General features: G+C 46.6%; 3 protein-coding genes across 5 annotated transcripts; 2 read left to right on the top strand and 1 right to left on the bottom strand.

Annotated features, from left to right (window-relative positions):
* Positions 1-25,323: 25,323 nt before the first annotated feature.
* On the top strand, positions 25,324-76,194 carry TRIM67 (tripartite motif containing 67). Of its 2 annotated transcripts, none has more exons than XM_043596318.1 (10): positions 25,324-27,334; positions 61,029-61,124; positions 62,278-62,400; positions 63,440-63,550; positions 64,893-65,046; positions 67,077-67,222; positions 69,763-69,901; positions 71,242-71,545; positions 74,210-74,372; positions 75,512-76,194. In XM_043596318.1, the coding sequence occupies exons 1-10, from the start codon at positions 26,291-26,293 to the stop codon at positions 75,575-75,577; spliced, it is 2,346 nt and encodes a 781-aa protein (XP_043452253.1). In that variant the 5' UTR covers positions 25,324-26,290; the 3' UTR covers positions 75,578-76,194. The 2 variants fall into 2 exon arrangements, with proteins under 2 accessions (XP_043452253.1, XP_043452252.1); XM_043596317.1 differs by having other exon boundaries at positions 64,893-65,052.
* Positions 76,195-83,853: 7,659 nt separating this feature from the next.
* On the bottom strand, positions 83,854-99,679 carry CD2H1orf131 (chromosome D2 C1orf131 homolog). The gene is made up of 7 exons (XM_043596316.1): positions 99,489-99,679; positions 97,496-97,842; positions 87,440-87,496; positions 86,665-86,760; positions 86,435-86,521; positions 85,823-85,875; positions 83,854-84,709 (listed from the first exon to the last, which is right to left on the bottom strand). Exons 1-7 carry the CDS (start codon positions 99,574-99,576, stop codon positions 84,571-84,573), a joined length of 867 nt encoding a protein of 288 aa, XP_043452251.1. The 5' UTR covers positions 99,577-99,679; the 3' UTR covers positions 83,854-84,570.
* Positions 99,680-99,824: 145 nt separating this feature from the next.
* On the top strand, positions 99,825-132,846 carry GNPAT (glyceronephosphate O-acyltransferase). 2 transcript variants are annotated; one of them, XM_043596314.1, is made up of 16 exons: positions 99,825-99,932; positions 108,315-108,497; positions 115,120-115,296; positions 117,898-118,027; positions 119,164-119,291; positions 119,778-119,853; positions 120,117-120,268; positions 120,406-120,536; positions 122,078-122,301; positions 125,831-126,073; positions 127,405-127,484; positions 128,550-128,690; positions 129,779-129,878; positions 129,958-130,051; positions 130,693-130,754; positions 132,534-132,846. In XM_043596314.1, the coding sequence occupies exons 1-16, from the start codon at positions 99,855-99,857 to the stop codon at positions 132,575-132,577; spliced, it is 2,043 nt and encodes a 680-aa protein (XP_043452249.1). In that variant the 5' UTR covers positions 99,825-99,854; the 3' UTR covers positions 132,578-132,846. The 2 variants fall into 2 exon arrangements, with proteins under 2 accessions (XP_043452249.1, XP_043452250.1); XM_043596315.1 differs by lacking the exon at positions 99,825-99,932 and adding an exon at positions 100,409-100,769.
* The last annotated feature ends 9,792 nt before the right edge of the window (positions 132,847-142,638 follow it).

Genomic DNA, 142,638 nt, shown 5'->3' with positions numbered 1-142,638 from the left:
GAAAATAGTGAGCGTTGGTGAGGATGTGGAGGAAATTTGAACCCTTGTAAATTGCTGGTGGTAATGTAAAAATAGGGCAGCCTCTGTGGAAAAGAGTATGGCAGTTGCTTAAAATTTAAACATAGAGTTATCATACGATCCAGCAATTCCACTCCTAGATATATGCCCCAAAGAATTAAAAGCAGGAACTGAAACAAATATTTGTACACTCGTGTTCCTAGGGGCATTAGTCACAACATAGCCAAAAGGTGGAAACAACCCATGTGTCCACTGACAGATACATAGATAAACGAAACATGGCGTACCCTTACAATGGAATATCATTCAGCTGTAAGAAGGAAAGAAATTCTGACACGGGCTACAACCATGGAAGAAATTTGAAGACATTTTGCTAAGTGGTATAAGCCAGTCATAAAAAGACAAATGCTGAGCGATTCCACTTATGAAGTGTCTACAGTAGTGTTTAGCATGGAGGCAATGTAGTACGGTTGCTTCAAGAGTCTGGGAGGAAGGGGGAAGAGGGTGCTGTGCTGAAGACGGACAGAGTTTCAGTCTGGGATGACGAAAAAGATCTGTGCCCAGCTAGCGGTGAAGGTTACGACAGCGGAACGGAATATGGACGTATCTAATGCCGCTAAATTCCACACTTACAAATGGCTAAAATGGTTAATTTCATGTCATGTGTACCATACCACGATCATGATTGCCTGCAAGGTTGTTTTTTTTTTTTCACTTTTCTTTTAATGTTTGTTTATTTTTAGAGAGAGAAAGACAGAGTGTGAGTGGGGGAGGGGCACAGAGAGAGGGAGACATAGAATCCGAAGCAATTGCCTGAAATTTTGGACCAGTTGTTAAACTTAGGGAGCCTTTCGTGGTGCCGACATCGCATCCCATTCCCAACAACCAAATACAGGGCAGATATAATTTTCCCCCTTCTAGAGATGAGGATGCTGAGGTTCTGAAGACTTATGTTGTGTCCAGAGTTATTACATTTTGGATTAGGTCTCCGGACTCTTGAATTCCAGGCTTTATCTGCTACTTCTTTCAGCATTAATTACCTTCTGCTTAGTGCAAAGGGAGTTCCTAAGCCAGAGCCTCACACACATCATTTGCCAGAAGGGCTACTGTGGGTCTGCATGGGCCTCCTAATGTCATGAGGACAATATGTTCGCCTCCCTGGAGCAGTGGTTTTGCTACGTGTTCCTGGGGTTGCCAGTGTCATGGACCGAATGTCTGTGCCCCCCCACCCCCCGCCAAATTCGTATGTTGAAGCTTTAACCCCCAGTGTGGTTGTATTTGGAATTGGAACCTCTAAGGAAGTCGTCAAGGTTAAATGAGGTCAGAAGGGCAGGGCCCTGATCCAATGGAATTTGTATCCTTCTAAGAAGATAACACCAGAGGCCTTGCTCCCCCACCCTCCCCACTTGAGCACAAAGAAGAGGTCATGTGATCACACAGTGAGATAGCAGCCACCTCCAAACCTAGAGAGGAGGCCGCAGATGAGCCAACCTTGACCTTGGACTTCCCAGACTCTAGAACAGTGAGAAATTAATTCTGTTGATTAAGCCCCTCAGTCTGTGTGGGATTTTGTTATAGCTGCCCAGGCTGACTAATACACCAAATCAAGAAAGCAATGTGATCAAATGTGTGTAGCACGTTTGTGTACAGCAATGTGTGTGTAGTATTCCTAGAAAACAGACCCAAGAAGACCTCGTAGGCAAATGATTTCTAGTGGCCTCCCTCTTGGTAGCCTCCCCCTCAGAGAAAGTGGCTGTACGTGCTGGTTGAGACATCAGTCTCAGGTCTTCCAACATCACCGGCCTCTCCAGGAGAAAGGCAGACAATCAAATCCCCGGACCTTGATCTAGGCAGCTCTGCCTCCCACGGTGTGTTCACCTCAGTTCCCTCTGAGGATTTTTAGAATCCCAGCCCATCTTTGGCTGAGAAGCCCGGGACTAAGCAGCTGTCAGCTTGGCTCTCATTCTGGTGGCAGATTTTCTAGTCCAATGGGTACCACTCAACACCCATGCAGTATGAGCAGAGTCTGAGCAGCTTGGCTGTCATCTGCACATTCTGGTGCTCCTTGAATGTGGGGTACTCCCTTGAGACACAGACTGGACCTCATGGGAGGACTACCGATAAAAATAACAAAGAAAACAGTTAGTTTTCTTAAATCATGTCATGGAGAGCTCCAGATGAGGGCTATCTTCACTGTTAAAAGAAAGGAATGAGGGGCGCCTGGGTGGCTCCAACAGTTGAGCGTCCAACTCTTGATTTCAGCTCAGGTCATGATCGCAAGGTCGTGGGATCAAGCCCCACATCAGGCTCTACGCTGAGCATGGAACCTGCTTAGATTCTCTCTCTCTCTCTCTCTCTCTCTGTCTCTTCCTCTGCTCCTCCCCTGCTCACATACACTCTATCTCTCTCTTTTGAAACTAAAAAAAAATTCTGTGTGTACACACACACACACACACACACACACACACAATTTTTTTTAAAAAAAAGAAAGGAGGGGCACCTGGGTGGCTCAGTTTGTTGAGCCTCCGACTTCAGCTCAGGTCATGATCTTGTGGTCCGTGAGTTCGAGCCCCACGTTGGGCTCTGTGCTAACAGCTCAGAGCCTGGAGCCTGTTTCAGATTCTGTGTCTCCTTCTCTCTCTGACCCTCCCCCATTCATGCTCTGTCTCTCTCTGTCTCAAAAATTAAAAATAAAACGTTAAAAAAAAAAAGAAAGGAAAGAAATTTAGCACATACTGAACACCTATCATGTGCCAGGGAATGAGGAAAGACTTTCCCACAGAATTCAAAACAACCCTGCAAATTACAGGTTACTATCCCAATTATTTAATTGTGGTAAAATAACACATAACCATCTTAATCACTTTTCAGCCTATAGCTCTGTGGCATTTAGTACATTAACACTGTTGTGCAACCATCCAGCTAGAACTCTTCTCATCTTCCCAAACTGAAACTCTGCATCCATTAAACACTAACTTCCATTGCCCACTTCCCCCAGACCCTGGCGACAGCTATTCTATTTTTTGCCTCTGTGAATTTGACTTCTCAGGATACCTGAATCACACAGTATTTGTCTTTTAGTGACTGGCTTATTTCGCTTAGCATGAAGTCTTTGAGGTCCATCCATGTGGTAGCCTGTGTCAGAATTCCCTAGTCTTAAAGGCTGAATAATATTCCATTGTGTGTATATATCACGTTTTGTTTATACATTCATCCATGGATGGACTCCAGAGGGTTTAACTTTCTGTTTAATTTTTTGATGTACCACTGCACTGTTTTCCATTGTGGCTATAATATAGTATTTTCTATTCCCACCAACAGTACACAAAGGTTCCAATTTCTTCACATCCTTGCCAAAACTTGTTATTTCCTTATTACCTTTTTTAAAATGGGAGTATGGTGCTATCTCATTATGGTTTTGATTTGCATTTCCCTAATGTCTAGTATTGAGCATCTTTGCATGTGTTTATTGGCCGCTTGTATATTTTCTTTGGAGAAATGTCTGTTTGAGACCTTCGCCTGTTCTTGAATAAAATTGTTTTTTGTTGTTGAGTTTTAAGAATTCTTTACACATTCTGGCTCAGTCGGTTGGGGTCTGACTTCGGCTCAGGTCATGATCTCACGGTTTGTGAGTTTGAACCCCATGTCGGGCTCTGTGCTGATGGCTCGGAGCCTGGAGCCTGCTTCAGATTCTATGTCTCCTCCTTTCTCTGTCCCTCCAGCACTCACTTTCTGACTCTCTCAAAAATAAATTAGCATTTAAAAAAAGAATTCTTTATACATTCTGGATATTAACCTCTTATCAGATATACGATATCCGATCAACTCCCATTCCACTGGCTGCCTTTTCACTCCATTAATTTTGTCATTTGATGATGTTTTTAATTTTGGTATTGTTCAACTTATCTATTTTTTTAATTTTGTTTCTTGTGCTTTTAATGTCAGATCAAAAAAAATCATTGTCAAATCCAATATCATGAAGCTTTTCTTCAGTTTTTTCTAAGAGTTTTACAGTTTTAGCCATTAAGTTTAAGTCTTTGATCCATTTTGAGTTAATTCTTATATATGGTATAAGGTAAGGGTCCAACTTCATTCTTCTTGCCTGTAAATATCCAGTTTTCCCAGTATCATTTAATGAAAAGATTTCTTTTTCTGCATTGAATGGTCTTGGCACCCTTGTTGAAAATCCTTTGACCACATTTGCAGGAGTTTCTTTCTGAATGCGTCAGTCTATTTCCTCGCTCATATGTCTGACTTTCTGCCATTACCACACTGTTTTGATTACTATAGCTTTGTAGTGAGTCTTGAAATCAAGAAATGTGACTCCTCCAGCTTTGTTCTCTTTCAAGATTATTTTATCTATTTATGGTCCCTTAAGATTCCATATTGATTTTAAGGTAAATTTTTCTATTTCTTCAAAAACTGCCATTAAGCTTTTACTAGGGATGACATTGAATCTTTGTTCAATGGCTTTGAGTAGTAGACATCTTAACAATAGTATTAAGTCTTCCAATCTATGGATATGGGATGTCTTTTCACTTATTTGTATCTTCTTTAATTTCTTTCAGCTCCATTCTGTAGTTTTCAGTGCACAAGTCTTTCGCCTCTTTGGTTAAGTTAATTCCTAAGTATTTTATTCCTTTTGTTACAATTGTATGTAGAATTGTTCTTTTAAACTCCTTTTTGGATTATTCATTGTCAGTGCATAGAAATGCAATTGATTTTTGTGTGTTGATTTTGTATCCTGCAACTTTTCTGTATTCATTTATTAGTTTAACAGTTTTGTATGTGTCCATGAGTGTGCATAATCTTTATGGCTTTCTACATATAAGATCATGTCATCCGCAAACAGAGATCATTTTACTTCTTCTTTTCCAGTTTGTATGCTTTTTACTTATTTTTCTTGCCTAATTGCTCTGGCTAGGACTCCCAGTCCTGTTAAATAGAAGTGGTATAAGTGTACATCTTTGTCTTGTTCTTTATCTTGGAGGAAAAGCTTTCAGTCCTTCACTATTGAGTATGATGTTGTCTGTGGGTTTTTCATATATGACTTTTATTATACTGAGGTAAGGTAGTTTGCTTCTATTCCTAGTGTATTGACTGCTTTTATCATAAAAGCGTGTTAGATTTTGTCAATTGCTTTTTTTGGCATCCATTGAGACAATGATATCCTTTTTTTCCTCCTTTATTCTGTGAACGTTGTGTTTGACATTGATGGGTTTTTATATGTTGGACAATCCCTGCATTCCAAGACTAAATCCCATTTGGTAATGGCGTCTAATTCTTTCCGTGTGTTGTTGAATTTCATTTGTTACTGCTTTGTTGAGAAATGATCCCAATTTTTACAGATGAAGAAATTAAACCCCAAAGATGTGAGATAATTTAAGCCTGTCTGATTCCAGAATCCATGCCATTTTCACTACGCCAGGCTGCCTCTTATTACTCCACAGTGGGGTAGGGAAGGGAAATTGTGGGCTAGCAAATACCAGCTCTGTGACTTTATAAGAAGAAGAAAAATTCAATCATTTCTGAGCCTTAGTTTGTGCATCTATAAAATAGGGATGATGATACCTATTTTCTAGCACTGTTTGCAATGTTTAGATAAGATAAGGACTGTAACACCCTAAAACATCCTGAGCTTTTAGTTAATGGAAGCATGTATGGCCCTCAGCCACCGAGGTGGACTCTTCCCATCTCAAAATGCAGCTTGTTCCCCAACTTGAGACGGAGGCTTCGTGTGTGGTTTTTTGGCCAAATTACTGATCTCTTCTCTTTACTATAAATATTCCAGAAGGCTTAAAACCTTCAACAAGTTGTCCTGTGACTTTATGTTCTGGCCAACAAGGAGGTTTCCTTTCCCCCGATGACTCATCTACTCCTTTTGGCAGCCTCCCCCCCCCCCCCAATACCTTTGGCCATTGACATTTCAAATATCCTTTTCTTTTGGCTCTTCTTCAGCAGCCTCAACTCATGTCTTACATTCTTTCCCTTCCTTCTCTTCTTTTTTTGCAAGCTTGGTGAACAGAGCATTGGTAGCGAAGATACCTAGCATTTTTAGGAACGCTTCCCCCACATTCGTCACAATAATTTCATGCAGATCATTTCTGAGCCCAGCATGCAGACAGGGTGCCTGGGGCTCATAGTGGTGATGAGATTTTTCCAAAACATGCTAATGGGGAAAAGGAACAAGAGATGGCAGATCCAGAAATTTGACTTCTGGCTTTCGGGGCTACACACTCTTCCACTTAACGAGAATTTGTTCATTTCCTTGGAAATGAGAAGCACAATGCGTGAATCCTGAGAACGCCTTCACAGTGCAGCTTGAGAGGGATCTGCGTGAGGACCACAGGGGTACACAGAGGAAGGAGCTGTGCGCTGGCCACAGGGAGGACGTTACAACTTGAACTACAAGGGTTGCAGTGAGAAATGCTATTAAACTGCACTTTATATGCAGGAACATATAGACAACTGAGCTCCAAGAGCCGATGTTTACGTAGTGTTTTCCACCCAAAGGGCCCAAAGCCCTCACTAAAGCTATAAATACCAGAATCCCTTCATCTTTGAAATACAGCCAGTTCCAGGCCGTGCTTAAATAGCCCGAAGCCCGTACATACAATGCATGTGTGTATGGTGAAAGAGGCCTTTATGAGTTTGCCGCTGCTGGAGGCCACAGAGAAGGGTGAGCAGAATGTTTTGGAATGTCTAGCAAATGACAGAGGCGGATTCTGGGGCGAAACTGCTTGGTGGGTACTGTGGGGCTGAGTTCTAATCTCTGGGGCTGCAGGCTGTCTGGCTGACCCGGCCTCTGTACTTGTCTCTACGGTACCCCTTGCCTGGTTCCTGCTCCAGAGACAACATGGGAGGGTGCCGTTCTCTGTCCCCATGGGAGGTGTGGGCATTCACAGCCCTAGCACTTGCCCTGGCACCCTCCCAAGCCTGAGAGAGGCCCTCCTTCCTCCCAGACTGTGCCCCCAGCCCCTCCTTGGATTCAAGAACTAGGCTACTCACATGCCCTGAACAAGCCCCCAGGTCCAGCATTTCATCTAGCTCACTTCCCTTTCCTAATTCATGCATTCATTCCTTAACAAACATTGCTTAGGACCTGCTAAGAGCCACACCATGTGCCAGGCTCTGACTAGAACTGAATTAGACCGGCATGATCTGTCCTCCAAACCATAGCTTCTGGTCAGGGAGCAAACCACAGAAAAGTAAATAAACAGAAAGCAAAATAATTGCAGATTGTGAAACATTCTTTAAAAGGAAAAAAAAAAAAAAAAGAACCCACACGGGATAAATAGCAGTTTGGTGGAGGGTCTGTGCTCCTTATATGGATAGTTGGAGAAAGCTCTCCAGGAACCAGGCGGGTGTAGGGGAGCCTCCAGTGCTGGGGTGGGAGATAAGAAAAGGCTTCCTTGCAGGGCTCTGGGACAGCAAGAAGGAGGCCAGTAAGCAAAGGGCGGGGGGACAGGAGACGAAGTCTGAGCGTGCTGGCTGTGTCCTCCTAATACGTGTGGCCCTAAAGGGAAGTTGAAATATATTGGAAGAGCAGGGGAAGCCATAGAAGGATTTTAAGCAGTGATAAGAGTGATACAGGGTGTGAGTGTGTGAACATGTGCGTGTTTTGATCGCTGCAGCTGCCGAATAAAAGAAAGGATTACGGAGGTGAGAACGAAGCGAGAAAGAGGAGTTAGGAAAGTCTGGGATAGTCCAGGGGAACAACAATAGTAGCCTGGACCAGAGGAGTGAGGATGGAATTAGGGGAGAGGGGGCAGCTGATGAGGGACTAACTTCACGAGTAGAGCCAACAGGACTTGGTGGTGAATTGGAAGGTAGAGGAAGGTGAGGAACCCAGGGTGAGTGCTGGGTTTTTTGCTTGAGCACCTGGGTGGTTGATGGTATGACTTTCTAAAATAGAAAAGCCTGGGGACAGGCAAAGCAGTGACTGATGTGGGAAACAAAAGCAGAAGGAAATGGCAGAAAAAAATTAAATTTCCGTATAACCTACAGAGCTTTGACAAATACTTTTTTTTTTTTATTGAATATAATTTATTGTCAAATTGGTTTTGGAAAAAAGACAGTCTGTTTAACAAATGGTGCTGGGAGAACTGGACAGCAACACACAGAGGAATGAAACTAGACCACTTTCTTACACCGTACACAAAAATAAACTCGAAACGGATGAAGGACCTGAATGTGAGACAGGAAACCATTGACAAATACTAGAGGCCGGCAGAGTGTAGCATTTCTCCAGGAACTCCCTACTGTCTCGATGCTAATGCTTTGCTAGAGGGAAGAACAACCTTAGCTTGACCACAACTGGGCCTCCAGTAACCTGGGAGTCTTCTCTAGCATATGAAAGTCCCTTTGGAAACTTTCCCTTGACTTTACCTCTCCCAACTCCATAGTAATATAACCAGTCTCTCTTCATGGTCCCAGGGCAGCTCTTCCGGTTCACGGGTCCCATTCCTGTGACACCTTTTGGCACCAAAGACATCACCAAGAATTCTTTCTTGGCCGTCAGCTCTGAACCTCCCCCCCATGACCCCAAAACCCCATCAGTATCTAGGGACAGGGCAGCTTTGAGGGGTTGGTGGGAGGAGGAGATCCAAGTCATTGGTGGCTCTCTTGGATGGTGCCTTTCCATCCCCCCACCCCCACCCCATGCTTCCCTGCCCCCCAGCACACCTGGGCTGATTTGCTCCACCTGGAATGTGCTTCCCCTGCCTGTCCACCCCTGGCAGCCTCTTCTCTCCTTCACCACCCAATGCCCCTTCCAGGGTGAATGGGGGACCTGCTGGTACTTAGATATATTGGTGTCATCTTCATTTGCTTCTTGTAGTTGTAGTTGACAGACTAAACCAATTTGAGATCTGGCAAGGCAAGATAGAGGAGGAGGGAGAGAAACCAGGGTCAGGGGCGCTGATCCTGTATAGAAAAGACCTCCTAAATTACATCCACCAGCAGAGTACCAAAAGTCCCAACAGGTATGGAAACGTCCCCACCGTGGAACTGAGGGATATAAATCAGCAATGGAGTGAGGTCAAGGTGCAGCAAGTGTCCCGATGGTTCTGAGTGATGGTCTTACTGAAAGGAGAACACTAGTGAGCAGCCACAAGGACAGGGGACGGGGTCCCACCCCCAGGGAAGAGGAAAGAGGGCAGGCAAGGGCTGGGTAGGGAATAAGGTGCAGACATACAGATGAGCCAACCCAGCAGGGGGCAGTTATGTCATCTCCCGTGTCTCCAAAGGGCGCCACACCCCCAGGCCACATGACTGTCAGAACTCTCCATCAGGTGTACCCAAGCTCTCCATTTACTGAGTGCCCACCACTTTCCGGGGTTGTGGCAGACAGCAACAGTGAGGTCCTGCTCACAACCACCTTAGGAGTGCCCTACCAGCAGTCCCGAAATACAGATGTGGACATAGACACAGAGAATTTTCATGGTTTGCCTAAGTGCTCAGAACTGGTAAGTGGTGGAGTCAGGAAGGGTTTTCCAGTGCATCTCATTCCAGAATTGCATCCATTCACCCTTTCCATCATGGCACCTCACCTTGGCTAGCTTACCTCAGGATGGACAGGGCTCATTGTGTAGGCTAATGCGTTAGTAGTGACACCTGTAGGGGCCTTAGGAACAGTTGGGCCAGGCAGCAGCAGCAGCAGCAGGAAGCTGACCATTAAACCTGCTTCCCATTCTGGAGTCTCTGGAGTCCTTCATAGTCCTTGTCAGGTTCCTTCCTCTCTGGCCTACGTGTCAATGGCTCTTGGTCCTCCAACAGCTAAATCCCAGATATTTCTGTGGTTTTATAGCTTAGAAAAGATGCGCCAAACACTTCTGAAGGATTGAAGGACAGACCCCACTCCAGAACCCTTCTTTGCGAGGCACGATTCTGTTCTGCCTAGCTTCTTGGTATTGTTTCTTGCTTCTGCAGGAGCCTTGTCTTAACATCCAGACCGGCGTTTCTCAACCTTTTCCCCTGAGAGCGCACTTCAAAAATGAGGACATGGGTGTCGATTGTGGGGGTAGGAGGGGAAGCTTCTCTGGCCTCCCCTGACCCCTGGTACCCTCAGCCCATTGAAGACACTCCATTGAGAAACTCTGCCACCCCTCCCCCAAGACACCTTGATGGGGGCTACTTACAGCTTTGTCTCTATCACCCCTTTGTTCATGTTCCTTCTTTTTCTTGTTAGAAACAGAATCCCTGAATGACCCAGCTTTGTTTTCTGACATTTCTGCTCTCAAGTCCATGCATTGGAAGTTGTGCCTGCCTTCCCTTCCCCTCTATCTCCACTCCTATCATTTCCTTTGAATCGGAGGCCCTTTGATGCTTTATTTATGTAAAATGTCTAGCATGTGTCTGGCACATGGTAGACACTCAAAATATGTTCTCTCAGTCCCCCTCTCTCCTATCCTAACATATGTACCAGGAAAATAACTAGATCATATGGCAACGATATATACCAGATTTTCTGGGGCAGTCCCAAATTTAAATAATTTTATCCTTTTCAAAAAGGCAACATGTTAAATGTATAATTACATGAAATTTAATTTTTGAAGAAAGATTTATTCAAGTATGGTGTGGGCAGAATTCTATGATGGCCTCCAGGAATTCTTGCCCTGCATAATCCCCAGGACTGATATAATATGGATTTTACTCTCATACTCAGGATATGTTATATGACACAGTTGATCTTAAAATGGTGAGATTATCCACGTCGGCCTGACCTTTTTATATGAGCCCTTGAAAGCAGGGCTGGTCACAGAGTAGGAAGTCAGAGATTCAACATTGCTGGCTTGAACATGTGGAGGGTCATGTGGCCAGGAGTATGGGTGGCCTCTAGGGACCAAGAGCTGACCCAGCTGACAGCCAGCAAGGAAATAGGGACCTCATGCTTATAGTTACAAGGAATGAAATTCTGTCACTAAGAAGAATAGGCTTGGAAGTGGATTCTTCTGCAGAGTGTCCAGACGAGAACTCAGCCTGGCTGATCTCATGTTTTCAGCCTTGGGATGCCCTGAACCGAGAACTCAGCCACAGATTACCAGACTTCTGACTTGCAGAACTGTGAGCCCAATGGGTGTTCTAAGCTGTTAGGATTGTGGTGATTTGCTACTGCAGTGGAAAACCAACACGGATATAACTTATATAAAATAAACTCATCACTTTGAAGTGGTCAGCTCCATGAGTTTTTCTAAAAGTTTATTTATTTTGAGAGAGAGAGAGGGAGAAAGAAAGAGAGAGAGAGAGTGTGTGTGTGGGGGGGGGGTGATTCGGGGAGGAGCAGGGAGAAAGAGAGAGAATCCCAAGCAGGTTCCACACTGTAAATGCAGAGCCCCATGCTGGGCTCTATCTCACAAACCATGAGATCATGACCTGAGCAGAAATCCAGAGCTGGTTACCTAACCGACCAAACCACCCAGGCACCCCTCAGTGAGTTGTGTTTTCTTTTAAGTGTATTTATTTTGAGAGAGAGAGAGAGCGCATTCATGCATGTGCATGAGGACGGGAGGGTCAGAGAGATGGAGAGAGAGAATCTTAAGCAGGCTCCTCGTTGTCAGCACAGAGCCCCACATGGGGATCGATCTCATGAACTATGAGATCATGACCTGAGTCAAAATCAAGAATCAGAAGCTTGACAGACTGAGCCACCCAGATCCCCAGGTTTTGACAAATTTATTCAGTCTTAAAACCACCATCATAATCAACATACAGAACATTTCCATCCCTCCAGAATTTCCCTACTCATTTAATTCTCTCCTTCCATCCCCAGTCCCTGAACTACCTGTTTCCTATCATATTTTTGCCTTTCTAGAAGGTCAGGTGAATGAAACACAGAATCTATAACCTTTTGTGTCTGATTTATTTCACTGAACACAATGCTTTTGGGATTCCTCTGCTGTTGCATGCATCTGGGGCTCCTTCTTTATTGTTGAGTAATATTCCATCAGATGTGTGCATCATAATTTATTCACCTGATGGTGCCGGTTTGGATTGTTTTCAGTTGTTGGCAATATTCTTATTTCTTTCAGTAAATATGTAAGTGTGGATTGTATGATATATTTGTATGTAACTTAGGAGAAACTGCCACACTGTTTTCCAAAGTGGAATATTTTCACCAGAAATATATGAGGGTTTCTGTTGTCCCACACGCTCATTGACACTTCGTATTGTCAGACTTAAATTTTAGCCACTCATGTGAGTATGCAGTAGTATCTCATGAGATTTTCATCTGTATTTCCCTAACGGCTAATGTTGTTGATCATCTTTTCCTGCGCTTACTTGCCATCTGCGTCTCTCCCCTGGTGAAGAGTCTATGTGCATTGTTCGTCCATTTTTTATTGGAATATTCTAGATACAAGTCCTCTGTCATCAGCCAGATATTTTGCAAACATTTTCTTCCAGTCTGTGACTTGTCTTTTCATTTTCTTGACAGTTTCATTTGAAGAACAGGAATTTTAATTTTGATAAAGCCCAATTTATGAATTTTTCTAATGGTTTGTGCTTTTTCTATGCCTAACTAAAGATCACAAAGCTTTTCTTCTAATAGCTTATTACAGTAGCTCTTATATTTTCTATGATCAACTTAAAATCAATTTATTATATATGATTCAAGGTAATTATAAGGGTTTGTTTTCTGCATATGAATATCCGATTGTTCCAGAACCTCTTATAGAAGAGTATCCTTTCTCCATTGAATTGCCTTTGTATCTTTGGAAAAAAATCAGTTGACCACACATATGTGAGTCTATTCTGTTCCATTTATCTATATATCTATTTTTAAGCCATGCTCATTCTCTCATTGTACTTTTATAGTAAGCTTTTAAGTTATGTAGTGTGAATCTCTCAATTTTGTTCTTTTTTTCAAAATCCTTTCGGCTGTTTGAGATCTTTTGCATTTCTGCATACATTTTAGAATCAGCTTGTCAACTTTTATGAAAAAAAACCTTCAGGGGTTTTTACTGAGATTGTGTTGAAACTATAAACTAATCTGGGAAGAAATTATATCTTAATAATATTGAGTTTTCTAATCTATGAACATAGTATATCCCTCTCTTATTTAGATCTTCTTTAATTTCTGTCAACAGTGTGTTATAGTTTTCAGTGTACAGGTCTTGCACATATTTTGCTAAAATTTTTCCTAAATATTTAATTTTTTGATGCTCATATAGTGGTTATTTCAGCTTTTTAATATCCAATCATTCATTTTTAACATATAGAAATATAATTTTTTTTTTATCTTGACCTTTGCAACACGGCTAAACCCACTTAGTTCTAGTAGTTTTCAGTAGATGCCTTGGAATTTTCTGTCAATGATCATGTCATAAGCAAATAAAAAAATTTTAACTATGGGGCACCTGCGTGGCTCAGTTGATTGAGCACCCAACTCTTGGTTTCAGCTCAGGTCATGATCCCAGGGCTGTGGGATTGAGTCGTGCTAAGCGTGGAGCCTGATTGAGATTCTCTCTCTCTCTCTCTCTCGCTCTCGCTCTCTCTCTCTCCTCCTCCCTCTCTCTCTCCCCCTCCCTCTCTCTCTCCCCCTCTGCCTTTTCCCCTCTACCCCCCCCCCAAAAAAGTTTAACTTTTCCCTTTTCCTAATCTGTAGGCCTTTGATTTCATCTTCCTGGCTTATTGCATTGACTGAGACCACAAGTAAAATATTGAATAGAAATGATAAAAAGTACTCCTGGCCTTGTTCTTGAGGTTAAGGGGAGAGCATTCAGTTTTTCACCATTAAGTATGTTGTTAATTCTAGATTTTCCATAGATGTTCTCTGTCAGGTTAAGGAAGTTCCTGCCATTCTTAATTTGCCTAGAATTTTTTATTGTGTGTAAACCTTACCTTTCTTTCTTTTTTCATGCTATTTCTTCATTTATTGAGAGGATCATAGGTTTTTTTTCTTTTTCGGTATTATTGATGGGTGATTTATATTAATTAATTTTCTAATGCTGAAACAGACTTGCATTCGGGGAAAAGCCCTTCTTGGTCATGAAGCACTTTTTAGACATATTCCTTTTATATATGGAAGGATTTGAGTTGTTAAAATTTTGTTAAGGATTTTTGCTACCATGTTCATGAAGGATATTGGTCTGTAGCTTTCTCTTCTTATAAGATCTTTGCCTGTTTTTGGCATCAGGGTAATGCTGGTCTTACAGTATGAGTCGGAAAGTGTTGCCTTCTCTCATATTTTCTGAAAAGGCTTATATAAAATTGCTATTATTTACTCATTTTTTAAAAGTTTATTAAGAGAGAAAGAGAGTACAAGAAGGGGAGGGGCAGAGGGAGTGGGGAGAGAATCTTAAGAGAGCTCCACGGTCAGCTTGGAGCCTGACATAGGGCTCAAACTCAGGATTGTTAGATCACGACCTGAGCTGAAATCAAGAGTCAGACGCTTAACCAAATAAGCCACCCAGCTTCCCCTTATTTCTTAATTTTTTGGTAAAATGCCTTACTTTTTTGGTAGAATTCACCAGTGCAGCCGTCTGGACCTGGAGTGTTCTTTGTGAGAAGGTTTTCAACTATAAAATCATTTTACTTATTTGATACAGGACCAATCATTATCTAGCTCTTCTTGAGTAGTTTGTGTCTTTTAAGAAGTTATCCATTTCATTTAAGTTATAAAATTTATTGGCATAAAATTGTTCATGATAACCCCTTTTTTTCTTTCATGACAAGGGATTTACAGTGATGGTGCCTCTCTCATTCCTGATACTGGCAATTTATTTCTTCTCTCTTTTGCAGATTAGTCTTTCCAAGAGCTTATCAATTTTACTGATCTTAAAGAACCAATGTTTGGTTTTTAATTTCCTCTATTATTTTTCAGTATCCCATTTCACTGATTTCTGCTCTGATCATCATTGTTTCCTATCTTCTGCTTACTTTTGTTATAATTTGCTCTACCATTTCTAGTTTCTTAAGGTGTAAGTTTAGGTTGTTGATTAAGGTGTTTCTTCTTTTCTGATACAGCCATTTGGTGCTGTAAGTTTTTTTCTAGTCATTGCTATCTCTCTAAGCTGCATCCTATACCTTTGATATGTTGTATTTTTGTTTCCATTCTGTTCAAAATATGAATTTCCCTTTTGATTTTTCTCTGATCCATGGGACTAGAAGTGTGTTATTTAGTTTCCAAGTGTTTAAAAATTTTCCAAAGATTGGGGCACCTGACTGGCTCAGTGGGTAGAGTATTCAACTCTTGATCTCACATTTAAAATTGCTCTCTCCTCTAAATGGCCTGGAAATTCTATGAAGATAGCAATCACATCTGTCTTCTTTGTTAAGGGTCCCTGATACATAATAGGGACACAACTGCCTTCAAATGGATGATGATGTGAAATCAGAAAGTGTGGGTTAAATTTCAGCCCCACCACTTAATGGGCAAGCACACCTGAGCAGTAATGTATTCCATCCTTTACATTTTCTTCTAAAAAGTAGAGTCATCATAATCCTATTTTACAGGGACTTTGTGATGATTAAATTGGGGAATATACACGTCAGGTATGATTCTCATGCCAAACACTTAGGAAAACAAGAAATGTAACTTTTTTATTGTCTTTGTAAGTGAATTCAGTTTCTGTTTCAGCCACCAGTCTGCTGGATGATGGAAATATAATAACAATAATAATAATAGTCTGCCAATTAAGTGTTTTCTTAGTCATGTCCAGGCAAACACTCCCAACTTCTGTCCTCCCTGGGGTTAATGTGAGTTCTGGAGGGCTTTCCACTGTGAGAGCATGTGCTGTTGAAGAGACACTAAGCATCTAGTCTCATGTAACCATCATCTTCACGCACATCGGCATCAGCTGGCATATCCGGTTTCCATCTGGCTTCTAGTTATATGGTAGATTAACTAGTAGATTCTAGTAGATTCTAAATCTAGTAGATTTAATCTACTAGAATTTAAATCTAGAATCTAGTAGATTCTAAAAGGTTGCTTTAGGTTTGCCAGATTTCTGGAGATAGATCTGAGCCATTATAAGTCACACACACAAAAACATTCTGGTGCCTCTGGAACACTTGTGGGGAGTGCAGGGACCCAGCTGGGCTGCCTTGGCCTGTCTGGACACAATGTGTAGCTATTTCAGCTCTCCTGCCTTTTCACCCATCTGGGCCCTCCATGAAGCTTGAGGCTTCTCAGGCTACTCCCAGAAATTAAAACTGATTCCCTCTGCTTTCAGATCCCCTGATATACATGAAGTGTTTGCTCTCCCCATCCCTTCTTGCTGGGTCAGTATGGGATCAGGGGTCAGCAACACCCACCTAGTGACATGCCAACACTCAACTCTCCAGCTCTCTTTCTGATTCTGTATCATTTTCTCTGAAGGACACTTTTGTTTGTTTGGTAATTGTTTCTTACTGAAGCAGGAGAAACTGATTCTAACTGATCTTGCAGTCTTTTAAAAACTATTATTTATGACATAAATTATGTGTGCTGAGTTATTTCAAGCTCAGAACTTTTTCTATACTCCAAATTTGAAAATTACTTTCTTTTTTCTTAAAATATTGTCTTTGCCATGAGTTCAAAACCTTATTTGGAAGTCACAAGCCAAGACTTGACTCTTTTTCTCTCTCTGGTTCTACTATGAACACCATCCCTTTGAGATGGGTATGGAGTTTCAATGAAAGGATCTTGATATAAAGAGAAATCCTTGAAAATAAATTATTAAAAAATATTGAGACTATTTGACTAATACATCAAAATATCATCCAGTTACATGCACATAAAAGACGTGCAAGTATGAGTTGGTCACAATTTTTTAATTTAGCATTGTTTCACTAAAAGCTTTCAAATCAATGCTGTTAAACTTTAATCAATGCATAGTGTAAGCACTTAAAAGTCTCTCTTTGCTTCCTTTGGTTTAAAAAAAAAAATCACTGTTCTCTATTTTTAGCAAGTTCATTACTTGCTGTTTTCTTTGTTCTGACTGTGATATCTGTCTTAGATATTAAGCTCCTCTGGAGCAGAGATTGTTTTTCCTAAATACTATACCCATTTCCTGATAGATTGGTTCTGATAGCTCATCTGTCTTTCTCGCTCACACAAGACATGTGGCTCACTTTCCCTACTATCCTCCAATGCGGTCCTATATTTGAGCCCAAATAGTCTACTTTCAGTTCATTTATTACCAATATCCATTGAGAATATAACACAACATATGTTGGGGGTGGGAGGCAGAAAAGTAAAAAAGTATTTATACCTAATATTTGTTGAAGACTACACACTGTCCACTTTTCTTAATGTTATGTTTTCTTATACATGTTACTTCACTAAGCTGTCCCAGCCCAAGGTATATACTGTTATTATCTCCACTTACAGCTGAAAAGTCCAACTCTGAGGGATTAAGCATCTTGCCAAAATTTTTCCAGCTAGATTCCAACCCATGTAGTCTAGCTCTAAAGTGCACACTTCTAATCTGTATACTGCCTCAGAACCCAGAAGGTTTGTCATATTTCTCTTAAAACCTGAAGAATCCTTAGGTAGAAATAAGTGAAATATGACTGATGTTAAGAAACTACAGTGCTGGGGTGCCTGGGTGGCTCAGTTGGTTTAGCGTCCGACTTTGACTTGGGTCATAACCTCACAGTTTGTGGGTTCAAGTCTCACATCTGGCTCTGTGCTGGCAGCTTGAAGCCCGGAGCCTGCTTCAGATTCTATGCATCCCTCTCTCTCTCTCTCTGCATCTCCCGAGGTGTCTCTCTCTCTCTCTCTCTCTCTCTCAAAAATAAGCAGTTTTAAAAATTAAAAAAAAAAAAAACTACAGTCTACCTAAGTTTGTAATGACTTCCCTGTCATAAAGTAATGCTTTTGGATAGTGAATTGGATAGTGATGTGGTTTTGAGTGGTCTTCAGCACTTTGCCATAAAGAAGATGCCCTGTCTGGTGCCCAATGTGTTTTCTCTCCTTGGTGATATATCTTTACAGGGGAGATGGGTGAAAAGCTATCAGAGTTTGAAAGCACTTCTACACGATATTCCACTTCTTCTCTGATCTCTTATTCCCACCGATTAGCCAACAGGTTTATAAGCTTTGGGGGTTGGCCCTTTGTTTTAATATAGGAGACTGTTGGGCTCAGAGGCACTACCATCCCATTCTAACATCTCATTGATTTCTTGTCTAAGAGAATATTGAGTGGAGAAAATAAGGACATCATGGAGCCATGACTTCTGCTGTGGTCAGTGAGAAACATGGAGGCCAACAAAGGGAAGTCAATGGCCCATTTGAGTTGGAGATTAGGGTAGGAGCAAAGGGTGAGGTGAAGTTTAAGAGACTGAAAAAGGACAAGCTATGGGTAGAAGACAGCACCTAAGAAGGAAAAGAGCAAAAACGAAGAAAAGTTAAGGCTATTATTCAATAAAAACAGGTTGAGAGCAGAAAAATATCAACATCCAGACACAGTTGACTAAAGTATTCAACTAATCAAGGGCGTTACCTTAATCATTTGAATAAGCAGATGGTCAACCCAATCTTGTCTTTCTGAACTCCTTTATGAACCCCTATCTTTTCTGAAAGGAAAAGAAGGATATAAAAATATAAAAGCAGAGGGATATTTCATGAAACCTAAAGGTAGGAGTATAGCTCGGTGTCAGAACATGCAAGGTTGTAGGACCCTCAAAGGCCCTCTTTCTTCTCTGTCTCTGCATTTCTCCTTAATTCTTTACTGTTGCTTCTTTTGCTTTTTCTAAGATCACAACAGCTCATTAACTTTGGTGTTAGAAGCCCATCCCATCCAGATTCTTTCTCTGGATTCCAATTCTACATTCTAGGAAGAGAAGATTCGAATTGACTCAGTCTGGTCAGATGACCACCATTGGACTAAACAATTGTGCCCAGGTTTGGGATCCAGTTATATTAGCATGGCTGGTGAGAAACTACCATGTAGGCCAGAGCCCATCCTTCAATTTCACCATCTCCCAGGCCAGTCTGTTTTGCTGTAAGGATCAGATTAGATAACATACAGGAAAGGGTGCCATGAAAATGTAAAGTACTATTACAATTTTCGTGGCTGAAATTTGTAACCATAGAGAAATATTTGAAGCCAAATTGCTTTTATGGTAACAGGTATTAGTTTCCATGCACTATAAAGATACTCTGGGTATATAAAGAGCCCTGTAAATTGGAGTCAATTTGTTTCATCTGATATTTTATTCTAGACCTTCTGCTCGCAAAGGATGCGGTGAGAGAAGAACAGGCTTTCCAAGACCGTGTTTCCTGATCTGCAGAGAAGAGTCTCAGCCTTAGAGGGTGAGGCAGTCATTATTTGGTACTCAGAAAGTTAAAATAGAAGGTCTTTAGGCATCGATCAAGGATGTCTGAAGGAGAAAGTGGCTGGGTTTTGAGATTCCTCTATAGAATCTGTCTTCTGGAAAAGAAACCAATTTTGTACCCTGGAGAAGATGTTTTATGTTGCTAGTGGTAATTGTTCCTCATCAACTTTGCCACAAAAAAGCTTTGGTACACTGTGCATAGAGGGGGGGCGTGGCAGCTTTTTTCTAGTTAAATACAAACTACTTTAGACCATATGGTTCCTGGGCTGTAGATTTTGATTAAATTTCCTGAATCCTCCTATACCGTAAAAAATAAGCCAACGAAAACGTAAAAGAAAAATATCATAAGCTTTCATTTAAAAATTTCATAGATTCTTATGCCTGAGAATACGACATCTATTTTTAGTTGGTAAAGCCTTAAATACCATTCCAATTCATATTTGTAATTTGAAGGACAAAGCAGATTGATTGTTTTACTTGTAACTTGCTGCGTTCATTGGAGTGAATTATTTAACTTATTTGTACTTTTTTGGGAGGAGAGGCAACATTATCCTGCCTCTTGAGTGTTTCTGGGACGCTTTAGCATAAAAAGTATCTGAAGCACAAATAAAAACTCATGGCAGAGTGTTTTTCTCTGCCTTGATGACAGTGCATTGTGGAGTTTAAATTACTAATGTGCTGTTCCAATGTGTCCAAATGCTTCCCTTTTAAAAGAAACAGGGCCATAGAAAATGGAGTGCTTAGTATGACAGTAGAGGGATTTATGTTCATAACCAGGAATTAAATATGGGGCCATCTTTCTGAGATTCATAAGCAGTTTAAAATAGAGATGGAGATGACCAAAGGAAAGAGAAGCAAGTAGAAATAATTAAACACTGAAGACCAAAGTAAGTAAAGGATGTTAAGAGAACATTCACACTGCCCAAAAACAGCAAGAATACATTTTAAAGGTCTTCTTAGTTTTATTCAGTGATTCATGAATTGGGCAGCACCCATCTAGCAGATAGAAAGGAGCTCTTTGGAGCTATACAAAAATGAAAGCCTTTTATAGGCAGAAAAGAGCAGGAACAAGGAAGTCATACTAGACAAAAAAAATGGGTTGGTTATTACCTGAAAGTGACTTTCCTCAGGGGATGACAAGGGTCTTACTAGCCAGACTACCTAACAAGTGTTGATCAGGCAATTCCAGATTCACTGGTTTCAGATTCCATTTCTAGGAGAGCTGAAACTGTAATTAAATCTCAGTTTGTTGATGTGGGGCTTAGCGTAAGTGACTCTATTTTGAGCCTGTTGTCTTTAACAGCACATGTACACACACACACACACACACACACACACACACACACTCATGCTAAAGAACAAAAAGAAAATAACCTATTTGAACCTGAGACTTAAAAGGAGAACATTTCCATGTGGATTTGTTGATACCTTCTACAGAAAAAAATGGTTTCCCCCAGAACTATGCTTTTCAGGGAAGGTTATAGGGGTGGATAATATTTTTTTAATATAATTTGCTATCAAGTTAGGTAACCTACAGCATATACAGTGTGCTATTGGTTCCAGGAGTACATTCCCATGATTCATCGCTTACATACAACCCCCAGTGCTCATCCCAACAAGTGCCCTCCTCAATGCCCATCACCCATTTTCTCTTCTCCCCCACCCCCCAATCAACCCTCAATTTGTTCTCTGTATTTAAGAGTCTCTTATGGTTTGCTTCCCTCTCCATTTGAAACTATTTTTTCCTCTTCCCTTCCCCCATGGTCTTCTGTTAAGTTTCTCAAATTCCACGTATGAGTGAAAACATATGACATCTGTCTTTCTCTGACTTATTTCACTCAGCATAATATAGGGATGGATAATCTTGAACACACAGCCATTTGGTTGGTCCTCAAAGGTGGATACTTAGTAGGATCCAGGCAATGGTGGAAAAAACACAACATAGGGAACAAGACAGACATGATCCCATCCTTGAGGAGCTTCTTGTCTAGAGGAGACGGATACATAAACAAAATGGCAGATGATGATAGTGCTACAGAGGAATAATATAGGGTACTTCCAGGAACATATGAGAGGCACATCTAACCTGGAGGGTAGGGGTAGCCTAGACAGGCAGAGAGAATTGCATATCTAATGCATGTTCAACAGTGCTGAGTGAGAACAGATAACCTGGCTTGTCTGCATGTTCCTAAGCTCCCCTCTACGAACCACCAGTTACTCAAAACTCAGAGGGAAGTTGACAGCTGTGGCTTAAAGGAAGATGCTTGAACTTGAAGTCAGACCAGTTCTAGGTCCATCATCACAAGTTGCAAGACCTTGAGTTTCCTCACTTCAGTTTCCTTGCTTATAATTGGAAATAATAAAATATTTCCATGATTCTAAGTGATTATAAGATGCACATTAATTTAATAAGAAATTTTCAAGGTAAGGGTAATGAGAGAGAGAAATATCTGTCAATTGTAGGATACTTCCTGATTTTAGAAGCAACAAAATGTAAACATATGTACATCATAGGGGCACCTGAGGGGCTCAGTCAGTTAAGCATCCAACTTTGGCTCAGGTTATGATCTCATGGTTCATGACTTCGAGCCTGCATTGGGCTCTCTGCTGTCAGTACAGAGCCTGCTTCAGATCCTCTGTCTCCCTCTCTCTCTGCCTCTCCCACCCACTCTCAAAAATAAATCAACATTGAAAAAAAATTTTTTTAAGTTGACACTAAAAAAAAGATATGTACATCATAAAGTTTAGGAAATGTGGTGACCTGTACTTCCCAAGGTTGTTTGTGAAGGTTAAATGAGATTATATGTGAGAATATATTTTCACAGTGTGCTATGGACTGAGTGTGTATCCCCTCAAAATTCATATATTGAAATCCTAACCCCCAATGTGATGGTATCAGAAGACAGGACCTTTGGGAGGTAGTTTGGTGGTGAGGGTGGAGCCCTCATGAGTGGGATTAGTACCCCTATAAGAAAAGATGTGAGGGGTGCCTGGGTGGCTTAGTCGGTTAAGCATCCGACTTCAGCTCTGGTCATGATATCACAATCTGTGAGTTCGAGCCCATGTCAGGTGCTGTGCCGATAGCTCGGAGCCTGGAGCCTGCTTCGGATTCTGTGTCTCCCTCTCTCTCTCGGCCCCTCCCCCACTCGCACTCTGTCTCTCTCAAAAATAAAAACATAAAAAAAAAGAAGTGATAGCTTGCTCTCCCCACTTACATGTAAGGACGCAAAGAGAGAAGGTTGCAGTCTACACATGAGCATGGGAGCCATCACCAGATACCAAATCTGCCCGTGTCTTGATCTTGGACCTCCCAGCCCTACTTGCCTCACCCTCTATATGGCCCAAACTTTTTTTTTAAGTTTATTAATTTATTTAGAGAGAGACAGAGATAGCACAAATAGCTAAGAGACAGAGAGAGAGAGGGAGAGAGAGAGAATCCCAAGCAGGCTCCAAGCTGCCAGCTATGGAGCCCGACATGGGGCTTGAACTCATGAACCATGAGATCATGACTTGAGCTGAAAACAAGAGTTGGTTGCCCAACCAATAGAGCCACCCAGGTGCCCCAGTGGCCCAGCCTTTGATAATATACTAGTGACTTGAAAAACTGGATAGGGCATTCAATCCTGGGATCAAATTTCTTCATGAGTCATTTTTATGAAATGGGATATATTGTTATTAATAACTAATATACAGAGCCTTTTAGAACCAAAAGGAAATTTAAAGTTCAATGAATCCTATCCTTAAATTTTATAATCGAAGTAGACCGAGGATCAGAGATACTAAAGACTTTTCTACACACCTATGCACATGGCACAGTTGGGGCTGAAAGAGGCCTTTTAATAGATAATTGTTGACAATTATTAGTAATTATGGTTCTATAGAGTGAAGTATTGGAACTGGTTGTATCACATGAGCTCATCTGAAGCAGCTATAGAATACCAATCTCCCAAGTGAGCAATGCCTTAGCAACACGCAGTAGAAGGCTAGGCTGATTTGGGTCATGGAATTGAGACGGTGGGGCCTATGGTATACACTCACAGGCGTACATTCCTGATGTATTACATGAGCTTCCTTCCCAAGAGAAACAAATTCATGCTCAACCTGAGTGACAGAGTTATTGAAATGGTGGGTCCTCTGTAGGGTAAGATTTGCATGCCCCTCCAGCAGTCATCCTCACACCGCCCCCAACCAGTTTACCTGGGTCTGAAAATAAGAAAGTAGATTAGTTCTCAGGGTTATGACTGCTTGGTGGGGGAGGAGGGGCTGCTCACAAAAGAACCATGAGAGGTTATTACTCTCTTTGTAGTCACCAGGAAGCAGGGCTGGGCTGGGCTGGGCTGGACTGAGCAATGACAATGCTAAAGTCACCAGAAACGCATCTTCAAGTGCATTCAGTCACAGATCTACCTATGCTCATGCCAACCATCCACGACCTGATACTGTAGCAACTTCCTTGAAGGCTTATCAAAGCGTTGCAGGCAGGATGCAGCTCATTGTGGCTTTATCTACAGAAGGCAGATGAGGACAGACTTGTCACCATCTCCCGCCTGGGGAGACTGATACCTGGTTAAATAATCGTTCTAAGCTCCCTGTCGCTGAAGGGAAGTCAAGTCAGGTCTCTTACTTCTGGGGTGCTCTATCTGGCACTAGGTTGGACTGCTTTTCAACCTTAAGACAAACTGGAAGCAGGCTGCTCAACAGTGGACAAAACAGAACTGAAAAGTCCTAGGATTTCAAAGCAGAAGGAGGCTATGCAATTTGCATTTAGGATTACTTCATTTAGCTCCAATACATAATTTGACCCATCTGACTGACAGAGGTGGGATCCGAGACTAGGAAAGCTTAAGCAAGCTGCTCAAGATAGGACGACTGATCAGTTAGTTAAAGGGCCAACAATCCCAAAGTTCCCGGCGGGGCCACAAGGAGTACTGCGGAGAGTGTATCGCCACCCCGCTGCCCCAGCAGTGTACCCGCCAGTAATCCCTGTCCCTAAGGCAGCAAGCCGCAGGGCTGCAGCCTTTTCCTGCTGTGACCCGTCAGCCAGCTCAGCCCCCTCACCCGGTGACCCTCAAGCGCTGAGCCTCCACGCCTTGCTCTGTGGCGCCTATCTTGTCTTTGTTTGGAGTCCTGGAAAATCTGAGACCGGGGGAGGCGTGACTTCACTATTCATATCGCTTTTAAACAAACGATTTCCCAATGTGTGTCTGTTTCAAGGCTGCTGACACTTCCGTAGGCAGAGCCTGCCGCGCGGCGAGCCCTACCTTCTGCCTAGCCCCACCCACCAAGCCCTCGGCCTCCCCCCACCGCGCTTCCCTCGGCAGCTGAGAGAGAACAGCGGAGCAGTCGAAACAGCCAGGGCCGCGGGTGGGAGGCTGTTCGCGTAGCTCGTGGCTGGCGTGGAGATCTCCCCATTCATAAAACTACCATCCCTGCTCGCTGAATTCCCGCCGGCCCCGCACCGCCCCACGCGCAGCAGGGTAGGGCTGGGCCCCGGGTGCTCGGTTCCGAGGGCCACGGGGCCTAACGCGGCTCGTTTTCGCGCTTCGCCATGAAGTCCCAATTTACACATCCCATCTCGTGTCCTCGCTCAGTCTGTATGGACGACTGACATCGACCGCGGATGAGCGCTCTCGGTTGAAAGCAAGAGAGAAAATGGCTTGGGGTTCAATGCATAAATAACACCTCACTCACCCTTTGACTTCAGGCTATCCGACATTTTGTGACTTGCATTTTTTGCTCTATCCTAGATTTAGGAAGCGCCTGTCAAACTATGCTACCTATTCATTTGTAAACAACTGGCTTTTTAGGTCCCTTTCTACCCTTTTACGGTGGTGGGTGGGAGCGCGGTAGTGGGCAAGAGAGATGATGGCAGGGGTGGGGCGGGGCAGGGCGTTGTACTAATTTAAGATGCAATCTCCATCCAAATAATAGATTGTTATTAACAATGATCCTCTCCGCGAAACCCTTAAAATTGCCCCCTGACTCCCCTAGCAGCAAAAGGCGAGCCCTTATTCGCCGAGCTGACGCCTCCTCGTCTCCCCCCGCCCCCCACTACTCCTGCTCTGGAAATTACAACTCCTCAGCGCGCCGCGCGGGGAGGAGGAGGCGGCGGCGGCGGCGGCGGCGGCGGCAGGAAGGCGGGGAGGGGATTCCCGAGCCAGCCGGGCGCTCGCCCTCCGCCCGCCGGCTGCAGCGTCGCGCGGCCAAGGTCAGAGGCTCCGCCGCAGCAGCAGCAGCAAACCAGATCAGCGGGTCAATCCTAGCCGCGGAGGGGAAAAGCCCCAGGGCGCATTTGGTTCGCACCAGCAGCCACCAGGGAGGGAGGCGAGAGAAGGTCTCCGAGCCTGCTGGGCCCCACCGAGACAGTCGCGGGCGCAGCGACCCGGCACGGCAGGTGGCCGCCTCTCAGTCTGCGCTCCAGGAGCTGGGGCGGCACTTTGAGCTCTGGGCGCTGTCCGTCGCCTCGTGGTGCTGAACCCAGCCCCACGGCCAAGGGGCCTGCTCACCCGCCTTCTCGCCTACTGATCGCTCCGATTGGGGCAGGACAGGGGCGAAAGGGAGCCCCTGGGCAGCTGCCCACTGGAGCCGAAGGGTTGAAACAGGACAGCCAGGAAACGGCAGCCTGGCCGCTGCTCCTGATGTGCATAGGAGACGCGCGCTGCAGCCGGCGGCGGCGCTAGTGCTGATTCATCACCTAGAGCTCCTCACAGGCCATCGCGAGGGCAGCGGACTGACTCTGGACTCTGGCCGCAGGTAGAAGCCGCTGGCGCAGGAGCCCCGCGGGCAGGAGGTGAGGACCCCTTCCCTTCTCTTGCCCCCAGTCGTCCTAGGGCGGTGGCGCCAGGACACAGAGAGGGGCGTGCCCCCCAGGCTGTGAAGTGGCCATGACTGTGTAATGCCCTCGCCTGCAGTCTCTCCGGTGCTGACCACGCTTGGTCCCCTCCTCCGCCTGTCTCTGGAGCTTGGGCCGTTCCATCTCCCACCCTGAGCACCTCGGTCTGTTCGCGCCGCGATGGAGGAGGAGCTGAAGTGCCCTGTGTGCGGCTCCCTGTTTCGGGAGCCCATCATCTTGCCCTGTTCCCACAACGTCTGCCTTCCTTGCGCTCGTACCATCGCCGTGCAGACCCCGGACGGTGAGCCGCACCTGCCCCAGCCGCTCCTGCACTCCCGGGGCTCGGGGCTACCCGCCGGCGCCGCCGCGGCACCCCCTCTGGACCACGACGCGGCGCCTGGCCCGGCCTGCAGCGGCGGAGGCGGGAGCGCAGCTGGCGGCCTGGGCGGCGGTGCGGGCGGTGGCGGGGACCACGCGGACAAGCTGAGCTTGTACAGCGAGACAGACAGCGGTTATGGTTCCTACACGCCGAGCCTCAAGTCCCCCAACGGGGTTCGCGTGCTGCCCATGGTGCCCGCGCCGCCAGGCTCCTCGGCCGCCGCGGCCCGGGGTGCCGCCTGCTCTTCGCTGTCCTCGTCCTCTTCAAGCTCCATCACGTGCCCGCAGTGCCACCGCAGCGCTTCCCTGGACCACCGAGGCCTGCGCGGCTTCCAGCGCAACCGGCTGCTCGAGGCCATCGTGCAGCGGTACCAGCAGGGCCGCGGGGCCGCGCAGGGGGCGTCCGCAGCCTCTGCAGTGGCCATCTGCCAGTTGTGCGACCGCACCCCGCCGGAGCCGGCTGCCACGCTATGCGAGCAGTGCGACGTCCTCTACTGCGCTGCTTGCCAGCTCAAATGCCATCCATCCCGGGGACCCTTCGCTAAGCATCGCCTGGTGCAGCCGCCGCCGCCACCCGCGCCGGCGGAGGCAGCCTCAGCATCCCCGGGCGCGGCCCAGGGCGCCCCCAGCGGAGGTGGCGGCTGCAAGAGTCCGGGGGGCGCGGGGGCTGGAGCGGCGGGGGGCAGCGCCGCCCGCAAGTTCCCTACGTGCCCCGAACACGAAATGGAGAACTACAGCATGTACTGCGTGAGCTGCAGAACCCCGGTGTGCTATCTGTGCCTGGAGGAGGGCCGTCATGGCAAGCACGAGGTGAAGCCGCTGGGAGCCATGTGGAAACAGCACAAGGTGAGTGCAGGGTGGGCTGGGCGTGGGAGCACGGGTGCAAAGAGGGTGGGAAGAGAAAGGCTCCTGGTCTCTTCCCTGGAGAGTTGGCAGAGGCAGGGATTACTTTGTTCACTCACTCATTCCCTCATCAGTCATTTGACAAACACTTAAATGAATCCAAGTACTCTGAATTGGGTGTCAGAATGGGAAAGGCAGGGAAAGAGGACTTACTCGGTGCCCTTCCCCTGAGACTGTATGATTCTACACAAAGGGCACCCATAATGCAGAAACAGGGCTTTTTTCATTCCCAAAGTTGACTAATAAATTACCCTGACGGCCCCTTCGGTTTTATGGCATCCAGGGCCCTCTTCCTCCATGGAAAAAGATTTTTTAAGTACAGATGTTCCCACCTGCTTGCAAGAAATTGCAAGGCAGGGAGGATTCTTTCCGAGCCCTCAGTGAAGGGACACACTATTTCCTACAGAGCAGAACTCCCCTCTGCTACCAGAACAGAAATTTGCCTACTGTTTCAAGGAGTCTCTAGCACTTTCTACCCCCAGAGTGCCTCTCAGCCAAGAGGGAAGATATAATTGCTCATGGGCTTTATTTGAGAATTTGACAGTGCACCCTCTTAAGAAAGGAGCATCATTTTCCCCCAGAGACTTTCTCTTCCTGGGACTCTGTCACTCATGCTGGTGGGAGTGTGGTGGCCCTGCAGAGCAAGCCACCCTTCCCTCTGCAAGCTGCTGCAAGCCTTCTTCCCCTGCGACTGGCCTGGGGGTGCCACCTCCCAAGTGAAAATGGAACAGCCTCTAAGTGCCAGTTCACGGTTGCCAATGTGTCTTCCTATCTGACACTGGGCAAGAGAATCCTCAAAATCAGGTCATGCCCTTGTTCAGGCCCCCAGGCAAGAGTGGGTTCAACTCTTCTAATGAACATTGACCTTAATTTCCTATCCAAAGGCCAAGCCAAGCAGCTGGACTCAGGGGCACTGAAGGTCAGTGATTCTGGTCTGGCAGAGTTAGAGTCCCTGCTGGATGACCCCAACTACACCTGCACGTTTGGACACTTACCATTCAATATCCTCTTTCCAGTAAATTCTCACTCCACAAAGAGGCAGAAGGTCTTAAGGTCCCAACAGAATTATGTAGTCTGCTTGAGGAGGAAAGACACAGGAAATTAATCAATTTGCCATGGTTACCTTGTATCATCCAACTGGAAATGGACAGAAAAGGTAGCATACATGAGAGAAGGGACTATTCCCTATTACAGATTTATTATAGTCACAATAAGTAACTATTAACTATATAATTTCATCTGCTGCAATGAGTGTGCTATTATTGTAATTTAACATTTTCAAATGAGAAAATTAGAAAAGGAATGTGGAAAACTTTAGAAATGCCCCTTGGAGATGGAAATTTGCAGAAGAGACATCATGTCACAAATAAAACTTTTGCAAAGAGGGTGTGATCAGTTACCAAGACAAGAAGTATAGGTTCACATTCAGATGTCACAAGTTGTTAGATTTTCACAGTCTTGAAGGCTAGAACTAATTCTAGGTATTGCCACCCAAATCTTTAGACTTAGTGAAGAGTGGAAACCAACATGAATTGAGATCTTTTTTTTTTTAATTAATCTTTTAAAAAAAATTTTAAATTTATTTTAAAAATCTTTTTTAAAAATTTATTTATTTATTTTGACAGGGAGAAAGAGGGTGTGAGTGGGGGGGGGCAGAGAGAGAGAGAGAGAGATAGAGATAGAGAGAGAGAGAGAGAGAGAGAGAGAATCCCAAGCAGGTTCTGCACTATCCGTGTAGAGCCTGACATGGGCTCAAACCCACAGACCGTGAGATCATGACCTGAATTGACATCAAGAGTCGGATGCTTAACCGATCGAGCCACCCAGGCTCCCCCAGATGAATGTGCAGTCTTAAAAGAGATTAAGACTCTTGCCAGGAAAAGTGAGTTAGATAATGAGCTATGGTTTCCAGAACCTCTTGGTTCTTGCAGAAAAAATCTTTAGTCATCCTTCCCTTGATGTCCACAGCACTTTTATAACATTTCTAACCTCAACCAACAATGCACAGTTATGAGAAAATATGGAAAGCACACGTGAAATTTGCTCAACGGACTGGGAAAGTTATCTATGGAAAACACAACTATGCAGAATCTGGTGTGTCAGATTCACAGCTTCACAAATCCAGAAGGAATGGTGGGAGATACTTTTGTGAAACCCCATTTCCAAGAATGAATAGAAGTTCTCCTGTTCTCTTTCAGCAGGTACTGGTTTTCTAAAGAAAGGAAAATTATTGACTGCTTATGATGAGCAGCTCACTGCAGGGCATGGAATCAAAGGAAAAGATAAATGAGGAAGCACAGGTGGAACGTTTGGTCTTGCTTTGTGGTCAGGCATGTAGACCTCCACTGTGAGAGTGGCTTTTTTTTTAAGTTTATTTATTTATTTGGCGGGGGGGGGGGGGGGCAGAGAGAGAGGGAGAGAGAGAGAGACTCTCAGCAGGCTCCACACTGTCAACACAGAGCCCATCGCAGGGCTGGATCCCACATCCATCCTCAAGATCACGAACTGAGCCGATATCAAGAGTTGGGCGCTCAACCGACTGAGCCCCCCAGGTGCCCTGGTAGCTACCTTTGAAAGAGAAACTGGAACACCCAATTTCACAGTCCCACTGGGGCAGTTTAAGTTCTTCAGTAAAACTTAAAGTCTCTGTTGTTGTTATCATCCAAAAATCCCAGCCGCCATGACAAAGGCTTGCTGCCCTACCAGAACTAGACTTGGGACGGAAACATTTCCCTAACAGTCCTGTGACTGCAGAAGCCTTCATTTAAGCCCTGCTCTAATTCCTCCCAAGCACGACCAGAACTTGCCATCTAATTAGTGACTCTTTAGCAAAGAGAAATGTAAGTGACACTGAAATCTATTTTAAAACGAGATTGATTATCACCTTTTGAAAACAGTGTAAAAACTTTAGGTGTTGGCTCAACACATTTTTATGTATTAAAGTATACTTGACATACAATATTCTATTAGCTTCACACGTACAAGTTAGTGATTGGACATTTATATACATTGTGAAAACTGACCACCATGATAGGTCCAATCTCCACCTATTCCCATAGAAACTTAATACAATGTTATTGACTGTATTCCCCATGCTGTACATTGCATCCCCATGACTTGGTTTTTGTATAACTGAAAGTTTGTGTGTCTTGATCTTCTTCACCCATTCACACCACCCCCCGTTTGAACCCTTTTTCCTCTGGCCACCACCACTCTATTCTCTGTATCTATCAGTGTGGGTGTTGTTTTGTCTATTTGTTTGTCTTTTTTTTTTTAGATTCCACTTATAAGTGAAATCATGTGGTATTTCTCTTTCTCTGACTTATTTCACTTAGCACAATAACCTCAAGATCCATCCATGTTGTCACAGGTGGCAAGATATTGTTCTTTTTTATGGCTCAGTAATGAGAGAGAGAGAGAGAGAGGAGAGAGAGAGAGAGAGACCACCTCTTCTTTATCCATTCATCTGTTGATGAATGTTTAGGTTGTTTCCATATCTTGGCTATTGTAGCACTTTTTAGATGATTCTTCCAGAAAAGTATTCATCCTTTGAAAGACACATTGATGTAAAGAAACAATGTGTGGGGAAAGATAGGACAAAGGAAGGGAAGCTTTCTAGGAGAGCTTTTGTCTTTCTGCGTATTGAATATGGAATTCTAATTTTCCTGAAGCCAGGGGAAAAGGATTGTTGAAAGCTGTGTCTCTTCCCTAGACAGACACGTCATGGACTATCAACAAGTCCATCTGTAACTCCTACTGGGTGCCAATGGTCAACGCTAAATTATTATCGGTAGAAGTTGATTTCTGAGCTGAGGTATAAAATGCTAGATGAACCCTTCTTTAGAAGTCTTTGAAGATCCCGGGAAAATAAGAGAGTATTAAAACAAAATCTCGTTGAGACCCCAGGATTACTGTTCCTAATGAGTCAGCACTTCACAAGAGCAAAGGAAGGGATGACGAGGCCTAGAAATCTCAGGGAAAACAAGACTTCAGGTTACTCTCATGTCTTGAGGTTCTGCCAGAGGGCACTTGACTTCTCAGCACCCTGTTCCTACCTGATTTTATTTTTATAAAAGGGATAAGGAAAGGCTTTTAGCCTTTAAAGCCCGAGTGTAAAGGCTTCCTCCATTAAAAGAAATAACACATAAATAACAAAGGCAGAACATGTCATTGTAGCTGAACTATGATCATTAGTACACTTATTTGAATATCGGCAGAATTTTATAACACAAGTGATCAATGCTCATTGTTAAGACTTAGAATTACAAATCTAGAATTGTAAGAAAAGAAATAGCCCTAAATCCCAATTTGGAGAGAAAAAAAAAAATTCTAATGTTTTAGGTTTTCCTTATAGAATTCTATCATACATTTATTTTGTGTCCTTTTTTCATTAATCATACAATATAAATATCTTTTCTGTCAATTAATGTACATCGTTTTTGATACAGCACACCATTGCTGCATAAAGATTTAGTATTTTACTTCAGCCACACCTTAGTGCTGGACTTTAGGTTGTTTTCAGTCTATGCCTATACTCTTAATTATTTAAATCTATGCCTATACTCTTAATTATTTCCTTACGTTACATTTCTAAACATGGAGTTACTATGTGAAAACACACTTGGCTTTAAGATATTTGATTAATGTGGGGCGCCTGGGTGGCTCAGTCCGTTGAGTGTCTGACTTCAGCTCAGGTCATGATTGCACAGCTTGTGAGTTCAAGCCCCAAATCAGGCTCTCTGCTGACAGCTCAGAACCTGGAGCCTGCTTCACATTCTGTCTCCCTCTCTCTCTGCCCCTCCCCCACTCATGCTCTGTCTCTCTCAAAAATAAATAAACATTTTAAAAGATGTTATTAAAGAAATCCTATATATAAAAAAAGATATTTGATTAATGTTACCAAATTACCCTTCATAAAGGTTGTACTTATTTTATCCCAAGAGAAAAATTATGTAAATAATAAAGTCATGTAGAGAGGGACCATGGTGGGGCAGGAAAAAGGTGGATTATTTTGTGTCTAGTAATTACTACTTGCTATTTTCATCACATTATTGATAGAATTATTTTTAAAAGGAAGATTACAAATACAGTAAAATCTTGGATTGTGAGTAACTTGTTCTGCGAGTGTTCCGCAAGATGAGCAAACATTTTTAATAAATTTTAACTTGATAAGAGAGCAACATCTTGCAATACGAGTTGTACGTGATGCTGAATGTCACATGATCACAACTGAGCCAACGGCTCTTGAAATTCACATTGATATATGAGTGCTTTGGATTACAAGCAGTTTTCCGGAACAAATTATGCTTGCAAACCAAGGTTTTACCATATGTAGAATTTAAAATTTTTTTTAAAGGTTTATTCATTTTTCAGAGACAGAGAGACAGAGCGTGAGCAGGGGAGGGGCAGAGAGAGAGGGAGACACAGAATCCAAAACAGGCTCCAGGCTCTGAGCTGTCAGCACAGAGACTGACGTGAGGCCAAACTCACAGATGGCGAGATCATGACCTGAGCTGAAGTCGGACACTCAACTGACTGAGCCACCCAGGCGCCCCCGTATGTAGAATTTTAGATCCCTAACTACTAGTTGGGGATCTGCCTTCTCTCAAAACTTGTTTTGATCTGCATGGCTGTTGTCCAAATAGCCCTCTTGATCTTGAAGGCCTATGAAAAGACCAGGCCTTGAGGGCCCACCTACAGCACTTTAGGGTGGGGTTGGGTGGGGAGAAAGAGTTCAGTAGAGAGAAGTGCTTGGCAAAATCCTTTGGGGAGGTCTGAGTTCTATTACTCTATAGCTGATTACTGCACAAGAGCTGAGCTGCCTGTTCTAAGCCAACTGCTACTGAGTGAAAATGCATCAGTGTCATCAGAGCATGTGGCATGGAAACATGTGCAATCTGAGGGAAAGTCTGATTAAAAAAAAAAAAAAGGAGCATGCACAAGCAGGGGAGGGGCAGAGAGAGAGGGGAGACACAGAATCTGAAGCAAGCTCCAGGTTCCCAGCTGTCAGCACACAGCCCCTCCCGGGGCTCGAACTCACGAACCATGAGCCAAAGTCAGACACCTAACCAACCGAGGCACCCAGGCACCCCAGAAAGTCTGGATTTTCGAGAAGCTGAATCTTTCACCAACTCTAAAGTTCTGAGAAATGTACTGTAGGCTGGCTTCTGTTCCATGTGCCCCAGGTTGGCTAAGAACCAATGGCTAATCTGTTTAGACTTCTGGAAACATGAGTTCACTCTGATAACTAGAGACCACCACGTCCTCTCAAACCACCCTCCATGTTCACATCACCACTGTCTTCAAAGACACCTGGGCTATAGTCCTGCTCTTTTCTTGGATTTAATCCCAAGCAGGTTGGTGATTTCAGAACAATTACTCGAAAGAGCCCTTATGTTAACAACCTTTGAAATATATGCTTTCCTCATCACTCCACACATTTGGAAAACAGAAGTGGGTTTCAGAGAAGAAGGCAAAAATCCATAAGCTTGAACTGCTTTCCTTGAAGGCTGTTTATAGAGATAGGAGTACTTAGAATTTAGGAAGACCTTAAAGAATGCGAAAGGACATTGCTAGTGATAAATAGATTTCATACTGTGTGCTATGGTAGTCATTCCATGGCTGAGGTGTTGTATTTTTAGCCTGCACTGGGAGGTATGGGTGGATATTCATGGTGATGGGACTTTAGCTGTGGATGTCAACAACGTGGAATATTCCAGAGGGGAGCTTATCGCTTCCTCTCTGAGGCAGACTAGGGAGAGGGTTGACAAACTGTAGCCCACCATCTGTTTTTGTGAATAAACTTTTACTGGAACTGAGCCATGCTTGTTGGTTTACATATTGCCCATGGCTGCATTTGGCTACAGTTGCTGTTGGGGAGAGTTGAGTGTCTCCAACAGAGACCTGTGGCTTGCAGAGCCAAAACTATTTACCATCTGGTCCTTTGTGGAAAAAAGCGTGCTGACCTCTAGACAAGGACCTGCGACCACAGTGTGGTCTGCTGAGCAGCAAGCAGCAATGGCAATACCCAGGAGCTTGTTGGCAATGCCACAGTCTTAATGACTCCAGATTTGAATGTTAACAACATCCCGTGTTGATTTGTGTGTACTTCAAAGTTTGAAAAACCCTGATGGGAATGCTTTCTGGGCTTCAGGGCACTGGGCCCATCATTCTAACTGTGCAAGTCGTTTGAGAAGTGGGGTGCCCCCTCAAGCCTGAAGCTGATACTCAGTAAGTGGACTCTAGGGAGTCTAAGCAGATTGAACCAGAGAGCCTTACTTAATTACTCTGGCACCAAACAGAATCTTTAGGTTCAGCAAATTCTGGGTGCTGGGAGACATTTCAGTGTTCGAAGAACACCTGGCCCGGAGGGGCCGGAATCTCTGAGGGGTGGAGGCGTGTGCAAAGCTGAGCCTTCCTGGGCTCAAGCGTAGGTATCACAGGAGAAGGGAACGCTGGACAAATGCTCTTTGCTGCTTCCCTGCGATTGAACAGAAATGGATTTACTGTTTGTATCTCTGGATTTCCTTTGGGTTGGTGACTTAGTTGTTCTGTAAAGAAGCAAAGAGAGTCTTTATCCACTCTTTAGCCAGGTTTGAAGGGCCTGCCCAGGGAATGGTGGAGTTTGGAAGTATCAAAACCATGGAACCTAAGGGGCAAGGGAAAATCCAGGCAGAGATGGGGGGGGGGTATGAATTCACCCTTCTCTGCTTGCAATTTCCTCTTGCAAAGCAAGAGCTGTGCAGGATTTTAAGTTTTTCATTCCTAGAATAGACTGTTTCCGGCAGACGTGGTGAATTCCAGCCTCCTCATTTCGCAGATGAGGAACTTGAGGCCCAGGGGCTTGCTATTATTGCACAGCAAGTTGTGAAATGATTTCGTAAAAAGATGATCCTTTCAATCTCTTCATTGTACCTTTTGATTAACTACAAAAATGTAACAGAATGCTGTGTATGTATCTGAACAAAAACATGTGTATGGCATCACTGAGAAGGTAATTGTGAATGGAAGAAATATTCTAAAAAGTAGGGACAGAGATTGGGCATGGCCTCTCTTCCATTCAACTGCAATGGGGCAGCATTAAATAAAATGGAAATAAAAGGATGCGGAGGAGACAAAGCATCCTGTTTAGAATAAATAGGATGAAAGAATTTGAGGGCTGGAGGGAATGTAACAGATCACCTAGCACCGCCTCTTTATTTTCCAGGTGGCTATAGAGGGGTTAAGTGGTTTGGAGGCGAGAGTAGGGAATGGTCCAGAAGGGACAGGAACGGTGAGGTGGGGCTAGTGAGCTCAAGAGTGTAGAAGAGGTCTAAGTGACAGAGGTAGCAGAATGGAATACTGGCACCTGCCAGAAGACTGGGCCTTGGTCACATGTCATTTGACAAATCTGTTCGGACAGGACATTGTTTTTGTTTGTTTGTTTGTTTTTAAGATATATATATATATATATATATATATAATTTTTTAGAGAGTGAGTGCAAGTGGGGGAGGGTCAGAGGGAGGGAGAGAGAGAGAGAGAGAGAGTGAGTGAGAGAGAGAAAGAGAGAATTTTAAGCAGACTTCATGCTCAGTGCAGAGCCCAACTTGGGGCTTGATCCCACAATGCTGGGATCATGACCTGAGCTGAAATCAAGAGTCCGATGTTCAACCAACTGAGCCACCCAGGCACCCCAGACAATACATAGTTGTTGGTTTTTTTATGTTTGTTGTTTATTTATTTATTTATTTATTTATTTATTTATTTGGAGAGAGAGAAAGAGAGAATGAGAGAGGCAGAGAATCCCAAGAAGGCTCTGTGCTGTCAGCACAGAGCCCAACAGGGGGCTCCATCCCATGAACAGTAAAATCATGACCTGACCTGAAACAAAGAGTCAGATGCTTAACCTACTGAGCCACCCAGGCACCCATAGACAGTACATAGTTTTTAAAAATGAGGTCAAGGCTGTGTTAAGAAATGTAAGCAAATGTTGTCCAATCTCTTAATTCTTATTAATTGTTGGATTCTGGGTGGTAGTAATAAAGGCTGGAAACCAATAAAATATCAGAAATTATCTGATATCCACTAAGATGGAAGTAAAATAATGTGATAAAAAAAAAAAAACTTGGTGGACTTCTTTGGGGGAAAGATGGAAAAAGCAAGACTTGAAAACCGGATGAGATGTGGCCAGCCCTGCCCAGTTCTGAAAGTAGCATATTTCATAGGGAAAACAAGAACCAAGAACCAGAGGTGGAAGGTGCCCAGTGTGTTTGTAGGACAGAAATGGGCCCCTGTGTTTGGAGTATAAGAAAGATGAATAAGTGGCAGAAGCAGAAAGATAGGCAGGGTCTGGAGGACACAGGACCTGGCAGGCCACAGGAAACAGGTTGAATTTTATGGTAAATGAATGCAGTGGGAGACTGCCAGAGACCTTCAAGCTTGGAAGTGATGTTTTTTTTTTTAAATATCATTTTTTGACTGCTGTTTGCAAAATGCATAGTAGGGGGACAAGAATAGAGGCAGGAAGACAAATTGGAGGTGATTGCAGTACTCTGGGCTACTTTAATTGGGAGAGAGGCAGCAGTGATGGAGAGAAGTTTATATATTCATGTCCCTCTTGGAATTCTCTGAGCTTCTTGGATTTGTGGTCTGATGTCTTTTATTATTTTGGGAAAATTCTCTTATATTGTCTCTTTAGATAATTTTTTTTGCTCTGCTCTCTCTCTCTTGTCCTTTTTTAAAAAATTCTTTTTACCATTTATTCATTTTTGAGAGACAAAGAAACAGAGTACAAGCAGGGGAGGGGCAGAGAGAGAAGGAGAACACAGAATCCAAAGCCGGTTCCAAGCTCCGAGCTGTCAGCACAGAGCCTGACGTGGTGCTTGAACTCATGAGCTGTGAGATCATGACCTGAGCCAAAGTCGAACGCTCATCCTACTGAGCCACCCAGGAGCCCCTCTCTTGTCCTTTTGGAGTTCCAATAACATATATGTTAGATTGTTTGATATCATCCTACAGTTCTTGGATGCTCTGTTCTTTTTTCTTTAATCATTCTTCTTGTCTCTTTGTGTTACAGTTTCAATAATTTCTATTGACTATTCTTCAAACTCGCTGATTCTTTCCTAGACCATGTCCTGTCAACTAATTAGCTTATTTCCAGATTTCCTCTGCATTTTCTTAGTTGTCTTGTCCCTTCTCCAGCAGTAGGAAGCTTCAAATAGTCTGGACCCATGACTGTTTTCTGCATATCCCCCAGAAACATAGGGTTTTTCTCTTTCCCTTTCTCCAGCCATAAGAGGTCTTCACCTTATTCAGAGCAATGAGGTAGAAGGACAGGAGTTGCTGTCTGTCCTCAGTGGCTTAGGATTTTGTTCTGGATGGAAGAAGGATCCCAGTGGAGCTTTGTACTTCCCTGTAGTGATTGTCACACTCCTCCTTCAATGCAACTTCTGGGGTGCAGAAGTTTCCCTTTTTTAATCTAATGATCACTTTAGATTATGTAACTAATCAGGTTCCCTTTTCTCTCCAGCTGTCAAAATGTCTAGAGCCAAATATTTGATACATACATAATAGATTTAATTATGTTACGGATTCCAAGCTTTATTTCTGGCTCCATTTATGTCCTCACCCTTCTTTTTCTCTCGTTTAAGTGATGCACTATTGAATTCTATAGCCCCTTGCAAACTGCCTTAAATACCTTTTGAAATAGATTAATAAAGAAGCAAACAGTGGCCTACTTGAGTCAAACCAAAAAGAATAAGAAACCTCATTAAGATAGTACCCTACTTCTGAGCAGTGCTCGGTCACTGCTAAAGAAATGCTGCTTGAAAACATTCAGTTCAGGGAACAGGGATCTTCCCAGTCACTGGGACATGTGGCTTCTCCCTTTCAGTCCTATGTAATAAAGAGACTCCAAAACGACTGCCTGCTCTAGACAATAGATCATTCACCCTATTTCACATTCTTCATGGGAACAACACCATATACCATTGGCTTGTTTGGAGGGTGTGATTACTACCTCTCAAATTGGCTTCCTTTCCAAGTATTTGCAGCTTATCACTGATGAATGTGTGTCCTCCTTACAGTCCAATCTAGCAGGGGCCACACCTGTAGCTTTTAGTGAATACGAAGATGCACAAAGGGGCAAGCCAGGGCACATTAAAGTCAAGAAGATCCTTCTGGGAGTAGCAGTGTCAGGAACTGTGAGACGTTTGAAATTTTAGCCTATGTACAAGCTCTCGAATCCAGTTACTACAATTTCGTGCATGAAGGCAGAAGACATGAGACTCGAGGCAGAGATGAAGAACAATTTATCACTCCCAGCAATAGCAGTAGTCAGAGTATCAATCAGTATATCTGTGCCAATTCCCTGAGCCTCCATTCACCCTGGGTTGTATGCAGAGGGACAGATCCACCTGCACACATAGTAGGTTGCATCACAAGACAGGAAGCGTGAACTTAGAGAGCCCAAATATTTTATAAAGGGCAGTTATCATGGGGCACTTTGCTCCAGAGAGAAACAGCTGTCTAGTTTCCAAGATTGTTGTCTCTACAAACGTTCTTGGAAAGACTGTCCAGAAAAAGAGAGTAATCAGTACTTCATGGTCAGACTTGCAGAAATGTGTGAGACCCACAGAAAAGTGTATTCCAACAGGATTAAAAAAAAAAATTTAAATAGTTCCTCGAGTGATTTCCACCCCATGTGCTTCATGGGAAGTTACACAGGCCCCTCTGGTGCCCAAAGCTTCTTTTCAGTTCAGGTACGCAGGCCTCAGAGCCACCTGGGTAAAGCAGGAAGGATTCATGCTGTTATCTGTCACGTTTCTTGCTCCTTTAGGGTTTGCCGGGTGTCATGATGGTGGTGGTGAGGGAATCTGTGTAATGGAGCCCAAATAATGTTATGAGTTAACATTGCACAGTTAAGTAGCTTTCGTTCCTGAGTCTATTCATGTTTCCTGTAGCATATGAATGACAACAAACATCATTTCATGGCTCTGTATTATCTAATCAAAACATTCCATTGGATAAGCGTTCGTTGGGCACCTACTGTAATTCACAGGCTGTGCTGAGGACTGGGGATACGCATAAAACAGGCCACAGGAGAGCTCAGCACCAACTGGAGAAGAAGGATCATTTGATAATGTTGTTCTATGTACAACCTTATGTTCATAGAATTAATATTAAACAGTAGAACAGATGGGGTGCCTGGGTGGCTCAGTGGGTTAAGCATCCAGCTCTTGATTTCAGCTCGGGTCATGCATGACCCCACGGTTGGTGAGATCTAGCCCCACATCGGGCTCTGCACTGACAGTGAGGAGCCTCCTTGGGATTCTCGGTCTCCCTCTCTCTGCCCCTCCCTCACCTGTGCTCTCTCGTGCTCTAAGTAAATAAATAAAATTTTTTTAAGTGGAACAAGTGCCATATTTTAAATGTGAATAAGCCAGTGAGGGAACAGAGAGGAAAAGGCAGTTAATTCTGCCTAGAGTTTCAAATGGGGAGGGGGAAAAGAGTAGTAAGGGGGAGACTGAAGACAAGATCTTTGAGCTAATGTTATGAATGATGAGTGTGAGTTTTATCAGTCAAGAAAGAAAGAAGGAACTTACACGTACAGCAATGTGTGAGGTGTTAAGAAGAATGTTTTATGGTAGAGTAAGCCCGGGCTTAACATATATCCACTTGAAGCAAAGGGACATTGAGAAATAGGATGCCATTCCTGATTTTAAAAAAACAAACAAACAAGGGATCCTCAGTTACCCATTTTTTTTAGCACCTGAGACTTACTGAAAACATATTGGATCTGGAATGGTAAAAGAATAATGAAGGTAATTGGATTCCAGCAGCTGCATTTAAGGGGACATCTAGCTTGAGAGGCTAAGAAAGGTTAAACATTAGCTTTATTTCAATTTCAGTGGAGAACAGGAATCGCTTGGGCATAATCCTTTAGAAGATTCTTGTAATGTTTCATCATTTCCCCAGGTGTTATATTTACCCTGTTTGCCAGTAAAACCTGGTAACAAAAATCTGTGAACATTTCAACTTGCTTTGCTCGGTTAATGGGTTAGGGGAGGGAAGAGAGGAAACAAAAGGAGAAGAAGAAGGAGAAAGAGAAGAAGGAGGAGGAGAAAGAGAAAAAGAAGAAGTGAGAGAGCTGGATGAGAAAAGAGATTCACAGGAGGAAGGAGGCGATAAAAGGGACTGGACCCAAGGGCTGATTAATAGGGTGATTTTGGATTGGTCATTAGATAGACAGGAGGGCTCATCTCTCCACTGAGGCACAAAAGGTAAAGAACAACTCCAGAGCACGAGTAACTTGTGCTGAAAGTGCATGGAACCAACCTAAGAATGAGCGGGCTCAGAGTAGGGAGTCATACCAGCAGAGACGTCAGGGAGGGCTGTGAGAAATGGGGGAGGTGCAGTTGAGTTCCAGAGAACTGGAAGAATTTGGAGGGGTGAAAAGGGAGGAGGTGTCCCAACAAAAAGGCAAATGGTATTTTCCGTAATTTGACCATGGAAAGAGAACTCTCAATTCTCATCAAACGTGATTCTCACAAAAACAATTCTATTATGGTTACCAGTGACGACAGTTGGCCTGATCCTAACGAAGCAGTTTGGGTTACTGGGCCATAAAAAGGTCCCCTCGCCTTTGCTCAGTAAATGTTTTTTTGTGCATTGGCAAAGTCAGGATTCTGGTCCCGTGGGGTCTGTGGGCCCGACATCCTATCCCAGGCTTGTTTGGTACCACCCACACATGATCTGAATTACTGTCTGCTCTCTGGCCGGTCTTCATGATCATGGCTGTGCCCAATTTTACTTTTCTGCCAATAGGGTCCTCTCAGAGTCTTTATTACTCCGAGAAGTAGTTTATTACAGAGACGAGACTTTATGATAACAGGTAATACTCATTGTAATACTCCAGACAGCTTTAAAAATAAAATCCCATCTTGATTAGACTTTCCTTATTTATACATATCGATGGGGTCTTGCAGCTAACAGAGACTTACCAGGTGTCTGTCCTTATTTAACCAACTTTATACATCACATGCATAAATAACACTGTACTTCGAACATCTTGACAGCAAGAACTGTCTTATTTATCTTTGTATTCACAGTACCCAGCAGAGCGGCTGGCACCCAGTAGGCTATGAGAAACATTTATTTAATAAAGGAATAGTGACAATACCAAAATGTGTTTTAAGAGCAATGCCACAAATGACTATTCCAGTGGAATCCTTATGAATCCGTGGTGAATCACGAAACAGAGTGTGATTCAGCCAACGGTACGGAAAATGAGGGGAGGAGGGATTTTGCATTTTTCTGGTCCCCCTATTGAAAAGAGCCATCCACACTTGCTGGCATGGCACTCCCTTCTCTCGTTATATATGGAAGTGGTATCGGAAACAGTGAGCTAATCTCATGGCATGACAGAAGCTAGCTGGAAATGTTGGTGGATTTTTCCTAGATGTTAGCATTGCTACATCGCCTTTGTCATTAAGTTTTAAAATTTTAATTCCAGTGTAATTAATATACAGTGTAATATTAGTTCCATCACTTGCCAGGGAATGACCTTGTACTAAATGAGATAATGCACTTTAAGAAACTAAGGCAGTGCACATGCTGTAGTGGGTGTTCAAAAAAGGAAAGCCACTATTATCATCATTGTTGTGGTATTATTGTCAGGGTCAAGTGTGGTGTGAAAGGGCACTGGGTCCATCTTCCAGCGTCAGTCCTCTGGCGGGACCACTTCACACCATCGCGTAAAATGGATGTCTAGAGAGATCTATCCCAGGATCGTCGGGACCAACCTTCTGGTCCTTCGCTGGCTGAAGTCATGGGAAGGATTTGAATTGAAATCAAAAAATCTAGGATCACTTCGGAGCTGTGTCTTTGGGTTAGTGTTTAATGGCTCTCCTGCCTCAGTTTCCCTCCACTTGAAAGGCTGGTGTGGGATGAAATGAGATGGAGTAAAGGTCCCTATCATACCTTTGAGGCACTCATTCCTTGCGGTCCTCGACTTCTTTCCTAAAGGTACGAGGAACTTGTCCTGCCTTCCCTTTAACTCAGTACTTGTATTTATGATGTGGAGACTGAGGACGTGTGATATGATCCCATGCGGTGAATACATATGAAAGAATACATGGTTAGATAGATAGGTAAAAGGAGTATACACCATGGCCCCTTGTTAGGGCCGCTGAAACAAATTGTCACAAAGGGTGACTTAAAACCACCACAATTTATTCTCTCCCAGTCCTGGAGGTCAGAAGTCAGAGATCAAGGTGCCAGCAGGGCCACGCCCCCTCTGAAAGCTCTAGGGAAGGATGCAGCCCAGGCCTCTTTCCTACTTCAGTGTGTTTCCTTGGCTTGTGGCCATGAACTCCCAGTTTCACATGGCATTTTCCGTGTGTGTGTGTGTGTGTATGTGTCTCAGTATCCAAACTCCCCTCCCTCGCTTTTTAAGTATATTTACTTATTTTGAAGTGGGGGGGGGGGGTGCTGCAGAGAGAGAGAAGGAGAGAGAGAATCCCAAACAGGCTCCACACTGTCAGCAAAGAGCCCTATATGGTGCTCGAACTCATGAACCCTTAAGATCATGACCTGAGCCAAAATCATAAGCTGGACGCTTAACCGACTGAGCCACCCAGACCTCCCCAAACTTCCCCTTTTTATAAAGACATTAGTCACATCCGATAAGGGGTCACCCTACTCCACTGTGACTTCATTTTTTTTTTTTTTTACTTAACTAATTACATCTGCAATGACCCTCAGCCCAAATAAGTCACATTCTGAGATACTGGAGATTAGGACTTCAATATAGGAAGTTTTGTGGGACACAATTCAACCCATGGCACACAATAACATTCATAAATCAACCTGGACGGAGAAATGAAACAAAAGCTGGCAATCGAGAGACAGAAGTTACAAATCCAAGCAGGTCAAACCAACTGTTTCCTAAAACCCTGTGACAATATTCAGCCACATTGACTGGCTTTGCTCTTGATGTTGCAGAGACCAGACTCACTAAGGGCTGTGGGGGTTTAGACTCCAATTGTGGGTCAGGGGCAATGAAGGTCCTGTGGTAGGGGAGGGACCAAGGGTGTTAGGTGGCAGTGCTGAACACCTGCAGGTGTCTGAAGACTCCGGGCAAAGAGTAGGAGAAGGGATGGAGGGGAAGGTGGCTTCACGGGAGCCTTTTCAGCCTTACCATTTTCCCATGAGTCCTCACGATAATCACCAGAAGTAACTATATTGAAAATATTAACCATCCAGGATTACAGCAAAGAAATATCATCGCTTAACACTGTATGTTAGCTACTCTGGAATTACAATACAGAAATAAAAGCAGCAACAATACATATGTATTATTGCTGCATCAAGACGCTGTTCTCACATTTAAATCCTGCATTAGAAGGTATTTGGGGGAAAGAACATGGGGCTGTTAGTTTTCGTTCTAAAATTGCTTAGTCGTGGAGATTTCAAATGAGATCTTAGTCACGTTATTTTTTTTAAACAGAAATAGCTTTATTGTTTTTTCTGATTGAAAAAGAAGAATAACACTCATTGTTTAAAAAATCCAGAAAATACAAAGATATGAAGAAAAATGTGAAAAATCACCTGTATCTTTACAACTTACAATGTGTGACACACACACACACACATATATAATTACCTTAATAGTGGCTAGATAGATAGATACACACAAACACACACACACACACACACACGGTATATACCATGTATACACACACACTACTTATTTATATATATAATTTTTTAAATATTTTTTAATGTTTATTTATTTTTGAGATGGAGACAGAGCACGAGTGGGGGAGGGGCAGAGAGAGAGGGAGACACAGAATCTGAAACAGGCTCCGGGCTCTGAGCTGTCAGCACAGAGCCCATGCGGGGCTTGAACCGACGAACTGTGAGATCATGACCTGAGCCAAAGTCTGACGCTTAACCGACTGAGCCACCCAGGCACCCCTATATATATAATTTTTTAATGAGATTTTTTATATGTGTTTTTTGGTGTTATGTTCTTCTTTCTACTGAACAATCTATCACGGAGATTGTTCTATGTCAAAATAGAAACATATTTGCCATTTTAATGGATGCTGAGTATTCAGTTACCTGGATAAAGCACCATTTATCTAATCATTATTCCTGAAAATTTAGATTGTGTATAAATTTTTACCACAAATTTTACAAATGTAGTGGCCATTCATATATATCTTTGCATGTTATTTTTTAGCCCGTTACTTCCTTTAAAATAAAGTCATATACAAATACTGAAACACATTAGGAATGTATTTCTTATTTCTCCCTGAATATATAAAGCCACGATCTTGTCTTTAAGAAGCAATTGTCAGCACTTGTATTTAAGAAGCAATTCCTCCCACTATCTCTGTCTTCCTTTCCTGTCCCCCTCACTCGAATACTTGCCTTGCCCTAAGCTGTTCTGACTCCTGTCAGATCCATTGCATTGAAGTCAACAGCATGGAAGGTAGAGGATGGAGGAAGAAGGCAATCATAGAAGGAGGGGTGGATGACCCAAGGGAAGGAAGAAAAAAAGGCACAGGGTGTGATATGTTTTTCAATTTTAATTGTCACAAGTCAGAAGTAGGTGCTTCAACATATAGATTCTATAGAAGAGCGAAGACTTGCCCAAGAGCCCATGGCTAGTAAAGGGACTGACTCTAGACATCATGTTGCTACATTAAAAAGAAATTTTTTAATGTTACTTATTTTTGAGGGGGGTGGCGGTGCAGAGAGAGAGGGAGACACAGAATCTGAAGCAGGCTCCAGGCTCTGAGCTGTCAGCACAGAGCCTGATGCGGGGCTGGAACTCATGAACCACAAGATCATGACCTGAGTTGAAGTCAGACACTAACAGACTGAGCCACCCAGGTGCCCCATCTATATCTATATCTATATCTATATCTATATCTATATCTATATCTATATATCTATATATATATATAGATATATTTTTTAAGAACATCCCTTTTTTTTAAGTTTATTTATTTTGAGAGAGAGAGAAAGAGAGACGGAGAAAGAGAGAGAATTAGCAGGGGAGGGGCAGAGTGGATCCAAAGCAGTCTCCATGGTGCCAGTGGAGAGCCTGATGTGCGACTCGAACTCCCAAACTGGGAGATCATGACCAGAGCCAAAGTCGGGATGCTTAACCAACCAAGTCATCCAGGCATCCCATGTTACTACATTTTATTATTTCTTCAAAGCACCTTCTGCCCTCCTTGTGGGATGGTTGTACTTCCTGCCCCATCCGTACAAGGAATGAGAGCAAGAAGTAAATGTTTGCTGTTGGAAGCGTCTGAGTTGTGTGTGGGAGTGTTTGTTACGATGGCTTAACTAGCTTCACACTGTCTGATACAACCACACTCTTTCCACTTCACTATCTTGCCTCTCCCTTCTGAGCCTTGCTCTGTTTCTTGGTCAAAATGTTTCTATCTTTTTGCGGTGCCTGGTTGCTCAGTCAGTTGAGTGTCTGACTCTGGATTTCGGTTCAGGTCATGATCCCAGGGTCATGGGATTGAGCCCCGCATCGGGCTCCTAACTGAGCGTGGATTCTCTCTCTGTCTCACCCTCTGCCCCTCCCCCACTGTCACACACACATTCGCTCTCTCTCTCTTTCTAAAATAAAGAAAAAAATTCTATCTTTTCATTTGATTTCATAATAATGAGGAACCACTTTTTAAATCTAGCACTGTCCTCTACCAGAACCATGTTTAGATTTGTTTTCAGACCTGATTTTTTTTTAAATTTGGGCTTTTTCTCATGAACCCCTGAACGATGAAGGGGTAGATATTCCCTGTCACACATACGACTCCTGGAAGAGGGCATCCTGTCCGGAGGTGACTTTTTTATCACTTTGGTTTTCCTTGAACTTCTTTTCTCTGTCCTGAACCTTTTTCTGGATGGTTTCATTTTGCTTAAAATCCATGTATTCTACTATGGTAGAAACATAAATCTAATACTTCCTGAGCAAGTTTAAAAGTGACAGTTTGAGGGGCGCCTGAGAGGCTCAGTCAGTTAAGCGTCCAACTCTTGGTTTCAGCTCAGGTCATGATATCACGGTTTGTGAGTTTAATCCCAACATCGGGCTCTGTGCTTGTCAGCACAGAGCCTGCTTGGTATTCTCTCTCTCTCTGTCCCTCCCCCACTCATGCTCTCTCTCTCAAAATAAATAAATAAATAAACTTAGGAAAAAAAAATTCAAAGCTAAAATAGAGCTCTAATCCTTGCTTCCAATCCGTGGTTCACATTACGAAATTCCGTGTCTTGTTGTCTAATAAAAAGCGTCATTCATTTTTCAACAAATACTTTGTACCCTGGTAGTTCATACAGAGGTGGAGCAAACAGAATTTCCATCCTCTAGGATCACGCAGCTTAGCCGAAGAGAAAATAAACGCACGACAACAGTATAATATAATAAGGTGTAGGGTGACATGGGGGCCCAGAAAAGGGGCATCTCCATAGACTCCGGGAGAGTGTAGGAGGGAGGAGACAGGACAACCTGGAGGAGGGACACTTGAGCCGATTTTCGAATGACAACTGCGTGCGTCGGCAAAGCGGAGGACACATCAGGCAGGTGAACAGCAAGGCGAGGGTGCAAAGGTGTGGCGCAGCCCGGCAGGTTGTGCTAAGGTGGTTTGTGTCTGGAAGGTGGCCGCAGCCGCTGCCCTTGCCTGTTAACTGCGACAGGAACTGACAAGCCCGAGTCCCAGGGGGGATGGGCAATTTCCAATTATTCTGAGTCTGGTTCCTGCACATGGGCACCCTTGAGTCACTTGGCTCTAATGGACCCCCTTCTTGGAATAAGAAGCAACCGCATGCCCATGGGTATATTTAATGATTAGAAGCTACTTCCTGGTGATATCAGCCAGGAGGCCTGCCTCTTCTTATTTTTGACCTCAGCATGAAGTCCCAGCCAGGAAGTTTGGTTGGGGGCTCTGACATATCAATATTGGCAGCTTCAAGATCCCAGCGGACAGGCCGGACTGCCCCCCAACCCTTGCATGCCTGGGGGCAAGAGCTCATGGAGAACTCCTGAGCTGTCAGCATTTGGAGAGTTGGGAGTCTGAAGCTGAGTCGTGGGTAGGAAGGAAAAGAGGTCTCCCCGTCTCCCCATCTCCATAAGGATCAGATTCATCGAATCATGAATCATAACACAGCTATCTGTGTTTGTTTGGCCTCCTTGCCACTAAATTAGTTAGAGTTCTGTGTTACAAACAAAAGAATTCAATTCTGGGCAACTCGAATCGAAGAGGATTTATTGGAAATATCATCCTTTTTTGCTGAGTGCTCGCTGAGTCAGGGGGAGCTTTGAGGGCCGGGATTGAAGGCATAGCAGTGGTGAGCACATGCACAGCATTGCATGGGAGACGCGCTCTGTTCTCAGCTCCTCGCACGTCTGAACGCACTTCATCATGCTGGAAGGTACCTACCGCCATTATCCCCCTTTCCGTGGTTGAGAAAAAGGGGGGCAGGGAGAGATGAAATGATTCACCCGAGGACACGGGAGTATGTGAGCCGGGATTCGAACCCAGCATTCCAGTTCCAAAGGCTTTTCCAAATGCTGAGAAGCAAGCCCAACAGGAATGGTCTAATAGCAGGAATCTGGTCAGGGAGCAATGGAAAAAAAGCTTATTTTTCCAGGTCTGTTTGTCCCTTTGCTGAGTTTTGAATTCTAAGGAGCTGGTATACTAAGGGCCTAGATCAGGGCATGCGTTTGCCCTTTGTAGGGGTGAAGGCGATGATATCAGGGCTGATTCCAGTCCCACCAGACTGTCCCCCATGGGGGAAAAGGCAGTTTCTCAAAGCAGCATAAAGTACTATTATGAACTGGATGGCCAACAGCAGGGAAACTATGGTCCTGGGCGCCTCAGTGGCTCAGTTGGTTAAGCATCTGATTTGATCTCCACTCAGGTCATGATCTCACAGTTCGTGGGCTCGAGCCCCGCATCCAGCTCTGCACTGACAGTGTGAAGCCTGCTTGGGATTCTCTCTCTCCCTCTCTCTCTCTGCCCCCTCCCACTCAAAATAAATAAATAAAGTTTAAAAAGAAAAGAAAAGAAAAGTATGGCCTTGCAATTGCCTGGAGAAGCCCTCCCTGGGGTCTCATTATGCTCAGAATCACCATCAGTGGAATGCCCCTGAACCCAGGGCTTTCTGTGAACACTCTCACTAATACCCTGCCACAGCCCTATGGGGGCATGTATCATTACCCCATTTCACAGTTAAGGACACAAAGGCTCAGAGAGGGTAAGAAACTTGGTCACATAAAATTAGGGTTTGCATTCAGACCCGGACTCCAAAGTCCATTTCTAGGAGTCACTGGGTGAACATGGGGCAGGGCATCTGAACTCGTGGCTGGCAGGTGGTAGAGGGTCAGCTTATCGTGCTCTCAGGGCCTGAGTTAGTGTGAAGCTGAACTGGGATCTTGGAAGCACTTCAGTCATCGTCTCCCATCTACCAAAGCCTGAGTGGCTGACTTAGGGAAAATATCCATCTGCAGGAAATTCTGAGTCAAGCCAGCCAACATGTAGCTACACGGCATCCATTCCTGGCCACACTCCACCGTTGTCTGGATTGGCATAGCCTTTATCTGAAACCTCTCTGCAAGAAAGGAGCCTCCCCTCCCCCCCAGACCTCCCTCCATTCCACCCATCTGCTTTGGAGGGATCTAAGGAAAGCAAAGGAAGGAAGTCAGAAAAGCGTCTGGCTCTACGTTTCTCATCTTAAATGGGGAAGAATCTAAAATTGCCCAAAGGAGTGGAGCTCAGGCACCCCCACCAGGGTAGGACCCCTGGAAGGGGCCATGAAGCTGGGATGAGCCAGATGGGGCAGGCCAGGAGGTGAGGCTACCTCAGGAATGGGGCATCAGAGCCCCTAGAAATAGAACAAAGTACAGTCCACAGCTGCTCCCCTGGACCTCACCCAAGGGAACTAAGACTTATGCCTGCTTTTCTGTTGCCCCAGAGTCCCTGGCACAAGATTCAGTCAATTCACTATTCACTAGCGAGCAATTCACAGACACTACTGAGTGCCTGTTCTGTGCAGGCACAGAACTTCTCACTCTGAAAGTCCCAAGCCAGTGAGTGACACCGGCAGGTAGGCAAGGAACTAGATCTCAAGACACACAGTGATAAGGACTATCACTGGGGAAAGCAAAAGGCCAAGGTAGAACAGTGGAGAAGGGGTCCCACAAACTCATGGACTCTTGGAAGGCTTCATGGAAGAGGAGAACTGTGAGTGAGACTTGGGCAAGCAGAGTCCATTATTAGTGGAAGTGACAGCTGGGATAAGGGCTCACAGCTGTGGGGGAGAAGCCAGGGTTGTGGATCTGCTGGAACGTAGGTGCCTGGGTTTCAAGTTAGCCCAGGGAGGGAGAAGGTGCTAATCCTTCCAGCCATATAACGTGTCTTCCTCATCTATGGGAGGCCAACAGATGGTTGTTGACTGAGTAAACCAATGAGTGGATGAATATCTTGACGGCCTGGTGGAGAAGTTCTGACTTTGCTCTGCATGAGCTGCAGAAGAGAAAACCTTGAACCCCAAGGGTCAGAGGGAGAGATGTTGTGGCAGAGACAGGATTTTTTATAGAAGGAGGAATCCATTTCAAGGTAGGACAGAACAGATCAGGATCAAACCCTGGCTTTATGGTTTAAGCAGGACTTCTGTGAATGTCCTGCTTAGACCCTTTTGCATTTTGCCAAGGCTGCCATAACAGAGTAGCACAAACTGGGGCACCTGGGTGGCTCAGTCAGTTGAGTATCCGACTTTGGCTCAGGTCATGTCTCATGGTCTGTGAGTTTGAGCCCCACATGGGGCTCTCCCCTGTCAGCACAGAGCCTGCTTCAGATCCTCTGTCTCCCTCTCTCCCTCTGCCCCTCCCCTGCTTGAGCTCTCTCTCACTCTCTCTCACTCTCTCTCTCTCTCTCTCTCAAAAAGTAAATAAACAGGGCACCTGGGTGGCTTAGTCGGTTAAGCGTCTGACTTCAGCTCATGTCATGATCTCACAGTTTGTGGGTTCGAGCCCCGCGTCGGGCTCTGTGCTGACAGCTCAGAACCTGGAGCCTGCTTCGGATTCTGTGTCTCCCTCTCTCTCTGCCCCTCCCCTGCTCACATTCTGTCTTTCTCCATCTCTCAAAAATAAATAAATGTAAAAAAAAATGTTTTTAAGTAAATAAACAACAACAACAAAAAACACCAAAGTACCACAAACTGAGTGACTTGGAATGCCATAAATTTATTCTCTCGCAATTCTGGAGGCCAGAAGTCTGAAATCAAGGCAACACAAGGCCACTTGGTTCAAAGGCTCTAGGGGAAGATTGGTTCCAGGCCTCTCTCCCAGCTTCTGATAGTTCCTTGGCCTGTGGCTGCATAACCCAAGTCTTCACATGGTGTCTTCCCTCCACGAGTGTCTATCTCTGTGCCTGTATATAAGGACCCCAGTCGTATTGGGTTAGGGCCCACCCTAACGACGTCATTTGATCTTGAACACCTCTGTAAAGACCATATCTCCAGATAAGCTCACATTCTGAGGTACTAGGGTTAGGACTCCAACATATCTCTTTGGGAAGACACAATTAAACCCATAACACATCCCCTTGAAGCTGATCAAGGGTGAGGGCTTGAATTGAGAAGTATCTTGACTGCGGGAAAACGGCAGTCATCCTCTCCCTGCTCCCTTCCAGATGGAAGCTGGGATAATGGAAAGATATTGCTCTGGCCATCTGGATTGCTTCTATCCCCTGTCAGAGGCCTGCCCGTCTTACTAACATAGTCCCATGGCATCTACGTCTGCCTGATCAAGGTCATGTGTCTTACCAGGCACATGAATCTCGAACAGAAGATAAATCTACGAACGGAAAGCTCAGAGGCCTCCCGGGGGAATGATGAAGCTGGAAGGTCACCACTGTGTTAGTCGTTGGGGTCCTAGTTGCTGGGTCCTCTGGCTCTTACACAGCAGAAGAGAACATTTCAGAAGATGCAAGGAAAAGACGTCAGTGGGCTTGGACTCCCCAAGTGGGGAGTAGGATTCTACCCTGGGAGACTGAGGAGGCCACCTGCTTGGGTGGGGGTGGGTATGTCTTAACACTGCTCATGCATCTCCAGCCACAAATTTTAAAAACCAACACATTACTACTAGCAGAGGATGAAAAGGTGGGAGAAATACCCTGGGGCCCATGCAACCCCATTTCACCACCTCCTCCTCTGTGTGAGCGTGCCAGATGCTCTGTGAATATCCAGCTCCTTTTTCAATGTATCCCTTCTCTAGTGTCTCCCGAGGGGGTGTCACGCTGCAGAGGAGGTGTAGGAAAGGCAGGTCCAGAGGAAGCCAAGTGCCCCAGAAGCACAGGAGGAGGAGGGACTGCAAACTGTCTCTGAGCCGGGCTGTGTGCAGAGGGCTCCTGGTGGTACTTCCCTGTGGAGACTTGCTGGATGTGGGCACTTGATTAGGCTGAGAGACAGGACATCTAGTTTTAGTGACAGCAGAGAGAGCCATTGGGAATGCCCTTCACAGATGAAAAGCAAGTCCTCTTTTCTGTTTGCTCTTCTAGAGTTTAGCTGCCCATGTGCCCCTCCCCCACCTCTCTAGTCTGCCTCTCACACCCTCCTAGTGCGATGATAGTGTGATATTGTGATTTAAAAATAAAATATATATGTGGTCTTCATCCCAGTTCCTGGCACAGAGCTCCTAAAACCCTAGAAATTTCCTAAGTGATGAGAGCAATAAAGGTTTCTTTTACATTAATGAGGTGACTTTTGGGAAGCCGCTAGGTAACCTACAGTTGGCCATGGGACCAGAGGGTTAAGCTGTTCAGCCCCTCCCCACTCTGGCACCCTCTCGTCCACCCCCAACCCAACTTCCAGGGAGGGGAGAGGGGCTGGGGGTTGAATCAATTGCCAGTGTCCAATGACTTAATCCATCATGCCTCTGTAATGAAGCCTCCATCAAAATCCAAAAGGATAGGGTTCAAAGAGCTTCCTGGCTGGTGAATTCATGGACATTTGGGGAGAGTGATGGCTCAGAGAGGACATGGTCACTCTGCACTCTTTCCCCAGGCCTTACCCTATGCATCTCTTCAATCTGACTGGTCTTGAGTTATATCCCATTTTAATAAATTAATAATCTAGTAAGTAAAGTGTTTCTCTGAGTTCTGTGAGCTGCTATAGCAAATTAATCAAACCCCGAGGAGGGGGTCATGGGAACCTCCCATCTATAGCCAGTCTGTCAGAAGCCCCACGTAGGGCTCTGTGTTCACAACTCTGGGACTGGAGCCTGGTTCAGATTCTGTGTCTCCTTCTCTTTCTGCCCCACCCCACTCACACTCGCTCTCTCTCAAAAATAAACATTAAAAAAAAAAAGTGTTCATGGAAAAGATAAATTCAGCTGCCAGGTGTAGCAGGCTAAATAATGGCCCCAAGAACATCCCCTTCCCAATCCTCAGACCTGTGAATATGTTACCTGATATGGCAAAAAGTACTCTGTAAGGAGTTTGAGATAAGAAGACGGTCCTGGATTACTCAACTGGGTCCAATGTCATCATAAGCGTCCCTGTAAGAGGAGGCAGGAGGCCAGAGTTGGTAGTTGAAGACATGAGGACAACAGCAAGAGGCTGGATGATGAAGGAAGAGCCAGGTGGGGGTAGTGCCTCTAGACAGTGGTAGAGACAGGGAAACAGATTCTCCTTTAGCCTCCAGAAGGAATGAGCCATGATTTTACCTTGATTTTAGCCCCATAAGACTCACTTTGGACTTCTGGCCTCCAGAACTGTAAGAGAATAAAACCAGTGTTGGCATGGGTCACTAAGTTTATTGTAACGTGTCATAGCAGCAACAGGCAACAATTACAGCCTAAGAACTCACAACCAGGGGAACTGAATGAGTCTGAGAAGTCAAGACAAGGCAGATCCTCTCAGAACATTCTCTTATTTTGCATCAACGCTGTGTGGGGGCAGTAAGGGAGGGTGGGGTCTTCGTAGATAACAATTCTTCAGTGTTGACAGGGCCATGGCAGTAGCCTCCATCTAGAGGTTCTCGGGTTGGCAGGCTCATAGAGCAGAGCATTGGATTAGCATCTAGAGCCCCATTCAAACACCATGTCTCTTCCTTACTGGCTTAGTGGCCAGAAACACAGGGAGCCAGTGGGGACAGAGCTGTGATCCTCTAAACTGTTTTGCTTCAGGGGACTCCCCACAAACCTGGCCCATATCCACTGGAAAGAAGCTGTCCGGGTAACCCCTGGTTGCTTAGTTCTTCCGGCAAAGATATTTTGTGCTACTGGGGGGGTCCCCTTAGCCTGTGACCCACAGTAAACCCAGAAGAACTCTGCCATTCAGCATTGCTCCCCTCAGAGGAAATACTGGTCTGATCTGTCTCAAAGTAGACTTCTACCTAAGGGCCCTGTCCATGTTGCCCCTTAGTATCAGTCCTTCACACCCTGTGGATCAAAGTCTCTATCACTTGGCCCCTTGGGGGTGGGGTCTGAGTCCTGGGAGCCGACTGGGAAGGAAGGGTCTTATGGGTTAGAGGATTCTGGGAGGCTTGGCTGCCACTGCTCATTGTGGGGAGGGTATTCTCATTCCCATCTCAGCACTCTGCGTGGGTCTATCCACTCCTCCCTCCTGGGAACTCCATGTACCCACCTGTCCCTGTGAGCTGTCTCCAAGGACTGGAGTGCTAGGCTTTCCAGTCTCCAGCTCTGTCACTGCATCTGCTTCAATAGTAACGGCAATCAAATCCCACCACTGGCTTTCCGAGCCTCACTTTAGGCTGACAACTAGGACAGTTTTATTCATTTAGTTACTGGGCTCTTGAAGCGTGTGGCTAGCAGGTTGGAGAAGACTGGAAAACAAAGCTGTTGTCTGCCAGCTAGAAAGGAGGGTGCTGCTATGAGACAGGGCTTTTCCAGCTGTTGGCAGTTTGCTCAGGTCTTCAAGCAGGAGCCAGGAGTGGAAGGACATCAGAAGTCCCACCTAGTATGGCTACCTTTGGGTGGATCTGTGGTGGCAATTAACTAGAAAGAGTTAACACCCAGAAGTCATGAAAATCATCTCAATCACTAGGGTAGGGTCAGATTGCCAATGCCCAGTACCATATGGGGCTCTGTGCCCTGGAAATGGTGGGTTCAGAGTGGCCACATGGCCATTTTAATTATGCCCAGCAGGTGGGAGAATTGAGTCTTGAATAGCTCAAGGGAGCTAGTCAGACAAAATCCAGAACAAAATCAATTCACCGACACAGATATTTATGCAGCACATTCTAGGTGTAAGGCATCGTGCTGCCCACACAACATGCACAGGGCAAGCTTGCCAGGCACCAGGGGCTGGGACTGGCCAACAGGACAGGAAAGTTAATGCACTTCTCCTGGGCCACCTGTCTCAAAGACAGTGAGGTATGTCCTAGAAGCCAGCCCTGTTTGAGGAATTCAAAGGGAACACTCCATTTGCTGAAGGTCGCAAAACTTCAGGAGGAGGTAGCATTTGGGAAGGGTCTTTATAGATGGATGGATGGATGGATAGATGGATGGATGGAAAGATGAATGGGATGTTAACAGGCAACCGCAGGCAAAGCAGAAGTGAGAGAGCTTGTGAGGCAGGAGCCCAAGAAGGAGGAGGGGAGCCCAGGGGTTGCTGAGTCCAGTCTGACCGAAGGGTGGAAACCATGTGGGCAGCCCTGGGAGGTAAAGCCGGAGAGGGTGACAATGTCCAGAGCCTTGGACATTGAGCTAAGGACTGGACCGTGATTCAGTGGGGAGTGGAGGCCATGGGTGAGAGGGGAAATGACATGGTCAGAGCTATTTGAGAGACAACAGTCACAAGGTAATTTGGATATGCAGGATTCAGTTTCCTGGCATGACCTTTAAGTGGTGAGCTTCATCATGTAACCACACATTTCCCCCATCAGGGCATATGGGCAGCGTTGAACTCAAAGCCCTACCTCACTCCCCAGTTGATGGGGGCTAACAGTTCTACTGGGAGCCTTGCCTTTTCTCATTTGGTAGTGAGGTCTCTAGTGCTAAAAGGAAAGATTCAGCAGCTCATGGGAAAAATGTTCTCCAAACATTAGTAGCTGGTGTTAAATGAACACAAATAGACACTGTAATAACATGGGTCTCATTCCTCCACCCCCTTCAAGCCTATGGACAATATTTTCCTTGAGAGGGGCGCCTAGGGGGTTCTAGACCTTTTACATTCAAACAGGAATGGCTTTTAGTAAGCTTTATGACCTTGGGCAACTTCACGAAAGAAACATTTCATGAGTGTTTACTGTGTGTAAGGCATACTACCCGTATAATTTGTGCCATCTACCATCAAGGTAATACGCTAAAGCATTTGTGCACTCCTTGACTGTCACCTTTTACTAGGGGCTCAGTTTTCTCGTGTATGAAATGAGAGGTTGGACTGAGCCATGTCTAGACCCCTGGTGTCTAGCCAAGGATGTTCGAGAACAAGGACCGAGTTTAAACAGAGGCAGCTTAGGACCTTCTGCACAGAGCCCATGACAAATGGATGAGAATGATCTCTGAGGCCATTTGCAATGAAAATATAATAGATTCCAGTCAGGTAACTTAGATAAATTCACACCCTGGTCTCTTTCAGCCCCTCTAACAAAATACCACAGACCGAGGTAATCAACAACAGATTCATTTTTTACTGTCCTGGAGACTGCAAGTCCAAGATCAAGGTGCTGACTGAGTCACTTCCTGTTAAGACCTCTCTTCCTGCCTTACCAATGGCCAGCCACCCCATCACTGTATCCTCACATGGTCTTTGCATAATGGTAAGACGTCTTTGGAGGGAGGGGTTATTACTATCATCCCCGTCTTGTAGAGGACACTACAGAACAAAGAGGTGGCATATGGAAGGAAGAAATAAAAATGATACACAGCTGGTGACAGAGCCAGGATTTGAACCACGCTAGCCCAGAGTTCTCATGCCCCATGCGTTATAATGCTCTGCACCGCCATCCAGAATATGGAAGACGAAGGCAGAGGATTGCCCTGTGTACCTAGAAGCTGCTCTTGGTGAAGATGATTTGCTGGGCCAGGCAGGCAGCTGGTTTGACCCAGCTGGGAAATACTTATATTTTCAAGCTGCCTGTCTCCATTCAGAGACTTTACAGGAATGTAATTCCAACCTTAAAAGAATAGGGAGACATAATGGGTACCTGGGTGGCTCAGTTGGTTAAGCGTCTGACTTCGGCTCAGGTCATGATCTCATGGTTAGTGAGTTCCAGCCCCGCATTGGGCTCTCTGCTCTTGGTGCCAAGCCTGCTTTGGACCCTCTGTCTCCCTCTCTCTGCCCCTCCCCCGCTTGCTGTCTCTCATCCTCTCTCTCTCTCTCTCTCTCAAAAATAAATAAACATTAAAAAAAAAGAATAGGGAGACATAAAATGCAACTTTTTTGATTCAGGTTAAAATCCATTCAGTCATGAATCACTGTATTGTACACCTGAAACTAATATAACACTGTATGTTAACCATCCTGGAATCAAAGATTTTTTAAAAATCCATTCAGTCATGAAAAAAATTTCACCTTCTGCCTGGATATTTCCTTTCTTTCCAAGAGTTTGGTATAGTCACCATCCAAAGAGACAACACGATCCATTCTTATTTCTCAGACCAGAAAGAGACAATTCTCGGGGCACCTAGATGGCTCAGTCAGTTAAGCATCTGACTCTCCGTTTTGGCTCAGATCATGATCTCATGGTTATGTGAGTTCGAGGCCCCAAGTCGGGCTGACAGTGACAGTGTGGAGCCTCCTTGGGATTCTCTCTCTCCCTCTCTCTCTACTCCTCCCCTGCTCACACTGTCTCTGTCTCTCTCAAAATAAATAAGTAAAACTTTAAAAAATGTTCTTTATAAAATAAATAAATAAAAGAAAAGGACAATTGTCCATGTCCTCTGCTAGCACTCCAAATAGTCCCTGTAGAAAAGAAAAAGCACGTGTCTTAAGGAAAACTGAAGTGGGGCGCCTGGGTGGCTCAGTTGGTTGGGCGTCCGGCTTCGGCTCGGACCATGATCTCACAGTTGATGGGTTCGAGTCCCGCGTCAGGCTCTGTGCTGACAGCTCAGAGCCTGGAGCCTGCTTTGGATTCTGTGTCTCCCTCTCTCTCTGCCCCTCCCCTGCTCATGTTCTGCCTCTCTCTGTCTCAAAAATAGAATCAAACATTTAAACAATTAAAAAAAAAAGAAAAACTGAAGCAAAACACAATATGCTGTAAACCCCTAACAAATAGCCAACATATAAACCATTTGTCCCTCGAGAAGTGATTTCCACCTTTGCCCCCAGAACCTTTACTCCTTTTCCACTAGAATGCCCAGGTCCAGCTTCTACAATGCTGTCCCCCCGGCAAGTAGAGGTGACTTGTGGCCATTTCACGCACAGAGCAATGGGGGTCAAGAAAAGTACAAGTTTGTGCTTGTGGGACTTCCATTAATGCCCCCCGGCATTCACATTGCCATCAGGGGCTCTTCCGTGGGGAAACAGCAGACCAGGGTACAGGAGCCCCCACGTGGATGAGCACGCTGCTGGGCCCTGGGATGGCGTGTGCTTGGACAGCCTCTCTGGGGGTGCATTGAGAAGAAGGAGGTGGAAAGATCAGGCAGCAAGGCTGGTGGGTCTGGAAGCAGTGTCTACCAAGCTGTGAGATTATTCCCCTTTGAGCTGGGTATTTGCCTGAGGTCACTTGTGTCCTTCAAAATCACTCTGTTCTTGGGCTCCTTGCCACGCTCCTTGGTCTACTTGCCAAGCAGGAAGCAGGTGAACAGGCCCTGCGGTGGGCTGGGCTTCTGGGAGGCCGGTGCTGGCCGGATGGAGTGGGGACAGAGCCATGTTGGCTCCAAGTACCAGGAGGAGGGTGAAGGACCCTCACTAATGCCGCCTCTCAGAACTTTTTGCTGGCAAAGGGTGCCCGCAGCAGTGATAGGTCTCCTGGAATCTGTCCCATGTTAGCATGTACCTCTAGTGAAGCAATCAATCTGTTTTGTTTTGTTTTTTATCCAGCCAGTGAGGCTTTTCTGAGCCCCTGCTTTGTGCCGGCATCTCTGGCTAGAAATGCAAAGACAAAAGACAAATTCCCCAGCATCAAGGACTATATAGGTTCATGGGAGATGCCTCCCCCCACTTGGGGAAGGAACTGTTGCAGCCACTGTGGGCCCCATGCTTTGGGAGAGTGTAATAGGGAGGAAGGTGCCACACTTTTCTGGACACTGATAAACTTGCATTTAAAATCCCTGTTGTATGGGAATGCAAGCTGGTGCAGCCACTCTGGAAAACAGTATGGAGGTTCCTCAAAAAACTAAAAATAGAACTACCCTACGACCCAGCAATTGCACTACTAGGCATTTATCCACGGGATATAGGTGTGCTGTTTCGAAGGGACACATGCACCCCCATGTTTCTAGCAGCACTATCAACAATAGCCAAAGTATGGGAAGAGCCCAGATGTCCATTGACAGATGAATAGATAAAGAAGATGTGGTATATATATACAATGGAGTATTACTTGGCAACCAAAAAGAATGAAATCTTGCCATTTGCAACGACATGGATGGAACTGGAGGGTATTATGCTAAGTGAAATTAGGCAGTCAGAGAAAGACAAAAACCATACAACTTCACTCATGTGAGGACTTTAAGACACAGAACAGATGAACACAAGGGAAGGAACACAAAAATAATATAAAAACAGGGAGGAGGACAAAACAGAAGAGACTCATAAATATGGAGAACAAACTGAGGGTTACTGGAGGGGGTGTGGGAGGGGGGATGGGCTAAACGGGTCAGGGGCACTAAGGAATCTACTCCTGAAATCATTGTTGCCCTCTATGCTAACTAATTTGGATGTAAATTTTAAAAAATTAAATTAAAAAAAATAAGTATATCTAGAAAAAATAAATAAGTAAAATCCCGATTGTTGAAGATCCTCTTGGGGCCAATGAACAATCCTGACATCTCAGTCTCTTTGTGGGTGCAGCTTTCTGGGGATGGGCTGAGTTATCCTGGGACCTGTAACCTTCCAAGGCTGTCCACACCAGCAGCCACTGGCCACATGTGAAGCATTAACTAAATACAATTTAAAATGCACCTCCTCAGTTACATTGGCTACTTTTCAGTGCTCAACAGCCACACGTGGCTGGTGCTGCCGAATCAGAGCAGACACGGAACCCTTCTGTCATTCCCGTAAGTTCCATTGGCTAGTCTTCGTGCATAGATACTTATAATAGAAAGTGGTACCCCCTGTGTGAGCTGTGGGGGGCGGAGCCTAAACCACCTGGGGCGGGGGTAGGGATGGGGAGGCCAGTGGAGAAAGGAGCAGGACAGAGCCCAGACCTCACCCTGACCTCATCTTGAGTGTGGATGCTTCCTGGGTCTGAGGCTCCCTCCTTTTCTCTCCTCATTTTCCCCTGAGTGGTCTTTTCCACTCCATGGCTTCATTTACCATGTTCCCCAGAGATGTTCAACCAGGCTGTGTTGGTACAGTTCAATGGATCTCAAACTACATCAGATCCCCTGAGAGGGCTTCATAAAAGCCAGGCTCCTGGGCCTTCACTCCCACTTTCTGATCAGTAGGGCCGAGGGTGGGGCCAGAGAAGTCACATTTCAAAGTCCCAGGTGACAGGTGACCCCGATGCTGCCGGTCTAGGAACCACACTTTGAGAATCATTGGTACGGTCTACAGAATCACCTTCACTGGGGCACATGGGTGGCTCGGTCAAGTGTCCAACTCTGGGCGCAGGTCATGATCTCATGGGTCATGGGATCAAGCCCTGCATTGGGCTCTGTGCTGACATTGTGCAGCCTGCTGGGGATTCCCTCTCTACCTCTCTCTCTGCCCCTCCCCTGCTTGCATGGATGTGCGCTCTCTCTCTCTCAAAAGAAATAAACTTAAAAAAAAAAAAGAATCTCATTCACGGATTCACCCATTCCACAAATATTCATGTAGTGCTACCACGTGCCCAGTGCTAGAGGTGAACAAACCAGGCAAGGTCCCTGCTCTAGGGAGCTTACGTGCGGGCGAGGGGAGACCGTCAGTAAACAAACCTGTGTCAGGTGGTGATGAATGTTATAAAGAAGAACAGAGCAGAGCGAGGGGAGAGGGCTATTTCATAGGGTCACCAGGAAAGGCCTCGCTGACCAGGTGACATTGGAACAAAGACCTGAAGCTAGAGGGGGAGGGCGGGCCGGATATGACCCTGGCCTTTCTGGCCCCGTCTTCAGTTTTTTAATTAGCAAAATGTGACTCGTGGTCAATATGGCCACAATCAAGGTCATCAGTCTCCGGCAGCTAGGTTCGAAGACCAATTCGATTGCACGTGTATGCATTTTGTTAAAAAGGCCATAGATTCCATCCGGGCTGGCAGTTCCACCTCTGGGTGCCAGCAACTGGTGTCCCCTCCGAGCCCCCTCTGTCCACACCGCCCTCTGCAAGGGGAGGACTCTGGAGGGCTAAGGGGACCGCCACAGGAGGCTGCGTCCCACTTCCAGAGGATGCCTTAGGGCTCCCAGTCCATACGGCTCCAGTACGCGGGATCCGTTCTAGCCCCTCGCATACCCACAAGCCTTTCGGGTGCGGCGCAAACTCTGGGCCGTTCACGCCGGATTTGTCTTTTCACCGCTCGGTATCTTTTTAGGCCCAACTGTCACAGGCCTTAAATGGAGTTTCCGATAAGGCAAAAGAAGCAAAGGAGTTTCTGGTTCAGCTGAAGAACATCCTGCAGCAGGTCCAGGTGAGCAGAGCTGCAGCACGGGGAGGGCGGGCGTGTAGCAAGGGAGGGTCCTGAGGCGAGCGTCTTGTGGGGGACGAACACAGGAGGCTTCACTGTCCTGCTGCTCAGCCTCGGACGTTGCAGACATCACCCGCTCAAGCCGCTGACAGTCATGTGGCACCTGATACTGGAAAGGGATCCCACATGCACCCAGTTACGGAGAATCGTAGAACAAGAGCTGGAAAGGGGCCAGCACTCCGTGCGGCCACGGAGGCCTATGTAATATCTGTGCACGGCGCTTCTGTACCCAGGGAATCGATACATCATTTACCGCATAAATGTGTTTACTGTGCCACATACTGACTTACCAACACAGATCAGTAAGTCTCTGGCTTCAGGAGCTGTCTGCAGGGGAGAGGATACAAACGTGTGTGCTCTATACGAATGTGCATGCGTGGAGGGCCCGTTCATACAGACCGGACCAAAGGCACCAACTTCTTAATCTTGGAGCAGCCCCCCTACGAATGACTCCATTGTAATGTCATCACCTCTCCAGAGGCCTTGTCTCCAAACACGGTCACATTCTGAGTTCCTGGGTGTGAGAGCTTCACCAGAGGCCGTAGCACGAGGTCCGGATCCCTGCTGATCTCTGAGACCTAGAAGGATTCTTTTTTAAGACTGACCAAGATCCTACAGTTTTCCATTGTTTTCCTGCTTTCTGATTATAAAAAGCAAAAGCATGTATTATAGAAATTTTGGAAAGTAGAGAGTGAGAGAGCCACGGAAAGGTTCACCAATATCTCCCCCCCTGGGGTGACCACCTCACCATTCTGCCATGTTCTTCTGCAATGTAGACACGCGTGTGCACGCACACACAGGACGGAATTATGCTGTGTGCAACTTGTAGCCCCCCTTTTGTTTTCTTCCCAGTCTCTCATGAGCATTTTCCAAGACGTTAAAAACTCTCAACGGATGAGGTTTGAACGACTACTGGATATTTCACCATACTGGTGTGCCAGGATTCATGGTACCCTCTCCTGATTCGTATTTACGTTGTTTCCAATGTAGTAATGTTACAGATGACTCTGGGGAAAGCTTCTCTGAAATACGTCTTCGCGGCTAGCACTGGCCGGGTTTCAGCATGTCTTCTGTCTAAAGCTCTCTGCTCCCCCAGGAAAACGGACTGGACTACGAAGCCTGCCTGGTTGCTCAGTGTGATGCGCTGGTCGATGCTTTAACTCGGCAGAAAGCCAAGCTGCTCACCAAGGTCACCAAAGAGAGAGAGCACAAGCTGAAGGTACGTCCCCGGGTGACGACACCCTCGTTTCCCATCGTGGCCTCCACACCGCAAGGGGACTGGAGCACACAGTAGGTACTGGGTCAATATTAGGTGGGTGAGAGAATGAATGAATGAATGAATGAGGCAAGGAAGGGATAAGCCAGCTGCCCCGGACGTGCTCACACTCACGTGACTTTCCCCAAAGCCAGCCATCACCCACACTGTCCCTGCAAAGCCACAGTCAGGTGCGCTGAATCCTGCTGTTCTCAGGTCAGGGGTACCCTTCTCCTATCTTCTCTGAAGTCCTGTTTTCCATCTAAGGGACTCCGCCTGTTCTCAGCTTGCAGAGCAGTAGTGACCAGTGACCGTAGTGAGGCCGCCCTCTGTTCGGGTCGCCAGCTCTGTCACCTTCTTCAGGCCCTCTCTAACATCTCACACATTCGATAAGCAGCGATAATAATGCAATATTGTTATGGCATTATTAAATATTACATATTTATTGCGTTGTTAAATATCCACCACGGGAAGGGGAGGGTGTCCCCTCACGGGACGCTGGGCTCCTGCTCCGGGCAGGTGCCGTGAACGCTCTGCGTTGACAGAGGACTGCTTCATTGCCTTGACGGCTCAACCGATTTCATAGACATTTCCCAACTGAAGCAAGAAATATTACTTTCAAGGAAAGGAGGAATGCATGTTGGGGATAGCCCATGGTTTCCAAGTGAAGAGGCCGAGCCCATGGAGTTATCCACGACCACCAACGATGAAAAGTAAGACAGGAGGTGGTCACTGGTCACGTGGACAGTTTCAGACCGTGCACTTTCTCTAGTGCCCAGGGTTCAGGCAGAGAGTTTGTTCTGTTGGGCGGTGGGTCCTTTTATTCCCCAAGGAAGAGGGCGCGTGGAGCTCAGGAGCAGAACAGCCAGAGGAGAGGGTGCAAGGTGGCGCAGACCAGTGCTGCAGCGTCTAGGGCTTTCTCTGTGCTAATTCTCCAACTTCCACTGCAGCCTGGCTGCCCCTCCTCTGATGAGATGGTTACTAGGGGTTCTTTTCATCACAGATGGTTTGGGACCAGATCAATCACTGCACACTGAAGCTGCGTCAGTCAACCGGGCTGATGGAGTACTGCCTAGAGGTGATCAAGGAGAACGACCCCTCTGGCTTCCTACAGGTGAGCCTGTGCACTGGGAGGACCCAGGGAGGCTTGGCTTCCTGCCTCCAAATCCACCACTGCTTCCCAAGCTATCCGGAGTTTTAGGACGGTCCCTACCAGTGGCTTGGAATTGAGTAGATTCTCCCTTGCTCAGAAATTCCCGAAGACCCAGGTTCTCATCTCGTCTGACTCTCGCTAGCTGTGACCCTGATTCTGTGCCCTCGTTAAAAGAGGAGGTCAAATGTCATAATACCTAGGGCCAACGTGTCGTGCATTTATGCTCTGACTTCCAGAGACCCCAACTCAACATTTTCTCCACAAATGGGAAAGGACAGTCTTTGCCAAACAAGCTGGAGGCTTGGAGGAAGTGAGTTAGCAGAATCCACACGGCCCATTACCTCAATGTGCGGAGTGCCACAGGCCTGGACAGATGGCCGCTGCCTGCAGAGCCCATGCAGGCTTGCCAGGGCATCCCTCCAACAGCCAGGCTGACTCAGGGCCACGAGCATCTCTAGAGGACAGGGCAGTGACAGGGGCTCAGCCCTCCATCTATGGGGAAATGATGGCCCCCTTCACTAGTCCCCACGAAGGGTTCACAGGATGGCTCGACAGGGACATGTAAGTGTCTGAATGAGCAGGACTTTCCAGCGGAAGACAGCAGAGCTGGGAGTGCAATGGAGGGACAGTTTGGAGCAATTGGGGGGAGGGGGAGGACACACTGTGGGGAGCAAGCTTCAAAATTCCGGGGATACAGGAAGCGCTCTCTTCAGACCCTGGGAGGAACTGCTAGTATGTTTCACTTTGCAAAGTACTGGATCTCACAAAAGCAGTATAAGGAAGAATGCTTTTGCGTATTTGCTTCACAAAATGGTTTGGCCTGATATCTTCATATTTTTTAATGTGTATTTATTTTGAGAGAGAGAGAAAGAGAGAGAGGCCAGGGGAGGGGTAGGGAGACAGGAAGAGAGAGAGAATCCCAAGCGGGCTCTACACTGTCACGCCAGCCTCGATCCTACCAACCATGAGATCGTGACCTGAGCTGAAATCAAGGGTCAGACGTTCAACCGACTGAGCCACCCGAGCGCCCCACCTGATACCTTTAGATAGCAGGTTCTTCTTTACATTTAAATTATTGCCCTTTTAAAATACGATTTAAACAATACAGTTCACTTTTATTTGCACGGTGGCATGCCGGCAGGGATCATATGCTCCCTGCCCTGGCTGGCCTGAGAGCATATGGCTGACACAGCCCCTTCCTGTCCCCAAGCCACAGACACCAAGCCCCTCCTCCTAACCCATCACTTGCTGCATGATTTTCCCTTTGCACATCGAAACCCTAAACTCTGTGCTCCCCTTTAAGATCTCGGATGCTCTGATCAAGCGCGTCCAGGTGTCTCAGGAGCAGTGGGTCAAAGGCGCCCTGGAGCCAAAAGTGTCTGCGGAGTTTGACCTGACCTTGGACAGCGAGCCGCTGCTGCAAGCCATCCACCAGCTGGACTTCATCCAGATGAAATGTAGGGGTGAGCCGTGGTTGGCCCAGTTCTGTCCGTGCCTCTTTTGGAAGGGGCATCCACTCTGAGGGGGGCAGCTTAGTGTCACCAGAAGACGGGTGACACACAGAGTGAGGCAGAGCGGGAGGGGAAGGCCGCCCGAGTCACAGGCCGGGGCCCAAGTCCCAGTTCAGCCTGGGTCACCCTGGGTAGCTGGAGGACCTAGGGCGGGTGGCATCCCAGTCTGAGTCCAAGTTCCTTTGTAAAAGAGGGTTCTTTGTTTATTCAGACACTTAGTGAGTGTCCACCCTGTGCCAGGCAGTGTTCTAGGTGCAGGACATCGCTTTGAACAAGTCAACACACTCGCTCACAAGACTCAGCTGATATTCCAGAAAAGTAAACAGACAGTACACAGATACATCGTCTCATGGCCAAAAGAGGCTTTTGGGGAAAGCGGGATGTTTTGAGGGGAGAGAGATGCAATATAGGGAAAGAACATTCCAGGTGGCAGAGGAGTGGCAAATGCAAAGGCCCTGAGGCAGGAATCCATTTTCTGGGTTCCAAGAAGAAGAGCAAGAAGGTCAGAGGTGAGAGCAGAATGAACAAGGTGGAGGAGGCTGGGAGGTGAGCTCAGAGAGCCACGAGGGACACAGGCTAAGGGTCAAATAAAGTTGCGTGGCTTGCACCAGGTTACAAAGTAGCAAACGATGGCCCGAACCAGTCCTGATCCAAAGGCCGCCTCTCCAGAGGCATCGAGGCCACATTCAGGAGAGGCAAGGAAGCTGTTTGGTTTTTTTAAACCAGAATATCGAAGGATGGAGTGCTACACCTGCAGAATCTGTGAGCACAGGAAATCCTTACCCGCCAAACGTGTGGCCATTTTTACGCCAAAGATGAAACAGGAGTCTTGCACATCTGCGTGCTCCCTCCCACACTCGGTTTGCACCTCGGGCCAGGTTTGGAAAGGCTGCCTGCCCTGGGTGTGAATGAGACGTGGTGCTGAGGAGCAGGAGGAGCCTGGCAGAGTGCGCAGGGGTGCGGCAGAAGACAGGGGGGCTCGGGAAAGCTGAGGTGCCAAAGGTGGAGGCCTGGAGCCGCTCTGGACGCTGCTCCGGGAGGGATTCACAGAGGGCGTGGGAGAGCCTAGGGATAGAGGGGGACCCCTACCTGTTTGTAAACCGAGGCCCCGGGGGAGTCAGCTACGCTCAGCCAGCCCTGAGACCAAGTCTGTAAGTAAGACAGGGCTGCACCCAGCTAAACCATGGGGGGAAATCTGGGAGACACCCCTAATAACGGGAGCCAAATGGAAATCTGGAAGTTTTACAAATCTGATGTTGCAGTTTTCCCTTTAAAAACTGTCAGTGTGGACTGTATTTATTTCTAAAATCTCCGGAGCCGGAACAAGGCTAGAATATAAAAGCTTCCTCTGGATCTTGCTGTGACAGAACTTACCACGATAACATTTGAGTCAAATCCCTGATTCCGAGGGTGGACCACTGGATACTCTGATTGCCTCTCCTTCCCGGCTCTGGTTCCCTGGGCCTCTAACGTGCTTCCAGCCAAAGGTTTAAATGCGTCCTTGAATTCACCCCACCAGCACCTTCCCAGCCTAGTGTCAGCTGCACGCTGGCCCCGCAGTGGCTCCGAGGCACTTGGAACCCGGCTCTGTTGGCAACCCTCACGGGCTCCTTGTGGGTCTGAGACTCAAAACTAGGGATTCTCAGTGGGTAGGTGGGGCTCCTCCTTGGGGCTCCAGATGCAGAGTCGTGGAGGCACGGGCCATGCCTCTCCCACCTCCCACCCCAGATTCCAGGACAGGCTGGAAGTGCACGGTCACCTGAGATCGCGCTGCCCCCCTCTGCCAGCCTTGAGACTGAGACCCCGGGGCTGAGGTGTGCCTGCGAGAGGCTGGGAGGGACCGCAGGGTGGCGCCACCATTCCTCCTGGGGGCGGGGGGGGGGGGGGGCCTGCGATGGGGGAGGAGAGTCCACACAGGTGTCTGGCATGCTGCCGGGGTCCGTGAGCTGAACCCGCCGTTCCTGTTCCTGTCACAGTGCCGCCCGGCCCCCTGCTGCAGCTGGAGAAGTGTTGCACCCACAACAATAGTGTCACACTGGCCTGGAGGATGCCGCCCTTCACCCACAGCCCCGTGGACGGCTACATCCTGGAGCTGGATGACGGCGACGGGGGCCAGTTCCGGGTGAGGCCCTGATGCTGGACTGGGGGGTCCTAACGCGGAGGCCTCTGGACTGCCCTCGGCTCCATTGCTGCCCCTAGAGGGCGTTGGCCCAAACACAGAGGGCTGGTGGGTCTGGAACCTTGGGAAATGGGGTTTCTCTGTCGGGGGCTACGTCTGGACAGCTGGGGCAGGCAGAGGTGACAGCCACAGAGAAAGTTTAGGATGGCCTTTCTGCGGAGACTGACACAGGTCTGAGGCAGAGGAAGAGCTCGGGAAAGGTATCCCCTGCCCTGATCTACTTCCTGCTTCACCCCACCAGTGCAGTCCCGGCTATTCCTCAGCACCTTCCCAGATATCCCCGCTCACACAGGCTCCCCCCCTCCCTCGCCCCCCTCCCCCGCCACTCCCTCAAGGCTCTATCCCTCCTTGTCCCACCTGGGTCACTGACTGTTCTACCTGGCGAGATGCTCTGTGGGTGAGGACAGCCACTTGGTAAATGGCCGTTGGGTTGAGATGAACTTCTACCTTCGTGTTTCCAGGGATGAAATGTCATGGGGACAAGAGAGGCTCTTAGTGAGCCAGAAAATGGTGTTCTACTCCCCCATCCGGTGGAGACCCCCCAAAACTAGGCCCCCTAAAGAACTCTTCCCTGAGTTTTCACACAGCAAAGTTCAGGTCACTGTCAAGTTGCTTTGTTGACCAGGGTTTTCTTAGAGCTCCTTTTCCATTCCCGAGGAGACTGCATAAAGATGTTCCGGAACAAAGCACTGCAACCACGACAGTTCCGACATCCCTTCTCCTGGGGGGCTGCCCCATTGAACAAATCTTGCTGAAGATCAATATTCCTTTCGTTTCTCTCAAAGGGATTTATGCATAGGTCATTTCATTTTCTGTTTGAGACCTACCCTACAAGAACGTAAGTGTTGGGGAAATAATAGCAGCCTTCCCTTGGGAATTACTGGGCCCCGTGTGAATATATGGGCAATTTAGGGGACAGCGGAGTTGAGGAATGGCAGATCATTCACTGGGTGCAGAACCTCAGTCGTTGTGGCTGTGCAGAGAAGCTAAGGTTGGAAAGAACTCCTGGACTGGAAACCAGGAAAAGAGCCCTGTTTCTGAAACGGGAAGGGAAGACTGTTTCCGGATGTTAAAAGAAGCAGCCACAGGGCTCACATACTGATGGCCCCTTCCCTCCGAGACATAGCCACCAGCAAAAGCTGGATACAAGGGCTAGAATTTATGAGGAACCACCTATTAAAGTGGGAAGAGTGTCGGCTTTCAGTGCAGGCAGGCCTGGATTTGAACCCTGGCTTCCAAATGGGTTCATCTGGATCTTGGGCAGGTTTCCAACCTTCTCCGAGTCTCCTTCTGTATGAAATACAACAACAACAACAAACCAATAACAACATCCAAGCGTTGTGTGAGGATTAAAATGCCCTACACAATGCCTTGCACCCAGCTGTTATTATTAATGACTTGGCATAACAAATGAAGAGTGAACCGCCTAGACAACAAGAGAGGAAAGATGTTTTAGACCAAGTAGAAATGGTGACACAGGACGGGGTGCAGGGCTGTGCATTTGAGGGAGTTAATAGGACAAAGGTAAGTTTGAAGTGAGTGGGGAACAAAGTCAATCCCTACTAACGGATCTTTGGGGTCCCCTGCAGAAATGTCTCACCTCTCAGGAGGCCATGAGCAAAGCCGTTCAGGGGGCAGGGGGGCCAGCGAGGGGAAGATGGCAACCTCAGGGATGGCGGAAGTTGGGGAGGGGAGCGAAATGCCCCTCTCGATCCAGAAGCGATCCCGGCCCAAACCCACCTGAACCCACCTGTGCTTGGTCACACCCTTCCTCTGTCCACTTTTTCCCATCATGGGTGATGACCCTTCTTCTTTTTTTTGTTTAAATTTATTTTGAGAGAGAGAGAGAGAAAGCACAGGTCGGGGAGGGGCAGAGAGAGAGGGAGAGAGAATCCAAGCAGGCGCCTCACTGTCAGCGCAGGCTCCAACGTGGGGCTCGAACACACAACCTGTGAAATCATGACCTGAGCCGAAGTCGGACGCTTAACCGACGGAGCCACGCGGGCGCCCCTGTGATGACCCTTCTTTTAAAAGTATTGCTTATTTTGTTTATTTAGCTGCTTTAGCTCATGTTCACTAGCTTAAATTCCCGCCGACAACCAAGAAGGAGGTGGGGGTTTCTGCACCTCCTCCCCTCCTGGAGGAGTGGGTGTCCCTGGGATCCAGGGTCCTATCTGATCGGCTGGCCTCAGCAGAGGTAGGACATTCTCGGGCAGCTGCCTAGCTGGCTACACACCTGCCATCCCTCCCCGCCTCCCTAAGACCCCGTCACACCTCACATTCTCACGGGCAGAGGGGCTGGCCAACCAGGAATAGAGTTTGTGCCCAACTTGGACACGGTCTATGACCCTGCCTCCAGTCCTCCAAATGTCCCTTGTTCAAGAACTCTGCTGAGGTGCTAGCACTTTGAATGTCAACATGTTGCTAAGAGAAACTTTCCAAATAACGGAGGCACCTCCTGAGCAGTCTTGGCTGTCTTTTAGGAAGTGTATGTGGGCAAGGAGACCCTGTGCACCATCGATGGTCTTCACTTCAACAGTACCTACAATGCCAGGGTCAAGGCTTTCAACTCCTCCGGCGTCGGACCTTATAGTAAAACTGTAGTCCTGCAGACATCTGACGGTGAGCACTGGGGTGCTGGGGGAGGACCAGATTCAGGCACGGGCGGATGAGCTTCTAAAGGAGGATGGCAGGGGGTGAGGGGTGGGGGGAGACTATCAGCTGTGCAGGGCAGGGGAGTGAAGGGATGGAGGAAATTCGGCAGCAGCAAAATGTATGCGTCTCCTCCCAGCCCTGTCCCTGCCCTTCTCACCACGGCCCCTTGCCTACTTCTCCCTACTCATGAGCCACAAAAAAAAAAAAAAAAAAAAGGCCATTTCTTCACCCCATTTGCTGGCGTGGGAAAGGAGACAAGGATGTGAGAGGCTCAGGGAGACCCAGGGACTGAGACTGCGTAGGACAGACCTGGAGAAAAGGCCACTTAGTCCCTGGGTTTGACCTTCCCCCCAGTGGGAAACTATCCCTCGAACACCTGGCACGAGAGCCCAGATCTGATGGCTCACATACCCAGCTGCGCCCTTTCAGGTTTCAGGCAAGAGGAGCACATCAGCATCGGTGGGATGTTGGTCATCTGTGTCCTCAGCAGGAGGAGATGATGTAAATAACGAACATGTCCCAACAAGAGCCTGCCCTGCTAACCCGGGCATCCCAGGATGGTGTCAATCCTGTTTATCTTCATCGTGCATCCCAGCACATCCTGCAGTCGCCCTGAGGAAGATGTGACACGCCTGGCTTGTCTCCCCAGGACGCAGGGGAGAGAGGGCAGGGGCAGATGCTGTTGTCAAGGGCACGGCTGGGGACGCTTTTCTGAAGATGACCAGCTTTCTGCCCTTAGGTGCCCTCCGCCCTGCAGAACAGTAGTTCTTGCCCTGAGCACTGTGGTCACGATTCTAGAGTCAGGACCTCACGTCCCGCAGCCTGAGGATATCGGAGAACACAAGGAGGACTGCGAAACAGGAGGATGGAGCGTGGGGACTTTGGTTATATCACTTCGCCGCTCCGGGTCTCGGATCCCACACCCACAAAGTGGGGCAGGGATTACCTCCTTCCTCTTTAACTTACAACGGCGTAGGAAGCGTAACGGAAGGGTGTCGGAAACCAAGACTCCATAGAATGCATTTAGATTTGGGACTCCGGGGCTCGGATATCTGCGTTCCTTGGCAAGGCTGGGTTCGTGGGACCGAGAGCTTGGATGAACAGAGATCGGGGAGTGTGTGTGTGTGTGTGTGTATTCGCGTGTGTGCGCGTGTGTCCCTGTGTGTGCCTGGGAATCACACAGGGAAGAGCGTGTGTGATGCTGGATGCCAACTTGCTGGGAGATGTGGGTGAGTGAGTCTGTCTCCGAGCCCAGGTCGGAGACTACTAGCGAGTCCCATCCCTGACTCTGCTTCCTTCCTTTCCAGTGGCCTGGTTCACCTTTGACCCCAACTCTGGGCACCGGGACATCATCTTATCCAATGACAACCAGACGGCCACCTGCAGCAGCTATGACGACCGGGTGGTGCTAGGCACAGCCGCGTTCTCCAAGGGCGTGCACTACTGGGAGCTGCACGTGGACCGGTACGACAACCACCCAGACCCCGCCTTCGGGGTGGCCAGGGCCAGTGTGGTCAAGGACATGATGCTGGGCAAGGACGACAAGGCCTGGGCCATGTACGTGGACAACAACCGCAGCTGGTTCATGCACTGCAACTCCCACACCAACAGGTGCGTTGCCAGTGGCGGGGGGCGGGGGGCAGTTGGGGAATGAGGCTCCTGTGGGGGACAGCATCCCTTCTGCTAGGCATCAGGAATGTGGGAGAGGCCTTTCAGCCACTTGGGTGTCCCATTTCCAGGCAGAAGTGAGTGTGTGCCCAAGGGAGAGCATGCAACAGAGACTAGAGTGGCCCCAGGGCATGTGGCTTTACAGGTCACCCGGCCAGCCACACGACCAGGCTCTGCCAGGTTCCTCGGCTGCCACTCCCTTCCCACTTCTGCTCCGTTTCCCTTTAGACACTGTCAGCCAGGGGCACAGCCGGTGTCCTCGCGGCTGTGACCATGTCTCTATAGACGTAGCAGGTGCCATTGCCCTGGCAGTGACCCCCCCACACCGCCCAGCCTTGTGTGGGCTTTGACCCAAGACAGTGCCCCCAAAAGGGCAGGCCTGGGTGTGGCAGGCACTGTTGGGGTGCTCACTGCCGGGGACTCTGTCAAGGGCCCTGCCAGGGCTGCCTTACTCTGAGGCCGGCCCTGGGAGTGGTGTTACCAGGGTGGACACAGGAAGATGGGCCCTTTGGGGTCACCCTGGGAAGACGTCCCTGATACCTGGGCTCCTTCAGGGACTTGTGGGCACCTTGATCTCTCTCCTCAGAGAAGGCAGTGCCCCCCCCCCATCATAGCTCAATGCTTACTTTCTCCTCACCCAGGGATTCCGTGTTCACACCCGGCCTGTGTGTCCAGGGTGGAGGTGGGGGATGGAAAACCTTTTAAGGCCAGCACTGGCCAAGGAGCCCAGAAATAAAGAACGGTAGTCACCTGGAGCTGCCCTCTCCCCACACGATCTCCTTCCTGGCCTGCTCAGGGCCATCTCCCCAGGAGGAGCCAACCTCACGGGGCCCAGCTCTAGGCCATGTCAGTGAGCCTGGAGGCTCTCAGTGTTCTGGCCCCAGGAGTCCTGATCTGGGGCAGGCACTTGCCTGAGGGTCCCCAGGGAAGCAGACTGCACCTCTCCCACCTGCCATTTCTCTGGCAGTGACCTCTAGCTCTGGAGGCCTGCGGGAGGGTAGCACCTCGTCTGTCTGTCCCCTCTGCCTGGGCCCTGCAGGCTGACTGGGTGTTGCAGGCTGCCAGGTGCTGCGGGCTGACCCGGCACTGGATCTACCCCCGGCCGCTGTTCCCAAACCAGAGAAGAGTGGAGTCCAGCTCCATCTCTACCTGCTTAAACCAAATGGTGCCCAGATACACGGCTGATGGGGGTAATAACGGAGCGTTATTGAGCTTACTTGGTGCCTGAGGCTGTAGGAAGCACCTGACTTCCATGATCTCCCTTAGTCCTCCGAAAAGTACTACTGTGATTGGCATTTTACCCATTAGACCAAGGGCTTAGGTGAAACAAGCGTCCCAAGTCATAGAGCTACTTAGCGGCGCTGTCAGGACTCGGATCAGAGTCCTCCGGTTCGGGGGGGGGGGGCGGGGGGGCAAGGGAGCCCGGGTAGGGGGCTGCGGTGGGGAGCCCGGGAACCTGGGGCAGCCAGCGCTTGGGTGGGAATCACGTGTTTGCGCCTCACGCCGGTCTCTACCGCCACCCGGCGGTCAGTGTCTGAATAGCACCAGGAGCCCGGTCGTAGCTCCCTTTTCCCACCTGCAGGATCCTGTCCTGGGGTCCTGACACCGCTCCCCACCCCCACCCCACGCCTCCCGCCCTGGGGAAATTTGACCTCCTGGGAAGTGCCTTTCCCGTCAGCGCACCGGAGTTTTCCTCACGACTTTCCTGTGCTCTCTGCCAGGCCATCAGCCCCCAGCTAATCAGCACCTGCCCCATCAGGAAAGGCTAAAAATGGTTTTCTCATCAGAGCCGAGCAGCTGGGGTGGAGGATGAGACCTCAGCCCTCAGCCCTCAGCCCTCAGCTAAGGGAAGGGAGTCTGATGGACCCTCTTCTTCCACGGACAGGAGGGGGATCAGCCAGGGAGCCTGGGGAGAGCATCTGAAGAGATGCTTCTCGGGGGCCGATATGAATTCCCACCACTGCCGAATGTGGGATCACAGACATTTATCAAGAGCTCCACAATTTAGTCTCAAGGCTCCACCGCTGGCGCTCATGGGATGGCAACTCGGGACAGGGGACTTGATTCCAGATTCAGCATCTGTCCCCTGCCACGCATGGCTGTTCAAGAGTCCCTGGGATGTTTCGGAGAGCAGCTGAAGTCCAGTGGGCCTCGAGATCTCCCGAAGGGCTGGCTCTCTGCCTCTTTGTGGATCTCAACGTTCTCACTGGTTAAAACTATAAAGGGTGCCAAGCTAGTTCCTTCCCTTGGAGGGCAAAGGAGCCTTCCCTACCCAGGCTCCAAGCTCCGGGTGTTCAGATGGGACCCGCTCATCCACACCCTAACTCCCTGGGTGCCCAGGTCTCAGGGACTGCCAGGAAACCAGGGACTGAACAAGCCCATCCCTCCGGGGTAAGGAAACTTACACGAAGGGTAAGGTCTTCCTGTGTGGCCCTTAACTGGAGAGTGCGTTTCAAGGCAAGTCTCACGGCCCAGAAGAACAGCTCCCTGCACCTCCATGAGGGCTGTGTGTTTTAGGTGAGGATATTCCTAGCATCTTCTGAACCACCACCTACATCCCAGGCTAGATGTGGTGGTGATGGGGCTTCCTGGGGCTTCTCTTCCCAGGACGGAAGGCGGTGTGTGCAAGGGGGCCACTGTCGGCGTGCTCCTGGACCTGAATAAGCACACGCTGACCTTCTTCATCAACGGGCAGCAGCAGGGCCCCACAGCCTTCAGCCATGTGGACGGGGTGTTCATGCCAGCCCTCAGCCTCAACCGCAACGTGCAGGTACCACTTACCCTTCCGGGCGGGAGCCCCTCTGGCTGTTCCTCTCGGGGCTGGGGCCTCCGAAGTACACTTGGACGATGTGGGCTATAAAGAAGCTGACTGCTGCCCGCCCAGGCAGAGAGCCACCTACCAGCTCCCCTTGGGCATTCCCCGGGGATGGTCCTCTGTGGCATGATCAGTTCGTACTTGTTCGCTTGAGATAAGTGGAGGCACTAAGCTGCCAGCTTGTGGAGCCACAGTGGGAGGGAGGGGGGAAAAGGGAATGGAGGGGGAGGCAGGTGGGGCTTCCATTTTCTGGGACGGGTGCGATGGAGGCATTCGTTAAGCCATCAGAAGGAAGTCAGTGCCCCCTGCCCAGCTTGAGCCGATGGCCAGGTATGCGCTGGGGCCTTTCAGGTATGGCTTTCCCCAGAGAGGAGAAGCACAGGGGGGCTGGGAGAGACCAGTCCCAGGGGCTTTGAGTCTCCTTCTGCCCCCTCTCACCCCTCCCTGCCCCCTCTGGCTCCCACCTGAAGCAGGCAGGAATGTTGTGCTTTTAGATCTCAGGGCTGGAGCCAGTCCTGGGGAGCTGGCGAGGGCTCGGGAGGCCCCAAGTGGACAGAGACAAAATGGGAGCTCAGTGAGGGGGCGAGGGTGGGAGAGAAATGTGAGGGCACTACCCTTAGCTTCTAGCAGAGCCCTCCTCCCTCTGGGAGTCCTGGCTGTGAATACTGACAGGCCTACATCAATCACTGATCGATTGATTTGTACCTGCACTCACTCACGAAAGGGCTTTGAGGCAGCCTGAAATATAACAGATGTAAGAAAGGAACGAAGGCCATGGGAAGAACGCAGAAACAAATATACAACCATGAGAACCGTTCACCTGCTGCAATGGAGCATCAGCCTTGCCGGGGCTCCTGGGACAAGGTGGGAAACCCAGGCCCAGACTGGCTCCTTAGGATGAACTCGGGGACATTACGTTAGTGAGACTGGGCGACAATAAACAGCATACCCCGCAGTACAGAGAAGCCCTCAGGCTGCTGTCTGTGGCGACCCCAGCGAACAGGGGGCCTCGCACGAGGCCGCTGGGCTGTCTGAGCACTCAGGATTCTCGTAGTGGCCTCCCCCATCCTCACTGACTGGGTCATCTTTTCCAGGTCACCCTGCACACAGGATTGGAAGTACCAACAAACCTGGGGCGGCCAAAGCTATCGGGCAACTAGCCTCCCGACCCCAGCTGTTCACCGGCGTCTGGGAAAAGCCCCACCATCCCTCGCTGAGGTCGAAGGACCCGCGAGGGCAGGACGATCGCCTTGAGGGGTGCAGCCCAGCAGCCACTCAGTATCTTAGAGACATGTTTTCTTTGGAGGGTGAGAATAGGTCTGCAGGCCACGCTTGTTGAGGCAGCTGGTTAATAAGTGGCCACCGGTCGGTGGTGAAGCTGCGTGTGTGTTTCTCTCATTCCTCCTGGACATTACGAATGCTCACAGAGAAGGAACTTTCTCGAGGGAGGGAGAAGGCATCCGGGGTTTATGATTATGTTTCCTGCCATCTGTTTTCAAAGCTTGTCTTTTTTCCTGGGGGGGGGGGGCAAGAGGAGGGCCAACTTTGAGACTGGCATCCTGGGAGCAGAGGCAGGAAGGCACTTCCGGAATCCCACTCCCCAAGTGTTGATTGACCCTTTGCTGGGACACCTCTCTGTCCCGAGGTTGCAGGTTCTCATCTCCTCCAGGAAAGGTTCTCCTTTTTGCTTTTTGAGTCCTGGAGTCTCCACAACATTATGCCCTTGCAGACCTAATCCAAGGTCGATAGAAAGGGGCATTAATCTTGACCTTCACCATTCCCACTGAACTATTGAGAACCTTTAAAATGGTTTCTTTTGGTCCTTCATTAATCATCTCTCTCTCTCTCTCTCTCTCTCTCTCTGTCACACACACACACACACACACACACGTCTGCTAAAATGCATTCAGTCAGTTCTTAGTCCTTAAACACAAAAGAAAACAATGGAATTGGAGTGACCACATGAAGCGTGTCTGCTGGCCGGCAGCTGTTTTCTGGAATTGCAAGCTTGTCTGAGTTGCTCTCTTCCAGGCTTTGGTCCTCCCAGGGGGACCCTGGGGAAGCCTCTTAGAGTCTGCCTACCTTTTCTTCCAGACCCACCCTACTGTCATCATGAAAGTAGGAGATGGCCCCCCATGGCAGTGGTGCCTCTGCCTTGGGATGGGCAGGTCCTCTAATGAAGGCAGGAAATAGCAATATCAGCATGTCCCTTACACCCCAGACTCCCGGGGTGAGCCTGGCTGTGCCAGAGGCCCAGGCCGAGCCCCCTAGCAGGGCGCCCTCATGGGCCCAGGAGGTCCCCATAGAGTCATTTGCATCTCTCAGAATCAGAGCTCGCTTTCGGGGGTCTGAGCCCGGAGCCCGCCGCGGTCCTGTCCCCAGAGCACCTTCCTGTCCCCTCCTGCTCTTCCTCTTTGTCACCTGCCACCTCCCTTTCCATCTGGTGGCGAACCTTTCTCCTTTTTAAAAAGAATATATTTTATCAAGCATTTTATTTTTGAGGTTGAGGAGTACCTTGTCCATTTGCTGGATTGGATTTTTATAAAACTTAGCCCATAAACCGGCAGCAACTGTGTTTACTCGGTTCTACCTGCTTGTGTAGACACTGCCCTTGTTTTCTGAGCGGCCAAGGCCAACGCTGTGTAGATCCTGCCCCCCTAGCAGCAGATCCTACAATCCTACCTCAGAGCCCGCGCACCCTCGGACCTCGAGGCTGCCTTGTCCCCGCCGTGTGGGCAGACGTGGCCGGCTAGGCCACCTGCCCGGCGTCTTCAGGAGCTGCTTGGTGCTGTTTCGGCCTCCGAGCTCGGGTCCTGGCAACCACCTGCGTGTGGAGCTGAGGTCTTGCCTCTTGGTTCTCCGCCAGCGGCGTGGTTTCTCAGGCACCCAGAGGTCTTCCTCGTCCTGTCCCGGACCCCTGCCAGAGCCCCGAGGGGGATGCAGGCTCCTGCCTGTCCTCCTGCCTGCACCTGCCTCTCCGTTTCACTCCTTAGCCATAGCTCCGGGTGGACTCAGCTTGGAAGCTGGGGAAGCTTCCTGAAGATTGGAGGACACAGAGGAGCCACGGCCTTGCTGGGGCTGATGAAGCATGGCCGGCAGGTCCAGATGCATCGGCTTTGGGAAAAGACTGGCCAGCGTGCCGGGAGTGACACCAGGAGTGAGTGTGGCTGGGGAAGGTGGCAGTGGCTTCCCCCCTGCGGCGGGGGCTGGATGAAAGGCTGGGGAACTTCCAGAATCCCCGAAGCTGGGCTCCCCAGGCGGCCCTGGCTCTGCCTCTCTGGAAAGGAGCTGCTGGAGTTCAGCTGGACTTGGTGACACCCTCGGGACAGCCAGCACCGGGGTCAGAGGGAAATGTGGAACAGGGAGAAGCAGCAGTCCCACAATGGCGGGGGTGGGGGGGTCTCTTTAGGAAGAAAAAGGTAATTTTTCAGAGGGAAGCCGCCAGAACTTGCCGCCTCCCTGCAGGGGTCAGCAGCTCCAGGAGGCCCCGTGAGTGTCCCCAGCAGGCACCTTTCCGGCTTTGCTCCTCCTCCAGGAACCCAGCAGCACCGTGTCAGGCTGTCCTGAAGCCACCTCTCCTGTCCTCAGCACAAAACACCTTTCAGGGACAAGAACGAACCTAGGAGAGAAGGCAGGTCTGTGCCACACTTGTTTTCGAGGGATCGGCCAAACAAAGAAGGAATCATCAACGGCTGTGGCCTGACTTACGTCACCCTCCCAGGAAGCCCCTGGGATTCGGAGCACAGGCTACAGGTCGTGAATTTCTCATTGGCCATCGAATTCCCTGTCCCCTTACAATGTGGTGGCATTTTTGTACTTAGAATTGTGTCAAAATGATGCTTTTGTTGGGCTGGCTGAGGAATCACTTGGTGTTTGTCTATCAAGCAGTTTCAGTGAGAAGAGAATTCAAAGTAACTTAAATGTCAGGTCCCAATGCATTGTAAATAATGCCTCCTTGACGTAGTTCCGCTCTTCGTGCTCTGCTCGTGAGCAAGTTTGCTCAAAGCATATGCCTTTCCTTTTAGAATGAATCCCTTTTAAGCGTCCACTAGCGACTCACCGCAAAGCACCCTAGCTCCTAATTCAAAGCAAAAGCTAAAACATTGCACACAGCCCTCTCTGCCCCGTCGGGGAAAATAATGATTCTAATCAAAGTGGACATCAGTAATCCTGACCCACAAAGTAACTGGCATAAAAACTATGTATACAGTTTTATATATAGCTCTGGGCTGAATCTTCAGCCCTCCGTGAACTCTGTGGTTGTGACAGCGCCCTCGGGCGCCTCGTGGCCCACCGAGAGTGAGGAGGGTCGTGCTTTCCAGAGTGAGCCTGGGCAGAACCGGAGTTCACCAGGGACGCTGGGAACAGGTTCGTGCTTCCTGCTCTTGGTGCCCAGGAAAGCCCAGCCTTGTGGTGCCCGTGCCCTCTGCCTACAGATTCTCAGGAAAGGATCACAACGCAGGTTCTACGTGTCCTTCTTCCGGGGACATTTGCATTTTAGCCTTAATTCTGGTTGCAAGTGAAAGGCTCGGTCCCCTGTGAAGGCATGTTTCAGCACAGACGAGCAGACAGTTGTCCTGTGGCCACCCACACGCGGTGAGATGGGGAGGATAGGGAGGGTAGGTAACACTCCGAGGTGGGGGGGGGGGGGGACTCAGCACGGGAGTGCCGGAAAACACTCTCACAAGGCCCATGGCTGATGCCAGGGTTCCTCAACCTCCGCACCCCCCGGGGTGGGGGGGGGGTTCTCTTATTGTTGTGGGCTGGCCATGGCCTCCCCACACTAGATGCCGGTAGCACCCCCCCAAGTGAGGGGTGACGACCCAAAGCATCTACAGACATTGCCAGATGTCCCCTAGGGGACACCCTGGGTTGAGAACCACTAGCGGTTTGTCATGTGTCCATGCATTGATATGCAGGGTGATGCTGGGGTATCCACTTCAGTTACCCGGAAAGCCTGTATCACAATGTATGGACCTTCCCACCCAAGACCAGGATTGTCCTTCCATAGGCCTGCAGTGCTCTGCCAGCCGGGGCAGGTAGGGGGAAATGGAGGTGAGCCACCAACAGAGGCCAAACTGTCAGATCTCACTTTGTATTTACTGAAGATGCCCCCACCCGCACCGCCCCCCCCCACTCCTAGAAGACACCCCCCCATTCCTAGAAGGCAAAACTTGTTACCAAATGTTTCCTTGGCCGCTTTTGCCTGGAGGCAACAGGAACTTAATGGATTTGTGGCCTATTATCTGGTTTTAAAAATCTAATCAGATCTCATTAGAAGATATTTAGGGTCTCTGCTGATTCTGGGAAATCTCTACTTTTGTTTTGCAAGTAAGCCAGTAAGCTGTTTTCAAGGATCACTTTCCTTGGCAGGTTCCTCCTTAAAGAGAAAGGGATCCTGGTGGCTTTCGCTTCAAATGGACTGTACGATAGATAAGAGTAGGCGTGGGGTAGGATGTGTGGCTCAGGCACCGCATTCAGCCCTCAGACACTCGTGTCTTTGAACCTGGCTTTGATATTGGTTCACACGTCTTAAATCTTTCTGTGCCTCGGTATCCCCACCGAGGGAATGCTTTTGAAAGAAAAGAATATAGTCTCTCATCTATTGAGTCTAGGCTAATGGTCCCCTTCAAAGAATCAAGCCTGTGTGGTGACCTTCCAGAATGTTCTCCGACCACAAGACAGTGTCTTCCATCCCAGCCACTTGTGACCAGGAGCATGTATGTATTAACACTGCTGCCTGGCCTTGAGGAGGGAAAATTGACATTTGAAATAGGCTTCACATGACCATGCAAAGCAACACCCCAGATGTTCCCATTCCCAGCGAGGCCTGTTTTAACGGTACTTTGGTGTAACGTGCTGTAAGCGGGCCACACGTCAGCATTGTCATTGTTAGTCCCAAAGGCATCTGTGTGCAGATGCCCCCATAAAATGTAGAAAGAGGTTGACCTGCCTCTCTTGTCTCCTCGGTCACCTTAAGTTCTAACATCTGAGGCGTCCCCCAACCCATCCTGTGTCTCCATTGTTTCCGAAGATCTCGGCAGGGGAGCGGCTTTGAGAACCAATGTCTAAGAGTAAGGTGGGAGGCACCTGACCCCGCGGCTGGGGGTCTGCACGGCCCTGGGACTCCACTCGCACTACCTGCTGGGGAGGGGGATGGGGGGTGGTTCCCGGCTTTCCTTGTGAACGACATTGGCTTCAGGCAGGAGTTGGGAGTCGAGACCCCACAGGGGAGTCTTGTCTGGAGGGCGCGGGCTGCCCAACCTAGTCCTGGGGAAGACCCCCCGCAAGGTGGGCACCACTCACCAGGCCAGGCCCTCAGGCAGCCTCTGAGGAGACTCCAAACACAGACTTCAGATCCGGAAAAGCGGCCTCCAGTGGCTGTGGAAGCAGGAACACGGCGAGGGCCTGCAGACCTTTCCAGCTCGTCCCGCGCCCGGTGGCTGGGCGTCCCCAGCCTGACTTCCTCGGCACCAAGAGGAAGCGCAGAGTGAGCCAAGCAGAAGACGTTAAATGCATGATGTAGACGTGCTGCTTTCCCACTAACTTTGTCGTATTCAGCATGAGTGATTTGTTTAACGTTGGCAAAGGAATTTAAAAAGTAACAAGCTCTGTGTCCTTGTTTTGGCTGTCCACAGTTCTTGCATTTCCCTGCCTTCCTTTACCCCCGCCCCCCCCCCCCCCCCATCGCATCCACTTTCTGTCACAGTTGTCCGTATACGGTGGCAGCTCTCGGTCCCGTTGGTGTTCGTGTTCCACTGGAAACACGGGGGGAGGGGGGGAGGGGGGGGAAAGCAACTTTTTTCTAATTTTTGTATCGGTATCCACGAGCGTTTGTATTTTTTGAATTGCAAACACTGTGTTTTCTGGTCTTTGGGGGGTTGGTTAACTTTGTGTATTGCCTTCTGGAAAACCTGAGTTTTATCACAGTCTTGAGCAGATTTGAAATAAATTCTTTGGACACTGCCAACAACCAAAAGGCAGGGCCCGGTCTGGATTACTGCCCAGAAGCACAGCGCGCCTCTTGCCACGCGGGCCCTGTGTGGCGGCGGGCGGCTGGGACAGGGGAGGCAGAAGGGAGGCCACCCCGTCTCTCCCCCGCAGGGCCTGCGCCTGTGAGACGCCATAGGGCTGTGCTGCGTGTGCCCACGAGATCTTGAAGCGGTTCCATGGCTCTGAGTAAGGTGCATCTCAGACAAGTGGGGCTTTATGAATTCATTCTTGCAAGAGGGGACAGGGCTAGACATCGGTAACAGTTAGCACATGGTTAAGGTACATTTGTGAATAAAACATTGGTCAGGGGTTACAAGAAACTGAGATTTGGGGGAGACCTCCTAATAACCTATGAGCATCAGGGAGACCAACTGGCCCCTTCAACCACACCGTCTGAGCCCAGGTGTGTCCGACCTGAAACCTCTTAGCCTTCCTCAAACTGTGGTCCTCACAAACACCCATCTCAACACGCCTCCCCCAGCAGCCCCTTCGGCCCAGCCTCACTGCCCGGTTAGCTGCTGGATCCCTGAATGGCTTGCCTGGGGAGGGGCGGTTGCAGACTCCAAGATGAGGCAGCAGGGCATTTATGAGCAAGGGCTCTGCGGATCAACCCCCTTGGGAGCAAAGGAAGCAGGGCCGGCCAAGGGAGACATCGGGTTGGGACGCAGACCCAGCAAAGGCCTCTGCCGCTCTGGGTTGGGAGAGGGGCACTGGGTTCGATACTCCCGTCTCGATCCAGCACGGACGTGGGCCACCCCGGGAAGGAGGTGAGGTGATCCCTGAAGAGGGCCAACGGCTGAAGGTTGTGCCTTCAGTGCTCAGAACAGTAAGTTCTTCTACCTGAAAGAGGATCTGAGGGAGACATCCGGGCATCGACCCCCCCGCGCCACAGGTCTACACGGCTCCTTCAGAATTCCAGTGAGGGAAGCTTAGCCGAGGAAGGCCAGGGACGCTGGAGCTGGTCTTGGAGCTGCAAGGGACACTCGTGGTCAGCCTCCTCTCCTATTCATTCTAGACTCCCTTCACTCTCACCTAGTGCCTCTGCTAATCGTGGTTGGGACCCTCATCCCTGGGGTCTGAGCCTCAGGTCACCAGGCCCTTCGCACCCAGGGTTGCTGCATTTGTCTACTTACCATCAAAATCAGGTCAAAGGACTATGAAAAGATGCCTGAGTCCCACCTGGGTGCAGAATTTTCCCTGCCCCACCGGGTGATGGCAGCCTCGTCTCCTCTCGATGGTCAAGGGTAGGTCACCCCTGTGAGGTGGTGGCTCTTCTTGCCTGGACAACTTTGGTTCAGCGGGACACGTGCTGTGTTGTTTCTTCCTTTGGGAAGCAGGGTCTCCAGGTGTCCGGGGCCAACGGGAACCTCCAGGTCCCTAAGTGGGTCACTGGGAATAACGGTAGGCAGGGCGTCGTGTGGAACAACGGCTGAGCCACCAGACGTGTCGGGGACTGAAAGACACCCCTGCAAAGGGGAAATGGCAGTGTGACGACAGTAAGGAAACACGTACCCACCGCACGGAAGCCGTCTGTTCCCTCTGTGGCTGTTGGCAGAATCTTAGTCATAACCGTCTTTCTTTGGATGACTGGTTTTCATGGTGGCTTCTCTCTGCTGCTATCTTGCTAGAGGAAACTTCCATCGATGGGGAAATAAAAAGTGTGATCTTAAGCCTGCTCTCTAGCCCTTAAAGTATAGGTTTTTCTTAGTCCCTAAATATCTGAGGATTCCTGGAGCACCCAGTGGTAACAAGACCACTCTAAGTATTTATTCAGTAAATTAAAAGGTGAAAGCAAAGCGAGGTAATTTAAACTCAGAACTTGCATACTTCTCCCGAGTGGACTAGTCTGCAGTTCTGGTCCAGAGTCTGGCTAAGCGTTCAGCTGTCTGAGCTGCGAGGCCAGTGGAGGTGGGGGTGGGGTGGGGCGGCCTCGGACCCTGGGCTGCCCGTAGAGAAGGGGAACCAAACTGTTCCAGTCGCTGCTCTGATAGGTCACCTCTAGGTCTTCAGATATTTCCTGGTGCTTTGTCAGGCTTGGGATCCTCTACACCTTTAAAAAAAAATCACTCTCTGGGGGCCTAGGTGGCCCAGTTGGTTGGGCGTCTGACTTTGGCTCAGGTTCACGGTTCACGAATTCGAGCCCCACATCAGGCTTTGTGCTGACAGCTCTCCCAAAAACAAACATTAAAAAAATTTTTTTTTAAAAACTGCCGAAGTAGGTATTCTGCCAAGTACTGCCTTTCAAAATAAACTTGGAAAACAGAATACTGATTCCACTCTTGCTTCAACTCAGGGCTTTTGTGGAGCTCCTCACTTGGCAATGGCCTTGGAGTCCACGTTGGAGCCACATAAAAACGTCAGCCATTTTTACCCCTTTGTTTTGACCAAAATGTTACCGTGTGATAAGATTTTTTGTCATAAAGAAAAACAATGCCAAAAGTGATTACTATCATTGAAGACTTTTTGTTTTTAATGGGTCACAAGCTTTGAGAAGTTCCAGACGCTTTCAGTAAGTGCAATATAATTTTAAAAATATGTTTAGCCATCCACGGTGATTATTCTGGAGAGGACATTAGCTTACATGTAGGTGTGGTTAAAATCCTCTGCTGTGTTACCTGTCACAGTCACATATACCACAAAAGCTGTGTTCTATTTACATAACTTCTTACAGAGATTTCACGCACGTGGTAGGCTACAAATCAAAACTGCTTTTCCCACAAAAACGACTGACAAATTATCACACGTGGTTCTTTCATGACAAAGTAACAGGACACCATTTTTAGAAAATTAAAAAAGGCAACTTAAAGCTAATTACCAGCATTTACAAATCAGTAAATCATGAAGTTTATGAAAAACCATTACATGCAGAGGTACAAAACACCAGTCAGAGCCAATCTAGCATAAATCTCGCTGGACAGGATTAAACGTCCTTTTCAACAGGCTGGCTATAATTATACTCACAGTGCGATTGGCCCTTCCCACCGTACGCTTATCACCATAAAACACACACACCTCACCGGTACAAATTTTATTATTTCTACTTGACGTTTTCCCCTAAAATAGAAAAGCAGTCTCTAAAATATGAAACAAATTAAGAATAATCTAGAAGTCTCATAAGGGTCCAGTTCCAGTACAGAGTTCCTCTATGTCACGAAGTACTTCACTTAGCCACTCGGGAGGAATTTATTTTCTTGATGTCAACCTGGCTCAGAATCAGTGTCCCATTTTTGAATTTTCCAACCTGTCCAATCTGTCCACTTGACAAAATGCTGGGAGCTGATTTCTTCTTTTTGGCTCTCCTGCAGTTAAAAATCAGGGAAGGGTACTGAAGTTAAGCTTACGAGGAAGGGCTATCGCACCGCCAGCCAGGTGGCCGGGGCCCCGCCCCTACAAACTCCAGGTGTCCCCCTGTGCGTCCCCCCCACTGCCCCGCCCCAACAACTGCGGGCCTTCACGTGGCCCCAGAAACATGCCGCCTCCTTCCTGCCTCAGGGCCTTTGCATTGGTTTCTTCTCTGTGGAATGTTCTCTACAGATCTTTCCAGGCTGCCCCCTCCTCTTCACTCAGTTCTCAACTCAGATGTCACCCCCCTAGAATGACATCCCGGCCCATCCCCGGTGATTTTCTCCCCCGATGCTTTAGCGCCACCTCTTCATAGAACCTGCCGGGGCCTGACATCCCCTTGCTAACCTGTTCGTATGTTTTGGTGTGTTTCCCTCACTACAGTGTAAGCTCCTCAAAGACAAGGAAACTGCCAGTGTGACGATGCCTATATTCCCGACACCCAAGACACCCATATGCCTGGCACGCAGGGGACCCTCAACGGACAGACATGTATGGTCAGAACCAATGACCGCTTGACGGCATATGCAAGCTCACTAGGAGTCCAAGGAAAAGGCCAAGACAAAAGAAGTCGATTTTGAACCAGTAATTCAAGGAGGGAGAAAAGGCATTTTTGAACAAACGCTAAGAAACAAAAGTAGAGCAACAACATCAATGTCCCGTTATTCAGACCGTGGCGCCCTGCCTACGTGGTAGGTCAAGGAACTGGCAGTACAGACCCAGGCCGTGCTGTCTTACCAGCAGGCTCTTGGGGGGGGGGGGGGGGGGGGACACAAGTCTTTTGTTGGAAACGTCAATCTCAGCTTCTCCACCGGTCACTTGAAGCGTCTGGTCTTTGGAAATGGGAGACCGGAGAAAATTCCCAGTTTGGTTCTGAGGTAGCTATTCGATCTTGGGCCATGTCCTACACCTGGTCTTCCCCTCACGGGACTCACTGAGAATCCACGAGGGACTGTGAAGCACCCTAACGGGCTAGAAACACCGCGTAAACTCCAGGTGCTATCTTCACAACTGATGCAGTATGCTTATCCAGATCATTCCACCCCAGTAGCTGATGATGTGTCACTCACCTGTCTTCCTGCCCTTTCCTCTTCTTTTTCTTGAAAATATCTGTGTCCTGGGCCTGATTTCAGAATTTAAGATAATATGTGTGTCAATAACGGATAATGGAGATTCAAAAAAAAGACGAGGTTTGTGGTCAAAAGCCAGTAAGCTATCACTTAATATTTTTTTTCAAGTAGGTGTATGAACACAAACTTAGTTTCTTCCTAAAACTCTTTCAGAGTGTGAAAGGTCATTCCAGAAAAGACTGACAGTAGAAACATCGAATCTTCCGTTTTAGATGAAAGGGAGCGAGTGTAACCTCTGTTCCTCTGAGGTTTTTCATGGGTCCTCGTGTTCTACACCATGTAAAATGCAATACAGGAGAAAGAGCAAGGCAGCTTATGTTATCCGAGTGGGAGTTTGCTATTTCAGAGCAAACCTTTCATGTAAATATGCCAGGTTACCTGGCTGGTATTACGGAATAAGGCAGACCTGAACAAGTGGAGAAAATGATCCTCTAACTCCAGATTTTACTGTTGTCTACACTGCTTTCCAAGCAGCCGGTCCAGCATTCCACTGTGGCCAAATGCAGCCACCTTTCTGTTCTAGCTTAGGAACGAAAAGGCTATTACTCCTACCATTCTCTTTTCTTCTTCTTTTGCTGCCTTTTTTTCTTTGATTTGTTCCTGCAAGACCTTGTAATTCACATAACTATTTTTGGGAGGCTGAAATGAAAGGAAAAAAAAAAAAAAAGATACCATTTTTTATTTTGCAAAGACCTCCCAGTGACCCATGCCCTGACTTGCCCCGGGCTCTTCCCCCGCTTTTGTATCCTGTCTGATGCTGGAAGACGGAAGCAGCCCCCCACCTGAGCACCCAGCATTATGGCACGTTCCCGTTCCAGGACTCTTTCCTTTCCTTTTCCGTAACCCGTGATCCCGAACCGGTGCACTTCCAAGCGAGCCTGTGGGCACAAAGCAGAATCAGACCCAGGTGCGTTCCAAAGACTCCAGACAGGACATACATCCCGGGGAGTAACACACGTCAGACACAACGTGCTGTCGCAAGAACTCTGTGGAGGGTGGTTTGCACAGCCTTGTGGAGGTCTCCGTTCTCCCACGTTTAATTTTGGACAGGTGAAGCAAAGACTTCTCTCCACACAAATTAGCAACAGAATTCGGATTAAACGCAAAGATGCTCTCTGAGTTTCCACTTAAAGGTACCCCTCCAAACACACTCACAAGGAGAAACCATTCCTCATGGAGGTTTCAAATGCAGATCTGGGTTTGCTCATTTGTTTAAAGACACTGCAGAGGAAGAGGAAAAAGTCACCAATGCCCACTCTTAGCAGCTCAATCCCTTCCTCCTCTCTTCTTTTTCATGCATTTTTAAAAACCGAGTTTTGACTACAAAATACACACGCCTGGCTTTTCATACTTACCACTGCATTACTGGCATTGTGGTCACAAGCCCTCGGGTTTTAACTGACAGCCTAATAATCACCAAGAGAAGGTAGTGTGATTTGCTTAGCCATTTACTCAACCGCTGGACATGTAAGCATATTCTTTTGTGTGTGTGTGTGTGTGTGTGTGTATGTGTGTGTGTTATAAAGCTGAAAAGATTAACAATTTCAAAACACATACCTTCTCTAAGTTAAATTCTTGTCTATCCACATCGTTCCCAAGGATATTAGTTTTGGTCTGAAAAGAAAGAGAATTCTTATTAAGATCATCTGTTACTGTATCATTAGAGTATTTGTCACCAACAGAGTAGTCATGTTTTTTTTGTTTTTCAGCTTATTTATTTTGAGAGAGAGTGCACATATGCGTGTGCATGAGCGGGGGAGAGGCAGAGAGAGAGGGAGAGAGAGAATCCCAAGCAGGCTCCGATGCAGGGCCTGAACCCTCAAACCAGTAGATCATGATGTGAGCAGAGATCAACAGCCAGACGCTGAACCTACTGAGCCACCCAGGCACCCCCAGGGTAGCCATGTTTTAAAAAGCCCAGAAACTGGCCCAGATGTCTACATACCGAACAATAACACAAGCATGTTGCACAAAAGCCTAATTACCAGTTAATGGAAGAAAAAAAACCTTTTGAAGTCTCAAAGCTTAAGAAAGGATGAGAAATTTCTTTTAAATTTTTTTTAACATTTATTCTTGTGAGCGAGACAGAGCACGAGAGAGGGAGAAGCAGAGAGAGAGGGAGACACAGAATCCAAAGCAGGCTCAAGGCTCTGAGCTGTCAACACAGAGCCCGACGTAGGGCTCGAACTCACAAACCATGAGGCCATGACCTGAGCCGAAGTCGGATGCTTAACCAACTGAGCCAACCAGGTACCCCAGGATGAGAAATTTTTTTTAAATACAAAAATAAAAAAAAGCGACGAGAGAGACTAGTGTCTGTCTCTCATAAACCACATGTACAAGATTGTTTGGTGCGGGGTTTAAAAAAGGGTGGGTGTTTGAGGGATTCTGGAGGGTAATATTATATTTGAATAATTCTTTCTCTTCTTTCTTCTTCCCATCCAGCCATTAGAATGATGGCTAACAAAACTCTCTTGACTTGAGTATTTCTTTCAGGAACATCAGATTTCTAGAATGGCTTATACTTCCCAACAGAAAATGATGATACTGCAAAAGCCTGCAAAGCATGTGACTCTTTATATCGATGTATCTACTAGCTACGGTTACTGACCCACAGAATTGACCAGAAGCTTGAGACTTGAAGGAAATACACTGTCACATCTGGTTAACAAGAGCGGTCGCTACTCAACTCCAGCCACCAGATCTGGACCAACGGGAAGCAGCCTCTAAAAAAGAAAAGGCACCCTTCTCCCTCACAGGACAGTGGTGAAGAGGGATGGATGGCCGGCTGCTCTGCTCCCAGGATGGGACCTCCCGCTGCTCCTGCTCAGCAGGTGGGGGTGGGGGGAGGGTGGGGGCTGGGTTGGCTCAGTGCCCTACCCCACACCATGCTGGGAAGTGCCAGAAACACTGCAATCTACAGGTCTTCTGGACTCTCCTTCTGCAAAGGGGAGCTGTATTTCAGCTCAGCCTGTCCCCCCGACCCCTGCTGTGTTTGGGCTGTGTGGGTCAGTCAGTGACTGTTTCCACAGGGGACAGCCTCTGTCTCCACAAGGCCATGTACTGACCTCACAGAGGGGTTCTTACGATGAAAGTGGATGAAGCGTGCAATGGTAGATGTTAGCGACGTCCAATAAACAGGAAGACGTGGCCAATGCTGCAAAGTCACAAGACTCCTGGGGGGCACCACAACACTGCTCACCGGCTGTCACGCCGCACACGGACTCTTGCAGGCCCATGTGCTGATGGTGACAGACAGAACAGGGCACCACCAAGGATGCTCTAAGCATGCGGCCTCGTTCTGTGCTCTCAGTCCCAATAAATGCACCTTCCGCGTTAGTTTATCAAGATTCCTGACCTTTACTACGCTTACGATTTTCTTCGACCGTGTATTGCACAGACTCAAGTGCCTTAATTAAGACCACGGGCACGTGGAGGACGCCAGGCACCTCCATTCATTTATCCCAGAAAGTCTTACTTCCTGTTCCATGACTGGAAAAAGTCTACGTCTACCTTGAAGGTAAAAACTCTTCTCCACTGGTACGCACGTCTAACCTACTCAATATGATGAACACTAATACCACTTTTGGAAAACAAATGGCTTAAGTCTTAATGACTTCAGGATCATCCAGATCCTCAAATACAAATTATATGTTAAAAAGAAACACCACAGGGGTACCCTGGTGGCTCGGTCAGTTGAGTGTCCAACTGCTGTCTCGGGTCATGATCCCAGGGTTGTGGGATCAAGCCCCACGTTGGGCTCTGCGCTGAGCATGCAGCCGGCTTGGGATTTTGCCTTCGTCTGTCCCTCCCCGCACCCCACCCCCATCGTGCTGCCCCTCTAACCCACGTGTGCTCAAAGATAAAATTTAGAAAGGAAAAAGGAAACCTGAATGCTGGTCACAGATCTCCAAAATCCCATGAAACATTTACCTCCATTTCTAAGTACTGACGTAGTTCTTTCTCTTTCTTCTTCTGTCCCAACCATCCAATCAAGTAACGGCTAAACTCTCTCAAGTTGACAATTTCTTTCAGGAACATCAGACTTCCCGCAATACTGGAGATGTCACAGATGCCCCTGACTGACTGTTACTAGAAGATCAGCAAGAGGAAGGACGCACTGTAATAAAATTCCTAGCCACCTGTGCTACAGTCCCCGCAGGGCTGAAACCCCTGGGTCTGGGGGAGAAATTGGCCCCCAAAGGACAGGGGCATGGCTTCTGATGTCCCTGCTTCCCCCAACGCCAGCCCACAGATTACCCAGTCCTTGCATGCAGGCGTCTGTTTATCTTGGCCGTGGAGACACCTGGGCCGAGGGGCTGTGGAGACCTGAGTGGCAGGCCTGGCCTCACACAGATCATCTTGCCGTTCCCAAGCCCTGTATCAACATGTCACTAGAAACTCCTCAGCTTTGTAGCCGTCGATGTATTTGAGAAAAGGTCTGGATTCTAGATCCTTGTTTATTTATCTTTTCATTTTTATTAAAAAAAATTTTTTTTAATCTTTATTTTTGAGAGAGAAAGAGCACGAGCGGGGGACGGGCACAGAGGGAGAGGGAGACCGAGAATCCAAAGCGGGCTCCGCGTCGACAGCACAGAGCCTGATACGGGGCTTGAACCCACGAACCGTGAGATCACGACCCGAGCAGAAGTCGGACACTTAATTGACTGAGTCATCCAGGCGCCCCTCTAGATCCTTGTTTACAATAAAAATAAACATTTGGAAAATAATTCTTAGCTAATTATTTTGTGATGCTGAATCCATAGGCATGACCCGCCCCCCCCCCCCCATTACCTAACTTTTATTCACAGCTTTAAAGCCACTTCAGTACATTATTCACAACGTATTGCCTGGTAGAGAAACAATCGGTGGTTTTCCCTGTTTTCTTGCCCCTCGGACCCACTGCAGTAGGAGGCACAGCACCTGCAGACAATACCGGGTCCTCTTCTGCTTCTAGGCTTTGCTGCCTACCTGAAGCTAGACGGGGCCACGTGACCTTCTGTGGCCAAAGAAGTGTGAGCAGAAAGGAAGCGTGCCCCTTGCACATGGAGCCTCTCTCTACCAGTCATCTGTTGACTCCCCTTCTTCACCAAAGCAACTAAGAACCTTCCAGATGGTGGAGCCCCTATTAGCCCCGGCCCCCAGCTGAGGACGGTGTAGGGCAGAGCAGTCTGTCCTTAGGAGATATAAAAATAATTAATTTTTGCCTTCGAACCACTAAGATGGAGGGACTATGTTATTAAACCACAGCCTAATCTAACTTGACCGGCAAAGCCTTACTGTCCCACACACAGGAAAGAGAAATGTCTGCAGATTTTGAGAACTTGCGTGTTAGGCTACGAAGAAAGAAAGCTGTGGAAAGAAGAAACCGTTTGGGAGAAATACACGGGGACGATGGATAAAGGCCCGCAGCCCCCTAGGCTCAGTGAACTCATCCACGGGTTGACTTGCTGACCACAAGTACTTTCTCCTGCACTGGTTAGATTCTTCTATTCTATCAGCTACACTGTCCAACCTTTGTCCGATTAGAGAGTAGCTGGGGAAATAAACAGTCTCGTTTTAAAAAGCAAGCAGTTCTGGGGCACCTGGATGGCTTAGTTAAGCGTCCAACTCTCCGTCTCGGCTCAGGTCTTGATCTCATGGTCGTGAGTTCAAGCCCTGCACTGGGCTCCGTGCTGGGCATGGAGCCTCCTTAAAAATACAAATAAAAAATATAAATACAAAGTATGTATCTACATAACTGTATTTATAAAAATATAATAACGTATATGTAATTTAAATGCAAGCAGTTCCAAGAGCATCAGGAAATGTACTCTGATCTTCTTGAGGAGATGTTTCTTCAACTACATTACTCTTACACCTATCTGACACTGGATCTCGCAAAGAACAGGGGTGTGGAACAAAGTAAGAACCTGGGGAAATAACTTGGGGACAGGTCTTTCTATCTAGTGAAGATGCTGGGAAGCAGGGCACTTGTGTTACTCAAAGGACAAAGAGCCTAACCTGACCTGTATTCTCTCTTTCTGGCGTAGTGGTGAGGCACACAGCTCTCACACAGCCAGAAACCCCGGGGTCCGAACCTGAGCTCTGGTATTTACTTCACATCCATAATCCTTTGTGTGGAATCCTTAGAAAATTAAGTAGTTTTCACATTTGAGAAAGGTAATACCGTGACTATACTGAATATCATACGTCATTTCCAGTGGGGGCCGAGACAGCAACCCATAATCCATTAAGCACGTTCACATTTCTGCAGCAGTATCTATGAATATTCATGCCAAATGCAACAAACAGAAATAATTCCTAAGCCTCATCTGAGTTCAGTTCAGGTTTTGCTGCCAAATAAATCTATCTGCATCAAACTTCGAAACGAAACATTAACTGTGACTTCCAAAGCTCCGGGGTTCTGGGATTGCAGGTATGGGGCGGCTGACTGTTTAAACGCAGGCATGCACCCTCACCTCTCCAGGCATCAATTTCCTCTGTCACATGAAGACAGGGCGCATGAATTGTGAGGATTCCACGAGATAACGAACTAGGGAACAGAAATCATCACTCGTGGAACGCAGTAAGCACCAGCGCATCTCGGTTATTAGGAGTGATTGGCTCCCTGCTCAGGAACAGTCTACATGCACCTGGGTCCAGGCCCCAGGAGCCAAGAGCCCCTTCTGATCTAGAGTCCACCGTCCTATTATTTCTATTGTCTTTCTTACCCCTTCTTTTCTATGGAGGCCACAAAGGAGGCTAAGGTTCAGGGCAGGGGCCGATGTTAAGGGTGGAAAAAACACTGGTGAGACATCCCTGTGAGCCAAACAACACTTGCGTCATTTCCAGCCACACCCGATGCTTTCATTTCTCAAGACCCTTCCTCGTAGGCAGCCTTGCACCCGTTCAAGAATGGTTCATGCACTCATTCCTCATATTCCGTCAGGCCACCCATCCTGACCCAGCAGCACTGCGGTCAACTCCTGATTCAGCTCCTGCAGGCCTCTGCTACCGCTTCCCTGTCATCTAGTTACCACACAGAGGCCTGAGTGATGTTTAAAAGGTTAAGTCAGATCACCTCATGCCCTTAAAACTCTCTGCTGGCTTTCCATATACTTTAAACTGAACTCCAAAGGTCTTACCATTGCTTACGAGACCCGGCAGGGGCTGGCCTTGGCCTGTTCCTCCACCGCAGTTCATACCATTCTCCTCTCTGTCCTCCTCCACTAGGCTTCCAGCTTCCAGAACACATTAGGCCTTCTCACGCATCCGGACGCTGGCAATGCTGTGTACTCTCCACCCGCGTTAGTCTCCCGGCTCCTTTCTCCGACAAACCTCAGCAGAGCTTTGTCACCTTCTCCTGAGACTTCCACCGACTCTACCGAAAGGAGGTTCTGCCTGCTACTCTCAAGGCCCTATTTCTTTTCCTTCAGAAGGTTTATAACTTTTTAATTATATTATTAATTTACCTGGAGTTTGGTTGACCCCACCAGTAGAGAGTATACTCCATGAGGGCAGAGGACTCTCTCTCATTCACCATTGGATCTTCTGGGTCTGACAAATAGTTGGCACCCAAATTATTTGTGGAATAAGTAAGTACACAGGTGATCTTTTACCTACTGTTTCCTGATAGACTACGTCTATAGTCACTCCACTGTAAAAAGGATAGGATTAGGAAGTTCATCTGTAGGTTAGACACCTGGGATGGGTAAAATGTTACATAAATGGTGGCCAAGTTCCCAGATGAACCCATTAAAGGGGGTGATGTCAGCGGGGAGGGTTTCCCCCCACAGCCGACAAGCAATCCTCCCACACCAGCTATAATCCAACTCTATCTGGAGACAGCACCACACTGCACAGCTTAAGGGCTCAGTCCTATAAGACTGTCCCTCGCTTCATATGCTGCAAGCCCAGGTTGTTACCTGTACTTAGGACTGGCTACCCACAGGTTACAAGTCCCCACGACTCCTTCCTTGGGTTGGATGAATTTGCTAGAGCAGCTCACAGAACTCAGGAAACCTGTCTAACTGACTAGATTGCTGATTTATTACAGAAGGATACAAGTCAGGAAGAGCCAGATGGGGGAGATGCACACGGTACAGCGGGTGGGACAGGACAAGGCACTTCCATGTCCTCTCTGAGCATGTCACTCGCTAAGCACCTACAAGTGTTCACCAACCCATAAGCTTTCCAAACTCTTTTGCGTTTATAGAGGCTTCACTACCTAAGTATGATGGACTAAATCGCTGGCCATTGGCAATAACTCCAACCTCCAGCCCTTTACCTCTCCTCAGAGGTCAGAGAGACAAGATTGAAAGTTCCAAACCTCTTGTCACGGGGTGGGTTCACCTGGCAGTCTGTCCCATCTTTACAGCCTTTCCAACTTACTCATTACAAAAGATACCTTTACTGCTCTTATCACCTAGGAAAGTCCAAGGGTTATAAGGGTTTTGTGCCTGAAACAGGGGACAAAGAAAACATAGATACATACAGATACAGATACAGATATAGACATATACATACACACACACACACACACACTAAGTATATATATATATTTTTTTTATTATAAATCACCATACCACACCATGAAAAACTGTTTCAATACACAATGCAGTTTAATCACAGTATTTATGGCACAAGCCTAAGTTCTAGGGAAAGACGGTCACTTCCTGGGTTCAGGCAGGGCCAGCCGGGTTATCTAACTGGTTAGTACCTCTCAAATATTCTCCAAAGACGACCAGCTGACTCCATGCAGGCTATCATTATTACACTTCTTTGCTGATTCCATGTCTGTTTGAACTGTCCTACAATGACCTGTAAGCTTGCAGAGAGCAGGGGCCACAACTATCTTTTACTATGTTGTACAAACTCTTAGCATGGCATCACATATCCCAATTACTCCCAGCCGACTGACTATTCCTTACCTGGCATTCCCTAGATCCAGGATATGCCATTAATAAGCAGTGTTGTATTCGTTTGTATTTATTTACATGTTGCAATGCCAACAGGCTGAAGTCTTTTTACAGGCATATGTGTTTTTATTGTGTTCATATCCCGTCTCCTTAGCCAGACACATTCACATTTTCAAAAGAATCAATTTTAGGGGCTCTTGGGTGGCTCAGTTGGTTAAGCGTCCGACCTCAGCTCAGGTCATGATCTCGCGGTTCTTGAGTTTGAGCCCCGCATCGCTCAGAGCCGGGAGCTTGTTCAGATTTTGTGTCTCCCTCTCTCTCTCTGCCCCTCCCCCACTTGCACGCTCACACGCTCTCTCTTTCTCTCTCTCAAAATTAAACATAAAAAAAATTCTAAGGATCAATTTTAAAAAGGAGGAAAGGGCAGAACGGCCAAGGGCAACTGAGAAGTTTCATTAGGGTCAGGAAGTCCAAAATGTCCAATGAGCTGAGGTTCCTGACAAAAGCCAGCTACGATGAAAAAGGGATCGGTTAGAATTGGAAGAAAATGAATCTAACAGCCTGCTGCAGATGATCTATTATTAAGAGACAGAGAAATGCATTCATTCAATGCTAACCTTTTTGTCCTTTCCACTAGAAAACTTTCCATTCTAGAGAGAACACAAGCAGGTGTAGGAGGAAACAGAAGACCGAGGACCTGAGGAAATGAGGGAGGGTACTCAGATGCTTTGCTAAACTCCCCAAATGCAGAATTATATATAATGCAAAGCACTGTTTCCCAACCTTTCTCACTGCACGGCACACACAGAAAATACTAACATTTGTATGGCACACTAGGGGACACTATGCTAATATTGATCTCTTGTGAGTTCCCCTGGCTGATCAGCTTGGGAGTTCCTGCTGGCTGAAGGACCAAGGGAATCCGTTTCCTAGTCCACCTCTAACAGTGCCCAGTGCCCCAGCATTTGGAGTATGAGTTGGGAACTGACCGGGAATCCTAAAATAAAGGTAGATTATTACAAAAAGCACTATTAATCTTTGAGGAAGAGATCCTGATGAGGATCACTTCACTTGACATGAAGTGCTACCTGAATTCTAGGAAAGATTATACAGATGGTTTTTAAATCGTAAAAAAGATGTGGTAAGCCCTGGACACCGACCAGCACATGCACACACGTGTTCACTGAGAACCATGCAAGCCTGACTGTCTTTGCAGTGGGTTGAGTTGTGGTCTCCAAAGAGACATGTTCTAAACCCCCAGAATCAATGAATGGATCTTATTGGGGGAAAAGGGTCTTTGTAGTGTAATTAAGGATCTCATGACAAGACCCATTCTAGATTTCGGGTGGGCCCTAAATCCAATGACAGCTGTCCTTTGAAGAGACAGAGGGAGATTTAAGACTCAGACATATAGAGAAGAAGGCCATGTGTAGACACAGGCAGAGGTTAGGGTGACGCAGCCACAGGCCAACGAACACTTAGAGCCACCAGCAGCTGAAAGAAGCAAGGAAGGATTCTCTTTCAGAGCGGAAGGTACCTAGCCAGCCAACACCTTGATTCTGGCCTTCTGGTCTCTAGAACTGTGAGAGAATGAATTTCTGCCCAGCAGCCCTAGAAACTAATACAATCCCCTTTTCCGTTTACGATAGACAGAAGTTTATAGGACATGAAGAATGCAACAGAAATAGAGTCCCTGGAGTTCTGCAATGAATTTGACCAAACCACAATGATATCCTTGTGGGCAAAGCTGGATAAGCAACCATACCTCTCTCCTGGACTGAATTTTGAGTGAGACTTCCAAACTCAGTCTGAGATTACCGCTCAGTGAAATCAAACTGCTTTCCGTGAGAAGGGGAGTTCCTTGAGAGGGAGCAGTTTGGTCTATTTTGTTCAATGCTGGAACCCAGTGCCTACAATAGCAGCCAGAAATAGTGGCTGAATGACTCCGTTTTCTCAGAGCACAGTTAAGCAGAAGCCCCAGGCGCATGAAAGAGTCAACTCGGCAGGCTTGCGTTGGAATATTGTCTGATAAGAGTGTTTTTACATCCCCGAGCCCCTGAGTCAAGGCTGCCTGGATAGTTTACACTAGCCGTGGGATTTATGGTGAACACGTCCTTTTTCCTGGGGGTCTAAGAGCTTCAGTAACTAAGGTCAGTCTGGATGTCTACACAACCGACCCCCAATAAAAACCCTGGACACCCAGGCTGGAGTGAACTTCCCTGGTCGGCAACACTTCCGACCTGCTGTCACGAATCACTGCGGGTGGAAATTAAACGCATCCCACACAACTCCACTGGGTAGGGACCTCTGGACACCTGCACCTGATTTCCTTCAGACTTGGCCACATGCACCTTTTCCCTTCGCTAGTTTTCCTCTGTATCCTTTTGCTGTAATAATTTGTGACCGTGACGATGACTATAGCCAAGTCCTGAGTCCTGTGAATGCTTTTAGCCGATCCTCAAGCCTGAGGGTTGTTCTGGGGACCTCTGACACGGTCTGTAAAAGTACTCATCTAGGTGCGCCTGGCTGGCTCAGTCGGAAAAGCATGCGACTCTTGATCTCGAGGTCAGGAGTTCGAGCTCCATGGAGGGGAGGGGAGGGTAGAGATTACTTAAATAAGTAAACAATTTTAACAAAGAAACAAAAAGATACTTCTCTACAACTGCAATATCAGGGTTTCCAACACATACATTGAAACTAACCAACTCATTACCTGTGTGTTCTCATCTTGATCCGGCTTCCCTTTCCTTTTTTTATTTCTGCTGTGAAATTCTATCACTTGTACTCGCTCCCTGCTGTTCCTCAGTGTTGAAGGAGATGCCGTAGCACTAGGGGCGTCTGGTCCTAAAGGAGAGCTGGTGGGGGTCACAGCAGGAACACCCTGGAGCTCTTCCCTGAGTTCCTTGAAGAAGCTGGAGACTCTCTTCCTTCGGCCTCTCACGGGAGAACCAGGTACAGGAGCTGGGTCTGCTGCCAAGGTCACTGGAGTCCCTACATCTCTCCTCTTGTTTTCTCCCTTCTTTCTGATCCTTTTCTGTTCTGCCTCATCTTCTGTCTCCCCTGTTTGTTCAAACACAGAGTGGAAAGATAAATATTTTTGGTTCTATCGAATGAGATGAAGGCACTTATACATACGCCACAGCTATCAACACCCAGAAATACAAAGAAAAAAAAAAAAAAAAACGATTTCTTTTCCTTCAGATAGGGATGTATTTGCACAATTCATAGAATCCCAAACTGCGTGGGGCGCCTGGGTGGTTCAGTTGGTTAGGCGTCTGCCTTTGGCGCAGGTCATGATCTCGCAGTTCGTGGTGAGTGTGGGCCCCACATCCAGAGCCTGCTTCAGACCCCCTGCCTCTCTCTCTCTCTCTCTGTCTCAAAAATCAATAAACATTAAAAAAGAAAAGAAAAGAATCCAAAATGCAACATCTTTTCCTAGGTAACTGACTGTATCCATGCCTTTGACCCTTGCAGCATAATAAGTTCTCACCTTGTTCCGTAATAAAAGTGACATCAAGGCAATAATCCCAGGAACTGGTAATCCCAATTGGCTCACTTTTTGTGCTGAAAATGTCTGCCACTGCAGCTGGTGTTTTGTTTTATTTGTTTTTTTAACACTTTCTAGGGGTATAGGTAAGTATCACAGTCTTCCTATCGTCCAGAGTAGAAGTCCATACAAATACAGGGACTGTACATACGAGGGAGTCTGAGGATTGGAACCCAGGCTCTGCAAATTACTAGCTAGGTGAGCTTTGGGAAGCATTTTAACCTCTAGTGCTGGTTTCTCCATTTGTAATAATGGGATTAAGGACAGGATCAAGTTTACTGGGTTGTGAAAATTAAATGAGTAAATACATGAAAAATATGGAGTGCATGGGAAATTCTCTATACTTTCAGCTATTGTGTTTACTGTTTGAATAAACTGATCATTTTGAGCAATGGCTCCAAACTAAAATAGCTTTTGAAACATCACCTTACAAATTTAAGAAATACTTGCTCCTTAAGGGCGTTAACGCCTAACAATCATCTCTGTTGCATGAACAAGGGATGTCGCCTTCCCTGGAGAAAGTTCTTCAGTGTGTGGAACTGTCTTCCTACTAAAGTGCCTGGCGGTTGCCAATCCCAATGACCTTTTTGTATTTCCTTTTCCCCAGTCAAGATAAAAGGAGACCACAGGCTGGCCAACTTAATGAAGGGAAGCCTGCAGCAAAAAAGTTTCCCGTGAAAACGTTCTCTGAAGTCCGTGGGGGAGGAACACACTGAAGGATGGGGCACCAACGTCACAAGGTGGTACCAGGGCACCAGGATCACCGAGTTTGGGGGAGAATGTGGGGTGGGCAGTGGGCTTCCCAGAGGGCCGAGAAATGTGAAAGGGTGGGCTATTCCGAGAACCCTTTAAACCTGACAGCCTTGGTGCTCATGACGAGTAACTAAGTGGTGCCCACACTCAGGGGCGACGTGGGAGGCTGTATTCGTAAAGAGTAACAACAGACGCTGAAGGTGGGGGCGGGGGGGGGGGAGAAAGGGGGAACTCGGACGCAGGTGTGTGCTGAACCCATCCTGGGAACCAGGTCGGCAAAGGGAGGGGTGCTCCACGTGCAAGAACCTTTAGCCTTGAACGCCGAAGGCGACCCAGTTCGGAAGGCACAGCAGACACCTCGGCTGCAAGTCCGCTGTCCACGTGGGCTCCGAGGCCCCTCACTCACCGAAGTCGTAGAGGTTCCGGAGCAGGGCATCCAGAAGTGTCTGAGAACCCGGAGGCGCGGGGGCCTCCGATCCCCGCTCCTGGGCCATCGCGGGGTCTGCCACCGCCGTGCGGCCCAGAGCCCGCCCGGACGCCCACACTTCCGAGTTCTGACGCGCTGCGCGCGCGCGCGCGCGTGCGTCGCAGGTCCCGGCGCGGCTTCCGTCCTGGTTAAGATGGCGGCGCCCGGGGTCCTGAAGAGCGGCCGCAGAGGGTGCCGCCGCCCTAGGCGAGGTCGGGCCGCCCTGCGCGGAAGAACCGCCCCCAGCAGCATCACTACGACCGCTTAGCAAAGAATTTCAGGCCCCGCCCGGACGGCAGCCGCATCATGGATTCTTCCAGCTCATCTAACTCTAGCTTCTCCGTCGGCTCCGCCAGTCCCGGCGCTGTCGTGCTCCTCTACTCGGTAGGCGCCCCGGGGAACGAGGCCCGGGGCGGGGCCGCAAGAGAGGACCCCACCCTCCCGGCCCCGGCCTCCTACGGGCCAGGACCCCTGGCCCAAAAGAGTGGGTGCTGGGGTCGCCGAGGAGGGGTGAGGTGGTTGACTTGGTTTCCAAGGCAACGGTGTATCGCTGTGTGTGTGAATGTGTGTAAGCTTTTAGAAGTTTCTATGGGCGACGGTTTCTCTGGTTCCTTTCCACTCGTTCCTTCTCTTTGCCTCCACCAGGCGGGGGGCCTTCAGAGAGCCCCTGACGCAGGAATGAGGCGTGAGAAAGGGATCTCTCTGCCTCCAGCGAGGGGCTGCCTGTAGGTGGAACCGGAGAAACCTGCGATTCTGACCTGGCCTGATATGTCAGCGTGTGGCTCCCCACCCCGCCCTTTTGCTGCCGTGATGTTCCTGGGAGAAAAGTATTTGGCTCGTATGGGGACACAGAATTTGTGATAAGACTTAAAAGTTTTTCAAATAGAAAGATTGGGAACTTCTGGAAAATTTTACTGCGTTTTTTGTCTTCCATCCGTACGTTTTGCGGAAGGAAGCTAATGCCGCCCGGTCTCTCCCAACTTGCCTTCTAACCCCCAACCCTCTCTCCCTCTCCCGATTTTAACTGATCTTTTTTGCCAACAGAATGTCGGTCGCTCACCATTTATATGAAGAAATTATGAGGTGAACGCTTTGTAGTTCTCAGGATTGCACAATTCTGGGGCAGCTGATTTTTTTTTTTTAACCACGAAATTAATTTTTACGTACTTTACAAGGCAATGAAAGAATGCATTTTAAAAAGCATGTTACTATGTCATGGAGGTTAGTGCCAATTTCTGTCTTAAATATAATGTTATTGTGTGCAGGAAGGTCGTAACAGGGAAAAGACAAAACAATGAGATAAACCAAAAACTCAGTTTCGAAAGAGAAGGTAGATACAGGGCTACCTTCAAATTGGGACACCAGCATTCTTTGGAACATGGGGAAACTTCTCCCTCCATGTGGAGAGCTCTGGGCTTATAATTGCTGTCAACTGCCCACTTCTGGGAGAGTTATTACTTTAACCTCCCTAGTTGTTGACCTCACCCCACAGCTCTGTGGGGGAACTATTTTGACCTCGTTTTCTGACTCTGCTGTTCCAGACCAGGCATACAGGGAACCGGGTTGCTGTGTAGATCCTGACTCACCATAGGGAGCTTTTTCAGCCCTAAACTGGCTTGTGAATTGACTGCAATTTTGCACATGCATATAAAGGAAAGAGTTGGGTTTTTTTTTTTTACTTCCCCATTAACTGCTGGTTCTTTAATGATAACACTTTGGTCGGCTTTTTCACATGAAAAATTAAGGCGATTGTACGTGAGCTTTTTCTACCTCTGAAGCTGGACAGAAGCCCTCACTATTCTTGTAACTGCATAGGCTTTCCTCTTAGGATAACCTGAACTTTTTCTTACTATTTCAGGCTGTCCTTATTTCCTCAGCCACACTGTTCTTGTGCAATACTCTAATGTGAGAGTAGTACTTAGAGATATGTAAGATACTCCTGATTGCAACAAACATTACAGCACTGGTTACTTACAGCATCCTAGTCATTATTTTCAACACCCAGGATATGGACGTTGAAGACCCAGCCTTTGCCTCCACGGACTTGAAGTTATGAAAATAAACAATTGCAATGACAATTAAGTGAGGTAAGGGCAAAGGTCAAGTCATCCACAGCACGTTGTGGCAGGAATGAGAAGGAGCACCTGACCTGTTTGGGGACTCAGAGGAGACTTTTAAGAGAAGGTGACATGTGAGCTGAGTTTTTGAGGTGTGAATGGGAGATGAAGGAGAGGAAGACACCCATGGTAGGCACCCATGTAAGAAAGCCACTCCCTTGCATGTTTGGGAGAACCTAGTAGTTAGGCAAGGGTAGAATAAAGGAGACGTGGGAAACAAAACTAAGGAAGTGGGCAGAAGATAGTTCCTAGAGGGATTTTATATATCATATTTACGCACGCTTAATAAAAGCTTTCTGGGGTGTCTGGGTGGCGCAGTCGGTTAAGCGTCCGACTTCAGCCAGGTCACGATCTCGCGGTCTGTGAGTTCGAGCCCCGCGTCGGGCTCTGGGCTGATGGCTCAGAGCCTGGAGCCTGTTTCCGATTCTGTGTCTCCCTCTCTCTCTGCCCCTCCCCCGTTCATGCTCTGTCTCTCTCTGTCCCCAAAATAAATAAAAAACGTTGAAAAAAAATTTTTTTTAAAAAAGAATAAAAGCTTTCTAAGGGAACCTTTAAGGATGATCGGATTTATATTTTTGGAAGTCTAAGGAGACTGGGTTTCTGGAGTGGTTATTTGTGTGGATAACCTTCACTCAAGTAGAGACGGTACAAGGAGAATCTGATAGAAGGAATCTGACGCCATAAGCCTGGGGAGCAACCGAACACGATTTCAGTCATCCAGAGAAGTCATAAAAGCCTGAGGCAATGGCAGTGAGCCTAGGGAGAAGGGTAAATTGGTCAGTTTGAGTTGGTCAGGATAGTTGAATGCGGTGGCTGAAGAAAAGGAGGTTTCTGTGATTTGGCAACTGGGCGGACGCTGCCGATAGGGAATCTGGGGAGAGGAACAGGTTGTGTCAGTTTCAGATGTGTTCAGTTCCAGATGCGAGTGGTAGAATGAATGATTTTTAAGTCGTGGATTACTACGTTATGGACCCCATACCTCACAGGTGTTTGGGAGACATCCAGACAGAGTTAGAAACATGGTACCAGAGGAAAGGAGGCAGGTCTAGCCTAAAGATACGGATTTGTCAGACATCAGCAAGCAAATTGTAGCTGAAGCCGTAGGTCTGCTTGAAACCTTTTCGTGAGAGCGCGGAATGAAAAGAAGCCTGGGGATAGATACTTCCTGGTGTACCCAGAACCCAAACTATGGCTTCCTGCTAAAGTCTGAAGGAAAAATCTGGACTCCTTACAATGTCCTGCGAGACTACACCATTGCTACCTCTCTGATTCTACTAATGTTGCTCACTGGGCTTTAGCTACACTGGCCTTTGTTTCTCTGACAGTAAGCAGGCTCTCCCCTCAAGCGTGCTTACAGTTCCCTCTGTGTGGCATGCTGTTTTCCCAGAAATTTGCATCGCTTCCCCTGTCCCATTTGAGGTCCCGGTTCAAATATCACCTCCCAGAGAGGCCTCAACCCAAGCATTCAATCTAAAGTAGCTCTCCAGTCCTTCCTTGTTAGTTACTATATTTTATTTTCTTTATATTCCCTTTTCCAATGTCGTGTTAACATTAGTCTTGTACTGACTCTCAAAGCTGTGTGTTAATGTCTCATGACGTTTGTAGAGCCCATTGTTGACACACAACCGTTATGAAAAATTAAAGATTGACTTTTGTAAATTTACAGTTAAATAAATTCTGTTAAAAACGAAAGTAATAAATACCCCAAGCTCAGCACTTCCTAATTATTTTACTAAATTTTACTGTTACCCACGCTTTTGAGGTTATTGATGTCCATCAGACTGTAAGGTAGAGATGCTATGTAATAGTGGCTACTGCACATCCCTCCCCAGCTCTCCGCCCACGGAAGTCATGTTGGTAGCTTGAAATCTGCCAGGGCTCTCCCGTGGTTAAACATTCACCAGCGTGCCACTGGGAGTATGCCTAAGTGAACTTATTTGTTGCCTGTCTTTCCGTAAGGCAGCGTAAGCTCCTTTCCTACATGTTCTTTGTCTGCCTTGTTCATATTTTCTTCTCAGCCTGTAGAACAGCGCCTGGTATGTTGTGGGCTCTCCCTAACTATCTGTTGAATGAATGGATCCTCCAGAGCAGTTGAAAGGGAGGTACAAGGAGAAGCTTGTTTAGCTACAAATAAGAAGGGGCTGCTGTAAAAATTAAGATAGAAAAACAATGGGGGGAACTAACTGAAATCTTACTTGGGCTCCTCTTTGTATCGTGCCCCTAGATGGGTAGCTGTGCAAATACATTTATCTAATGGTAGTAAATACTTCTCCATCATGTATAGGGAAGGCCAACAAATGAGTAGTTAACACTCAACCCTAGCTGCATGTAGGAATCACTTGGAGTACTTTTAAAAATAATTCTGATGCCCAGGTACCATTCACAGACTAAATTAATCAAGAATCTCTAGGGGGTCCTGGGCATTAGTATATTTTTTAAGTGCCCAGGTTATTTTCATGTGCAGCCTGGGTTAAAAAATCACTGGATTAGCCATTGGGTCAGGACCAGATTGGGAGCACTTTGAGCTTTAGCCTGTGAATATTGGGGAGCCAGCAGCAGCAGGGCTCAGGAAGTGTCTTCATTCAGTAATTTATTTTTTCATTCTACAATGAGTTCCTACTAGGAACTGGGAATACAAAAACATATAAGACGCACTACCTATGCAGACAAGAAGTTTACAGTCTTGCAGGGGAGATACCAGTCTGGGTTTAATGAAGTATTTTAGATGCTGTCATGAAACGCTCAGTTAAGAGTCAAAGGAGAAGATGGTCAGTTCAGTCTAGGTTGAGGGGGGAGAGTCAGGAAATGGTACACAGAGGTAAACAGAGGCTGAGGTTGATGGCTAAGTGTTTTCAGGTGAACAGCGCAGAAGGGTCTCCCTCCCTCCTCCATCTCTCTCCCTGTCTATATATGTACACTTATTTATAATTATTTTGTATATTCATATGTAATATAAAAATATTTATAAACATAAATGCCTTACGTGTGTGTGTGTGTGTGTGTGTGTGTGTGTGTGTGTGTGTGTACAGAGAGAGAGAGAGAGAAGATCTTTGTCTCCCTAGCTGATTCCAATCCTTTTCTCTTCCCACTCCCAGGACCACTAAGTGGGAAGTCTCTAAATCCCCTTTCATCCCTAAAATTATATAATCTATAATGACAGTTTGTTACATTGTACCAAGTCTGAGTCTATACATAAACTGTATATTCTTTTACTGATGAGAAATGGGAGATTTGAGAAGGTTCTTGAACCTTACAAGCAAGAGTATGATATGTTACAAGGACAGAGTTTTACAGTAGAATCCCAGCATTAGAAGATTTTTCCCTCATCTATTCTTTATACTTTATATATGTGGGCATAACAATGTTCGTGTTTGCGTATTTCACGTTTTACATGCTACCGTTTTGATGTTGAAACTCCTCTTAAGTGCTCTTTTGTTTGTATTCTCATCATGCCTAGTCGTGTTCTCAGTTTAACATTCTCTATTTTTTTCTGTTACTTCAACATGTAGTCATTCAGTTGTGCTCTATTCCAAACACACCTGGATGTTGGGAAATACAAAGAGGACATGTGTTTTGTCTTCAGGATACTTGCATTTTGGGGTGACGACATGCAAACGATTGCAGTATTATGGGTACATGCCATCATAGGTGGAGGTACTGGGTAAAGACGTTCTGATGGGGAAGGCAGAGTAAGTCCCTCTGAGCGACTCAAGGAGAGTTTTCTCTCAAGAGTGATGCTTGAGCAAGGATGACAGAGGAACAAAGAGGCCTTCCAGACACAGAGATGAGCATGTGCAAAGGCCCAGAAGCATGTCAACAATGAACTGTGTTGGGGAAATGCAAATCATTTGCTATTGAGTAGACCTTAGCATGGTGGCCAATGAGTCTGGAGAGGGGGGGACAGACGAGCTCATAGGGGTGCTTGTATGACATCAGAAATGGTTTAGGTCTTACTCTAAAGGAGGTGGCGAGTCACTTAAGTATTTTAAGCAGGGAACAACTGGGTCAGAATTGTGTTTTGAAAAGAGCACATGGCAACATGGAGGGTAGAGTCAAAGGGTCAAGGAGACCAGTGAGGAGGCTGCTGTGATAAAGCACACAGGCTGGACCTGTGGTTGAGGAGTAGATGTGCTATGTTCTTAAAGGCCACCTTAACAGGATCAGATGGATTGCACACAAGGGTGAGGGAGGAGGGGTCTAGAATAATGCAAAGGGATGTAGATGGCATGGTGGTTGTTGAGATTTCTGGTGTAAAACTCCAGAAAATAAGCAGGTTGTAGGATTGTGCAGAGGAGAAATGAGTTCAGTTTTAGAAAGGCCAAATGTCGGGGCGCCTGGGTGGCTCAATCAGTTAAGCATCCGACTGGGGCTCAGGTCATGATCTTACAGTTCAGGGGTTCGAACCCCGTGTCAGACTCTGTGCTGACGGCTCAGAGTCTGGAGCCTGCTTTGGATTCTAAGTCTCCCTCTCTCTCTGCCCCTCCCCTGCTCATGATCTGTCTCTCTGTGTCTCTTAAAAATAAATAAACCTTAGGAGGGCCAAATGTGAAGTGTTTGCAACTAAATGTGTACATCAGGAGCTCCCATGGGAGAAGAGAACCAAGCAGGAGGTTCGACCACATGTACAATTAGTATCTAAACCCAGATGAGCAGTAGAGTGGGTTGAGACAGGACAGTTGGATATGTTAACATTAAGGGAAATGGGAGGAAAGAAGAAACATTTTCATTTTGGTTGAAATTTTCCCCCAAGGTTGAGAAATCACTGGATTAGAGAAATGAGGTGGCTCTTCTGCTGTGACAAGAGTCATGAATTAAAAACCAAAGTAAAGGGGCGCCTGGGTGGCTCAGTCAGTTGAGCGACCGACTTTGGCTCAGGTCATGATCTCAAGGTTTGTGAGCTCAAGCCCTGCGTCGGGCTCTGTGCTGACAGCTCAGAGCCTGGAGTCCGCCTCAGATCCTGTGTCTCCCTCTCTCTCTGCCCCTCCCCCACTCATGCTCTGTCTCTGTCTCTCTCTCTCTCTCTCTCTCTCCCTCTCAAAAATGAATAAATGTTAAAAAAAAATAGGAAAATTTCAGGATGGTTGGAGGTGGGGAAAGGAGGGAGCCCTTAAGAATGGTGTCAGGCCATAGGGAAGTCTAGGAAGATAAAGACTAGAAGGAGGTCAGGGTTTAATGATTAAATTAGAAAGAAATAATAATGTGTGTTGTATTTTTTAATAGCAACGAATAGAAAATAATTAAAAGTTCCATTAGTAAAAATAATATGGTGGAAGAAACTGAAAGGACAAGGAAGTTTATACAGGAAGTGAAAAACTCAAGTGACAAATCAAAATGTATGTGTGTCAGGTGGGAATGTGTGTATATGCCCAGAAAAAAAGCGTTCACTAGAATGGTCCCTGGGTCATTGGACAACAGGTGATTTAAATTTTCTTCTTTGAGCTTTACTGTAACTTCCAGATTTATTTATTTATTTATTTATTTTTGGCTTTAAAACATTTTATTAAGGGCACCTGCGTGGCTCAGTCAGTTGAGTGTCTCTTGATTTTGGCTCAGGTCATGATCCCAGGGTCATGGGATCAAGCACTGCATCAGGCTCTTTGCTGAGCATGGAGCCTGCTTGGGCTACATGCTCGCTCACTCTCTCACTCACTCTCTCACTCACTCTCTCTCTCTCTCTCCCTCTCCCCCTCTCCCCCTTCTGCCCCTCCCCCGCTTGTACACGTGCTCACATACACATGCTCTCTCAAAACTAATTTAAAAAATTTTTAATTCCCTGGTCAAAACAATTCTTAAAAAATAATAATACTACTACATTTTACTAGAATCTGAATTGCTATTTAAGTGCCCCAGAATCTCTAAGCATTTTTTTCTCCCCAGTAAGTTGACCACTGCTCACACAGGTTAATGCAGGAAAGATAAATAGAAGTTCCTAGGATCTGCCCAACCCTGAATAGAGGACACCCTTTGTGTCAGCAACACGCACGGTAGCCAGGGAGAAGGCAGGTTGCTCTTTGCGTCTCATCACAGCCTGTAGACGGAAGTGGCAGGAGCCATGACCTGGGCATCCCTGCCGCCCCAACAGCACTTCTCCAAGAGGGTAAAGTTCAAACTTCAGCCCTTCAGTCACCAGAGGAAAAAAGTATTTGAAGAAGTTGGAGGACATATGGGGTGCCTTAAGTGGATTGGCACCCATGTAGTTTGATTTGACATAATTTTGAATTTCTATTGTATGCTTTGATTTAATTGTGAATCCTAAGGAGAAGAGGCAGGCAAAACATATTTATCAATGTGATTGATAAAATTGACCAGATAAAATTGATTATAAAATTGGTCAGATTATTCTAGAGCTTAATCTCTCATCTTTACTATCTTTGTTGACTTCTCCAAAAGGGTACTGGCTTTACAAAGATAGCAAACAGACATAATAAAATATTGTGATAATTCAATATCAATTTATTGACCCCTAACTGTCATTATATTTCCTTTTTTTTCAGTATAGGAGAACCTTTTATCAGTGCACTCTGCTCTTGTTCATGTGTCCCTGAATAAAAATGTTGGCAAAGATGAAACCTTACCAGTGTAGTCCCTAATCTGCCCTAATTTATTTTACAGTATGTGCGTTACTTTCTTTCATTTTCCTTACCCACAGAAGGAGCTCAAAAAATGGGATGAATTTGAAGATATTTTAGAGGAGAGGAGGCATGTCAGTGACTTGAAGTTTGCAATGAAATGCTACACACCTCTTGTCTATAAGGGGATTACTCCTTGCAAGCCAAGTGATATTAAATACAGTGTTCTCAATTCTGAAGAGGTTCATTATGTCATTAAACAGGTAAGTGATTCCCTCTTCAACCACAGCCAACAAGGAACAACATAGGTTTGAACTGTGCGGGTCCACTTAGAGTGGATTTTTTTTTTTAATAAATACAGTACAGTACTGTAAATGTATTTTCCTTATGATTTTTTTCTTATGATTTTCTTAAAAATATATTCTCTAGCTTATTGTGAGAATATAGTATATAATACATATAACATGGAAAATACATGTAAATCAACTGTTCATGTTATCAGTAAAGCTTCCAGTCAATAGTAGGCTATCAAGATTTTGGGGAGTCAAAAGTTACGCATGGATTTTCAACCGCATGGGGGGTTGGCACCCAGCCCCCACGTTGTCCAAGGGTCAACTATAGTCTGATAGGGAATGACAACAGTTGTATAATCCATTGAATTGACAATGAAATCTGATATGCTGACAGGAGCCCAGTATACAGGGGCACTAATTACTTATAAGGCAAATAATTTGTGTAGGGAGTTGGGAAAGCGATTTTTTTTTTTTTTTGTCCATAGACTGATGAATGGATAAAGAAGATGTGGTGTGTATGTGTGTGTGTGTGCACACACACACACACACACAATGGAATACTACTCGGTGATGAAAAAGAATGAAATCTTGCCGTTTGCAACAACGTGGATGGAACTAGAGGGTATTGTGCTAAGTGAACTAAGTCAGTTAGAGAAAGACAAATATCTCATGATTTCACATATCTGTGGAATTTGAGAAACTCAACAGATGAGCATAGGGGAAGGGAAGGAAAAGTAAGATAAAAACAGGGAGGCAAACCATATGAGACTCATAAATACAGAGAACAAACTGAGCGTTGCTGGAGGGGCGGTGGGTGGGGGGATGGGTTAAATGGGTGATGGGCATTAAGGAGAGTACTTTTCAGGATGAGCACTGGGTGTCCTATGTAAGAGATGAATCACTGGGTTCTACTCCTGAAGGCAAGACTACACTGTATGTTAACTCACTTGAATTTAAATTAAAAAAAAAAAAGAAAAAGAAAATCGATTTTTTTTTTTAATGATGCCTACCTAAAAGATGATTGGGGGTTGTCCAGGTGAAGTGGGTGAAGAAATGTTCCTAGCAGAGCAGATAACATTTTCCCCGTGGTTTTCAAATTTCACTGCACATTAAAGTTGCTGGAGAAGCTTTCAGGAATCCCTGTGCATAGATCTCACCCCCATATGAATTGAATCAGAACGTCAGAGGGAGGGAACCAGACATTCTAGTAGTAGTTTTTAGAGAAGCCCAGTCAACTCCAAAGTATAGCAAAGTTTGGGAACCACTGGCTTGTTTTAAAGACTAGAGAGCATGTGTACTCACAGTACTAGAAGCAGGTCCGACCAGACCGAAGAGGGCACAGAAGGAGTAGTGGTAAGAATTGGGACTGGAGAGGGAAGCAGCGGCCACATGGTGAAGGGTTTTATAAACCATCCAGAGGAATTCGATTTTATCCTGCATACAGTGCAAAGTCATTGAAAGGTTTCAGGTTGGACTGTGGCCTGATCGGTTTATGTTTTAGAAGCACCGTTCTACTCCAGACGGAGAGGGGAAGTCTGGTTATGATGCTTTTGCAATACTCCCTTTGTGGGATCACACTTGCCTAGACCAGTAAGTGGTCGTAGAAACGAGTTGGACAGATTTAAGAAATTTAAGAGGTGGAGTAGACCTTATTGAATGAAGGGAAGGGCAAGAAAGACTTAGAAATGAGAGCACCATTCATTGCGATAGGGAGCCCAGGAGAAGGAATGGACTGGGGAGAAACACTAAGTTCTGTCTTGGACGTGTGATTTGAAGGCAGCAGGATAGAGGCATTCAGTGGGCAGGACTACAACTTCCTGGCGGCCGGCCCTCCCTGTTCTGTTGCCCAAGTGCTCTTGTGCCTTGAGGTGAACCTGGAGAGATCTTTGCTTCATTGACTTTTAAGCGGAATTTAGTCAGATGTATGGCCTCAGAAAAGCTCTTTATCTCTGCTGTTTTCTTCTGATTTGGATGTATAACCTGTGCTCCTAATCCTTTTGTTTTCATCTCTCTGTCATGATCTGTCTTGAAGAAACAATTAGTCTTCTCTGATTGGTCCTATTCCATCAGCAGCATGAAGTTTCCTCGTCAATTAGAAGCCAAAGACAGTGGTTCTCAATACCGGCTCTTTGATAGAACTTTTACAGAAAGCTAACTGTTATTATCCACCAGTATATATACTCCATGAAGGCAAAAATTTTATCTCCCTTAATGACTTTTTTTTTTTTTTTTTTGCTGTATTCCTAGTGCCTAGCACATAGTACACATTCAGTAAATATTTCTTGAATGAATGAATAAAAAAATATGCTTTGGCCCTGTCCACTGAGATTCTGATTTAATGACTCTGGAATAGGACCCAGGCATCTCTTTCTTCTTCTTTTTCATCTTCTTTTTAAAAGCTTCCCAAGTAGGAGTGCCTAGGTGGCTCAATTGGTTAAGCATCGGACTTCAGCTCAGGTCATAATCTCACGGCTTATGAGTTCCAGCCCCGTGTCAGGCTGTGTGCTGACAGCTCAGAGCCTGGAGCTTGCTTCAGATTCTGTCTCTACATCTCTCTGCCCCTCCCCCACTCATGGTCGGTCTCTTTGTCAATAAACAAACATTTAAAAAGTTAATAAAAGCTCCCCAAATAATTCTAGTGCATAGCCAGATCAAGCATGACTGACCCAAGCCAGTGTTTCTCAAACTTGGCTGTGCTACTGAGAAAAAAAATCCCATAATGTAGGTAGATTGGAATTGTTATAACTCAAGATTATGTAACCCAACTGGGCCCTCTGTAATTCTTGTTACTCAGGAATTCTTTGTTTCCCCAGTGAAGTCTCTTCCATTCTCCAAAATGACAGTGTCAGTGTCCGTCCCATTCTTTCTGAGCCTCCCATCTCCCCGCCTTACCCTCAACATGAGATTTTTCTTCTTGCTTCACAAAAAAATGTAAACCATTATATGACCACTCTCAACTTCCTGTGATCAAGCTACTAATTGACCTGCATCTGATACCCATAATTCTCCTCTTCCTTCCTGTTCAGAGGGGACAGGGAGCCCTTTCTCCTGTTGGGAGTTCAGTCCCTCCCCTACTCCTTTGCTCTGAACTTGACTTGCTCCCTCCTTCTCCAGGACTTTGTTTGCTCGATTGTCCTCCCAAATGTCTTTAACTTTTTACTGTTCTTTACTGCTTTACATCCTCACTGAACATGCTTAATTGTCTTCCAGCTTAAATCAGCCTTTGAGCACATTTGTTCCCCCTTATGACTCAGCACTTCCTTTCCCTGTTGTGTTCTACTCTTAGAAGCAGCTGGCTGTTTTCTGTACTTTCTCACCCTTTGTGTATACGCAGCTCCAGCTCACTGGAATGTGGTTTCCAACCCGCTGTAATTAATCTCTCCAGGATTGCAAATAATGACTTCCTTCCTTATGGCTAAAATCAACCTTGTTGAAATCCTTCGCAGTCTTTGGCACACTCTCCCTCTTTTTTTTTTTAGAAGTTTTTAGGTTCTCTCTACACCCAGCATGGGACCCAAACTCACAGCCCCGAGATCAAGAATCCCGTGATCCGGGGCGCCTGGGAGGCTCAGTCAGTTAGGCGTTCAACTCTTGATTTCGGCTCAGGTCATGATCTCATGGTTCGTGAGATGGAGCCCCACATCAGGCTCTGTGCTGACAGTGCAGAACCTGCTTGGGATTCTTTCCCCCCTCTCTCGCTGCTCCACTCACACTGGCTCACTCACTCTCTCAAAAATAAATAAACTAAAAAAAAACAAAACAAAACACATGCACCACCGACTGAGTCAGCCAGGCCTCCCCCCTCCCACCAAATCTTCTTGATTTCCTCCGTTGATGTGCTTCTTTTCCTTCGCTTGTGTCTTTAAATGCTGCTGTTCCTCAACTTCTTGTTCTAACTCACTCTCTGAGCAGTTTTGTTTATTGCCAGAATTATAAGTATCTTCCTTACACTTATGTTGTTATGTTAGTTAGTAATATGTTATAAACAACAGTATGTAATAAATAATAATTACTATCTGTTGCTTCAGTCCAGATCTCTTTTGAGACACATATTTTGATGTCTATTGGAATACCTACTTGGAAAATCCAAAAACCTCTCAAATTCAGGATGTCTGAATCAAACTCTCTTACCCTCCCACCCCTACCACTGTACCACGCACACCCCCCTCCCCCTGTTTTCTGTACTCCAAGAACAACCCTGCCATGTGCCTGCTGCTCAAACCGCAAATCTGGATGCCGTCTTCAGCTTCCTGCCTACCCTTCATCCTAGTCAGTCACTAGGAGCGGCTCCTGTGCTCCCCTTGATAGCTCTTGTCTGTTTCTTTCCATCTCTGCTGCCGCTTCTCCAACTCAGGCTGTCTTTGGCTCACAGGAATGCAAGAGCTGCCATCAAAGTGCTTTTAGCCGAGGAAAGATGAGATTACTGCTGCATCTAAGGGACCACTCAGGTTTGTGGTGTGGAGAGCAGACTGAAGAGGGACAGCACCCGGACAAGGACTTACAGAGCTATTGCTCATCTTTTAATCTCATCTGAGGTTTCCAGGAAGAGGGTGCTGGAAGGACAGACATACCTGTTGAGCAAATGAGAAGCCCAGGTGCACAGAATAAGGGATCAGGTCATTCTCTGCTTCCGTGCTTTCGTCCAGTTTTGGAGAAGGCATTCCTTCTGAATCGACCAGCCTGCTCCCCTGAACGCCTCGTGTGTGTAATTCTTTCAGAACCCCGGGGGTCATGTCCTTCCTACTCTTCAGCCTTCTCTACCGGCCCAGCTGGCATAAGTGCTTCCTGGCTGGGGGAGGGCCCTCTCGGCCACGTCTCTCTTTCCCTTCTCGGCTCAGCTCCTCAAAGGTATAGTCTGTCCTTCCCCATTCACGCCCCACTTTTAGCAGGCCATGCACCTCATCCAGTAAAGGTCACTGTGGATCTCCAAGGGACCCGATCCCAGGGGCCGTTTTAGTCTTCGCTGTATCTTAACTGTGTCCGTTTTTGTTGGGCAGTCTCCTGCAGGACCTCTCTTGACGTTTATGGTGCAACCCGGTGTAGTTCTCTGAATATCTCCCTTCTTAATCTCTTTACAGGTTCTTCCATCCACCAGGCAAGTGTTTCTCAAGGTCAAACCCTCAGCCTCCTTTATCCCTGCAGCCTCCCTGATCCATTTTGTCCATTGTCTTCATTTCCATTTTCACCTGTAGTCTGGTGATGTCCAGACAGGATCTCTAGCCTTGGCTAGATTATCAGGGTTCAGACTTTTATCTCTGACTGTCCTGTTCCCTGAAGGTCATCTAATTTGTATGTCTCACAAACCCCTCAGAACCAGTATCCCCGCCTTCTCAACCCCTGCACCACACTGCCTTCTACCCTTGGTCTGTCTCCCCCATCTCAGGACCGCCCCACCATCCATTCTGTTGCCCATAAGAACTGAGCATCTCTCTGCCCTTCGCCTTCTCTTCAGCACCTTTTATTACCTTTGTTTGGGCCTTTTCTGTCTCTGGCCTCAACTATTTTGATAGTTCTTCAAATGGACTCCCTTTCCTAGGCTTGTTTCCTGAAATCCATCCTTACCACTAATCCACTGATTCCTCTGTTTCCCTGAAAAAGATAAAATATGGAGCTAGGTAGAGGATAATTACCCATTTGTGAAGGTACCAAATGCCACTGAACTGTTGATTTTGAAATGGCTAATTTTATGCTATATTAATTTCACCTTGTTTTTTTTTTTTTTTTTTTAGTATATGTGCTGCCGAAGCGAGCACACCTCATTGTTTTTTTAAAAAAAACATGTAATTTAGGAAGCTGGGACTCCAGCATTCTACCCTCTGATCTTCTGGACCTCATCCTAAAGCAGAACATTCTCCTCTGCAAAGGATAATTATTGTTTATCACATAGACTCCACACTTGTTTCCAACATGCTTGTTTAGGGGGAAGTAAAAAGAGTCAGATTAGGATTCCTGAAGGACAGAAACGGACTTGTTCATCTCCAGGCCTAGCACACGCCCATATTCGTTCTCTTTACAAGAAGATGTGGTGTGCCATATGACTAAAGAGAGTTCCATTGTGAGGTCATTGATTTCACTAGTTACCCTTTGATACTTGGGAGAGTTTTGTCCCAGTGACCTCTATATCTGAATAGTTTAAACGGTTATTGTGATGTAATCTGGCATTTTTACCTTGTATATTACCCCGTAATAGCATTGAGCAAGCAGATGGAGTGCTGCAACATTCTAGGGAAAGAAATTGCTAAATATGTATTCTAGGACACTAATACACGGGCAACAACTTATTTTAGAGAATTTGGTTGTAAGCTTATTAACAAATCAAATGAAAGGTGAGAGGTTTTCTTTAGTCTAAAATACTATCCTTGAAAGACGATTCTCTTTGAATTTCTAGTCTGTGAGGTTATCTAAATAGGATCATTTATCTACTGTGGTTATATTGGAAAATAAATTATGTCAATTTAAATGAAGAAGAGAGCGTAGCATTTTTGAGCTATATAGTATTGGTCCATTTGGAACTAGTCATACTGGCTTGAGGGAATACAGTTCTGGCTTCTTTCCTACAGAAACGTCTCCCTGCTTTTCCTTTTCCTTCTAGCTTTCCAAGGAATCCCTTCAATCCGTCGATGTCCTCCGAGAGGAAGTTTGTGAGATCTTGGATGAAATGAGCCACAAACTGCGTCTGGGAGTCATCCGGTTTTTTGCCTTTGCGCTGAGCAAAATATTTAAACAAATTTTCTCAAAAGTGTGTGTAAATGAAGAAGGTATTCAGAAAGTGAGTATTGCTGGTTAAAAAAACAACCTCTTCTTCTACCCCTCATGATAGCAATCAACGCAGAGACATCTCAGTCTGCACCAAATGAGCAGGCCCTTGGCATCGGGCATCCAGGCTGGCCGGAAGAGGCTCTGCCTCTCTGGAGGGTGATGTTTGTCACTTTCAGATCTTCAGACTTGAGATTAAGTTACTTAGTCAGGTAATACTTACAGGCTAACCTAATGTCAGATGTCCACAAAGTTACAGAAGTAATGCCGAGAATTTCTGTACGCGGTTCACCTGGATTCCCCTCCAACATTTCCTTCATCCTTTTCCTCAGTTCTCGGGTGTGTTTTTCCCATAAGGGGTTAGGATACTCCCATCTGGCGCAGTTATCAAAATAAGCAAACTGACATTGAACGCTAGAATACAGACCTCATTCGTAGTCCACCAGTCGTCCCTGTTATGTCTTGTACAGCAAAAGAAAATCCTCTATCACACGTCACATTCAGCTTCCTTATCTCTGTAGACCCTTTTAAGTTAGAACAATAACTCGGCCTTTGTTTGTGTTTCATATTAGTTTTGGAAACAAAACCCAAAAAACAAAACCAGACCAGTTGTTTTATAGCTTGCCTTGATTTGGTTTCGAGTGATGTTTTCTCAGTGGGAAAACATTGTGTCCTTCTCAGCGCAGCAGGTCAGGAGCACGGTGATGTGCACTTTCAGCATTTGGTTAAGGTGGTATTTCCCTTTGGAATGAGTAAGTATCTTGTGGAGAGATGCTTCGAGAGGGGTCCGCCTTACTTCCTCCATTAGTTTTTACATTGACTGATGATTTTTGCCTGAACCAGTTATTACTCTAATGATTGCGAAACGGTGATTTTTCTAATTCCATCACTGTTGTTAACAGCCTGCTTCCCTCTGAAAGGAAGAGCTTTTCCTATTTTTATTCATTTATGTTTTTTAATATCGTTTTTCCTCTTACCAAGAAGCTCTCACCTTCATTGACCTGCCTGTACATGTCTTTCAAGGTTTTGTTTTATTCAGTCATTTACTTTCAAGTATTTCTTCTTTTTTTCCTTTTCTGACTATTTTCTAGATTGCTGACTTACTCTCTGGATCTCTGTCAAAGAATGTTTGATAAAGCCACCCAGAGAGGGGCACCTGGGTGGCTCAGTTGGTTGAGTACCCCACTTCGGTTCAGGTCATGATCTCGCAGTTGGTGGGTTCGAGCCCTGTGTCAGGCAGTCTCTGTGCTGACAGCTTGGAGCCTGGAGCCTGCTTTAGATTCTGTGTCTCCCTCAGTTTTTGCCCCTCCCCTGCTCGTGGTCTGTCTCTCTCTGTCTCTCAAAAATAAATAAACCTTAAAAAAAAAAAAAAGCCATCCAGAGAATCTTGACTGGTGTTGACTGGCCATGTCTTCTTTTTTTTTTTTTTTTAATTTTTTAACATGTATTTATTTTTGAGAGACAGAGAGAGACAGAACATGAGCAGGAGAGGGGCAGAGAGAGAGGGAGACACAGAATCCGAAGCAGCCTCGAGGCTGAGCTGTCAGCACAGAGCCCGATGTGGGGCTCGAACTCACAAACCGTGAGATCGTGACCTGAGCCAAAGTCAGATGCTTAACCGACTGAGCCACCCAGGCGCCCCTGGCCATGTCTTCTTAACTGATCACACATTACCTTGCCTTGGCGAATTATAGTTAGATTAAAAAAGAAAAGAAAAGCAGATAACACACTGATACGGTGAATGTATTTGAGGTATCTTGACAGCCTACAAAATATATCTGGAGGCTCAAATTCCTTCTAACTGCAGGGCTCCCATTCTTCCTGCAGCCAGTCCAGTGTATAGAGAAATACCGTACCTCTCATTTATCCTTCTAATTCAGATTTGTTTTCATTAATCTGCCCAAGAGAAGCTTTGTTCCCTCTTATTACACACAATCAGTCTAGCACAGTGGGTAACAGCTGACCTTTTTTTTTTTAAGTTTATTTTTTGAGAGAAAGCACACCCGTGTGAGTGGGGTAGGAGCAGAGAGGGGGGTGGAGGGAGAATCCCAAGTAGGCTCTACGCTGTCAGCACGGAGCCCAACGCAGGGCTCATTCTCCCCAAAGGAGAGCTCATGACCTGAGCTGAAATCAAGCATCAGACACTCAACCAGCCGAGCCTCCCAGGTGCCCTGACAGCTAGCTGACTTTTTAATTCAGACTGATTTCAGTTGCATCCCCAGCCTGGCCATCGATCAGATGCACGACCATGTCGCAAATGAGGAACCTAATGCTTAGGCCTTCTTTACAAATATGTGGAATTAAACAATGCGTGTAAAATGCTTCATATGTGAAGTGCTTAATGTGGTGCCCCGCTGATATGTTAGTGTTTATCACTATTATTATTATTTTCTATGCAATTTACATTTTTAATGTTCTTGTATCATGTATGCTTATTTCTGTAAAACTCTGAAATGTAATAGGGGATTCTGTATGTAGCAGGGGAGGCAGAAAGACCTTGTTCTCCTTAGTGTTCCCTCTGTACGTATATACACATTCTTCCTGTTCTGATGTGGCATGTGATTTTAATAATATGAAAACTGAAATGATTCAAAAGGGAACATTTGTTTTAAAGCTACAGCGAGCTATCCAGGAGCACCCGGTTGTTCTGCTGCCCAGTCATCGAAGTTACATTGACTTTCTGATGTTGTCTTTTCTCTTATACAACTATGATTTACCTGTACCAGTCATCGCGGCAGGAATGGGTACGTTTTGTTTCCCCCGTTTTTTATTTTAATTACAAAAATAAAAAATACTCACCAAAGCGATTTTAATAGTTCCTGAGGTGTTTGAAGATGATGGTGAAAATACCCTGTCCCTTCTTCCGTTTCAATTTTACATATTTTTATATGAGTGTTTTTACTTCTGTAGGACTGATTCCCAAAAGCAGGATTGCTAAAGCAAATAATTGTTTATCACCTCCCTTTTGAGGTAGCCAGGAAAGTTGGGGTTCAAGAATACACCTTGGTTAATAAATGCAGCAAACAGTAAGGTGAAAACAGCCAGGGACTTAAGTACTTTAAAAGCATTTTCATCTGTACAGACATGTGAGGGAGTTATTTGAAAAGTAAGGAAAATGGAAAGAAGGAGGGTTTTTAAACTGATGATAGAACTCTTCCTCTCATCCGGGACTTGGTGGATTTATTCTGTGCCACTCGGAGAAGGCTGGGTAAAAAAAGAAAGGTGGATAACAAAAAGAAAAAGTCGCTCTGGACAGCTGTCCAGCATGGACCACATGTGCTGGTCTGTCGTCCAGGTCGGCAGCAGTGCTAACTGAAGACCTCGGCATGATGACATCATTGAGCTGGCCACTTGCCCACTGAGGCCACGGTCTCTGGTGGGTCTGGCCGTAAACGCCAAGGCGCCCAGTGGCCCTCGAGGTAGCCTCCCAGCTGGCCTGCCCACACGGCCCCTCCTCTCCCATCAGACTGTTAGAGGTCCTTAACGGATGTTCATGTCGGGAAGTCTAATTATTATTTTTTTTTTTAATTTTTTTTAATGTTTATTTTTTGAGAGAGAGAGAGAAAGAGAGAGACAGAGCTCAAGAGGGGAAGGGCCAGAGAAAGAGGGAGACACAGAATCCAAAGCAGGCTCCAGGCTCTGAGCTGTCAGCACAGAGCCCGATGCGGGGCTCGACCTCATGAACCGCGAGATCATGACCTGAGCCCAAGTTGGTTACTTAACCGACTGAGCCACCCAGGCGCCCTGGGAAGTGTAATTATTAATATCATAGGGGTGTTTTCCACACACGAAATCTTTCTTCATAGAATGAGTTGAGGTATTTATGGAAAGTTCCAAGACCTGCAAAAAATGATGATCCCCTTCTGTATTTATTTCCTAGACTTCCTCGGAATGAAAATGGTCAGTGAGCTGCTGCGGATGTCGGGTGCCTTTTTCATGCGACGCACCTTTGGTGGCAATAAACTTTACTGGGCCGTGTTCTCTGAATACGTGAAAACCATGCTACGGGTAAATGCAGATAATTCCCGAGTACTTTCAAGCTGTATTTCCTTTTCACTCGAGCTTGCTGGAGGAGCTTAAATTCTTCCCTCCCGAACGCTCAGCCTCTCGTCCCACTGCAGGAACGCACGTGACCTCCGCAGCCTGTGTGACCTGCGGCCCTCTCGCCCGTGCTTTGCCCCTGCGCCCTGCGCGTGCACAGTGTTGGTTCCAAAGGCTGGACGTGGGGGGTCGGGAGCCTGGGGGAAGGAATGAAAAGAAGGGCACCTGTTGGGATGAGCATTGGGTGGTTGTATGGAGGCAATCTGACGATAAATTATATTTAATAATTATGTTTAATAATTATATTTTAAAATCATATTTAATAATATATATTACATATATATATAATATATAAATAAATGGTTTGGGTATGGGGGAGAAAGCATTTCTCACTCTGAGACTAGGCAATGGGTTTTGTGTTTTGTTTTGTTTGTTTCTGTTTTCTCTTTAAAGAATGGTTATGCTCCTGTTGAATTTTTCCTCGAAGGGACAAGAAGTCGCTCTGCCAAGACACTGACTCCAAAATTTGGTAGGTCCTTTAGAGATTGAAGGAAGAATACAAATCCAGAAGATGTGGTGTGGTCACAGCTACTGGATACAGCTTGGCACTTTTTTTTTTTTTTTTTTTTTTTGGCAAGATATTCTTTCTTTTTTAAGCCTAACTGTTTAAGTTGTAACTGTTTCTATTTATGGGCTTAATGTCTATTGTGCACTTCAGGGTCTTCCTGTTTGTGTCCCCTTGTTTACTCCACTTTTCAATACATCTGGAAAACCCTGTCTCCCTGTTTACAGGTCTTCTGAATATTGTGATGGAACCATTTTTTAAAAGAGAAGTTTTTGATACGTACCTTGTTCCAATTAGCATCAGTTACGACAAGATATTGGAAGAAACTCTTTATGCGTATGAGCTTCTGGGGGTGCCTAAGCCAAAGGAGTCTACAACTGTGCGTAAATTTAGGACAACCAAACTTTTATTTGAATTTGATTTTACTTGAATTCAGAGAAAATGCTCATTTATACACCAACTCCTTTCTGAACTTACTCCTGTTTATCCCCATTTCCCCTGTCATGATGCCACTAGGGATTGTTGAAAGCCAGGAAGATTCTCTCTGAAAATTTTGGAAATATCCACGTGTACTTCGGAGACCCTGTGTCACTTCGATCTCTGGCAGCTGGAAGGATGAGTCGGAGCCCGTATAACTTGATTCCAAGGTGCAAGACCTGTGTTTTCATAACCGACATAGAGATTAGGATGAAAATCTGGAAGGGTAGTTGTGATTCTTGAGTTGACCCCTTCTAGGACTGCAACTTAGTTATCCGAGATGACGTATCAGAGGAGCAGAAAGCTTCGATTAAAGAATTACGTTTGCAGGATACGTGTGTCAAGTAGGCAAGGTCAGTGCTCATTCTCAGGGGAGCCAGTGCCCTACCGCCTACGCTACACCACAGTGTGCAGTGCGCTGCCCGTACTGCGTGTGTGGGAATCGTTGAGCACTATTGGTAGGTCGGCCAAAGTGTGGTTAATCCTAGAAAGGATTATGTGGTCAGAATGAATGGCGGTGAGTCCCAGTCCTCAAGAAGGTTATAGTTTTGGGGCGCCCGTGTGGCTCAGTTTGTAGAGCACGCTACTCTTGATTTTGGCTCAGATCGTGGTCCCTGGGCCATGGGATCAAGCCCCACTGTCGGGCTCTGCACTGAGCGTGGAGCCTGCTTGGCATTCTCGCTCTGTTCTTCCCCCTTCCCCTCTGCCCCTCTCCCCCACTCTCGCATGCTCTCCCTCTCTCTCTCTCTCTCTCTCTCTCTCTCTCAAGTAATTTTTTAAAAACAGGTTATTGTCTTATGGGCACAGAAATGTATTAGGTTCTTTCAGGTTGCAGGTGCAGATACACCTTTGGATTTTCTTAATTTAGAGAAATACACATGGGGAAGTAAGGGAGACAGAAACCACCTGCTCAGACAGGCTTCACACGACCACATCATCATTCATCATTCATCCGTAGCGCCAGTGGTTCCGCAGCAGCTGGAGTGCCTCACTGGCGGCCTCGCCGGCGATCAAGCAGATGGTAGCTTTATGCTGCCACAGGCTCCATGCTATAGATCTCGGATACGTAGGACGGGGTGCCCTCACTGGCTCTAGCTTTCCCATTAAGCCACCTTACGGTGTGGACACTCTCAGGTCCTGTGCCTGTCCCTGCTTCAGCCTGTTCTGTATCGGTTCCTGATATCGGATGCCAAGGTTGGTGATCCATGCCTGAAGAATCTGTCAGGCGAGGATCGTGAGCTTCTCAGCAGAGCGGCGTAGCAGTCAGGCAAGCTGTGTAGCCCATCCAGGGCAGGCACGAGCGGTTACCACGTAAGCTGGTGTGTTCTGTGAGAGAGGTGTTCAAAGGGCAGCGAGCGAATTCTGAGAGGGCAGAGTAGTTCAGTCCACTGGGGGAGGCATCAGGTTTCACAGAGGAAGTGATACATCCTAGTTATAAAACAACAGAAGTTGTTTTGCCTGGAACCAGGAAGAATAGGACTGTGTCCCCCTGAGTGTATTTTATCACCTCTCAAGAGCATACCGTAGAGACAGAGGGACAGATGACACCACAGTGAAAGTATATTCTTGCACTGTGACCTGAGAGAATTGGGTTGGCAGAAAGAATGAGAAGCCTTCTAAAGGGTCTGCCTTCTCCCGTTCCCCTCCCCCACCATTCACATCAATGTGGGTAGCAAAACTGTAATTTGTTGTTCCCTGTTCTTTCTTATAGGTATATCCCTCAGAAACAGTCAGAGGACATGCATGCCTTTGTCACTGAAGTTGCCTATAAAATGCAGCTTCTGCAAATTCAAAACCTGGTTCTGAGCCCGTGGGCCCTCATGGCTGCTGTTCTGCTTCAGAACCGGCCTTCCATGGACTTTGACGCTCTGGTGGAGAAGACTTTATGGCTGAAAAGCTTAACCCAGGCCTTCGGGGGGTTTCTCACCTGGCCCGGTACGTATGTGAGATGTATGTGAGGAGCGTGCTTGCTTTTTGTTTCTTAATTTGGAAAAGCTGTCACCTAGACATGAAACACCTACACAGGACACCGAGCAAAGCTTTGCTCAGAGAGAAAGAAAACTTTTTTTTTAAGTTTATTTATTTGAGAGCGAGAGAGAGCAAGCAGGGGAGGGGCAGAGAGAGGGGGAGAGAGAGAATCTCAAGCCGGCTCCACAGGCTCAGCACAGAGCCCTATGAGGGACTTGAACTCACAAACTGTGAGATCATGACCTGAGCCGAATCAAGAGTCGATGCTTAACTGACTGAGCCACCCAGGCGCCCCAGACAGAAAGAAAACGTCATTTGTTTTTATCACTGGGGGACACTGAATACAGTATGTTGATTATTTGAGAACAATTGCTTACGTGTCACTTCTTCCTATGAGACTCTGGGTATGTTAATTAAAATGCTGCCTCCTTGGCACCTAGCAGGGTGGAGAGTGGATGAATCTTCTTTCCTCCGCATATTCCTCCCTCCGTACCCACTTCTTGTTATTTTTATTTTTTCAAAGTTTTTTGTTTTTTTTTTTTTTTTACTAAAATACAGTTAGCGTCACGTGTTTTGTTTCAGGTGTGCAGCCTTGATTGGACAGTTCTACGCATTACTCACTGCTCACCGTGGTCAGTGTAATACACCCACCTCGTTTTAAACCACATTAGATTTGCAGCCCATTCGATTCACCCCATCAAAAGGACCAAAGGGCCAGTCTCGTGGACCTTTATACGATTCTCAGAAAATGACAACTTTGTAAAGCCCTCATTGGCGTTATAAACACTTTGCCGGGAGTTTGGGACGTGTGTGCCAAGTGTTAGCTTTAGCTGTTTCCAATCTCTTTGAGTCAAAATTGCAGAGACCACAGATGGAAATGTAATCCGTTCATAGCTCCCCACTGGTCACTCATTAAACCTCTTGAGTGCCTGGTGGGTGCTGGGAACTACCCAGAGGCCGGAGAGAACAAGGCGCAACCCCTGTGTGGGACGTCCTCCTGGCGTGTGGAAGGCAGGGGTGGGGCATCTAGTGAAGCGGGGCCAGCGAAACACACACAAAGAACTTTGAATGGACCGCAGAACGTTGCTGAGACCCCTGTGTAGGGAAGGGCCACGCTCGGGGAAGGTTTCATAGAAATGACTTTTGAACCGATCTTGATGGAAAAGCAGGAGCCATTCTGGAAGACGAGCGGGCAAGGGATTGCTAACGTAGGGATTGGGAAACGTGAAATGGTGCAACAGCACCGCATCACGGTGATGCTGGCCTGCAGGTGGGTGGGTGAGCTTACAGTGTTGGCTCTGGGAGACGGATGATGGAAGGTAAAGATGTGGACACAGGCTGGATTAGCTGGGCCTGCTGCCTGGGGGATCTGGACTGGAAGCTGTAGTTTACGGGACTCAATTGCAGATTTTTTTTTTAAGTTTATTTATTTTTTTATGTTTATTTATTTTGGAGAGAGAAAGCGTGGGAAAGGGGCAGAGAGAGAGGGAGACAGGATCGGAAGCAAGCTCTGACAAGCTCTGTGCTGACAGCAGAGAGCCGAATGCGGGGCTCAAGCTCACGAACCGTGAGATATCACCTGAGCCGAAATCGGACACTTAACTGACTAAGCTACCTGGTCGCCCCTTAATTTATCTTTGAGAGAGAGAGAGAGAGAGAGAGAGAGAGAGAGAGAGAATCCCAAGCAGACTCCATGCTGTCAGCACAGAGCCCGATGTAGGGCTTGAACCCACGAACCGTGAGATCACGACCTGAGCTGAAATCAAGAGCTGGGCACTTAACCAACTGTGCCACCCAGGCACCCCACAGTCGAGGATTTTAAGCAGGGAAACATGACTGCAAACAACTGTAGAAAACAACCAGTGTCCGTTTTCAAGCTGGGCCACACGAATGGGAAGGGAAGGAGCCTGAACAAGGCAATGGCAGAGCTGAGGTAGGGCTATGAGGTGTTTAGGCAGAACTGCCAGCAGAAGTGGCCATCGCCTTGAATAGTGGTCACCAGTAGGGAAACAAAGATGAGTCAGACACATGTTCCCGTGGGCGGCAAAGGACACGTTGAGTGTGATTCAGGTAGAAAATCCTGAGAAAAGCGTAGGTAAAGTGCTGACTCCTACTTGGCCCAGGAGCATGTGAAAACCTAGGCACCTGTCTTTGCAAGCGTTTTTGTTTTCTCAAGATGGAAGAAGTAGGCCAGTCTGTAGCTAAGAGTATCTATTCAGCAACTAAAATAACTTAAGTTATTATAGAGTGAGAGTCGGTTGGTATCTAAGTAACAGTAATAGAGTGATTAAATATGATTTCTGATTCAGAATGTGGTACATCCGTTCAGTTCCTTTTTTCTTCCTTACTCCACTTACCACGTATTCTAAGCATTCTCCTATCAAGTGGTCTTCATGATACATGTATCATTATGCCATGTCATATTGTATCGTGTATATAGCATTACCATATGTCATTACCTTGAGCAAGCGGAGGCAAGACACGTGCATCTAGAGCAATGTGATCGAGTCCAGAAGGAAACCCCACACCCCTCAGTTGTCTCTTCCGCAAAGCATTAGCAGACTTTGCCCAGCTTGACCAGTGTGCCTGGCTACATACCCGGCAACCAGCTCTTTGGCTCAGGGAAACAGTAAAATGATTTCCCTTGCCAAGAATGTTGGTTAAATATCACCATCTCTTCCTTACGCTTCTGTAATACTAACTTCTTGGCCTTCTCTAGGCCAGCATGGTGTCAGGTGGTAAGTTACCAGCATCTGTTAGGGGCTCAGTTCTTTAGTTTTCTTCGATGTGAAAAAACCAGAAAACCTCCTCAGGGTCTGCCTGTGCCCAGGGAAGCCTGGTGCTAGGGGAGTGCCTCTGGGTTTACCCTTTGTTCACCAGCAAAGCTGCAAAGCAATATTCTTGCCATCTTGGAATTAATTGGTCTAAGCAAGTGGTGTGTGTGTGTGTGTGTGAGAGAGAGAGAGAGTGAAGTATGTTTTCATCATGAGCCTTCTTATCTTAGTATTTTGCGAATTCACATGCATGTGATTTTCTTATCCTGTAACTTGCTGTTACAAAACTCTGGATACCCTTGGTTCCTGAGGAAGTGTTGGTTTTTAGACTGGGAATTGATATGCATTTCAGAGTGGCTGACAATTTAGGGGTAGATAAGAAAGTGCATTAAATGTCCTCAGAGTTTATACTGCTTTTGGAAAATATCCTTCACAGGGGACCTGGCTGGCTCAATGGGAACAGCATGTGACACTTGATCTCAGGATTGTGAGTTTGAGCCCGATGTTGGGCATAGAGATTACTTAAAAAAGAAAGAGAGAAAGAAATAGGTATCTTTCATGTAGGGTATCATTACTTCAGTTGGTAGAGCCTAAAACCAGAACCTGGTGCTTGAAAGTAAATCTGTCAGGTCCCTACCGTTGATGCATGCACTGGCCTAAGACTCCCAGCAGGGAACCCATCCCATTTCTTTGCTGCCTGAACGCATTGTCTTTGTGTGTAGATAATGAAGCTGCTGAAGAAGTTATCCAGTCCAGCCTTCTTCTGCATTCCAACATCGCCAGCCTTGTCAAAGACCAGGTGGTTCTGAACGTGGACTCCGGAGACTCAGAAGTGGTCCATGGGCTTCTCTTCCAGCATATCACTCTCCTCATGTGCTCAGCTTACAGGAACCAGTTGCTCAACATTTTTGTCCGCCCTTCCTTAGTAGCCATGGCACTGCACATGACACCCGGGTTGCGGAAAGGTAACTTTCGGGAATGTGGTCTTGAACTTTAGAAGAGACCTGGCCGTTCAGCTCCGTATATAGGGAGCAGCATTTGAAGCCTTATCACGCTCAGCCACATGTGTGCGTCCCAGACACCATCAAAGGGGCCCTGTGTACTCGGAAGAAGCTAGGCTTGTTCCCTAAATACATGGCCATCCACTTAACATTTGGGAGTTGAAAGGGACCTAAGAAATCATCTAACCTGAACCTCTCCATTTATAAGTAAGGGAAGTGAGGCCTGGAAAGGTACCTAATCACCTAAGGAAGGTTCTGGGACTAGAGCACGGCTGTCCATGTCCCGGTCAGCATGGGCACAACAATCCAGCAGCGCAGGAGTGCTTACTAGATACCCAGTAACGTCCCAGTGGCGATGAGGAGTGTAAACAATGAATAAAACCGGTTTTGTCCACCGGAACCTGTAGTCGAGGTCAGGGGTTTTCTACCCAGGCTATGCTGGAATTACTAAGGGCGAGCCCTGTTCTGATTCAGTGGGTCTGGACTGTGGCCCACACATTGCTGTGCTTGTTTTTGTTTTTCAAAACTCCAAAGATAGAATTATCGGTGCCAACCATAGACCTTTAGCATTGGAATGAACCTCAAGGGTCCTGTGTCCATGCCCTCATTTTGTGGATGGGGAAATGGCCCTGGAGAGAAGTCAGACAATTTAGTTCAAGACCCAGGAAACTCAAATCTTGATCTGAGGTTTCTTACATTGAAATTCATTCACAACTAAGGATCACATGCATGGTCTTCTAGAGTGTTGGGGACACCCTGAAATTGGAGGCAACATTTCCTGTCCATGCGTCTGTATATTCTTCTAATGAGAAGTTCATAGCATATGTCAGAAAAATGAAGAAGGCTCTGTGGTTGATGGGCGAGGTAGACCTACGTGTCTGGAGAATCCGTATTTTCTACTGTGTGTCTTCTAGTGCTAAAAATATAGTAAAGACAGCCGGAAATATGAATAGAGAAGGGACTGAAGTAAGTCATTGCTTTCCTTCTCTACTAAGGAACCATGGGCAGGGGAAAGTGAAGGACCCTAGCGTCCAAGAAATGTGGCATCTCGTTCATCACCAAACTGACTGGTTTGAGGCCTAGTTGTGATTAAGATTCAACTATTGAAACTGCTAAACTATAGTTTGTTCTGTACGTAAAATTTGGATTGGTTATAACTTCCTTTGGGGGCCCTAATTCTTGTCCCTGGCTTTGAATAACATGCCTTTGAAGCAGTGCATTTTGGAAAGTCGTGGACTTCTTGGTACTCCCTTCAAAAGCAGTGTTGTAATTTGATGTAATTAATTTATTTCCAGAGGATGTCTACGGTTGCTTTCGCTTCCTGGTCAGTGTTTTTTCAGATGAGTTCATCTTCCTTCCAGGAAACACAGTCAAGGTAAATCCTTACAGCCGAAGAGCCCAAGTGTGTTCACAGTGTGAGTTCTGGAAATGGTAGGCTTGTATCCACGAGTGTGACCTCCCTTTCTCCAAGGCTTCATTTGGCAGAATTAAAGAGACACTTGGACACTCACAGCTCAGCAAGCTCTGTTTTGGTTCTTGGTCAAGTTTAATCAGTAATGTAGGGCTTATTTGGTGAGAAGAGAGTCTTTCTTTCAACCTTCAGTGCAGCCACTGTAAATAAATCAACACCGTTTTGTTAAAAATTTACCAACCAGCAGGGGCACCTGGGTGGTTTGGTTCATTAAGCGTCCAACTCTTGGTTTAGGCTCAGGTGATGATCTTGCAGTTTCGTGAGTTTGAACCCCATGTTGGGCTCCGTGCTGGCAAGCATGGAGCCTGCTTGGAATTCTATGTCTCCTTTCTCTCTGCCCCTCCCCCACTCGCTCTGCCTGGCTCTCTGGCTCTCTCTCTCTCAAAATAAGTAAATAAACTTAAAACAAAATTTACCGACTGCCACACATTTTCCCGTTAACAACTTGTTGGAATGTGCCGGGCCTCTTGCTTTGAGATTGGCGAGCAGTAGTGTTACCCAGTGGTATAGACAGCTCATGAGGAATCGGGCTCCCAGATTCCTGGTAGTTTGCTGGCCCGCTGGTTTGCCGCGGCGGGCGGTGTACCAGGATGGCAAGTAGTTAGGTTTCTGTACGCTGTGCCAGGGAGCACAGGTTTTCCTCAGTTGAAAATGAGGGCAGCAGATTTTGAGCATAAGCATAACCCCACATATTTTGAGGCCCTGCTGTATGTCCTTCCTGTTGGAATGTAAGGAGTGTGGCCATGCAGAGTGAGAAAATCCATCCCCCGGGTCATGATTTCTAAGGCTTATGAATCTTCTGTGTGTTTGCTGTTTGAGGTTCTGCATTTTGTGTGTTAGCACACACGCTTCTCTGGCTGCTAACAGCCAGAACCTTCCGGAAGGGTTGTGGAATTAACTGGTGTTCTCTCAGTGTCCCCGTTAACCTAAATTAGTGGATGCACTCTGTCTTCTCCTCTTCCTTCCCAGGACTTTGAAGAAGGCTGTTACCTGCTCTGTAAAAGTGAGACAATACAAGTGACAACAAGGGACATCCTAGTTACCCCGAAAGGAAATCCTGTCTTAGAATTTTTAATAGGCCTCTTTAAACCTTTTGTGGAATCTTATCAGGTATGTAACTCTTAGGAAGTTCTGCTTCATCCTCCCGTATCCGGTATAACTAAGATCCCCCCAGCCTGTACTTCCTTCTGGTCCCAAGGGCAAGTGTCTCCCCCAGGTGAATGGTGGAACGGTAGGGAGATTGATCAATAGGGTGAAAGATTCACCTCTCAGGTGATTCACCCTCTCAGACCCCAGAGGGTAGCAGCTTTATGACGCCACATAACTACACTTACACCCAAGCACTGTCATGCTGTATCTTAACAGCTGTTTTCGTAGCACGTAGCAAGGTGTTTGATACATCATAGGCGCACAGTAAATGCAAGATTTGAATGATACAGAAAGTCATTTCTATCAGAATTTCTACACAGAAATTATTTCTATCACTAAAGGCTGATGTTGGAAGGGAAAGGAAAGGTTGGGGTGCAAGTATCAGAAAGAGTGTGTCAGAGCTCTAGGAGTGCTTCGAGAGGGGGAGGGTCTATATGCCCGGCAGGAACTGTGCCAGGATTCAAAGGGAGAAGGGGAGTTTGCAGTGGAAGCTCTCAAGGGACTGTACATACTTGCAAGAAGAAGGCTCTGTTTCTGAGCTCTGTGCACCGGTTAGAGGCACCCAGGACTGACCTCCTGGCAGAGCGGCGCTCTGGCCTATGAAATAGTTCTTGTACAAAGTCTGGCACTTAGTAGATAAATGATAAATGCTCCTTCTATCTCAAAGCACCTTTCTGTGCTAGAAGCCATCAGCATTTGGGGCCTATTAGGTGTTTTTAGAGAAAAAACAGTTGCAAAACTTTCGGTCCTCTCTTCCTAAGCAGTGTAAGATCTGTTAAGCTGATGGTGATTCACTTAATTTGCAACCCCTCAAAGTGAGAAATTGTATTTTAATAAATGTCAATACTATTTCAAACTCTTTTTTCTAACTATAAGCAGTGATACGAGCTCAAGAGGGACCCAAGAATTCTGTGGCTTTTCTGTGCCCAAACCTTGGAGGGCATTTATTCTGCTCTTACATAAAGTATCTTTCTGTGACGAGGGGCACTATCACGTTACTGGCTGTCCTATTGTATTTGGCTGCCTTTTTCTCTTTCTGTTAAAACCAGATAATTTGCAAATACCTCTTGTACGAAGAAGAAGACTACTTCACCGAGAAACAGTACTTGGATGGAGTTAGAAAATTCACCAGTGGGCTTCTTGATCAAGGTCAGTCACACCCCTGCGGGTGGTGATTTCCTGTGGTTGAAAACAAGAAGTGGTCCACTCACTTCTTTCTCTGTCCCAGGTGCCTCGCAGTGTTACGACGTATTGTCTTCCGATGTACAGAAAAATGCCTTAGCAGCTTTTGTGAGGCTAGGTGTGGTAGAGAAGAAGAAAGTGTAAGTACTGCGTGGGACCGCATGGGTGCTGAAGGGGCGGCGACGGCTAATGACAATTAAGCCCCAAATCCAGACAAAGTCGTAGAAATAGATGATCTATAAACATTATACCGTACCTCCCTCACCCATCTGCTGATGGGTCACGTCAGTATGAGTTACTGTGCAAATTTTATGTGGATATGAATAAAAATGATACTGAGGCAAAAAAAGTGTTTTAGGCCAGCAGTTTGGCTTTGACCTAATATTGAAATGTATAGATTAATTATAAGAAAGATTTTGGGGGAGCACAGTAGAGTGTGTGTGCATGTATACACTTGTATATGCCCACGTGCAATACCTAAATACATCCGTGTATGTGCAGATCGTTAGATGTTTCCTCTTCTGAGTGAATGAAGGTAAGAGCAGTCAAGCTTAGGGACGGCTGGCTGGCTCAGTCGGTGGAACATTCAACTTTTGATCTCAGGGTCGTGAGTTCGAGCCCCACACTGGGTGTACAGATTACTACTAAAAAATAAAATAAACTTGAAAACAAAAGAAAAGTAGTCTTACTGTATAAATAATGAACATTGACTGTATAAATAATGAACATTCCCCCCACCCAAGTTTATGCGATAAGAGTTTTTTGCATTTTCTTCCCCTAGAAATAGTCACAGTGTATTTAATGTGAATGAACCTGCCACGACAAAATTAGAAGAAATGCTTGGTAAGTACAGTTTAGTGACATATGTGGTTTCACATTGTATTTATCACCATGCAGTAAAACAAGAAAATATACTGTGGCACCAGAAACTTCATCAAAATGAACAACAGTAGAGTTTTAATATAAAGAGAACTATTTATATTATCTAGGTTTTTCCAAAGGGAAGTGAGGACAAAGTGCAGAGAACACACAGCAAGCATAAAATGGGCAGTCTCCTCACAACATAACAACTATCAGCTTCTAGGGACGCCTGGCTGGCTCAGTAGGTGGAGCGTGCAATTCTTGATCTCAGAGTTTGAGTTTGAGCCCCACACCAGGTGTAGAGATTACTTGAAAACCAAACCTTTAAAAGAAATTATGTGGGGCAGCTGAGTGGCTCGGTTAATTGTCCGACTCTTGATCTCAGCTCAGATCTTAATCTTAGGGCTCATGAGTTCAAGCCCCACATGGAGCCTACTTAAAATTTTTTTCATTAAATTAAAAAATTATCGGCCTCAGGGACACCTGGGTGACTCGGTTGAGCGTCCAACTTCAGCTCAGATCATTATCTCCTGGTTCGTGAGTTCAAGCCCCGCATTGGGCTCGCTGCTGTGAACATAGAGCCCACTTTGGATCCTCTGTCTCCCTCTCTATGTCCCTCCCCTGCTCATGCTCTCTCTCTCTAAAATAAATACACATTAAAAAAAAAAATTACCAGCTTCTAGCATAACTAATCAGGGTCTGAGATCTGGACCCTTCACATCCAGTCTTATTGGACATGGAGAAAATACCTCTCATCTGAGTCCTTGGATTCATTTTCTCCCTGTCTACTCTTGGATCCCTTCTTTCCCCGGTAAAGGGTTGGGGTCAGTGTTCACAGCATATAGACTTTCTGAACTCAGAATAGGGGCCGATAGCACCTCCTTGGGAGAATAATCCAGCCTTACTCTTCTCCAGATGCCATTGGCTTATCAACAAATAATCCAGTCCAGAAAGGCAGGGTCATTTGTTTATGGTATGCAAAGAGATCTAAAGGTCAGAGGAGATAGCAAACATTTCTCATAGGAATGATGGGATAGTTTTAGAAGGGGAGAGTGTTAGCATCTGAAAAAAAATACTTGTCTGCTGATTATATTGAATAAGCACTACATCGTTGAGTGGATATTCTTACAAGTAGCAGTTTTGTTACCCCTACATGAAATTCAGTACATTTGTCAAACCTACATGAAAGAGCTTTAGGCAGTTGTCCGCCAGGATGAAGGGAAAACCAGGACGGGGCGTGTGGCTGACAGAGAAGGGTTGAAGAGAAAGGGTAGACGGACAAAGGAATGGTTGACATAAATAGTGAAGGTGGGAATGCTAGTTTCTTGCTGAAGAAAATATGAATGATGAAATCCCAGTCTTCTGTCATATTATGTCTGCAATCTCAGAACATGCAATCTTTTAGTTTGGTAAGAGGTGCGTATAACCAAAACAAACCCTAAATAAAACCCTCATTCAGTGAGGATGACAGAATGGATTTCTTAATCATGGATGGCAAATGTAATGTGGGTGTGGATGTACTACAACATAGGAGGCTGGAAGTTCAGAAAGCAGACTGGGTTCTAATCCTGGCTCTGGGCCTGGCCAGTGGGATGGGGGTGGGAGTAGAGCAGGGGAGGGGCTGCTGCTTCCCCTGCGGACAGGCAGGTGTCTCCATCGGGGCTTTGTCAGCCTGTGAAACCACACAGGTGTCAGGCTTAAACAGCTGTATGGGGATGGGCAAACTCAAGGTCATTTCATGAGCTGGTTTTTTTTCCTTAGGTTGTAAGATACCCCTAGGAAAGCCGGCAACTGCAAAACTTTAATAATTGCCAAACAGTTATGCGAAATGTGGTCACATAATTGCTGTCATCTGAGGACTCTTATTCCAGCAAGCAGTGATGTGAAGGAAGAGAGTCATCTGCTCGTGCTTCACGAGACGTGAGAGCCATGGGCTCGGCAGAGAGGAAGAGGTAGCCGGTGTAAGCAATCAGTGTAACTCTCTCCACCGTGACGGTTCAAAAGGCATCTGTGTCCGACTCTGTGTGTGTTTTAAAATAAAACAGTCTTTTGGAAACATGTTTGGAAAAACAAAGCCCAGCTCCTATTTCACTAACTTGTTACATGTATTATACATTTACACCGACTCGTTGAATTGCAGTGTGACATCAGCACGAAAGGCGGTGGCTGTCGGAAGTGGCACACCTATATTTCCTGTGGCTTCCTTCACCTCACGTGGCGTCAAACAAGTACCAGTTTGACAGAGGTGTGTGATAAATCAGCCAGCTTACATGAAAGCTTGCCACCCAGGGGCCTTAAGCAATAAAGCTGCATTGGAGAAAGTATGTGCAACAAAGAGACGTTATGTGATTGATCATAAATAGGCTTAAGAATCCAGGAGAAGAGTTCGAAATAAGATGGGTGACACCAAAAACTGTGACAGCCAGCCACCACTGGGAGTGGCATTTAAGCTAAGAATTAAGATGAGTGCCAGCCCTCCAAGTGTGGGATTGGGGGGACAGAGCGGGGACAGAGGAGCAGAGTGTGCTGAGAGAAGGGTGATCACAGTGTTCTGGGGTTAGTTCTGGAGAACCCGAAAGGCCAACGTGGCTGAAACCACAGTCGTGGGCAGCGGAATTAAAAAGAAAGGCAGGTGTATTAGTCTGCTTAGGCTGCCATAACGAAATACCAGATTGGGTGGTTTAAACAGCAGAAATCCGTTTTCTGACAGTTCTGGAGGCTGAAAGTCCCAAGATCAAGGTGCCAACAAGGTAGGTTTCATTCCAAGGCCTCTCTTCTGGGCTTGTCGGAGGCCACCATGTTGCTGTGAGCGCACACGGTGGTCCTGCCCTCGTTATTCTGTGTAGCCCCAATGACTTCCCAAAGGCTCCCTCTCCACAGTCACGTTTGGGAGAGTTTGGGCTTCAGCATCAGAATTCAGGGCTCACAGTTCAGTCCACAGCAGCAGGGTTAACACATGGGGACTGAGGGACTCTCATAAGACATTTGAACTGGAACGTAAGTGCCATGGAAAATGTTGGAAGGTTTCGGCATGTGGTGCCAGGACTTGCTGTATCCAGATTCCTGGAACGTGCATTTGTTTTGCAGAGGCCAGGCGGTTTCTGCTGCACGTGCAGATTGTGGAGAGCTGCTGTGCTGGTCCACACGTTGGTGGCAGAGGGGCCCTCTGTGTGGCTCTGCTTGTATGGAAAGCCAGAGATTTATGTGTGTTGACAACAAGAAGTCAATTAAACAGTGTTCCTGGCAAAGGATTTCGTGGCATGCCAGCTAGACGGGGATAAAAAGCTGACCATCCAGGGAGAGTGAGTTCAAAGCAGCTGGCAACCTGGGACCCTGGCCAATTCCTCCCGAGTAGATGTGCCTTCGAAAGAGTCCCCATACAGCCGATTTGGGTGGTTTGGTTTTCTCCATGACAGTCGTGCTATGCATATAAATGTTGAAAACTGAGTAAGACGACTTGTTTACATTTAACACGTTTCAGGTCTGGGGGCAAAGCCTGGGGTTCTGGGCACAGGTGGCGACGGACTTGTCTCCTGGCCAGCTCTGACATCCGAGCCAGCAAATAAGCAGATAAAGAGAGGGGCAGGAAGAGGGGCGGGGGTGGCCAAAACCAAACGAGGCTTTGCAGCAGAGGCTCTGCTCCCCTAAAACCCCCTGGGATCACCCAGGCAAACCTAAAGTTTGGGGGAATAGCGTGCTCCCTATGCTAACGTACTTTCAAAGCATGCTATCCTACCCTACATGTGCTCCTTTACACACACGTGGTTTCAGACCACACTGCTGTGCCTACACCCTTCCACTCCATCCCATCTATAAATCCTGAAGCTGCCACTGCTTTGAAGTGGGTAGAAAGGCCCCTAGCATGTGGCTTTCCAAGTCTGCTATCCCAAGACAATGTCGCAGCTGAGAATGCAGGGTCTGGAACCCAACCGGGTTTGAAATCCAACGCTGCCATCTGCTAGCCCTGTGTTCTTGTAGGATTTACTTATACTCAAAGCCTCAGCTTCCTTATCCATCAACTAGGGATGATGATCCCTCTTGGGCTGTGAGAAACGGGAATGCTGGGGGGCTCAGTCAGTGGAGCATGGGACTCTTGATCTCGGGGTCATGAGTTCAAGCCCCATGTTGGGTGCAGAGCTTACTTCAAAAAGCAAAAAGAAATTTCTAAAATTTCTAAGGAACTTACCAAACTCAACCCCCAAAAAACAATCCAGTGAAGAAATGGACAAAAGACATGAATAGACACTTTTCCAAAGAAGACATCCAGATGGCTAACAGACACATGAAAAAATGCTCAACATCACTCATCATCTGGGAAATACAAATCAAAACCACAATGAGATACCACCTCACACCCGTCAGAATGCTAACATTAACAACTCGGGCAACAACAGATGTTGGCGAGGATGCAGAGAGAGAGGATCTCTTTTGCACTGCTGGTGGGAATGCAAACCGGTGCAGCCACTCTGGAAAACAGTATGGAAACAGTATTAAAAAGCAGAACTACCCTGTGACCCAGCAATTGCAGTGCTAGGAATTTACCCAAAGGATACAGGAGTGCTGTTTCAAAGGGGCACATGCACCCCAATGTTTATAGCAGCGCTATCGACAATAGCCAAAGTATGGAAAGAGCCCAAATGTCCATTAACTGGTGAATAGATAAAGAAGATGTGGTATATATATACAATGGAGTATTACTCGGCAATCAAAAAGAATGAAATCTTGCCATTTGCAACTACATGGATGGAACTGGAGAGTATTATGCTAAGTGAAATAAGTCAGAGAAAGACAAATATCATATGACTTCACTCCTATGTGGTATTTAGATACAAAATGGATGAACATAAGGAAAGGGAGGCAAAAATAATATAAAAACAGGGAGGGAGACAAAACATAAGAGACTCTTAGATATAGAGAACAAACAGGGTTGCTGGAGGGGTTGTGGGTGGGGAAATGGGCTAACTGGGTAAGGGGCACTAAGGAAGACACTTGTTGGGATGAGCACTGGGTGTTATAAGTAGGGGATGAATCACTGGAACTTCCTCCTGAAATCATTATTGCACTATATGCCAACTAACTTGGATGTAAATTTAAAAATTTTTTTAAAAAGAAATAGAAATGCCGGTAGCATATTTGAAACAGTCTTTGGCAATAAGTGTAATCTTATTACACTTCTACTTATCTTTATCTTATCTATCTACTTATTATCTTCTACTACTACTGACAGGGACAAACCCTAGTTGGCTTCTCAAAGAAGATGAGATTGGATGCTTTCAGGTGGTTTCTGTGGCTGCAGATGCATGTGCCTCAGCCCAGCTGCTCAGCCCAACAGCATCATGCTGTGTGCTGCCCCAGTACCTCATCCACAGACACCTGTCATGTTCCAAGTTCAGCTGAGCGGTGCTGGAAATCACAACTTTTCCCTACATCTCTTCTTCCATTAATAGAATGGGAACATTCAATGTAGGGTAGAAAGTAGATTTTGATGTATTGTTTGACTTTGTTCATTCCTTTCCTTTCTTTCTTTCTCTCTTTCTTTCTCTCTTTCTTTCTTTCTTTCTTTCTTTCTTTCTTTCTTTCTTTCTTTCTTTCTTTCTTTTTTTCTAAGTTACCAACTCTGACAGAAGCACAAATCTCCCATCGACAAATTCAAACATCTAGGCAGCTGAGTGGCTCAGTCGGTTGAGCATCGATTTGATTTCAGCTCAGGTTGTGATCTCACGGTCCGTAGGATCGAGCTCTGCTTCAGGCTCTGCACCGACAGCATGGAACCTGCTTGGGATTCTCTCTCTCTCCACATTTCCCCACCATGCACGCACATGTGCACTCTCTCATAATAATAAATAGGCTTAAAAAAATAGATTCAAGCATCATTTTTTTCTAGAGCCATCTCTGGACCTGCTGCACAGCTGTCAACCTGGGATTTCCCTTCACTGTTCTCTTGACAATTCCCTTCACTTTTCTGTGGTGGATTCCCCTCTTTGGGGTCACATTTATTCCCTTTTGTTTATCAATTCTAGTGAAGCCTATCTTCCAGCTGTAGGAGGGATTAATGTTGTAGACATCACCTTGTCTTTTTTCCATCCACAGTTGTCTAACAATTTAGCTGGGTATAGAAATTCTAGTTTAGAAATAATTTTCTACGAAAATTTTGAAAAGCGTATTTCTCCATTGTCTTCTAGTTTCTAAAGTTATTTTTCTCTGAAGTCAAAAGAACATTCTGATTCCTGAATACAAACTATTTGCCTTCTCAGGAAGTTTTTAGGATCTGTTTTTTATACTTTCTGAAATTTCAGGTGATGTGCTTTGTTGTGTTTTATGTTTTGTTTTGTTTTTGTGGCTTAGACAAATTTATGATCTTACAGTTGCCAAGGTCAGAAATCTGAAAGGAGTCTTGCTAGGATAAAATCAAGGTGTCCCCTTGATCCAGAGGCTCTAGTAGGAGAATCAGTATCCTTGCCTCTCCCAGCTCCTAGAGGCTCCCTTCATTCCTTGGCTTGGGGCTTCTTCAAATCCAGCAATGTCAGGTGGAGGCCTCATTCTACATCCTTTTGTTTTTTCTCTTCCATATTCCTCTTCCACTTTTTTTTTTGAGATATAACTGACATTACAGTATATTAATTTCAGGTGTACAAGGTAATGATTTGATATCTGTATATATTACAAAATGATCACAATTAAGTTCAGCTAAGATCTGTCACCATACATAGTTCTAAAAGCTTTTTTTCTTGTGATGAGAACTTTCAAGATCAAATCTATCTACTTTGAAATATGCAATACAGTATTAACTAAAGTCACTATGCTGTGCATTACATCTTCCTGACTTGCTCATTTCATAACTGGAAATGTATACCTATAAACTGCTTTCACCTATTTCACGCATCTCCAAACCCCTTTCAGAGAACCACCAATCTCTTCTCTGTATCCATGAACTAACTGATTTTTGTTGTCGTTGTTTTTGGGAGGGGTGGTTTCTTCGATTCTACCTATAAGTGAAATCGTACAGTATTTATATTTTTCTGTCTGCCTTATTTTATTTAGCATAATGCCCTCAACTTCTATCCATGTGGTTGCAAATGGCAAAGTTTTCTTCTTTTTCGTGGCTGAATAATATTTCATGTGCATGAACCAAACCTTCTTATCCATTCATTCATGAATGGACACTTCGATTGCTTCCATGTCTTGGCTGTTGTAAATAATGCTGCAGTGAAATGGGGGTGCAGGTATCTTTTCATTTCTTTTGGATAAATTCCCATAAGTGGAATTACTGGATAATATGGTAATTCTATTTTCAATATTTTGAGGAACCTCCATACTGTTTTCCACAGCGGCTGCACCAATTTACATCCCTACCAACGGTGCACGAAGATTCCCTTTTCTCCACATCCTCATCAACATTTATTTCTTGTCTTTTTGAAGACACCTAACCTTCTTAGCCATTCTAACAGGTGTGAGGTGGTATCTCAGTGTGATTTTAATTTGCGTCTCCCTGAGGATGAGTGAGACTGAGCACCTTTTCGTGTACTTGTTGGCCATCTGGACGTCCTCTTTGGAAAAATATCTGTTCAGAGCCTCTGCCCATTTTTTAATGGGATTGTTTTTTGGCTACGGAGTTGTATGAGTTCTTTACATATTTTGGATACTAACTCCTTATCAGATGTGTGATTTGCAAATCTTTTCTCCTGTTCAGTAGGTTGCCTTTTCATTTTGTTGATTTGTTGTCAATGTTTTTAAATTTTTTATCCTGGTCCCTCAGTGGACCTTTTTAATAGATGCGTGTTCTTCAGTGCTAGGGAATGTCCTTGTATTATTTCTTTTATAACTGTCTTCCTTCTGTTTCCTCTACTCTTTACAGCTAAAAGTCATATTATTTTATTTTAGGACCCCTGGCTTCTAATTTGCTAATGCCCTGTCTTTGTTTGAGGGACACACTACCATCTTAATGAGATTTCCCCAGATGCCTAGCGACCTCTGCCTATCTATCCACATTTAGGAGTGAGACGGGACTGAGCTGATCGGCAGCCCTCGTTTCTCCAGAGAGGAATCGTTTGGTCTCCTAGCATCCAGGAGCCTGGGGGTCTCCTCCAGCGTATACGCTTTCACAACACCCGGCCCGGTGTGCTCGGTGAATCTAAGACTAGGGTCACGTTGGTTTAACCTCTTCAGAAAGTAAGTCTCTAACCCGGAGGATGAGGAAGAGCTGCTGGGAGGGGCGAGGTGGGCGGGCTTTCTAGGACTCTAACTGCTTCTCTCACAGGTTCCCAGGCTCCTCCTCACGATCCTGCCTCTCCTGAGCCTCGCTAGGTTTCCGGGGCTGGGTTCCCTGGCGCACACTGGTTGGCTTCGTCTCCTGCAGGTTAAGGTTTGGATCTCCTAAGTCAGGTAACTTTCAGCGCACGCCTGCGACGTTTTTGCCAGATTTCTCTCAATCAACTACTTTGAAAAAAAAAAAAGAAAAAAGCTTAGGGGTGCCTGGGTGGCTCAGTCAGTTAAGCCTCCGACTGCAGCTCAGGTCATGATCTCATAGTTTGTGAGTTCGAGCCCCGCATCGGGCTGTGTGCTGACAGCTCGGAGCCTGGAGCCTGTTTCGGATTCTGTGTCTCCCTCGCTCTCTGCCCCTTCCCCGTTCACACGCTGTCTCTCTCTCCTTCAAAAATAAATCAACATTTTTTTTAAAGTATAAAAATCGCTTATTAAAACGGAAGGTAATGTTAGCTCAAAAAACCGAAGGTGACTTTCACCCAGCACACTCCTTGTCTTGTGCAACAGCATCTGAACTGAGGAGCTTAATTTAGGGGAAGCAGGTGGGGAGCCGGGGGACCTTGGGCTCATGTCAGGCCTTGACGGGCTGGCTGTGTCCCCTGCAGAGGGAAGACTTGCGACTTACTTGTTCTATTTGAGTAACACTTACCGGGCACTTACTGTGTGCCAGGCACTTCTAGAAGTGCCTTCCAAACATTAGCTCTTTTTTTTTTTTTTTTTTTTGAGAGAGAGAGAGAGAATGCGTGCAAGCAGGGGAAGGATCAGAAGGAGAGAGAGAGAGAGAGACAGACAGAGAATCCCAAGCAGGCTCCACCCTCTCATTGCAGAGCCCCACATGGGACTCGATCCCACAACCCTGGGGAAATGACCTGAACCAAAACCAAGGGTCGGATTCTCCACCGACCGAGCCACCAGGTGCCCCCCAAAAAATAACTCTTTGAGTGCTCGGGACGAGTGTGCAGAGGGTCGTGTGAGGATTACCCCCTTTTCACCAACAAGGGAAGTGAGCCCCGTGGAAGGTCAGTGACACGAGGGAGTAAATCGTCTCCCGGTTCCATTCACGTGAATTTTGTGAAAGAATCATGGACTAACAAGACTATAAAGTCCAATTCTTGTTTCCATGAAAAACAAGACAAAACAAAAATCTCGGGCCAGGGGGCTAATGGCCAGAGCAGCCGGAACCCAGGCAAAGGCCCAGAGCTGGGGCAGCGACACCGCCAGGCCATGGGGGATGGCGTGACTCCAGAAGCTCTAGGACCCTGCTGGGGACGGAACAGCCCTGGGCTGGGAGCCTCAGTTTCTCAGGTGAGGCGGCTAGGGCTTCCGGCTGCCCGTGGCTTTCCCGTCAGCACCCGACCCACCTCCCACCCCGCTAGGCCCCCTCTCTGTCCACCGCCTCCCTCCCCTCTGTCCCTCTCTTTCTCTCTGTCTCCCTCCCTCTCTCTGTCCCTCCCTCCCTCTCTCTATCCCTCTCTGTCCCCCCCACCTCCCTCTCTTTCCCTCTCTCTGTCCCTCTCTCCCCCCTCCCTCTCTATCCCTCTCTGTCCCCCCCTCTACCTCCCTCTCTTTCCCTCTCTCTGTCCCTCTCTCCCCCCACATCCCTCTCTGTCCCTTTCACCCCTCATCCGTGCCCTAGATCAGCGCTGTCCAGTAGAATATTCTGTAATGATGGAGATGTTTTATAACTGCATAGTCCGATAGGGTATACACTAGCCATCTGTGACTACTTAGCTCTAGTAATGTGGTTAGTATATCCAAAGAACTGAGTTTATTATTATTATTATTAATAGTATATATATATATATATATATTTTAATGTTTATGTTTGAGAGAGACACACAGTGAGAGTGGGGGAGAGGCAGAGAGAGAGGGAGACACAGAATCCGAAGGAGGCTCCAGGCTCTGAGCTGTCAGCACAGAGCCCGACAGGGGGCTCGAACTCACGAACTGTGAGATCATGACCTGAGCTGAAGTCGGAGGCTTAACTTACTGAGCCACCCAGATGCCCTTAGATAATTTGTATATATTTTTTAAGTTTATTTATTCTGAGAGAGACAGGGAGAGAATGAGAGGCTGAGGGGCAGAGAGAGAGGGAGAGAGACAGGATCCCAAGCAGGCTCCTTGTCGTCAACGTAGAACCCAACGTAGGGCTCAAACTCACAAAACTGTGAGATCGTGACCTGAGCCAAAATCAAGAGTCGGACACTCAACCAACTGAGCCACCCAGGCGTCCTTTGATAATTTATATTTAAACAGCCACATGTGGCTAAGTGACTACATATTGGACAGTCCAACCTTAGATGTTTCATCTCTTAGAGAAAGACTAGACTCACCCACCCCAGATTCCCCTAACATCCTCCCCAGCGTACCTGACTGAGACCTTCGAGCTCCAAGCAACGGGGTCTAAGTGTTACTACTCTCAAGTATGTTTGAAAACATGATTTTCTTTTCCAGAAAAAGAACCTGAGGTAAGGGCAAGAACAAGCACAATGCTCCACGCAAGAAAGGTAATGCCATCGCCACGTGGGAAAACACGAACGTTTTACATCTTTACTGGGGAGTTGTTACATCCGCAGAACCATTTTTCCAAATTTTCGAGCCAAGATTTATGCATTCCAGTGCATCCAAAGCTTATCTCCAGCAAAACTGTAAGTAATAATAATAATTAACAACAACCAGTGGAGATGGGGTGGGGTGGGGGGAGCTATTGGGTACAGGTGAAACAACACTGGCCAAATGTTGACAATTTTTGAAGCTTCGTAATGAGGACACGGGGATTCTTTATACTGCTCTGTTACTGTCTGTGTGTTGAAAAATTCAAAATAAAAAGTCTTTAAAAATAAGTATCCTTAGCAGGGGCTCAGTCGGTTGAGCATCCGACTTCGGCTCAGGTCATGATCTCACAGTTTGTGGGTTCAAGCCCCGCGTCGGGATCTGTGCTGACAGCTCGGAGCCTGGAGCCTGCTTCAGATTCCGTGTCTCCTTCTCCCTCTGCTCCTCCCCCGCTTGTGCTCTGTCTCTCTCTCTCTCTCTCTCTCTCTCTCTCTCTCTCAATATAAATAAACATTAAAAAAAATAATAAGTATCCTTAGACCTCACACATAATGTATAGAACAAAAGTGCTGGGAAGATGTAGCACAGAACAGAGAGTGGATCTAATTTTTAACATAACGTACTTAATTTTCTTTTTCTTATTTAATGGTTTGAAAAGGTGATACATTCAAGTACTAAAACAAAACGAAACAAAACCAATCTACAGTGCATCTCTATCCCTGTCTCCCAGTTCTAGCTGCCCAGACCCCTTCAGAATTTCTCTGCAAATATACACCTGTATTTTCTCTTTTTTTACTCCTAAAGCAGCACACTGTAGGATTATTCTGTATGTTGTCTTATACTTAACAACATATTTTTATTTAATTAAGTAATTAATTTATTATTATTATTTATTTTAGAGAGAGAGAGAGAGAGCATAAGTGGGGGAGAGGGGCAGAGGCAGAGAGAGAGAGACAGAATCCCAAGTAGGTTCCATACTCAGTGCAAAGCCTGATGCGGGCCTCGATTCCACGACCCTGCGATCATGACCTGAGCCGAAACCAAGAGTAGG

Source organism: Prionailurus bengalensis, chromosome D2 (genome assembly GCF_016509475.1).
Source record: "Prionailurus bengalensis isolate Pbe53 chromosome D2, Fcat_Pben_1.1_paternal_pri, whole genome shotgun sequence".
NCBI classification, from domain to species: domain Eukaryota; kingdom Metazoa; phylum Chordata; class Mammalia; order Carnivora; family Felidae; genus Prionailurus; species Prionailurus bengalensis.
This window is presented reverse-complemented; position numbering and strand designations above follow the sequence as displayed.

Excerpts from the sequence above, each read along its gene's own strand:
- TRIM67 (XM_043596317.1), top strand. The coding sequence starts at position 26,291 with ATGGAGGAGGAGCTGAAGTGCCCTGTGTGCGGCTCCCTGTTTCGGGAG. Across the intron at positions 61,125-62,277 it reads ACATCCTGCAGCAGGTCCAG|GAAAACGGACTGGACTACGA; the intron begins GTGAGCAGAGCT and ends CTGCTCCCCCAG. Across the intron at positions 65,053-67,076 it reads CATCCAGATGAAATGTAGGG|TGCCGCCCGGCCCCCTGCTG; the intron begins GTGAGCCGTGGT and ends TTCCTGTCACAG.
- CD2H1orf131 (XM_043596316.1), bottom strand. The coding sequence starts at position 99,576 with ATGGCCCAGGAGCGGGGATCGGAGGCCCCCGCGCCTCCGGGTTCTCAG. Across the intron at positions 97,843-99,488 it reads CCGGAACCTCTACGACTTCG|GGGAGACAGAAGATGAGGCA; the intron begins GTGAGTGAGGGG and ends TTGAACAAACAG. Across the intron at positions 84,710-85,822 it reads AGGAAAGGGCAGGAAGACAG|GAGAGCCAAAAAGAAGAAAT; the intron begins GTGAGTGACACA and ends TTTTAACTGCAG.
- GNPAT (XM_043596314.1), top strand. The coding sequence starts at position 99,855 with ATGGATTCTTCCAGCTCATCTAACTCTAGCTTCTCCGTCGGCTCCGCC. Across the intron at positions 118,028-119,163 it reads AGTCATCGCGGCAGGAATGG|ACTTCCTCGGAATGAAAATG; the intron begins GTACGTTTTGTT and ends TTTATTTCCTAG. Across the intron at positions 122,302-125,830 it reads GGGGTTTCTCACCTGGCCCG|ATAATGAAGCTGCTGAAGAA; the intron begins GTACGTATGTGA and ends CTTTGTGTGTAG.